The 125546-nt window shown below is 43.7% G+C and overlaps 2 protein-coding genes across 6 annotated transcripts; one reads left to right on the forward strand and one right to left on the reverse strand.

Moving 5' to 3' along the window:
• Positions 1 to 16652: 16652 nt before the first annotated feature.
• On the reverse strand, positions 16653 to 91036 carry dync2h1 (dynein cytoplasmic 2 heavy chain 1). Of its 3 annotated transcripts, none has more exons than XM_076146061.1 (96): positions 90920 to 91036; positions 90271 to 90467; positions 89755 to 89928; positions 89270 to 89408; positions 88968 to 89086; positions 88583 to 88727; positions 88295 to 88440; positions 88058 to 88144; positions 87196 to 87330; positions 86978 to 87091; positions 86758 to 86869; positions 86492 to 86616; positions 86159 to 86334; positions 85805 to 86000; positions 85595 to 85690; positions 85099 to 85260; positions 84889 to 84987; positions 84513 to 84652; positions 84103 to 84331; positions 83488 to 83615; positions 83270 to 83385; positions 82884 to 83011; positions 82618 to 82767; positions 82258 to 82463; positions 81996 to 82151; positions 81741 to 81855; positions 81316 to 81486; positions 80885 to 81043; positions 80360 to 80428; positions 80059 to 80213; positions 79657 to 79789; positions 79437 to 79554; positions 79215 to 79327; positions 79008 to 79121; positions 78666 to 78819; positions 77045 to 77250; positions 75782 to 75964; positions 75415 to 75597; positions 74973 to 75196; positions 74607 to 74722; positions 73363 to 73562; positions 73147 to 73278; positions 72919 to 73051; positions 72517 to 72724; positions 72288 to 72417; positions 71858 to 72013; positions 71260 to 71519; positions 70081 to 70327; positions 69524 to 69675; positions 69179 to 69323; positions 68830 to 68932; positions 67275 to 67439; positions 66905 to 67029; positions 66363 to 66611; positions 66151 to 66259; positions 65534 to 65647; positions 65060 to 65202; positions 64682 to 64763; positions 64080 to 64243; positions 63754 to 63891; positions 62203 to 62316; positions 61921 to 62081; positions 61104 to 61227; positions 60826 to 60947; positions 60535 to 60621; positions 59562 to 59688; positions 58169 to 58310; positions 57819 to 57928; positions 57249 to 57347; positions 56455 to 56578; positions 55094 to 55257; positions 54457 to 54576; positions 53272 to 53406; positions 52378 to 52521; positions 50433 to 50522; positions 45319 to 45384; positions 45167 to 45217; positions 44892 to 44945; positions 43938 to 44069; positions 43610 to 43682; positions 38826 to 38986; positions 38146 to 38271; positions 34397 to 34507; positions 33476 to 33545; positions 32799 to 32884; positions 31480 to 31555; positions 30826 to 31058; positions 30510 to 30614; positions 25935 to 26051; positions 23874 to 23981; positions 23487 to 23588; positions 22020 to 22109; positions 19922 to 20031; positions 19262 to 19343; positions 17495 to 17611; positions 16653 to 17338 (listed from the first exon to the last, which is right to left on the reverse strand). In XM_076146061.1, the coding sequence occupies exons 2-96, from the start codon at positions 90451 to 90453 to the stop codon at positions 17177 to 17179; spliced, it is 12924 nt and encodes a 4307-aa protein (XP_076002176.1). In that variant the 5' UTR covers positions 90454 to 90467; positions 90920 to 91036; the 3' UTR covers positions 16653 to 17176. The 3 variants fall into 3 exon arrangements, with proteins under 3 accessions (XP_076002176.1, XP_076002174.1, XP_076002177.1); XM_076146059.1 differs by having other exon boundaries at positions 64080 to 64246; XM_076146062.1 differs by lacking the exons at positions 16653 to 17338; positions 17495 to 17611; positions 19262 to 19343; ... (11 more) ...; positions 38146 to 38271; positions 38826 to 38986 and adding an exon at positions 40916 to 41948 and having other exon boundaries at positions 64080 to 64246.
• A 1606-nt stretch (positions 91037 to 92642) lies between these two features.
• LOC142995482 (T-lymphocyte activation antigen CD86-like) lies at positions 92643 to 98025 on the forward strand. Of its 3 annotated transcripts, XM_076146572.1 has the most exons (8): positions 92643 to 92703; positions 94546 to 94571; positions 95327 to 95394; positions 95918 to 96217; positions 96621 to 96902; positions 97148 to 97264; positions 97391 to 97418; positions 97741 to 98025. In XM_076146572.1, exons 1-8 carry the CDS (start codon positions 92698 to 92700, stop codon positions 97796 to 97798), a joined length of 885 nt encoding a protein of 294 aa, XP_076002687.1. In that variant the 5' UTR covers positions 92643 to 92697; the 3' UTR covers positions 97799 to 98025. The 3 variants fall into 3 exon arrangements, with proteins under 3 accessions (XP_076002687.1, XP_076002685.1, XP_076002686.1); XM_076146570.1 differs by having other exon boundaries at positions 97391 to 98025; XM_076146571.1 differs by having other exon boundaries at positions 94546 to 94562; positions 97391 to 98025.
• Positions 98026 to 125546: the final 27521 nt, after the last annotated feature.

Here is a 125546-nt window from a genome sequence, read left to right on the forward strand (position 1 = left end):
ATCGTCTTGGGGCAAAGTCCACACAATGCAGTTAAGACAAGAAGACAGGAAAATCCAATCAGACTGAGGATCGATGATTGACAGTTAAGTCAGTGAGCCCCCTTGTGGTAACTGTTGGTATTTTTGTTTTTTTTCCCAAATCATATGCCATCAGCAGGAGGCGCTGCAGACGACGCCGTCTTAAACGCCACCCTACCCCATCTTCAAGCACGCTCTTGTTAATAAAGTTATTTTGAATTTGCGAGGTCTAACTTGCCATAAATTGGTTCCTGCGCCTGAATCAGGGACAGCGGCAGCCACTGAACACACACACCCTCGGGGAGGAAGAAGAGGCTCCGACAGCAGAGCGAGACACTGAAATCACTTTACTGTCACGTCCAGTCTGAATCAGATGAACAGCGGCGATGTCGTGTTTTTGCTCCAAAATGAGGAGAGAAAAAATGAAGCTTTCAAACTTGCCTGAAAGTGATTTGTGCCTCAAGCTGCCGTCTTCTCCGTGGCAACAGCTGCTGAGGATCATGGACACTGAAGGACTGAGAGCGAGAGGAAAAAGGGATTTCTTAGGAAGGTAAAAGTTAAATTTATGTCACGATATAAAAGCACAGAATCATTAAAGTAGAGGAGCGGAGGAGAACTTTATGTCATCTCGTATTTGTGAGCTATAAAGGCGCCTTACAAACTCCCACTATGGAGCATCAACAGCATATAGATCACTGCTCACGACCCCAGGATGACAGCTGGTTCCTTTGTTCCTGAGAGGAGAAATACATAAACTACATGACACGTGATGCAAAATTATCATTCCTGATTGATTGATGCGTCACGGTTCTTTATGAAGTGTTAGAGTAAAGAAGTAAAGAGTGTAGGAGGGGGGAGCCTCCAGTGGCAACTCTACCTGTATCCCTCTCCTTACACAGCATTCTGGCCGACAGTGTGACGTACAACCAACCACAGAGCAGACAGCCGGACTGTCTGTCAACTCCATCCCTCCCTCCATCCCTCCATCGGTTCGTTCCTGATGAGTTTGCAAGAAACTCGCCACAAAGTGAGTCGCCGTCTCTCCCCTGAGGACGACACAACAGGAAACATAAAGAGTAAGCAGAATTAAGAGAGTGGAAAAGGTGAAAGGAGAGACGGATCGATCAGAAGAGAGGGAGGGAAAGCGAGAGAGAGAGAGAGAGAGAAGGTCAAGGAGTGGGAGAGAGAGAGAGTGTGTGTGTGTGTGTGTGTGTGTGTGTGTGTGTGTGTGTGTGTGTGTGTGTGTGTGTGTGTGTGTGCCATTTCTTCTGACCCATCATTTATACAAGGCTGCTGTTGTGTCAGTCAGCAGCTTCTCATCTCTTATCCTTGTGGTCAAACACAAGCACACACACACGTGAACACACACACACACACACACACACACTTGCACTATTTGAAATTCCCTAAACACTGAATGCAAATATTCCTGACATGATGCTGTGTAATCCTAACTTTCTCCCTGATCAGCGCCTTGTCTCTCTCACACACACACACGCACGCACGCACACACGCACGCACGCACGCACGCACACACGGGCCTTACTTCCCTCTCAAATCCATCCTCCTCTTCCTCTTCTTATTCTCTCTCTTACTCTGCTTTCTTTGTCTGTCTTATCGGGGGAACAGATCGCCGCCCTGCTCGTTGCCGGGGAAACCAGGAAATTACACCATAAAAGATGAAAACATCTGATGACTTTTATGTACGTCTCAGCGCCGTTGTTCCTCTTCTCAATCTCTCTATCTTCTTCTATCTCCCTTCTTGTTTTTCCAGAAAGCGCCCTGTCGTTTCTCTGATGTTGCCGGGTAAATAAAGTCTGTGGACGGTGTTAAATAAAAACTTATATTCATTTGTAAGTCATGGTTTGGCTCCGTCTTCACACGTGAGCTTCTTGCCAACGCTCAGTGTGAGCAGAGGCTTCTCCCTGTGCTTCTCCCTCAGCTTCTCCCTGAGCTTCCCTGTCTTCCCGCTTATTCTGTGATTGACACTTTCGGAGCCTTTGAAGAACTCCAGGGAGACCAGGAACCTTTGAAACTCTTTTCAAACTTCTATTCTTACAATTAACTACGATAAGTTTCAACAAGTAGCTGTCAGATTTCCACCGTTGCCAACAGCAAATATCAGAGCTTCGGATTGAAAGAGACGCATTGTGCTCGTTGTTATCAAACCGGATTTGGTGAGTTGGACCCTAACAGAGTCATTAGTCTGTCTGTCCGTCTGTCAGAGTGATAACCTGGACAGTTGTAGTCTGATTCGGGTTCAGGGTTCACTATTGACTATTGGTTTTCATTGAGTCTGTTGGTGATGCTAATAACTTCAAAGTTATTTTCCGAACAATTCCGTCCAACTGAATTGTCACAGTTTCGTTCGTGCAGAGTATCGGGGCCGAGCCAAGCCAAACGTTTCATCTTGTGTTTAGGATCTTCCTCACCGTTTTGGCACCATCTGCTGCCATATTGGAGTGGGCGTGGCTAATTTGACAAAAGGTGCTTTATCTGATGAATGTGTGAGTCTATTGTAAGCAACCCAACCTGCCAGGCTGATAATGGGACACAGTTTGCTTCTTGTGCTCTTCTGATATTAAAGGTGCTCACCCCCCCACAGCACTTCTTTATATTCTTGGAGTGAAGCCACAAAGTTTAAAAGTTCAGCACAAAGCTCAGATCTCATCTCGGGGAGGTGGCTCATCACTCTAAATCAGCCCGGACAGTGTTTGAGACAGAGGGACAGGGATGGACGAGATGGACAAAGACGTGGAGGGAGAGAACAAGGGCGACTGAGTCAGAAAGGGAAAGTCTTAGGAGAGGGAGAGAGAGAGACAGTGTAGGGGAGACAGGCAGAGAGAAGGAGACAGTCAGACGGGTGATGAGGAGGAGGTGGAGGAGAGCTTGGATGAAGTCATTGAGGCGTGGAGGAAAGAATGATGAAAATATGTCCCATAACTGAGACAAGATGTAGGGAGCGAGACGCCGCTGTCCCGCATCACACACTGGGTGACATGAGTGGGTGTGTCCCTGTCATTCCATCCCTTTAAAAGACAGAAATGGACAGAAAGGGGCCCCGGCTTTTTTCCCCTTCTGCTCTTTTTCGTCCTCACATAAGCAGAAAGAAAACAGAAACGCCCAGACAGTTTATGTTTAAGGTCGATTTCAGCCGAGCGTCCTTCTGATGATTCAAAATGACGTCTGAGGTGATGACAGACGTCTGGAATCTGTTTGGTACCAAGTGGGCGAGACGTTTGACTTTTACCATTCCAGTCTCACTTTCTCTCTCTCTCTCTCTCGCTCTTTTCCGTCTCGTTTTCTTGAACTCTTCTGCTTTCTGTCACTCCTCCTCCCTCTCTCACTCACACAGATGAGGATATAAGCAGACACCCACTAACATGACACACACACACACACACACACACCCTATTCCCTTTCCCCTAATGACCGCCCGGTTCCTCACTTCTGTCTCCGTCCCCTCCCCTCTTTCACGCTACATTATTGAACAGCTTTCATTTAGGTATGAATATTAGATTGTGTGTTGAATAATGGAGGGGGGGCGGCGTGTGTGTGAGGAATCTGCAGACATCAGGAGAACGAGACGTTTGAACTTGCGAGTCCTCACTTGCACATTTAAAATAGCCCAATAAAAACGACACTCTCAGCTCCAAAATCTCCTATTAAATAAGTGATTACCTCAAAGTGCGAGTCGAGCGGCGAAGGTGTGTGTGTGTGTGTGTGTGTGTGTGTGTGAGATCTTACTGGTCCCGTTCCTTTATTAACTGAGGGGAGAAACGAATGGAGGCGACCTGTGGGTGAACTTTGTCAGGTCGGAGTCGGGTCTTCAGCCCCTATTTTTCTTCACGTTTGGATGTTGGAGAGTGAAGTTGTTTTGGAGAACGATCCATTCTGACAGAGCGGAGGGACCTGGGGAAGGAGAGAGGAGAGAGAGGAGGGAGGAGGGAGGAGGGAGAGAGGACCAACAGCAGCGGGAAACAAATAACACAAAGCCCCTCAGGCACTGGAAATGGACTCACTTTAATTTGATGGAAGTGATACACTGCTCTCGCGGGTGTGTGTGTGTGTGTGCATGTGCGTGTGTGTTATTAGATGTAAGAGTTACTTTGTCGGCAGGGATGTCTTATTCTTACCGACTATTCAATTACCCGAATTACCTACCGCACAAGCTTAAAGGGCCTGCCTATTATGTGACACACACACACACACACACACACACACACACACACACACACACACACACACACACACAGAGTTGAACAACATGAATGAATGAATACCCGCAGCTCTTGTATGTATGCACAGACGCACACATCTGCAACACGCCAAACGTGTGCAAAATGAAGAGCGAAGACGTTGATGAAACCAGACGAACACACAGATTTGTGTCGCATTTATAAGAGATTAAGAGCTTTGCAGTCAGAGTGACACATCATAATCCCAGTTTGCTGGATTTCCTCGAGCATGAAACCGCTCACTTTAGGACACACACACACACACACACACACACACACACACACACACACACACACACACACACACACACACACACACACAGAGAGAAACATTAGAATGCTTGCTTCCTGTTTACTGCAAGAGGATTTGATTCCATATCTACCAAACCTGAAACTTCCCGTCTCCCTCAGGGACGTTTTTCATCTCAAAGTCGTCAATATTTGTCTGTCTACAGGTTATGAAGTCATGAATGTTTATGAACTCAGTGCTGACAGTTTGATTATTAGATGTGTTTTGCACTCTGGAAATGTGAGAAACTGCAGTTAAACTCAGCATTTGGCCCAATTCTGCTCTTGTTAAACGCACACACACACATAACAACTGAGCGTGTTTTCATAAAACTCTGTCACACTTGTAAACCTAAACATTTTTGTGATGTGAGGACGAATTCAACTCCTGTCAAAGCTCCTGTATGTCAAATATGTTAGTACCAACATTCACCACAAGGGGCACCACTGCCTCCGCTGTCAATCATGTCTCACACAGCTGACCTATGAGCCCCGCAGGCCGTCAGAGGTTCAGTCAGTCACGTGGAGTTTGAGGCAATTTGAGAAGAAAACCCAGAAATAAATTGCATAAAATGAAACTTCACTCCTTATTCCACCTCCTCAGCACCTCTAAAGTGTCTCTAAGTGTCTATCATAACCCTCTGATCCGCTCCTGCTCTCCTTCTAACCCCCGCAGCTCCTCCTGCCGCTCGGGGATAGAACCTAATAATGAAAGGATCTCACCCCTGATCACTCTTTTTCTTTTCTTACCGGACTCATCTGGCTCTTATCCCTCAACACAGCCGGCTCTAAACACAACCATTAAACCCTCAGTTCCTCTCCTGTCTCTACTTCTCCCGGGACAAAAATGAAAGAACAATGACAAACACACACACACACACACACACACACAACTGCCCACCTCTCAAGATAGATGGAGGGCACACACAAATCCAAAAACAACATGAAAAAAGGAAATAACAGCTTCTGGAAAATAACATCACACACTGACATATGTCACCTAGTGAGCGGTCCAAGCAGGAAGGTGTGTGGTCTGAGGCCTGTCTGGGACTGTGTGTGTACGTGTGTACCTGTGGGGTGTGTGTGTGTGTGTGTGTGTGTGTGTGTATGTGTGCGCACATTCTCGTGCAAAATCTGTGTCTGTGCTCTGGGGTTAGTCAGTCCGTTGGTACAAAAAGCAGGAAACACATGGGGTGGGCGACATTACTCAGTACCTTAAACACACAAAACACACACACGCTCTCTCTCTCTCAAACACACACATCAGCAGAATAAAGACACTGATGCCTCATTCTCACATTCTTTTTGTTTGATGAGTAAAACAAACAGCAAACATCTATAACTGACACATATGATCATAACACCAGTGATGAGATCAGAGTTCAGACTTGGAGTTATGTCACTTTGTTCTAAATCCGGCTTCACCCCTGGTTCAGTTTGCAAAGTCTTGCTGCCTCTCGATGGTTGAACGGGAAAACAGGGCACAAACGACAACAAGTGTTAATCTGATGATCACTAGGTTCACTTGATGGGTTCTAACCCTTTTACAGCTTCAGTTTGATGCAGATCAATCAATAGATCAATAGCTCTAGAGCAGGTTCAGAACAAGTTCAAACTGGAGCTGTTTGTTTGGGTTCAGACTCAGACAGACTTCTCAATAGTTGCTGCACACCAGGGTGCAAAAGCTGTGTTCAGACCCGACGGCACCAAGGAGGACGTGACCCCGTGTCCAGCTGGAGCGGTCTAAAGCAGGTGGTGTTTGAAAACAGTGTTTCCCATAAGTTGTGTGTTAAATCTAAGAAGGCTTCTGCTCGTAAATCCTGTTTACCAACGGTGTCCTCCCGTAAAAATACTCTTCCCCACAAAATCAGCAATAACAACTGACCACACACACACACACACTCACACTCACACTCACACTCACACACACACACACACACACACACACACACACACACACACACACACACACACACACACACACACACACACACACACACACACACACACACACACAGTGATACCACTCTGTTTTAGTTTCAATCCCCACTGCCGGTGTGTTAGAGGGGAAAACATGCAGTGAAGCTTTTGTTGACGTTTGAAAGAAATATGTTAAATCATCAAATAATATGTGTGTTAACTTAAGTGTGACTGACCGAAATGTGACCCGACGTGTTTCAGTCTCAGGATCCGAATCTCTCATCTGCGCTCCGGCACCGCATCGAATCCCTCCGCTTACTCACAACGGAGCGCCAACGGAGCGCCAACGGAGCGGATCACACTCACACACACACACGGCACAGCTGGAGTGCAATCTCTGAGAACAATGGAGACAATTACACGGACGGATATAAAAAGGTTCACAAAACCAAGTGACAATGACTCACCGCAGCTCATCGCCAATAAAACAAATATTCTCTTCAGAGGTTTATGATCTAAATAATTAAGATATAACAGAATTTGTGCAGGAATATCACCGCCCCTTCAACTGTAAGTCAGGAGCCCAGGCCACGCAACACTTATTATATATGACATAGTTATGATGTCACCTATACGTTACATATTACAGCCATTTATTCTACATTCCTGGCAGCGGCTTAACGTTCTGTGTTATTGTGCAAGCGGCGGTTTCACACAGAACCAAAGGAAGCCTGCTCTCTGACACCTCACCGGCTGACCGCAGTGTCATCGCTCAAACACCAACACGCACTCGCACACAATGCAACTGCAAACACACACTCATAAATTAACCCCGAGACGCACTGAGACGCACACACGCACAATTTCCTATCCTATACTAAATAAAGCTCAGACTGGTTGACCTGCTCGCCCCACAGCTTCATAATTTACAATGAGTGTGTGTTTGTGTGTGTGTGTGTGTGTGTGTGTGTCTGTGTGCATGTGTGGGAGAAGAGTAGTTGTTGATATTGCTGGAAACGTCCTGACCATTATTCATGTCTGCAGAAAGTGCTGACTCAGGGGAGAGAGTCTGTTCTTTAATATTAGCAGCAGGCCTTGTTGTGTTGGAAAGCTTCTCCTTGTTTGGCCACAGTGAGAAGCTTCAGCCACGTTTCAGTGTCAAACGCTGATAAATGTGTTGGATCTCCATTGTTTCAAACTATATAGGGACGCTCAGATGGGACGGTGAGAGACTTTGGGACTCAACAGAGAGAAGTACAAGAACGAGTGTGTTAAAGGTGCAGAGTGGAGTGTCGATTCTCAGTGGGAACGGTAGTGGGAACAAGCATTTCAGTGTCATTGTACTCATCAGTCAAGAACTTTTGAGTTAAGTTAAGTTTGAACTGGACCAGCGTTAAAGTGCCACGTTTTTGTTTTTGAGTCCAAACAATATAAAAGTGAACCTGAGGTGGCGAACACGTGTGTGTGTGTGTGTGTGTGTGTGTGTGTGAGTGTGAGACGGGGTGTTAAACGCTTTTTGGTAACATTGGTGTCATTTTCTCAGATTTTTCTCTGAGTCATCCTCGTCTTCCTCTCTTTTTTCCCCTCCTCACCTACACATGTGTCATGCTTGAAAATGTAGATATGTTTAATATATTTCATTTAATTCCTTCATTCCAGTTTCTTCTATGGGCCAAAGTAGACTTCACACAAATGTTATTCTTAAATAAAATGGAGCAGGGATTTCTATTTGGGACAGATTCTTGCTGGTTTATGATTCTCCATGTTTGCACTTTAAGCTTTGACGTATTTAATGAATCTATTTCGATCATACTTACGTAAAAGTAACTCTGGATAATCAGGGTATGTGGGATCCATAGCAACAGCTCTGTAATTCTCAGGACAGAGGGGTGAGACAGGCTGCTCTCTCCAACACGCCACTGTTTCGCTGATGCAATGCTGATGATACAGATGAAAGCCACAGATAAAACACACACACATACACACACACACACTTGAGCCTTCACAGAAATGCATAGATGTGCTCGCAAACTGCATGCATAATCTTTTTCATGAACACACAGGAACACGGTACACACACACACACACTCACAGTGATCCACAGACACAACAAAGTGGGGAGCATAAAAGGCAATCAGAATGAAATGTTTAACAATGCGTGTGTGTGTGTCTTAATCAAGCATCCACACATCATCATTACATCATAGAGCAACAAAGGAACCAGCATGGATCCTGTAGAGAGCTATGGAGAGTTCCCCCCCTCCCCCCTGTCTCTGCTGCCCTCACACTCAAAGGTACCTTGAGTTTTGTCCTCAGCACGTTGTGATTTCCCGAGGACACCGGCGTCCCGGCGTGGGCGGTGCAGAATCATCAAAGTTAATATATGAAACATTGCGTAAACAGCTGGGGGCAGATTACATTAACATTACATCTGCTGCTGCCCTGGTTGGTTTCTGTTGACATTAACGACCAATGAGAGTTTTGTGAATCGTGCTCGTAACTTTGCTCGGTGACATCATTGAGACAGAGTGTGTGTGTTTAATGTGGATGATCCAGCTTGAGGAGCTTTTGAGTGACATTAGCAAGGCAATCATCCCCATCATGCATGAAGATCTTCACTTAGGGTTCACAACTGTCATTAACAAACTTATTTAACTCTTTCCTGTATCGGCTTTCCTCCTGATTCCTCTTCCAGGAACCAAACTTCAGCTCAGCGCTCCTCCTTTGTTCCGTACACTCTGCAGCCTCAGACTCACACACTCTTTCAGTGGCCCAGTGAAGTTGATGAGATGTGTTACTGAGTCTATCGTGCCTATGGCGGCAAACTTTGCTGTCCAGCTGGGATCTGATCTGTTTTATTATGCATTTACTTTGTATCCTAATGTAAACATTTATTCAGCGTTCCCTCTATTGTGTAGTCTGTGTAACCGGGGATACGAGGATGCAGCACATTTCTCTCTAATATCTCTGCTGCTGGAAGCGTCCTGAGCTTTACTCACCACCGTGCGACACTGTTATCTGAGTGAAAACAAATTCAGGTGATCCTTACCCAGAGTGTATACTACAGTTTATATGATCCATACGTTCTCTTCACCTCCACCTTTGATCCTTCAGTCCTGCTGTACTTCAGGGACAACTTCACCCAGAAGTTCAAGTATAGCTGGGACATCTGCTAACAGAACAGAGTGAAAGTACTTTGTCCTTCATCGTACAGAGTGTTAATCAGCGGCTCTCAGAACTTGGGGAAGCAAGGTGACTGTGACACACACACACAGACACACACAGACACACACAGACACACACACACACACACACAGACACACAGACACACTCCTTTACCCTCACACCGGTCACTTTGTGAACAACCATCGGCAAAACAAAGACTACGAATGAAAGATGACGCTCTGCTGTCTCCAAAGTACCCGTGTGAAGTGAAAGTGTGTGTGTGTGTGTGTGGGTGAGCCATGGTATGTCTAAGGGCCAGTCGGCAGGGTCGCGGTTGTAAATCCGCCGGGGCGTAACTGCGGTGATTTGCAGGTTCAGAGAAACCATAAACATTCAGCAGTGAGCGGCCCGCTGCCCTCAGAGGAGGAGGAGGAATTAAGCGGTGAGTGTGTCGCTGTGAGCGTCTGTGTGTGCTAAACGCCTGCATGCCCCGTTTGAGGGTGTGTGTGTGTGTGTGTGTGTGTGTGTGTGTGTGTAAGAGGTCGCTCAAGGGCATCGCGGCAGTGAAGATGAGAGCAGAGAGTTCAGTGATTGGTTGATGGCTGTTAAGGTCGTCAATCTATGCCGCATCATTGGCTGTGACGACGGAGGGGCGGGGTTAGTGCAGCTGGTCAGTTAGCCGCTGTCAGGTTTTTAATCTGGAACATTCTTCAACATTAGACGGAGCGCACGCAGGATCACCGAGGCCAAACCACACACACTCAAACACCAGATTCCTCTGTCCGCCTCCATCTTTCATTTCATTTTTTATCAGGGGGCTCTCTCTTTTTAAATTTCAACACTGTTTCTGCTTCTATTCATCACTTTTCTACCCCCGCCCCACACACACACACACACCCACCCACCCACCTCCTCCTCTCTGACAGGATGAAGGATTGACAGTCCAGGCACATTCAGGATCCTTATGTAATCCATTACACACACACATTAGGTGTATTACAGATATGCTGCTTGAATACTTATTATTTCTGTTGAGGATGAAGCTGAGCAGGTACACACACACACACACACACACACACACACACACACACACACACAGTGTTTGTGGGCATAAGTTGGAATCCCATTGATTGAAACGGAAAGGCCTCGGTGTAAAATCAATCCAGAACACAGCTTTCAGATGGTGTGTGTGTGAGCCGGCGATGGTGAACATCGACCCGACCATGGGAGAAACACTCCAGATAGCCCAATCCTCACTACTTGGAATGAGTCTTTGTCACCTTTGAATGGATTCTATGGATCTAACCTATGGATCTAACCATTACAGAGAAGAGCCAGGCGGGAGAAAGACCAACTTGATTGCAGGGAGATCCCCCTCCCCTCCCCCTCCCCTCCCCCTCTAACTCTGATAAGAGGCGATGAAGAACAGCGGCTTCATCATCATGAAGGGTCAGGGGTGATTAAAAAAAAACCTAACCTCAAAGATTCACCTTTATCTGTTTTATAATTATGATACAATTTGATTTCTGTTGAAAACTGATGTAGATGTTAAAATAAATCTATAAGTCCATTATAAGCACGATGCTGTTTATTACTAATGACTGCAGAACCTCCGCCCTGTTGTTGCTTAATTAGAATATTGTTGTTATCTATAATATTTTCCCATCTGCTGAGAAGAGTATGTAAGTATGTGTAACGCAATAGCAGAGCTTTTGTTAAGCATTAAAAAAAAGACAAAAGCGACCTCAATAAATAGAAAACGTTTTTTTTCTTCAAATCAACTTGGTGTTAAATTAAACCGTATTAAGTTATATCAATGTATGGTTTTGTGTTTGACCGGGGTCGATCTGTTGGCTGGGACCTTTCTGAAGATCCAGCTGAAATTCAACAGCGTTCTTATTTTATTGTGTGAAGTGTTGAGTGTCGTCATGCTAACAGACGTTTGTAACGGCTGGAGCTGTCTGCTGAGAGAGAGAACGCTCCTCTGCAAACACAGCGACTCTGGAAGCACAGACAACAACAAAAAGTGCAGAAACCAAAAGACTCTAAAGCTGCAGGACAAAGCAGAGACGGTGCCACAGCTTTACTCTTAGACAGGAGAGAAGTTACAATCAAACAAGAGAGAGAGAGAGAGAGGGCGAGAGGGCGAGAGGGAGAGAGAGAGAGAGAGAGAGAGAGAGAGAGAGAGAGAGATGATAGCGGTAGACTGTGAAAGAAAGAGCTTGGTGAGAATGGAAGAAAATAGAAATTGGTGTGAAGGTGTGGAAGAGTAAAGAGACCAGAGAACAAAGAGAGAGGAAGATGGGGGGGGGGGAGAGAGAGAGAGAGAGAGAGAGAGAGAGAGAGAGAGACAGAGAGAGAGAGAGAGAGAGAGAGAGAGAATGGGAAACAGAATTAAACAACAGAAGAGAGGAAAGACAGAGAACAGAAGTGAGAGATGAGACACAAAAATTCCACTGAACTGTGTGTGTGCGTCTGTACGCGTGTGCGTGCGTGTGCGACTGTATGTGTGTGTGTGTTTGTCCTGAGAGAATCACAGATCAGAGCAACAAGACACCCTGTCATCATCCGACTCTGTACTGGAATCAGGACCTCTCTCTAGAGGGCAAACACACTGATGGTTAAACACAGAGACAGGAAGAGGGAGGGAGAGAGAGAGAGAGAGAGAGAGAGAGAGAGAGAGAGAGAGAGAGAGAGAGAGAGAGAGAGAGAGAGAGACTGACAGACAGAGGCAGAGAGAGAGAGAGAGACTGACAGAGGCAGAGAGAGAGAGACCGAGGCAGAGAGAGAGAGAAAGAGAGAGACCGAGGCAGAGAGAGAGAGAGAGAGTGACAGACAGAGGCAGAGAGAGAGACTGACAGAGGCAGAGAGAGAGAAAGAGGCAGAGAAAGAGAGAGAGACAGACAGAGGCAGAGAGAGAGACAGCCAGAGGGAGAGAGAGCGAGAGCGAGAGCGAGAGCAGGTGAATGAATACTATGAAGCTGTGTTCCTATGGTTCAAAGTCAGAGGCCAAGAGGTAAAGCTGGTGATTCCAGCACCCGGCCTGAGTGATCACGTGTCAGAGAGGCTAATGAGCGCCGCCTCACAGCCATTTAACATCAATCACAACGCCTCTGTGAGAAGCTTCTCATAGAAAACCTTTCATTAGGTCTAATGTTTACAGAAATCCTCTCTGCCGTTCAGACTGCAGCACACAGAGGTCAAACGCAGCAGGAAACGCTTAAGGAAGAGTCACTTTAAGTGTGGGCAGACAAAGACTTCCTGCTCTAATTATCTCCCACAGGGTGAGAGACGCTGCTCATACATAAAACATCTGATTATTGAGACCAGTGGTTCTCAAACTTTCTGGACTGAGCACAAAGCACATAAAGGATGAGCTCAGCAGCAGCAGGACTTCAGCTTACTGTAAATATGATTTCAGAAGGAACAAGGGACAGTTTGCTCCAAAGCCAAAGTGAAAATCATTTAGATTCTTTACAGGGACCGTCTGGTGCAGGGCCAAGTACCGATACTAAAACCACAGCTTGAGAACCTCAGATTCAGACCTCGGAGCTTTTGGCCGTGGTGCTAAATGTGCAGCGCTGTGTTTTTGAACGAGGATCCTAATTTGTTGTTTGCAGGCAGAGGCCGTGAGGATGAAGTCATTACGGTGCAGGCTGTCGCTCATCCGGCCTTATTGAAATCAGGATTCCCATCCCGGGTGTCACAGCTGCGGCGAGCTGTGGGGAATTACAGAATGAAAGCGGTGCCGGCATCACGAGAGACGACTGCACACACAGGGCCCGATCAATTTCCTGCCACTAATGTTTCCGTCACTTTGGCGACATTGATAAGTCTGCTGAACCACACACACATGAGAGATGGGTCTGTCTGATGGATTATTTGAACGAAGCTGTTTACCGCAATCATAACCGCCGACACTCCGAGTTGTTCTACATCCAAATGACAAAGGAGCCGTTTGGGGATTTATAAGGATTTGGACTAAAACAAGCATTTGCATGATATGAACATGCATCAAAGATTCACATAAGCAGCGGCATGAAAGAAATCTGAATTTCCCAAAAAGGATAGCTGCATAGATGCACCGGCAGCTTTCCTCTCATCATAAATCACAGATGATCTCATTCAATTTTCCGTTCTCGTCCTCCGCCATCATTTCGCCCTCCTACCGACAATGTTTAGTATTCGACGTCTTGATATTTGTCATCGCTGCATCTCCCCCCTGCTGTGAACCCTCATCGTTTTCCTCCTCCTCCTCCTCACAAAGCCTCAGACATCCCAATCATCTCTGCTGTCTTCTGGAAAGCAGAGGTTTCGATTGAATAACAGCAAAGTAAATGGATGGATTTTGCACAAAACCAATTAGAGTCAAGGGTCTGACATCGTGCTTCTGGTCCTGACACCACTCATTCTGTCAAATAATGACCTGTTGCTGCACAATGGGTAACGACCCGGCTGCATACATCTGTGCTCCAGTCCCATCTTCCTCTCGTGCCTCACGCTGCTCTCTTGTCTGGACATTCTGGCTGAACCTGGTTAGAGCAAGGCAGGAGGGGACGATTGTATTAAAAACACTGTGGGGTTTGCAAATTCTTCGACAACAACCTCTGTGCCACACTTTAGACTAACAAACTCCAGGAGAATTGTAGCTTAACAAAATTCCAGAGAAGAAGCTTTACAGACGAGTTGAACACAAACACAAACGGAGAACAGGAAGTCGCCTAAACTGCTGTTGGTGCCGTTTGACTCTTGGGACTTCTGAAGCGAAAGATCGATACTAGACCTCACAAACAAACTAACAACTAACTTGACACACTAAAGGTTGTAAAAAAAGAAAGTATGACCTATTTGCTTTCTTTGAAGATCTCCAGTTTAAATCTGACCAATTTCTGACTGTAAACGATGAAGATGAGCAGCTGGTGAGCTCTTCACTTTAATGACTCACTGTAGAAAAGAAAGCAAAACACTGTGATTATAGACATCATATTACAATAAAGTAGGGTTTAATGAAAGGAGGCTCAAGACAGACACAGAGCCCAATTGGATTATTTTATTATTATTCTGCTTTGTCAGTTACAGGAAGGTGTATGTATGTGTGTGTGTGTGTGTGTGTTGTGAGGGACCTTGATCTAAAATCACTAAAGGAGAGACAAAGTGACAGTGGAATGTATCAGAACAGTTTCTCTACTGCAGCGTGTTAGTTTGTTATGAAGGCAGATTGGTAAACGTGTTACCTCTGAAACGCCTTTTCTGTAGGCGGATTTTTTTTTATCTTCCGTCCTTCATTAAAATGGAAGAGAAAGGCACAAACTTGCTTGGTTCACAGTTGCACACAAGAGAAGTGGAGCGGCTTGAGGCGAATCGGGGAACAACTCGGGGAGGAAACCGGTCCGTCTCAGTCGGGTGCAGCTTATTGGAACACGGCCCGTCAAACAGCTGCAGTCAGAAGGTGTGTGAGAGGTTTACCTGTGTGTTCTTGACTATGGGAACACTTCCTTCATTGACATGCTGCGTAAATGTGAAGAACATTGGTGGCGTTGTGAGAGTGGCACAGGGTCTCAATCAGATTTTCCGTCTGCCCTCTTCCTCCCCGTCTCTTCCTCTCTACTCATCTTCTCAGCGGCCACGTGTCCGAATCCTCTCCATCCATCTCCGTCCCTTTAACCCTCAGCCTCGCTCACCCCTACTGTCCTCGTCTCGCTTCAGGTTTCTCATACAGGTTTGATGGCCTTTTCACACTCTTCCTTACTCTCTTCATCCATCCGTCCATCTCTCTCTCTCTCTCTCTCTCTCTCTGTCTCTCTGTCTGACCCAGAGGGCTGTGTCCTGCCGAAATCCAATCCTCTCTCCTTTTTAAACCCGCTGTTCCATTTCACTCCCATTTTGTCACACTGCAGTGCACACACAATGCCTGCTCCTCCCCTATTTCAGCCCACATGCTGTTTCCACAAACACACACACACACACACACAAATACAAACACTACACACAGCGCGCACACACACACACACACAGACGTTGATCCAAGAGCTTAGGAAAGTCCATAGGTAAAGATGTAATTAGACCATCGATCAAATGTTTTACTTTGCACGTTTCTGTCTAACCTCACACACACATAAACACACACACACACACACACACACACACAAATGGCCATCCATCACAGCCTTACTGAATCTGCTCAACCTCAGCTCAGAACCAATCACACAGGGGTTAGAGACTAACTGAGTGTTTTGGTGTGTGTCAGTGTATGTGTGTGTGTGAGAGAGGGAGAGAGAGAAAGAGAAAGAGCATTTACCCTATTATTGTAACTAGTGTGTGCTGGAGGGTCAACACACACACAAACACACGCATGAGCACACACACCCTGATTCAGTTCTTAGCAGGTGAGAACACGTTTGTACCGTGGTCGAACCAAAGTGACACCTGGACCGATCAATGTCTGTGCTGTCATGGATTATTGGCATTAAACATGAAATCTATGGAAGTGTAAAAAGCCTAAATGAGCCACGCTGCATTTAGCATCAGGGATAAACAAAGAGCCGTCTGGAAATTGGGAGTAAACGGCTGCACTGGTGAGAAGTGACGAGGCGTGTAGCATTTAGGTTACCAACCTCCCTGGGGAAGGAGCACAGCCTGGGGGAATTGAGCCTATAAGGTAGCAGGTCAGACCCTGACCCTAACCCATCATCATCATCATCGTCACCATCATCATCAGCTGGATGTTACGCCACCAGAGGAGCAATGACGTCGCCTACACTGTGGACTTAAGGAAACATTTCAAGAAATAAATGAATGAAAAATGAACCCAAATCCCAGTAGAACACCTCCAGGACGTGTGTGTGTGTGTGTGTTTGCTTCCCTTCACCAAATGTGAAACCAACCGAACCAAAGAACAAAGAAACAACAAACCCAAAGGTCAGACTGCAGTGTGATGAACGATCTGAAAATCAGCTAAAGGGACAAAGTGGGGTTATTCCAGAAATGTTCCAAAAATATGTAAACAGAAGAGTGAGAGCTGCTCATCAACCACAACATGAGCACATTCATCTTTATTGTAAATATAATAAATACAAATATATAGTCGGAGGTACTGCTTCACTAAAACGTACAGGAAAATACAACATGAGAAAGAGTCACGTGAGTGTGTGTGTGTGTGTGTGTGTGTGTGTGTGTGTGAGCGTCTGATAAACTCACATCAGGAGAGCTCAGAGTCGCCAGATAACAACTTTGGTTAAATCGAGTTTGAGTCTCAATAAAAGTGTTACCGTGCCGATGTGGGGAGGTCTGTGTGAGATATCAATCATACCTCAACGATGTTTTTCTTCCTCTCTGGCGCTTCGTCCCTTTTTTGCTCCCCTGATTGATGAGGCCGATAACGCAACAGCATGCTGACTCAAAATGGCCGAGCTGCGAGGACAAACTGGGACATTAGCAGCCGAGTAGAGGGTAAACTCAGAAAGCGTCTCGCTTTGGAACTGTGATTGGTCGCCCGAGTGGTGTGTGTGTGTGGGTGCGTGGTCTAAGTCTCTTGGATGACAACGTGGTTACTCGTGTTTGAGGAAGAGGGCGGCTCCGCTCTGGATCCACTGGCTGGGGTTTGGTCCGCAGGGCAGCGAGACGTGTGTGACCACCTTTGCCCTCTCTGAGCTGCTGTACAGAGGCAGCCAGATGTTCTCCTCTGAAGCCCCCGAGTCTGCAGACGACCCCTAGGATCCAACACAACACACACAGTTAATTGGATTTGCAAAACAGGAACAAATCAGTTACATGCCACTGTAATAAAATAGGTGAAATCCAGCAGGAAACTAAATGAAGGTAACATTGAACCTCCTTGTTAGAGTGTGTAAGCTGCTGTTTCAAACCTGTGACACCCAGGCCATGGAGCAGGGTGGGACCGCCGACACACTGGAAGAGTCGTGTTGGTTCTCACACAGATGAGCACCGTCAAAACTGCAACCCTCCAACTGGAGCCCCCCGACCTAGAGAAGGAGTGACAGAGAGAAAGTGAGGAGACCGATGGGGCTGACCTTCATCCTCTCCATTAGGTTGATTAGGTTTTGTGATACTGCCTCCATTTTTTCATTTTCTAATAACGCCGTCACGGTGCTGGTCAGGGGAAGTCCATCTCTATCAACAGGTTGAGCTGGTTGAGCCTGATTTTGGGTCAAACGACCTCGATTGTGAACCATTTTCTTTTGCTGAATGGACTCAAAAGAATTGAATCGCTGTGAAGAATCCTGATTTCCATCTCTGTGGCGGCGCCTTGAGCGAGACCATCCTTCATCCTGTCTGCTGTGAGACAGATCCCTTCACTGCACATCTGTCAGCCACTGGAGCTGAGCTGCATCAGTGTGAATGAATCAAAACACTGAGCGCTCCATCAGTTTCACACAGGGTGAAGTCCAAAGAAGCCTAAGACACTATTCAAGGTGAAGAAGCTGGTACAAGAACCTTCAGGCACACTTAAGAGAACAAGGACCTTCATCTGAAAAGCATTACAGGATCCTTGTGTTTGTTCCTCACATCTTAAGTCAGGCTAATGAGGTAAGAAAACATAAATAAGGGAAATGTGAAGATAATTAGAAGAACCTGGAACACACCCATCAAATTTGAGAGAGGGGAAATATGGAGCTTGACAGGAAGTCGTCATTAAGGCCATCATCAGATTAACTAATCACCATCTGAGCTCCACTGATGACAGGAGGAGCCTGTTCGCCATATTGTGTGTGTGAGACAGGCGGTGATGCCGTGCCAGTGACTCAGGGGGTTTTCCACAGTAGGCCTGACAATTAGGGAAGTCTGCCATCAAGTCAGTCACACACACAGACAGACTACTAAAACGCCATAATCCATGCACAAGAGCAAGCGTTTGTTTGTGTGTGTGTCAGAGACTGTGTGTGTGTCTGTGGAAAGAAGGCGCACTGCTTCACAACAATTACCCTCTCTTTCTTTCTGTCTGTCAGATGTCGGAGTATTTTCCTTCCCTCCCTGCAGCTGCGAGCTTCTTTTAGAGCACCCGCACCCTTCTACCCTCCCTCTCTCTCCCTCCCTCTCCCTCCCTCTCTCTCCCTCTCTCTCCCTCTCTCTCCCTCCCTCGGTACTTAAACTAAATAAAGTTTTGACATGGAGAGCAACTGCCTAAAAGCATTTAAATCATAGACACTACAGACAAAGTAATAGGCAACGCAAACAAAACTTTAATCGCTCATATGTCAGGAGGTGGGAGGGGAGAAGACATTGTCTGTGCAGAATATTGGATATGCCTCAGACTTTCCCTCCTAGTGCTTTAGATTTCAACCCATCACTTGCATCAAATACAGAGGAGCAGACTTAGAAAGGAGTGCTGTCGAAAGCAGCAGCCGGTCGTCTCTGGTGGATACACAGCAAACTGGCAATTAAATGAACATATTGCTTTCCTTCTCGCTCTTTCTGCTGCTTGCTGCCTCCCCATCAGGATCTTACTTCTACCTCTGCCAACCTTACAGTCCATTATTCTCAAATTGTCTCTGAGCCTTTTACAGTATATAATACAGTTTTGTCCTAAAGAAGAACAGCGTGCAGTGTATCGTGCATTTACTGCCTGTGTTTGACATCAGCGGTTATGTGTGAGTCGTTTGTCGTAATTCTACCTTCACTTGCAGCTTGGCCTCTGCAATGGAACTCTGCCACGATGACACAAACACCAAACTGTCCATTGAGCAACCCATTGACCTAAAACCATAAAAAAAAAAAGGGATTAAGCTTTGCACGCACACGCACACACACACACACACACACACACACACACACACACACACTCTCACTCCCGGGGCTCAGTGTTGTTTTCATGCAGACAGACTGGTAGTCTCCTGCAGTGCAGCGCTGCGTCTCCCAGCCTGCACCTGGTTGGTGTGTTGGTGACTGGTGCGATGCTGCAGTGGGAGGAAGAGGCGCAGTGAAGGCGACAGCGGCACTGTGATGTGTGCTGCAATTTAGGTGTCAGGGTTTCAGTGTGTGTGTTTGTGCGCCCGTCTACTGCTCCCTGCACAGAGCGGGTCAGCAGCGCACTGAAAATAGCGTGCTCACATTCTGGCAGCACCAGCCGCTGCCCAGCACTGCTCACACCCAAGGATAATGTATGATAATGGATTCTTCCTAATCTCACCGGATAATGTGCCACCAAAATACTCAACCATGCCCTCTGCACTTTACTTTGCAAAATTAGTGCTCACTGTCACACACACACACAACTACACACACACACACACACACACACACACACACACACACACACACACACACAGTTTTACCTGGCAGTCTCCTGTCGCAGAGCGTTGAGGAAGGTGTCAGGGTGGAAGAGCTCAGACAGGTCAAGGGTATCCGACAGAAGAGCCTGTCTACCGGCGCGCTCCACCCAACTCTGATACATGATGTGAGAAGGAACACACGCACACATGCACACACTCAGATTAATGCATTTCAAACAGATGACACATTTGTTTCAGCAGTCATGAGGAACATTTACAGAATCAATCACAGAAAATTAACAAGTTCATAATTCATTACAATTGGACATTTACACAATATGTTTTGCAAACACAATTAGTATGAAGCGATAATACATCATGTAAAAATCATCATTCCTCTCCGAGTGTGCGTTTGTTAGAGACTTACACAGCAGCAGCAGGGAGTCAGGAAAGTTTGATCACATCAGCAAGAATGGCTGATAAAGCCGGAAAGTGAAATATGTATATACACAAAGTCTGTGCACAAACGTTTACAGTCTGAGTTCCATCAGCAGCCTTGACACTTGACTGAAGATTGAAGCCTTTCTGTATTTCTTTGGAAAACAGAGTGTCGGGTTTGTGTTCAATCACCATGGAAACATGGGGCTTTGAGGGTCAGCTGAAGAATATTGCTGATAAAATGAATAGAAACATAAGATCGACTCTCTCTCTCTCTTACATAGAGATTACTCATTCTATTACATTTGTTTTCAGCAAATCAGCCACAAACACACGCACACACGCACATTGTTGCAGAGTGACGCACATCTCTAGTCTCACACACGCAGTATATGCGCACATGTGTGGGCATGTGTAGCAACAGAGAGGTTTGAGTATTAATAATGCAGCGAGCCATGTGTGTGTTAGCATTTGTGTGTTTTCAAGGTCGTCCAGAACATCAGCACACCGCCGTGTTGTGAGCTCTTCAGAGGCTCCACTCTGCAGCATCCACAGGCTACTCCACCTTTATTAGTCTGATTAGCAAACAGGACACACACACGCTGCTAAAGGAGATGTCACTCAGTACCAATAGCAGAAATAGACAGTTAAGGACAGTGTTGCGCCCGGACACACACACACACATGAAGACAGATGGAGAGCAGGTAGACAGGAAAGTAGCAAACAGACAGTCACAAGAGATGGCAGGCAGACAGGGAGAGACATTCACACAAACAGATGGGTAGGCAGGCAGGCTAGCAGAGAGACAGACTCGCCCACGCTCAGAAGAGAGAAAGACATCACATTCATATATTAATAAATCATTTCTGAATGTGTGTGTGCGTGTGTGTGCGTGTGTGTGTGTACTATGCGTATACTAGCCTGCCAGAGCATATTGAGGTAGGCGTACAGTCAGACAGTCAAGAGGAGATCATAGGCGTTTCAGCCCTGAACTTTCATTTCCTGGCTGCAGCCCGGTCGGCAGCTAGACTTCCCGCAGCGTCACGCTTTCATATAATAATCCCCTTTATTTATGACACGCTTCTTGAAAACAACATTAAGAACCTTGGCACGGGTTCTGTTAGCTCTTTGCAGAAATCAGTTAAGTATAAATTGAGCCAGAGACTTTAAACTTTAAAGGAGTGGGTCTGATACTTGAAGCGAGCCTCGGTGTTAAACACTCAGGGACTTCTGTCATGTGCAGATAGAAGCAGAGAAGAGGCTGTGATCAATTTTACGGGGGCCAGTTCATAGTTTACAATATCTGGTGTGCAAAGACAGTGTTAATCGGAGGTGGAGGACAAGGCTCCCAGCGGGGTAGAAATGCACAATGTACTGAAATGGACCCGGCAGTCATTATATTAATGCTGACTAGAGAGCTCTTATGCCTCTTAAGTCTCATTCCCGTGAGAGTAGAATCACACAGCAGCACATTATCCCACAGGCATCCACGGATTAGTAATAACGTCGGAAGCTTGTAAGCAATTGGCCTTCATTGCAAACAATCAGATTGATATTCTGCCAATGAGACAGACGTGTCAGGAGAGGCAAGTGACTTCTTGTCTTTGATCAATGATCCCAACCGAACCGCCGCTTCTTTCGCTGATCGGATTGGAAATTGTTGAGAAATAAAGAGGAGGATTGAGTGGAAGAGGGGGGGGGGAGTTGTGTTGTGTTGTGTTACCTGTATGGCGAGAGCACGTGTCACTACAGCTCGGAGGTACTGCATGGGCTCCTCTGGACCGTCCCACTTATTCTGCCAGGTCAAGGGACACTAAGACAGAGGGACAGAGACATGGAGAGGGAGAGACATGGGTTTGTTAAGTGAATACAGAATATGACTGAGGAGGAATTGTTAAGGTAGGACAGAAAAAACTCGAGAGAAAGTTTGTGGGTGTGTGTGTGTGTGTGGTTGAGTGAGATGTGGGAATGAGACGAAAGACCTGCTGATTAAGATAAAAGGAGAGGAGGAACATGGTGAAAAAGAGATTATGCCCGGGGCGGCTGTCAGGAGATTGTGAAATTACAGTGAAAGGTTGATTGTGTATCACTTCTCCTCCACCCTCATATCCCCCCCACACACACACACACTCCATCCAGCCTCGGGACACACAGCTTTCACTACATTTATCATCAAAGGCTCAGAGCTGGAGCCAAACAAACACGCAGCACATCACAACAATGCCGACAGTTTATACAAAGCCTGTCATTGTGAGTTTGAAATTGTGAAAATTAGGGAAAAACCGTATAGGAATCAGGGGCATGTTTCTGGATCAGTCACGCATCAAATGTGTTAACTGATGTGAAACGCCTCATCCAAACTGTTCAGAATTCATCTTTTCAGCTAGCATTGCATCACACGGCCCCTTCGCTCGCTTTACTGGAAGGAACACAGACGTCTTCCTCTGTGGCGTTTTGAGCGATTGGCGCGCTAAAGCCGTGTAAAATGTCACACTTTGAAGTTTAGACGCTTCATAAAATGAGTTTGGCGTGTTGCCACCGCAGCGGCAAAGGCTCGAGAAACCATTTGGCCTCTGAAACTCTCACACTTCCATAGGGAGTGAGGCCTAAGCAGCAGGGTAGGAGTCCATTTTTAACTGCAGCTAAAAATAGATATGACTGACTAACACTGCAAAACATCTGGAAATAATACATACACAACAACAGTAGCACTCAGTCATTATTGTGTGGTAAGTGTCCCAAACACACAATGACTCTCCAAAAGGACAACGAAGGGAACTAACCAGAATCTAATTGGTTCTTTCGTAAGTTTCCCCAAAGTTGTTACAGAAGTTTTTTAACAAACCAGCTGAAAAACAAACACTAGCAGATTGTTTGGAATCTGAATTTGGAAATGGTTTGCAATACAGAGGAAGGGATGTAGGCAAACTCATTTTCAGTAAAAGACGTGTGTGTGGGAACAAAGTGAATAAGATGATTCTGTGGAAAACTTGGACATCTGTCTCACACTGCAACCAGAACATTTTGTGCTTCAACTCTTTCATGAATCCAACTTCTTCCCTTCATTTAGTCTCATTAACACCTCGTGTTTTAAATGTAAACACCAGGAGCCCACAAACATACTGTGTGTGTGTGTGTGTGTGTGTGGAGGTCAGTTTGTCTCCACTCTCGGGTCTCCTTCCTTCCTTACCTCTTGGTTGAGCAGGGCGGTGGCCAGCTTGTGGACTTCAGGCGTTAGCAGCTGGGTTCCTCTGATCACCTTGCTCAGTGCAGCGAGGGATTGGTGAATACCCTGCGACGATACTTACACAGTTTAGCTTACAACAAAATGTATCTACTGTGCCATATTTAGCTGTGTTAATGTATTCAGAGCAGCGAGGCGAGATAGTGATCTTACATCTAGACAAATGCTGTACATAGTTTCATGATAACTCTAAAGCTGAGAGCATTATTTGTCAGTAAACATGATGTCAATTCAGGTTTTTCTTAATCAACAAATGCTCGTTTTTAGCAATTCAAACTCTACGATCACCGTAACAGTGGATTTTATTGTAACAGTGGTGTGTATTTAACACACCTGGACCAAGCGGATGGCATTAAATTGCTCCAAAACGATGAATGAGAGGACCGGTGACCCGTGACCTTCTGTCGGTGGGGCAACCTTCTGGTGAATCAGAGTAGAACCCTGAGATAGAGACAGGGACAGAGAGAGAGAGAGAGACACACAGAGATTGTCATTTCCCCACATTTCAGCACTCCACTATCATTACTTTATGACACGAGCTCTGTTGACGCACAGCCCGAATAATTATAGGATGTGATTGTGATCAGCGGCGCTCTCTCTGATCCCATCACATGTTTTGATAACATGAAATTACCCAACGTTTCAATTAAGATGATTGGAGGGGGGCCGGAAGTTGTCAGCTCAAACACAAAGCTACTCACTCGGCTGTGAGCAGTTACGACGCTGTGTGATTGTGTTGGAAGGGGAAAGAGGGAAAGAAGGGCAATAAAAGATAAAAGGAGAAAGTAAGGAAGCGGCGGCGCTCTCACACGCTGCGGGACAGAATTATATAATCATCACCTTCCTTTCACCACACAGATACACGAGGTGTTTCTTTGGCCTGCGGTATTTCATTCCTTGCGGCATAATTTTGCATAATCACATCCCGGCATTACTTTATGTTTGTCGTATCGCTGCATCACTTTTAGTATTCTATAAACCAGCGCCGTAAATCTGTTGAGTCAGAGCGGCTGCACGGTCGCGGCGTTCACATCCGTAGCTCTTTTTTTACTTCAAACTGCTAACTATGCATTAGAAAACCCACCCATAGCAATTCTACGTCTTTAAAGAGCACATCTAGACAGCTTTCACTTTGATATGATATTCATGAGCTTTATGAACATAAAATACATTCTCATAACACAACACAGGGAATCCTCTCATCCTCTCTGTATGTCTGCACACTGGCAAACACAGGGGCAATTAATTTACATGATTTAACACACAGATCTAAGGCTTGATCCCACAACCACATGGCAGCAGTGCAAGAACATGAACGCACGCAGAGAAAAAGGCCAGCTTGCACAAACAATGATAATCTCCTGTATTTTGTCGCCGACATCACAGTCTGCATCTGCAACCTATTCTGCTTTCCTTGTCTCCACTAGGAAAGAGGCAGATGAGCAGAAGGGAGAGAGGGAGGGAGAGAGAGAGAGAGAGAGAGAAGCTTTGTAGGCCTGAGAGGGAGGAAGGTAGACAATGCTGAGGGCGATAAATGAGACAATAAGAGAAAAGGGTGGTAGGATGGGATTCAGTTTGTCGACTGCTCTTCTTTTGTCTCTTTACAAACATGGAACTGAACAGCTAAATAAACATTCTGTGCTCCGTTCCTCCTCGCTGGAAACAGTCTATGTAAGGATTTGTCAAAAATGAATACACACACATACACACAAGAGAAGCAGACATGAGAGTGAACTTTCACTAGAAGATGAAGGAGGGAGAAGAAGTGTGATGGACGTTATGAGAGTGAGATAAAGAGGAACGGAGTGAGAGAAGGGAGCTAAATTATTTAATCTGCAGGTGGATGTCCCTTTAATTTGAAAGGTGCTGGTCGCCAAGCAACCACACACAGCGGGGCCCGGGCAGGCCAGTGGCTATCGTGCACAGCGCTCAATTAGATTGCGCTAATTTCCAATTAGCTTTCAGAGATTTTTATTTGGAATAATTACAGCTGCTTGGTCTACGGGACAACATGACTCTGCATACTAAAGAGGAGCAGAGAGGACTGGAGAAAAGACTAAAACGCTTTTCTAATTATTCAAATAAACAGTAAATATGTTGATGAACACGGTCTGGGGTTTAATGAAGGAATTCAGCGGTTTATTAAGCAGTTAATGTTTGAGTTTTTGAATAAACTGCTCATTTCAGTGATGTGTAAATAAAGTTGTGACCACTCTGCACCCATCTTAACACAAAGTCAACACACAAGGACTGTGATGTTAAACTCTACCGTTTTGGGGTTACTTTGGAAAGAAGAAGACAGAACAGTACGATTCCTCTCTCTGTAATGTGTTTGTTTTCTCAGTATAGGACAGGAACATAAAGAAGAAGTGGAAAGAGGAAGTGAACACCGACCTGGTTGAGTTTCTTCCACAGATTGAGGACAGGCGATAAGCCATTGGACCAGAGTTCCCTGTCAAACTTTGACCCTGCTGCTACAGAGCGGCTCAGGATACGAAGTTGGGAGATCACCTGCAAGTCAAGCAAATCACTCTTAGATACGTCAGTCAGTCGGTCAGTCATAATGCCATGTATACTGTACATTAAACTGCAAATCTGTTGTCTCCACCATTAGTAACGCCTGCTTGTGTCTTCCTAAAACACAAACAGCCACAAATTAAGAAGCTTACCTCTCTGTAATATGATTATAAGTAGTTGAATGAGTAAAGATAAAGTCTGTGAAGACTCTTAATAGGGTTTATAAATACACTAATTAGAAAGGAAAACCTGCCCAAAGTGAAAAATGTGCAAAAAATGAATAAATCAAATACAAATAACATAATACGACATCATGAATATTTGTGGTGACTGCACTGTGTCAACACTTTCTGGACCTGCAATATTCCATCTGAAAAGGCCAAGCCCCAAACACAACTCCTAACAGCTCCTTACACACCCAATCAAGCATGCTTAGCTCCAGGCTCACACTCCTGGATAGTGCTTTTATCTAGACTAAGTGTGTGTCTGTTTGTGTATTTCTGCAAGTGTGTGTGTATGTGTGTGTGTGCGTGAGCGTTCTGGGGAAGGCAGAGCGCCTGATAAATGGCTTTCATTTGGTCCAGCAGAACTCTTTACTAACACCTTCTTTATCTGCTCTGCTCAGGAGGAAGAGTGTGTGCTCGTATGTGTGTGTTTGTGAGAGACAGAGAGAGAGAGACAGACAGAGAGAGAGAGAGAGAGAGAGAGAGAGAGAGAGAGAGAGAGAGAGAGAGAGAGAGAGAGAGAGAGAGAGAGAGAGAGAGAGAGAGAGAGAGAGACAGACAGATGCGGAAAGCAAAAACCTGATACGTAATCTCAAACTTTCTATGACAGCAGAAAAAATCAAGGCAGGGGAGGACGGAGACGTGAAATATTTGAGATATATTTAGATTTAAATATATTGAGATTTACCCTGTTATGAATGTTGTCAGCCAATACATCCCCAGGTAACAACAGCAAAACACAAACACAGAGAAACCTGCATGTGTGGAGGACCAGCAGACATTTGGTCCCCTTCAAAATGACTTGGTTCACATTTATTTTGAAACAGCAGCCAGCAGGCCCATTTACTAAAACCAGTCCCTTGGGTTGGCCACTGTGTGTGTGTGTGTGTGTGTGTGTGTGTGTGTGTGTGTGTGTGTGTGTGTGTGTGTGGTTAAGTACCCAGCCCACAGGCAGTGACAGCGGTCTTTAGGGAGAAAAGAGGGCAGACCCACATTCGGCAAAAAAGAGAGCGAGAGAGGAGGAAAGGGAGAGTGATAAATGACAACTGGGAGGGAGACAATGACATGGAGGAGAGATAGGTGGAGATAGAAGTGGAGATGAAGACATCAGAGAGACACTCAGGCGCACTCACACACACACAGCCAGCGGCCTTGCGGGAGTTGTGTGAATTAAAATAGGTGAACGGTTCCAGTGATCTACCTGCATAGACTTAAATACGTTTAACACCCACATGGGGGCTTCTTACACGAGCAGATATGATTCTACTGTTTGGTGCTGGTGAACACACATAGAATGACACATACACACAAAACGCATGCATGGTATACAAACTGAGGCTCAGAATGTCATCACTTCTATCAGCCCATGATGTCCCTCCGTCCATCATGTCTCTCTTTTCTCTGTCTGTAACTCAGTCTCTCTCTCCCCCTCCCTGGACAGACCGATGATGTTGCATTACGCAACTCTTCATCCCGTCTTAGTTCGAGCTACGTTCTGCTCTTTTGGTGCAATCATTCTGTCACTAGAATGCACACACATCAACTATATGCACACACACACAGAAACATGAAGTCACGTCAATCAAAGCATATATATTATGTATGCATAAGTCTGGGAACTCTACTGTGTGTTACAGGGAGTTACATCAGAATTTCCGATGACAAGCAACACACGTGCAAATTAACATGCGCACAAATATATACATGAACACACACATTCAGAAATTCGCAATTATATTTATGTGCTTGTGAGTATGAAACATTAGCTACCTGCAGCTGCACACTGTAAACATTGACTTCACACACACAGCAAACTGGGAAAAGGCTAAATGAAGAGGTAACCAAAGAAGACATGCACACACACACATTTCTATTTTTTGATCCTTCACTGACTAGATTTACTTTCTAGTCCTTAATCTCATGGTGATATACCAGAATTCTCAGGTTCCAGGGAATAAGAGAGCTATAGAATATATTGATTATGGCGTAGCACCAAATAGATCATACAGAAATGTCCAATCAAAAATAGTAAATGAATACTAAATCAAACAATTACTAATACATCAGTCTAAGTCACTTCTGACAACCCTGTCAGTCAAAAATGTCCGAAATTCATCAATCTACCCCTACAGATTTTGGTCAATTGTCACAGAATTTGACAAATACAATGTCCGGACACAAAGACGGAGAAAAGTTTTATCTCTGTTTTCTGATAAAGCAGATGATGAAGTTTCAGCAAAACAATAAATCAAGCAGTAAAGCAAGTAGCCAATGTCCACGGCCAAGAATGGAACATTTAGTGGAAATGTGGAAATGCTTTTAGATTTACAGTTTACCCCCAAATGCCTCCTTTTCATTTTCTACCACACTTACAATAGTCACAGTGTTGTAAAATATATACTCCCTTCATTGAATTTCACTTTACCTTCCCTTTTAAAAACATTTTCCTGTGCCAAGGCCTGCAAACCGTACATTCAGATTCAGCTCGCTCCAAGTGGAAACGGCATCTTAAAGCTGTTGTTGCCATTTCAGTGTGGTGTCATTCTCAACTCACTGCCTGGACAATCATTCCACGCATCAAATGTAGTTGCTGACTGATTTTCAGCGTAAATAGTAGTTGTAATTTTGAAGAAAGTGACAGTGACGGTGCAAAATGTCACTGTCCTAGTCGCAGTCCAGGTCGTGCCAGGCAAAGGTTACATCTGTGACCTTCTGTTTATCAAGATGATAACAACGTATGAAGGACAGGACAATTGTTTAGCCAACCTTTACCAAAAGTGTGTTTGTGTTTGTGTGTGTGTGTATCTATTTTGACAGCAGGTTGTTTGTTGTGTTTCCACATCTGTAGACTTTCAGGTGTATACTTCTGGTTGTATATGTAGATGCAAGCGTGTGTAACCCTATTGAGAAGCTGCAAGCCCATCCGTCAGCACATTGTCACATTTTCCACAACATTAACCAACAATAACACAACCCCTCACCATTTACACAAGACACACACAGACATAAATATCAGTATACAAAAAACGCACTCATCAGGAATTATATAGCATACACAGGAAGGTTATTATTATCAGTTTTGTCTTGATTCAAGTCATTTAACATTAGTACGAGTAAAAAAGCGCTGATCTAGCATTTCTGTTTTCCTTTGCTGCAGCTGCACACTTCATCTACGGTGCTTTGGTGTGTTGGACAGCCTCTCCATTCCCATTGTGAGTGAGCACAATAGGTAAAAATAATCACATGACGTAAAATTGATTTTGTTCCTCATAGAGCCACCAACAATCAATGACAGTGTGGATCACCACAGGACACACAACTACACAAGAACTACACACAGGTCTTTCAATTCTAATTCTATGGGAACAGCCATCATGCAGAATGAGTTTCAGACATTAATCTTCTTAATCTAATCTAATCATCTAACATAAGATTTAAGGAATCTAAGATACTAAGGAAAAGTAACAACACTTCTGAAAACATCCAGGGAGATTCATCCTGCAACTCTTTCTAATTTTAAGAGTCATTGTGTTAGGAAGTGTCTTTCTGGAGTTAAAACTATATTTTTGTAGTTTACCATAGCTGATTAATGCGTGTGAACGTGCTGCTAGTGGTAATTTGTATAACAGATCCATTGTTGTGTGTCGCTGCATGAAGCACATATTAAATAGTTGAATGTTCATCAGTGTTGGTTTTAGATTATACATCATAAGGGCTAAACAGTGTGACACATTAACCTCATTCATTAAGCACTGAGCTTTCTGCAGTAACATAGTAATATTTGTTTTGATGGCTTGTGTAAGACATTTAAGCCAACAGAGCGAGTACATCCATATTTGCTCTTTTGCTCTTTATATCAAGGTAAAAGTGTCTCAAATGTAATATGATAAGAAATAGAAGCACAATCAATAGCATTTATCTTAACTGCTGTAAAATATAAGAGAAAGGTCATCATCAAGTCTCTGAGCTCTGAGGGAAAGCATGACTCTACTTTTTCAGATGTCTTTAAGTGCTGTAACTGCAGAATCAGTAAAGAGTTAGAAAGAGAGCGAGCGAGAGAGAATGTGTGTGTGTTCACAGAGTGTACACAGTTGCATTTGGCTTTTAGAGACATACAAACATGCTGTGTGTGTGTGTGTGTGTGTGTGTGTGTGTGTGTGTGTGTGTGTGTGTGTGTGTGTGTGTGTGTGTGTGTGTGTGTGTGTGTGTGTGTGTGTGCAAACAGCACCTGGGAGCTGATGATTCTCTGGGAGGATCTCTCTATGTTGGCTGGCAGACCAAAGAAGGCTGGCCTGTCATCTTCGGGGAGATTCTCTATTACACTGCGGTAGTCCTGGGAAGACACACACACACACGCATATTTGCCATATCCTATCAGGCATATAGATGCATTTACAGGACAAGCAGAAACTGAGATAAAGAAAAACAATGTATACACGCAGTGAATGCTTGTGGCATACAGACAAGCATCCTTATGTAACTAAAGAAAAACCATGGGGGACATTTACATACATTTACACCATTGCATCATCCTGTCGTCTTACCAATATGGAGCAGGAGTTAGGAAGGGTGATCTGAGCCGGAAAGGCACGCGTCCCTCCTCGACTCTTCCTCTGTCCAGCCGAGAAGGTGGGGGAGGAGGAGAGGAGGCGCGAAGAGAAGAACTGCTCCAGGTAGGAGCGCAAGATGCGGAGGTCAGAGGGGTTGTCGATGCGCCCGCCGTAGATGGCGCTCTCCAACAGGCCGTGGACAAACTCCCACTGGAAATGTTTCCCACCTTGGAGAATCCAAGACACAAACACAAACACAAACACACACACACACACACACACACACACACACACACACACACACACACACACACACACAGGCATAAGCACAGGCATGCACAATACATCCACACACACCTATATACATGTAAATAGAGGTGCAGACTGTTGGAAGGACAAGATAAAAATACAAATGTGCATATACTATACATGCAAATGGAGAAGAGAAGGACAGACAAACACATCAAAAGGGCAGATGAACACATATAAAGTATATGCAATATATCTGGAAATGTCAGGAATAGTCTATTTAAAGTAAGAAGTTGCTTAAAGGGCAGACAGACTCCTCTTCTTGTTATCATGTGTGTGTGTGAGCAGGACCATAGATCAGAGCTTCCTACAAGCTTGTGAGCTAGCAGCTTTACTTACCTTCAAAAAGCCTGTCGATGATCTCAAAGCCGGCGCGGAGGTCTGACAGGGAAAACTCGTAGAACTTGGTCCAGCCCTGGATAAAGCAGAGATAAGGAGAAGGAAGTTCAAGGCAGAGCATAAATATGTACGGCTGGTGTGTGAGGATTGGAGCGACGGTGGTATAGTCCATCAAATATCTGACTCTTTTAACTCCTGGGGTATTGCCAGTAACCGAAGAGTGGACAACTGTTTCATAACGAGCAAATTCCCCTTTCCTCTAAACAAAAACAACTCTAAGCATAATTTATGTTTATTTAGAGCCGTTATATAAAGTGTTCTATGACAGATACATCGCAATCCATTTTCTAAAATTGCTGTGCACCTTAGATGTAGTACATTCAATCCAACAGTATTAGACAGAACAAACACAGGTCTTTGTTCTGCTCTATTGGACCTGACATTGTAGATCCTTTGGTGTACAAACTGAATAATATCAGGAGAGGAGAACGCCTGAAACCCTCTTCCATATGAGGGCTGTTTTATGTTGTGTGTATATGCGCGCCTATTGAGTTTACAAATGACCCTTGAGGCAATGGGAAGGTATAGAATAAAGAATAAAGGTTTATAGCCTCAGAATACACACACACACACACACAGCTAGAGGAGAGGGTTCAAAGAGATTTTTGTTATGTTCTATGCTGACCAACCTCGTGTGTGTGCGTGTGTGTTTGTGTGTGTGCATGCACGCGTGACATTACAAGTGTGACTCCCGGCCTGTGACTATTGATTTGTATTGTTTATGAAATACCGCACTACAGATGAGTGTGTGTCCGTCCACCTGCTTGTTTTCCGACCCCCATCTTAGTTTGCTTTCAAAAGAAAATCCAATCGAGATATTGTGGTTTTACACTTATATTAAAGTAATGATGTAAACCTTACAAGGCTGTCCTTGACCAACAAAGATGTCCCATTAAAGGTCCAGCCAAGTAATCAATTACCAAATCAAATAATGTAGCAGTGCACTTGAATCATTCTTTCCCATATTAGCTTCCTAGTGAGGCTGCAGTCCAGTGCAATAAATGAACTAAACAGAAAGAAAGAAAGAAAGAAAAAGGTGATTAGGTGATCCGGTGAAAAGTGGAAAACTGAGTGCATATTGATGAACTAATGAATTCATTATGCCGTCATTAGAATGTTTATTTGAAAGCAGCACATGAAAAACGGCTCAAATCCAATAACAGTAAAAAATTAGTAATGAGTTTGTTTTGCTGCAAAGAAACTCCAGGAGGTTTGGTGTGTGACTCTGGGGTGCTGAAGTCTGTATTGTTGTGTTTTACCTGTGGTATGTAGTTGCGTCTTTCCTGACAGACAGCATGGAACCAGGCCAGACAGAACAGAGACTGGGCTCTGACCAGGACGCCTCCTGTACAGACACACACATTGGGTTCACAACTAAAATAACCACAAACAATCGATCATTATCTGATTCTCTGTGTTCTATAAGGCTTCAGGTTCCTGTATACATATGAGCCTATGGGCTCATCTGTCATATAGTTTTTCCCGGTACATGTTTTCTACTTCGGACAACAATGGATATACACTAAAGATGTTGTCTTCTGAATAATTACAAGCTTTGGAATGAAGGCTTTTGTGGTTTTTAGTTGTACATTTCTAAAGAAAATCTGTTGGCTTACTGGATTATCACTGTCCCCAAGGCCCACAGCCAGTATAGATCATGTCCATGCATTGATGCACTGCATCTTATACATTTTTGAGCATTGCTTCAAATCACAGTGAGAGAAAATGTACAGTAAGCAGAAACCTGAACTCATGAGGGAAGAGAAGAGAAGAGAAGAAGAAGAGAAGAGAAGAGAAGAGAAGAGAAGAGAAGAGAAGAGAAGAGAAGAGAAGAGAAGAGAAGAGAAGAGAAGAGAAGAGAAGAGAAGAGAAGAGAAGAGAAGAGAAGAGAAGAGAAGAGAAGAGAAGAGAAGAGAAGAGAAGAGAAAAGGTCAACCTTTACTAATCTGCTCTGGAGACCAAGACTCATAGGTTCTGAGCAGGTTCTTCTTCAACCCTGGAGGAGCCTGTAGATAAAAATAGAAAAGGTGATCAGATGGGCTGAAGATATCAGCTGTTCTGAATTTGAGAGTAAGTGGGTGGTGAGCAGCAAGTGGTGGGCTTGAACTTGATCTGGGCTGCTACAGGTTTCCAGTAAACACAGGTGAAAAGCATTGTGCCATGTGCCCTTTTTGGCTTGTGGAGGCCCAAATGTGCTGTTATGATTTGGATCATTTGAGGAGATTTGTGTGTGTAAGAGTCAGCAGACCTGCAAGTGAGGTACTACATTACAGACATTACAACAAGTGCCCGTACAAAGAGGAAACGCAGGTCGGCAGGGGATATTTCACACACACACACACACACACACACACACACACACACACACACGCACACACACACAAACACACACACCAGCAACTAAACAACCTACAGAAGCAGTTTAGAGGCACGGTGCACCTGCAAAATGTCACAGAAAGATACAAAAGCTGCAATGCAACATTTTTGAGGCAACATTATTGTGCTTCCTGAAACAAACTGTCGTTGTAAGTATCATTAACACAAACTGCTGCCTGCTATTGATCTGTTACTGCTGCTGCTCTGCAATTCACTACCTTGCATGTCTTTGCTTCAGTAATTAGCTTGTGTTTTAACACAACACAATGCAGTGTTTTGAAAAGTGGTGTAACTGAAGCAAAATGGGTTACAATGACCAATAGATCAGAAATGGACAAGGCTTAATAAAGCCTGTATGGTTCAATTGAAAGCGTGTTCGTGTGCTGTGTGTGCGCTGTGTGTGCGCTGTGTGTGTGTGTGTGTGTGTGTGTGTGTGTGTGTGTAGGTGTGTGTGTGTGTGTGTGTGTGAGTGTGTGTGTACCTCGTATGTAATCTTGAGGCTGGACTGCAGTAATATGGGGGGGAACCTGGGGTGAACCTCTGCAGTCAGCCACAGACGGAAGCCCGCTTTGGGCTGCAGCACATTCAGCTCCTGAGGAGGAAGGACAACACACACACAGATTATTGTTAGCTTGTTTATATGATACAGTTTTACATAAGAATTCTTCCTCAATGGCCCCCCATGATTAAATAAAGATGAATGATGATAATGATGGTGGTGGTGTTGGATTATATTTATTTTATGACTGCATTACATAAGTTGACAAACAAACAGAAAAAACACTTATCATTAATTGTCTGAAGCAACAAATGTCTACCCACCCATAAAACTGTTGGCAGTGATTGGCCTCTGAGTGTGTGTGTGTGTGTGTGTGTGTGTGTGTGTGTGTGTGTACAAGTCAAGCGTCCACTACAGTCCCATCACACCATACAGTACGATATTAAGAAAGGCAGACAGAAGAAACAAGAAAAAAAGACAGAAAGAGACAGAGAGATCCAATTTTGTTCATCTTTGTCAGAACAAACGCATGAGAGTACGTAGCTCAGTACACATGAATCAATTATGAACCACATTTATTACTAAATTTGGGGTGGATGAGATGAAACACCAATATGTCTTCATTTAAAAGTTGAAATGGAAACAGGAGAAGCAGAGGTGGCGGAGGGTAAACAAATCAATAAACACAGCCAGTAATGACCATGTGCAGCAGCTAGGGGAAGGATAATCATCTTGCAGGGGCATTATGAGTGAAGGACAAGCCTGTCAGATTATAAAAAGCTCCTTATGTCTTGATTGAAGGTAATTTGTGACTTGTGTCAGTGGGATTTGTGGTTTGTGAGTCAGCTCATCAGTATCAGCTGCCTGGACAAACAAAGTGTATAAAGTTTATATTGCTTATATACGTATACGTTGCTCTTGAATCAACTTCCATTCAACCCCATTGATTTATGATCACTGTATTGATGAGGCCGCAGACCGTGAAACACACAGGAAGGTCTGGTAGATAGATAGAGGAGTCGGGTAGTGAGAAGAAAACAGAGAAAATAGAAGAATGTGAGTGGACAGGAATGAGAAGTCACCGGCTCTGCCAACTAAAATTGCCAACAATTATAAACCCTCTCTCTCTCTCTCTCTCCCTTTCTCTCCCTTTCTCTCCCTTGAGACCCCTGGAGCTGCGTCTCCTTCTGCACTACCCACACCTGATGAGCTATATCCAGTGTGTGTGCCAATCAAGACGTGGGAGGCACCAGCTGTTGAATACAAGTGAATACAACTAATTTGGCAAATCAGGTGTGGGTAGAGCAGGAGGAGAGGGAAAATATGCAGCGCTGTGGGTCCCACAGAACGGAACAGGGAACCGAGGCGGACTCGTTTCATTCCTGAGGCATGTGTGAGGGATAGCATAGGCAAAGTGGCAAAAAAAAGAAGAAGCAGGAAACCTAAAGAAGTACATTTGGATACAAGAATGAGGAGATGCAGACAGGGAGAGAGAGAGAGGCAGTAAAATAAAGTAAAGTAAGGGGAAAGCTCTATTTGTCGTCTCTTGGAAGCGTTTCCACCTGACTGCTCAGATTCTCCCTACTGCTCTCCACTGTTTCTCCATTCTTTCTTTTCTACGCTCCCCACCTCACGCCTCCCCCTCATTGCATCAGTTTTTCATTTCAAGCTCGACTGCCGAGACCCCAACCTCATCAGTTGCTGGGCAAAGTGTGAGGATAATGAGAGACAGAGAGAGAAGGGGAGAGAAGAGAGAGAGAGAGAGAGAGAGAGAGAGAGAGAGAGAGAGAGAAAAGAGAGAGAAAGACGGATAGAGAGAGAGAGATCGAGAGACACATAGAGAAAGACAGAGAGAGAGCGAGAGCGAGAGCTAGAGCGAGAGAGAGAGACAGAGAGAGTGAGAGTGAGAGTGAGAGAGAGAAAGAGTTTGAACAGGAAACTTAAATTATACTTACACTTAGTAAATCTAGAAAGAGATCAATCAGGACAATAAAGAAGACAACATGAACAAGAGGAACGAGAGGAAAAGGAGAGGAAATGAAAAGACAACAGATGCAGACGACAGAACGGCAAAGGAGAGAAGAGGAGGAGAGGAGATCTGTTATAATCTATAGTTTCAGGCTCAGTGTTCAGAGTGACAATAGCACAACAAATGCAGCTTCCTGGTTCATCTCAATGAAACTGGTGTGTTTGGAGCAGCGGGGGAGCCAGAATAGGCCTCCGGTACATGAGAGTTGCTCTTGGCTTTACTTTTGCTGCAGCACACCGCAGCATCATCAAGCAATGCACTCACATCTCAGCCAATCAAATGTGTTCCAGCGCACATTTTGGGTTAGACATCCTTAGAGTCTGTCCGTCTCTTCCTGTCTCTCCACACATTTCTATGGGAACCTTACATGATGTGTGGGGTGTAAGTGATAGGGTGGAGAAGCACCTCCAAATGCTAAAGGTCACCTCCTGTGTGTTTTCCACTATTTACCTTATACTATCATGAGACACGGAAGAAACTCTCTGAAAGTGCGTTGTGGCATTTGAAAAGCCATCAAACAGGATTTCCTGGCTTGTATTTCATCTTTTCACTGGTTCTCTGTAACAACACACACATACCTACAGGTCTTCTTCTTTTTTTGGGGGCCAGGCTGCTATTGTTCATTTGAATGGGGGGCACACACACACACACACAGAGTCACACAGAGTACAAGGACAACCCTGGACAGGACAGGACAGATCTCAGGCAAACCCCAGGGCACGCATACGTACAAACACAATTACCCACAGAGGCCAATCACTGCCAACACCTGTGCCTCCCAGTGAGATATGACCTGCTACCGTGACGCACTTCTAAACAGAGCAGCAGGAAATACACACACACACAACAATAAACACCCCCAAAAATTGGACACAAGTGCATGAACTCACAAACATTAAAAAAACGCACAGATAATGAGAGAGAAAGTGACAACAGCACAAATACACACACACACACACCTGTGTAAATAAAACATAGAAAGAGACTGAAATGGTGACAAACACAATCAGACACAAGATAAGATAAACGTTCTTGTATACCTAATACACAGTGTGTGTAACATATAACGCACAGCACTCAAGGCTCTGCACCAAACTGAACTACAGAAGAAAATCTAAAGAGTCAAAATCAAACATAGACCTGAAGAGCAGAGTTATAATATCCTAACTTCACAGGATAATTAAATTGGTAGATTACACATTGAACATTATGGAATGGATATCAGAGGCCATCCAGCAGGCATCTGAACATTAGAGCAATGCGATAAAAGAGATGATGCGAAAACAAAAGCCGCGCGTGATTGAGACGTTTATGGCGACAACACATCTGGTGGCGACAGCGGCACTGATTAACATGGAAGGGAATTTGTATCATGTTGCACGCAAGTTGAAAGGATGTGCGTATGACAAATGCTGTGCAGATGGGCTATTAGACTCTGGGAACTGGGAAGTTAAGAGCTCCATGGGAGGAATTCTCATGGTGTTGGTGAACGGAGCTTGATTTGAAGTCATTGGACTATGGCAGGAGAGCAATTACAAAAAAAAAAAGCATACAAAGCAAGGCACTGCATGGAATCCATTTGGCTTATTCACCTGCTACATTACCAGCTATTGCACTTTGAATCCGGATTTGACAGAATGAACACAAAGAAAGCAACACACTGAGCTGGCATCTCAATGGTTTCACAGAGGACCTACTGTACCTTTTCCAGGAGGGGAAGCCACGCGGTGACAAGGTGAAGGTTCTTCAGGCACAGCCAGTCTCCGTTTCTGGAACATTCTCTGAGCGTAGCTAAGGCTAGATCGGCCTGTCCTTGACCCATGGAGATCTAGACAGGCAGATGGAGAAAGTAAGGGTGAGAAGCAGAAGCAGTGGGATGCTGAATTAGATTCTTACGTGGTGATTTCTGAAGTCATGAGAGAGTAAATGTGATTCAGAGATGGAAACACCTGCAAAGTCAGATTCCAACTGCATTATTCTAAATTCTGGACCCCTGGTTTAAACAAAAATTTCAAGACGGTGCTTTTCTGAGTAGCTGTCAGTTAGATAGACTTGACATGATTATATTCAGAAAATTCACAAGATTTGCTGTAATGTAAAGCAGTAATGTATGCAGAGTCTCTTAATGCCTCTTTTATGCATTTTGTCTGAAAGTTTGTCTCAGTTAGAATAAAATAAAACAGCACTATTTTTTTTTTTTAAGTCAAAAGTTGAAATCACTGGTTGACACTGCACCTCAAAAACTTTTGACTGGCAGTTTTGTAAGAGGCGTATAGAATAAGTGAAACCAGACAAACCCACTGAAGAAAATGACATATTCTCCCCTTCCCCTTGCTGATTTGTTATCATTTGTCCCACTATCCCTCGTCTTGTTTTCTCTACCTCATGGTAGTTGTCTCTGCCCACAGTCTCCGCAGCCAGCTCTGTAAGCTCCTGGGAGGGGTCTGCCCCTGGAGAGATGATGATCAACACGGGCTCCCACTCCAATGTCTCACCATAGAGCCGCCGCAGGTTGAGGGGAGGAGGGGAGAGCTCTTTCATTCCTGCAGATGAGGGGGAGGAACAGGGAGAGGAGATGAGACGGATGGCTATGAGACAGATTTGCAGAGAGTGTTCTTAAACTATATTTAAATCGGATGTGCTGCTCTGAGTAAAACGGCGTATACTGGTACTGAGGGAGTACAGAGAGAGAAGGGTGGACAAATGTGGTTAAGAAGAGAGACAGAAGACAGAGGGGAGGTGGCAGTTTGTCAGCATAGAAACATTAGGGGCAAATTCAAGGGGGGATAGACAGATCAAGTGGGGATGGAGGACAGGGGGTGAGTGGGACAGGAGGGGAAGGCAGGGGTGGGTGTCAGAGTCAAAGAGAAAGGGTAAGAAATTAAGGGGTAAAGGCAGGCGGAAGGCAGAGACGACGAAGGAGAGAGAGGGCACAAGAGGAAGACACAGAGACTGAGACATTAGGATGGTGATGCACCGTGCATACTGAGTGTGAGGTATGCAGCAGTTATTCACTGCACATTGCGGAAGAATATCTTGCCAGCCTCCCGGAGCTGAGGAGCTGAGCTCTATGTGAGTGTCGCCGTGTGTGTGTGTGTGTGTGTGTGTGTGTGTGTGTGTGTGTGTTTGTGTGTGTGTGTGTGTCCATGTGCTTCCGTGTGTGATGCTGTAATCCTGTTGTATTATATTAAATAACACATCAGAAATGACACAAAAGCAGCAGTATGAGCATAGAGTCTGAGTATTAGTTGGAAATTCCACTGTGCAGATATTTCAGATGCAGCTGCGTATGTGCAAACACACACACACACACAAGTATATACAGTAGTCGTTTGCCCTCTAGACTTCCACAGTCCGGGCAGTATTTTGTGCCTGCTGCCAAATTCAATCTGCTGCACCAAAGTACCACACACACACACACACACACACACACACACACACACACACACACACACACACACACACACACACACACACACACACACACACACACACACACACACACACACACACACACACACACACAAACACACACACGGTCTGTGGAGAGAACTTCTCAGAGTGACCATGATGCTGCATCACCATGGCAACACTAAGAAAAACGATCATCCGGCCACATGGCTTGTGATGTCTGAGTATTAAAAAAAATGAGCATTTAGAGAACATGCAGGTACAAAAATACACACACACACACACACACACACACACACACACACACACACACACACACACACACACACACAACTACCTTTGACATGTGCAGCTAATCAGTATTCATGTTGCACGCCAGCGTTCCCTGTCTGTGAGCAGCAAAGTTCACCTTGGCTTTTATGACACACATTCAGGACGGAGTGCACAGCAGAAGAAGAAAAAAACAAAACATTGCCGCACCCGTGATTAAAACACTGCTTAGTCAAGGAAACAATGAGCAGCTAAGAATTAATGAGGAGGCCACCCTCAACACTTGACATCATAAGCATTCAGGCTTTTGCTTAGAATGGCTTTTATCGACGGGGTGTATTTGTATCTTAATGCCGATTGATTGTTCAAACAAAGATAGGTGTCCTTTTGACCGGATTATTAATGACAGAGGGAGAAAACTGAAAGACATCCAGAGATGTTTGTGCATTGTTGAAAGAGGTTTTGCATTTGTGGAAAGTAAAATAAGCAAGCGTGAGTTTGAGTGTGTGTGTGCGTGTCCCTCGCCTGGATGAGTGGTGCCCGGGCCTGGACTGGATTGAGTGAGATTAGTTGTAAGAGGATTACAGACCATGCCTCATTAGCATACTGAGTTACTGCCAAACATATACACACAATCTTTCTCTTTCCTCTTGTCTTTTTCCCCCTCTCTCTGTCTGGCTCTTTCTCTTTTTCGGACGTTCCAACTTATCCCACATCACATGCGAGTACAAACACTGCACCTTCATAAACGGGCTCACTCAGCATTTGGAAAACGCAGAGGCTGTCCCTTTATCACGCCAACATTCGGTCCATGTTTAATTCAAGATGGCTGGACAAACGGGCAGCGTGACAAAGCAGTGATACTGATGCTCTCTGGAGATTATCAAACAGAGACACAGACACAAATCTTTACGGACTGACAGATGAGCTTATACGTGTTATGATGGGAATATATGCTTACTGATAAGACGCGTACACACTCAAACACACAGATGCACAATCACTGAAATACTGCGGTGTCATCCTCACTGAGCCCCTTTATTAAGATTCTGTAGCAGCTGCACAACAGCTGACACTGAGTTTCAATCAAGAGCACTTCTGCTTTCAGTAGGAGGCGAGCCAGCGACAGCACCATTGCTCACTAAAGTGCTCTCTCACTCTGAATGTTCTCCACTCCACTCTTTTCATCTCCTTCCTGTCCTCTCAGGCTGTTTTCTGTGTCCTTTTTTACATCATTTGTAAAAAACTTTTGTCAGGGCTACGAGTTGGGAAAGATACAACATCGTCGTCATTTTGAGAAAACTAAAATCTTGCCACATTCTCACTAAATGAATATTTTGACACTATATGGAGAACATTTACCACTGGATTTGTTGTTTTGTCTGCCTTGTTTGAGCCGTCAACGATAAGGATCAAGTTGTGATTTTGAGGGATGACTGTTTTCTTTGGGAAATCTGACAAAAATCAATGATTAATGGAAGAAATATTGACATTTCTTCAGTATACTGCAGACAAAGTCACATAATAAATATGAGCTCTGCTTTAGGAAAATCATCGTATCTTCTCTCAGTGAAACATGATGCAGTAACTCGCCGCTCGCTGCCACACAAGCACAAGTAGTTGCCATAGAAATTGGGGTTGTCTCATAAGTATTCATCAGTGAGTACGACCCCTCTGTTGACCTTTCAAACACACAAGCTGGGTATAGCACACTTCAGCTGCAATGACAAACTGTGTTGTGCTGGAGCATATGTATCAGCACTGCAGGTCCCAATATCATCTGGTGTCATCCAACCCAGGACATCCATGGGACAAACAGATAACCTGCAAACAAGGGCAGGCAAAATTCACTCATGTTCTCCATTTCCAACAAATCTGTAGATCTTTCAACCACACAACCTGGAATAGCTACAGTCTGTGCTGTGTGCATACATATTTGTATTGTTGGTCCCAAAGTCACAGATTAAAGTCCATCTTCCTAAAATGTTTAGGAGTAGGGATTTTGCGTCAATCTCATAATCTGAAGGTTGTGTTTTCGAGCCTCACACAGGACAAAGGGCATGTGGTTTGTGCCAAGTAGTAGTTTAAAAGTTTCTGGAAAGAGGGAACAGACTGCTTCATGTCAGTAATATCAATGGTCCATAATAACGTATCAAAAGCTACAGCAGACAGTTTATGTAGAATTTGAGTTTACTCTCAAAAAAGTGTAAAAGTGAACAAAACAAACAAAATGTTATTTGTTGGCTTTTCACTTTAAAATAAATCTTAATAATTAAAATAAGCCATGTTTGGCCTTGGGTTCTTGTTTATTCATTTATGAATATTCATAGAAAAAAATGCTGATGTCCAAAGCACGTAGAATTCTGCAAGGTTAACACACCCTGACTTTTATAAAGCATTTGCGTGTACATGTGTGTGTGTGAGAGAGAGAGAAGAGAGGGAGAAAGAAAGAAAGAAAGAAAGAAAGAAAGAAAGAAAGAAAGAAAGAAAGATGTTTGGTTCTCTGTCATCCTTCAACTTCTCACACAGATGTTAAGTAAGTAACTAAATAATCATGTATCTTGAGGAATATCAAACAAAACTCCAGTAGAGATTAACACACAAATACATACAGATGAACACACACACACACACTGGAGCGTCTGCTTATTCGTTTCACCTGACACAAATTAGCAGAGTCCAAGATAATACAGTCATGAGCCAACACGCCATTAGGAGGATTATCTGGACTAAATGAATGGGCTCATTAGGCACAATAAACTAACCACTCTCTGGCAACACCGTAGCCGTATGTGTGTGTGTGCCTACGTATGTGTGTATGTGTTTGTGTGTCTGTAAGAATGCCAGTGTCCTTGAGCAAAAGACACAGAGGAAAAAAAAGATACACAGATACAAAAGATGGAGAGCACTTTTGTGGGAAAGAAACAGATGACGAGTGCAGAAGCCTGGCTCAAACGCCCGGCACTACATTCCCTGTGAATATTCTGTTTGAGTGTGAAAGAAGGGACAGCATGTTGCTCCTCTTCATTCAGATTAAAAGGAGTTTCATAAACCACACTCACGGTGTAAAGCTCAAACACACAACACTGAGATTATGTGGCTGACAAGTTGCTTACTGATCACTGTGATCACTGATCTAGAGGGCACTCAGGAAGCTCATACCACCACCAAGTCAGAAAGGATGAAATGGAACAAGTTCTTGACTAGATGACTCCTAGACTCCTATATGGATGGATGGGTGTAGATAGACCCCAGGAACCAAAGGGAAAATGTGAATGTGTGACTTGCGGTTCAAAACGTATAGGCTGAACCATAAAAAGGGATACAACAGCACCACCATCAGGCCGATTGGCCGCACAGTGGTTAAGGGAAGAGGACACCACTTGCATTTGCATTTCCTCAGAATTTAAAATGCAAGGGGAAACATTTTTCTTTATCAAAACAAATACAGTTTCAAGTTCACCTCTCTAATGCGATACACTTACCCAGAGCGTGAGAGGCGAAGGCTGCCATGGTACTCTGCAGTCTGTCTGGCCTCACAGCCTGAACCAGTAAAACCTAGGAAAAGAGGGAAAAGATGGAGAAACATCCTTTTTTCATTACATCCATTAACACGCGTTAGACAGATGGTCAATTTGAATCATTTCAATATGAAACATTACCAGTCAGCATTTACATATGCAAATCTTTCCAATTCTACAGCTATTCAACTTTCACTGGGGTTATAATATTTCCATTATGACATTTTTAGAGAGTTTTGATAACCTCGGTCAATTTGGCTAATGAAGGAGTGTAGTTAGATTTCAAACTGACCTGCTGGAAGGGAGAAATCTTCTTGGCAATGGACGATGGGATTTCCTGTTCGCAGTGTGAGCTCTGGGAGAATGACAGCCAAAGGTCTGAGTCGCTCAAACACAGAGACTGGTAGAGGGCTGGGAAAGTAGCCTGTAAAAAAGGGGCGGGAAAAAGTGGAAGGTCAAAGAAAAGGTATGAATTATTATAATCATAAAATATAGAAATTAGTTTAATGTGTGTCTTTATAGATTGCTTAAACTCTGGGAGAGGGGAAAGGAGACATACAAATAGTTGATGTCTCTACCGTGTTGCAGTTAATGGGCTCTACTTTAATGGCGTATTGCACTGACAGCATTAAGTGCTAACTCGTAGGCACAAGGACAATGATCCAAGCAAGTACACTGGTAATGTCGGTTCATGTGCAGTGCATTGAGTGAAAAGAAGGATTGAGTGAGGTGCATTGTAAGAAGGAGTAAGAAGTATGTGGGCATTCATCACATCCTCCAAAGCCAGTCACATTACTGCTCTCACAGCACTTAAAGAGCTGAGCCAATCACAATGATGCATGAAGCAATGGCTTAAAGAATGGATGTGAGAGGTCAGACAGGCTGCTCCCTATGGAACAACAAATATGACACTAAAGACAGATGATGTGCCTCTGATGGTTGGGTTTGCAAAAGTGGATATGATGTTGGAGACGTTGTTTTATATATAATACCAGTAATTAGTTTGTGCTGTTACTATCTGTAACAATAAGATGAGTAACTTAAAAAATATGAAAATTTGAATATTGTTCAAAATTGTTTGCACATTCCAATAAAGACACAAATTAGAAATGTGGTTAAGTTTTACACACAACTACAGAAAACCCTCATTTCAGGTTGACATGCTCTTAATGTATTTAACAGAAACCCCCTTTAATGTACATGTTTATCTTGCAAACAATTTGTACATGTATGCGAGAATGTATACCTTAAAAATGGCCACTGGTCCATGCCGCTCCTGATCAATCCATGAAGGGAACACCTGCAGAGGGAGAGAGAGAGAGAGAGACAGAGAGAGAGAGAGAGAGAGAGAGAGAGAGAGAGAGAGAGAGAGAGAGAGAGAGAGACACAGCAACAGAGAGAGAGAGAGAGACAGCGACAGAGAGGGAGAGAGGGAGAGAGAGAGAGAGAGAGAGGTGAAGAGAGTGATGGTATGGTATTGATATGGTGCATTTGCTGTCAGGTGTAGAGCTGCACTCCTACCTCTTTTTTAAACATTTCTCCTACTATGAAACCAATGAAGACGTCCCAATCCTTAAGGAAACAAAAACGAAAAATATCGTATCATTTCTCAGTGTAATAGAGAAGATGGTCGCTCATATTCTAAGAAATAATGCAGATATTAAATTACTCACGTTCTCTTGGAAGAGTTCAGGGTACATCCCTTTCACAAAATGCATAGCAAACATCAACTGGTCAGCCTAAGAAGGAGGGATGAAAAATGAACATGTGAAAACATACTATTTTATACACTAACTATACAAAATTAACTAAAGTATATAGTTCCAAAGTACCAAAGCTAGTGTGAAAGCAGACTCATAAGGACAGTTTACAGGACGTGAACGCATGAAGAGGGTTGTTGCTACAGCCTGACAAAAAAGCCCCATGACTCCAGTAGCTACAGCTGTTCTGTTCCGTTCTGTTATGTCATGATTCTTACCCCTTTTTCATTTCAATTAATGAATATGTGTGACTGACCTCTTGCCAAGAATTTTACATAATGACTCCATGCTTAGGGGGAACATATAACCACTGCCAGGTTATTACACCTGATGGCCAGATCTACGCTCGCCCAATATCTGAAGGTATATTACGGCAGCTGAAAGCCCCACAGCCTGGCAGCCTATGCACCTGTAAACCTGCCTCCTATTTGCACTCTGCAATTTTCTGTCATTCAGCCTGAAGCAAGTTTGCAATGGATCTCTATACAGCTGTGTCAAACCCGGTGAACTCCCCACAACTAGACTCCTACTCCATGATCTATTCACTACCTGAGCCTCACAGTGTGAGCACAGCAGCTGTATGTCTGACACCATAAGCCATATTATGCCTGCAGCATTGCTAATCAGCTAGAAATGGCTCCACTCGTTCTGCCAGTGATTTGGGTTCTTTTTGCAAGTGGCACTGTAGAGCAATGTTTCAGTGTTTTGAGTCCTGCAGTGGCATTAGAATTATATTACTAACACATATTGGGGTACAGTATCTCTTCTAAACATAAAGCGAACACTATAGTTCCTCTAGTTAAAAAGCCTTTGTGCTGGTCATCCATAATGATGTAGTTTTCATTGTAAACACCAGATGACTACTCTGGTGAAATAGTATCTAATTCAGTAATTCTCTTCTCAGTGTTGTGTGAGTCAATACGCTGTGCTAATCAAATCACTTTGGCTGTGCAAAACAACGACTATCATTGCTGCCAGATGCAGGCATTATTAGAGAAAACTGAGGTAGATAGGCAAATAGGGTAGACAGTAGGAAATGTCAGAACACCTTTTTTTCAATTACCTCACTGAATTAAACGATTACTAGATGCTACTCAAGCCTGTTAGCGCAGAGCTAGCATGCAAAGGGCACCAGTATCTATAATCAGACGAGATACCCAGTGGCATTTGACATCCACTTCAGATTGCTTCTTAAATGGTGTACGTCTGGCATGCACAATGATGATATAATGCTATTTGACAATGCAAAGCAATTTACTTCTGCTTTATCCAGGTCTTATGTTCAACCCAGGGGTTCTCAGCAGAGAGACAAACCATGGGGACCCTTTACACCAAACCTGCTGGCCCATGATAACTGCTGTATAATCCTGTGCTGACCGTAACAATGTGTCATGCTGTCTACACAAGACACAGGTACATGGTACAGGTCAGGCACCACACATAGGGGCTCATTAGCTGCTAGGTGGCAGCTCAAGTTGTGACAAAGGTAGAAGGAGATCAAAAAAAGATGTATTATATCAAACTAGAACCCAGAAAGCCACACAACCCAACCAATAAACCCATCAAATGGCTAAGTTTGGAGGGATAAGAGACTGACACTAAGTTATAAACCTCAGCCGACAAGGAGACCGCATCCACACACACTGGATCAGAAGCAGCAGTAAAGAAAACACTGAATTTGTCCCTAAAATAGTCGATCCAAACTGCAGTCCACCTTTAGCTGCAGTTTGCCTGCACACACAAACAGGCGCACACACACCCCACTGGAAAAGATGTGTATCTAACACAGTCGCCATTACAGAAAAAACAGCAAACCACTTTCTCAGAAAGTAAAGCCAATAGAACAACAGTGTAACGGTGCAGTGTTTCAGCTCCCCACATCTTCAAAACCTTTCATAGTTCATCTGTCTGTCAGCTAATATTACACTCTGTCCTTGTACCAAGAGCTTTCACAATCAGTTTGAGTTGTAGTGGGACTGGCCTTCAGATTACATTCAGGCAGCACTTCTACACTCCTACACAAACTCCTGCGACCCCATATCCCCATCCCCTTCTCTTCTCTCAGTCTGATGCCTGGATGATTTACACCTAACAAAGTTCAACTCCATCTGCTGCTGTCGAATTAAATACAGTTGAACCAAGATATCTGAGAAGTGTGCTCTGACTACACAAACAATAGCACAAAGTTCCCGCTCTCCTCTGTGTGTGTGTGTGTATTTGTCTGACAGTCTGACAAGGATATGAATGTCAGTAGACAGTACAACCAGGAACATGTCACTACTTTAGCTCATCACTACAAATCACATCACTGCATGCACACAACAATCTCACATCCACATTCTCTCTCTCTCTCATACAGGTACACACACACACCCACACACAGCTGACAGGTTGTATTCAGGTTTCACCCTCCACACTACACATCTGCATGGAACATTCATCTACATACAGGCAGACACACACAGGAAAATGTCCATTTTGATGTGTCGCTTGTCAAACAAATACACACTCTTTTTCCAGCATGCACTTTGCAGAGGGGTTTAAAAAAAAAAAGAACAACGAATAACCTTCTCCATATTGTGTCTCCAAATATACAAATGAAAATACACTGGAAAGGAACTGTGCCTGAAAACTGCTGTGTCTTCAGTTGTTCTTTTTATCGCAGGTAAAACGTACACATCCATTACTGCTGTCAGGTAAACGCACAATGCCTGCTTCTCTCCACATTAGAATATTTTGCTTTATGACAACACGATTTTTGTTTCACATCAACTCTGTATGGAAGCTCGCAAAAACACAATATCCGATAACAGAGATAATAATTAGCCTAATTAGTTGGCACAGACCTAATAAAATGCATTTGTAACAGAAATGTACTGCCTTATAAACTCCGAACAGAGGGATGGATCCTTTGTCGCCTTTCACACCTTTTCAATAGGATGTGCTCTATAAATCCTAATCCAGTATGTACCTTGTATTAAGAAGCTTCTTGCTATCTGGACTCTGCCTGCTTTGTGATCAGATCTCAGTAGATGGGTTGTTGGGCTATTACAAAATATTTTCTCATTGTTCCATGGATTTCTATGTGTGCTGTCAATTAGGATGTTCCAGTTCCATGTGTAGGTGAGTCACAGCTCCCAATTCAAAATAACTTAAGTACAGAGAGCAGACACAGGCATGCAGGGGAACAGTCTGAGACCTACCCAAGTGCAAAGAGAGTATGTAACAAACATAAAAACTGACTTGTCAGTGTGAAAAATGAACACTAGTCATTTAGGAGTAACCTTAGGCTCTTGACAGTTCATCTCAGAGCATGTTGACATTTAATTCTACTGCCTGTTTAAATAGCTGTTTAGATTTTTTTCTTTCATTCCCCTGCCTGCCTTCTCCTTACATGTCAATTTGATAAAGGCAACATTTTAATTATCTGGAGGTTCTCCCTTGTGCAGGTAAGTTGGAGCTTTAGCAGTGGTGCTTCAAGTCGAGTGGGTCGTTAAGTCTCCTCTGCTGCCACTCGTCCAAGTAGCTTCTTCACATTGAATGGTTTTTTTCTCCAAAGCCATAATTCCATTTCTCTAACTTTCAAATGAAACTATCATTCCTAACAGTTATTTGGAGATCATGACGTCCTTAAATAATGTGAAGTAGACGTGTTTTCCACAAATTAGAAAATAAATAGAAAAGCCTTTTGTTATGCAGCGGGTCATCAATGTTTACCACAGCATGTATGTGCCTGAACATGCCCGATCAATACCAAATCAATATCTTATCAAGTTCAATCAGGTGCATTGGTGGTAGAATTTAAGCTATATGAATAACGGCTGGAGTGCTTCCAACAGTGGTAGGGAGCAAGTGCAGTTCAAACACACTCTTAAACATCAACAATGGTCTTAATTGTAGATTGTACTTACAAAGCTGAAATAGCTGAAATTTCACAATCTTCATTCTCTTTTTCTCTCTAATTACCCTCTTCCTCCTTCCTTTTCACACAGCCTGTGCTATTTTTTTGGTTTTGTTTCCCTCTTGATCAACCTTTATCTTTTCCCTCTACAACGTATCTTCCCTCTCTCGTCTTCACCTTACAGCTACAGTATCTCTTTGGTAGCACAGAAGGCGCTGTTGACGGGGGAAGCTGATAATGAAGTCCAGTGTTTCCCCTAGCTAATAAGAAGGCTTTTAACTATACCGTATGTGCGTGTGTGTGCATGTGTGTGTGTGCGTGTGCGCGTGTGTGTGTGTGTGTGTGTGTGTGTGCGTGTGTGCACATGCGTGCGTGTTTCAGATAGATAGCCTAGGGAGACGGACATTATCAGCACAAACAGCTAATCTGACTCTGTGTGAAAATGCTTGCTATTACCGTACAGACCACACAGTCACACACACACACACACACAGAAAGCAAGAAAACCCATTTACTGCCTGATCAATGAAGTATTTGCTGTGTTAGTCAATATTTGACACTTCATTATGCATCTGTTTCCCCGCTTTAATTGTATACCTATGTGAATGAATAGTTCTGCTGCTCAATCGACTAGAACACATCTATGTATCATGTTAGTATTATCATGTTTCAATTGTGCTCACTGGTATTAAGTTGCAAAAATGACAACAGAAGAATAAAACTCATCTATAAAATATATATTCAGGAGCAGAACAGAATGGATGTACTATATTATTGTACACCACTGCTCTAGCATCATTGTGGTTAATGACGATAGAACATTATTAGACAATAGTCACATTCATTTTCATAGTCCTCGCAATTCCTATACTACTAATAACTGTGGTAAACTGTAAATCCACCACTGTGTTACTGTTTAATCATTTAAGAACCACTTACCAACCACTATAATGGAGCTCAAGAGTGTGTATTGCTGCTTTATGGGTTAATTGTTAACATTTATTAACACTTTGATAGTATAGCATCAGTTTATCCTTCTTCAAATTATTACTTATGTTCTAATAAACGTCCCCTCGAACTTCAAACACCCACCCAAACAAAAATGTCCATTGTGTGTATGCGTTACCTTGAACAGCGATCTGCAGACATATTCATACACCATATTTTTCAAGCTGGCCTCCAATGCAGCGATCCTAGCCTCAGTAGTTTCAGCTTCCTAAAACACAAAACAGACATCCACAGAACAACAACAGATAGAGAAGGAGACAGAAAGAGAGACGGTCTGATTAAAATGGCTGAGATGATGTCAGAATGAGCGATATGCTATCACTAAAGTGAAATAAAGGTCTTTTGTCAGAGTTGGTGGGAGAGCAACAAGCAAGAGACAATTTCACACCCACAGTGGATTCCAGTAGGTCGGCACAAATCAAATATACTACTGCAGCTCCGGCAGTACATGTGTTCCTTGCACATATATACAGTTGTGGTACATCTAGCTGGACAAGCTGTGTGAGAGGTAATGGAATGAAAAATGCTAAAGTGACATTTTCATTCAAAGCTGTTTTATGTCTCGTTTTCATTTTGGGTGCATTTAAAGGCATTAAGGTAGCTTGATGGTGACAGGCTCATTCATCAGAAAAAGGAATACAGAGATCCACTGTCAAACTCTCTCTCACTCTCACATTTACCACAGACAGACCTGATCAGAAACACACAAAATGGAAGGTCAAGAGTGTGACAGCTGTAGTGTGACAGCAGTAACTATAACAGGTAATGCATACCAGGAATTGTCTTCAACTTCACAAATAAACCCATTAGATGTGACATAATTGGCCATAATTGGTTAAACATTGGCGCTTGATGTGGAACATACACTCTGACAGAGGGCAATCACAACTCACCAGAAATTGCCAAACACTTTACGGTGTCTCTTACAAATGATCACTGATTAAGGATTAAATATCACTCAGGCCGATTAGAGTCTCTTGACTATGGTTAGAAAAGGGCAATGGGTATTAGGGAGAAAGAAAATCTGGTAGTAAGAAATTCCTTAAATATGTCCATATATGGCCTTCCGTTTGTAGAAATGTCAAAAACTTAAAAACTTAAAAATATCTTCTTCCAAAAACATTTAGGTGTGTATGTGTGCATTTCTGAAAGCTTCACCTGTCTGCGTTGTGTATGCATAAATGTGAGTGTATCAGCCAGGAGATAAGGTTTCTGTTCTGTGGGTTTTGTAGCGCATGAGAGGTTAAAATTCCCTTCCAGATCTCAGGAACCATCTGGAGCTCATGGCAAGTGGCAGTTCATTCAATACACCAAACAACCAAATGAGACAAACACAGAGTCCATAAATCATTGCAATATTCTGACTGCACTTGCTGCATGTCCACAAACCTCCACACACGCACACACACAAAAACACACACACAGTGTTGCCCAGCTGCTGCCGTGTGACAATCTTGGATGACACCACTGGCACGACAACCCACACAGGATTTCTCTCAAGGCAATGATTTTGTGTGTGTGTGTGTGTGTGTGTGTGTGTTGGTACATGCTGTATTAAGTTAATATCACTAAAAAAGTATTGATGGAATAGAATTACACTGAAATACCATGACTGAAGACATTTAAACTGACAAACTGTGTGTGAAGTTATCCTCACAACTTATGAGGCAGGACTTAACATTTACAGCAGCTTTAGGATAGGAACATTGCTGTTTCAGAGAGGTGTATATAAAATGTGAGGGAGCAGAAAGGAAAGAAGGATTGACAGTTAACAAAACCCACACGCTTCCTCTAATAGTGGTGAACAAGGTGGAATATGATCATCCAAGATTAACACTATGTGGGTGTGTTAAGTGTGTCATGCCAAAATGCCATAGACTGGTACTAGAGAATCCTAAACCTGTGTGTAGCACTATTGGAGTATGCAGAGCGTTGTCTACTCATTTGCTGCTTGTCTGGTTGTGTGACTGTCTGGTTGATGTTGGTTCAAGGCCAGCGTCAAACATGTCAAGCACTGCCATGCTCCGTAACATTAAGAGACAGGTGAGGTGGCATTCCGTTACCTTCTTGGCCTGAAGAGCCCTTTGGAAGAGGCGGAGGAAAGCAGCAAGGCTGAAGCGGTACATGTTGTTGATCTTTGATAAGTCTGTGATGACAAAATACATCTTACTGGCACTCTCTGCCAGAGGCAAGTAGGCATCACGCTCCTGAAGAGGGGGGGAGAGAGAAATGTATGATGAACCGGCAAACGGAATGGAATTACAGAAAACACATCAGATGGGTGATGAGAAGGGTTGATACTAAAGTGTATGAGTCAGAATAAGCAAAAAAGCACACCAGAAAATCCATCCAACCATCCATTATCTATCACCGCTTATCAACTAGTGGGTCGCCGGGTCGCTGGAGCCAATCCCAGCTGTCAACGGTCAACAGAAAATGTGTATTGCAATCAAGATGGAAGTAAGGAGAGGCGCAGAACAAAGCGGTGATAGATGGAGAATGTGAGGAGAAGCAGGGAGGTGAATATAAGAAAGTGGGGAAGGCAGCAGAGCTGGTCAAAATCAGAGTTGGTGTGACACTGCTCTCTAGAGGACACTTACTGGCCCCACCAGACACCAGCATTTCCATTTTTGCAAATGCAGTGGTCATTGTAACCAGCTTTGTTTATTGTGGGAGAAAGGTAGGTACCTGATCATATGTGTTAGACCTAAAGCTGTGCAGCCATAGATATGAGCCACTGTAAGTAAATGCAAATAAATAAGCCTCAATTAAGATTAAAAAAATGTATGTAGGGACAATTTGTTGCATTTTTTAAGATTGAGGCCAGGATATCAAATTATTGAAAATTGAATTCATTCTCAAGTGCAGTTGAGATCCTGTGTATCTTTCCTTTTGTTTCTGTGTGTGTGTGTGTGTGTGTGTGTGTGTGTGTGTGTGTGTGTGCGTGTGTCTCATACCTGGTCCAGGGATGCTTGTAGCTTGTGGGATTCAAGTAGAGATTCCTGGATGAGGGCACTGCTGGCCTTGGTCTGGTTCAGGCTGTTTATCAGTTCTCTGTTCTCCAGAATATTACCCTGAGCTGTAGCCAATGTCTGACACAGAAAGAAAGACGGGCAGGCAGACACACAGTTGGAATGTTAAGGAATGTAGCAACGGTTGCGATTGATAGTTAGGGACAGGAAGAAAGAGATAAACAAGGGATAAACAGAAAGGAAGGTAAACAAGGTAAACCATAATGTATCTGTCAGTCATGTAGTTCAAGTCAAAGTTGACATACTGGTTGATTATTCACTTACTTACTTTACTTACTTAAACTTGGAGTGTCACAACCACCATGTCATCCATTAGAATTCCACTACGTGACACTTACAGATAAAATGTATTCAAATGAATTCAAATAAAATAGATGAGAACGCAGCGGCGCATGAAAATGTCAAGTTGAATATTCTCCCCCAGATCTAGAATAATTAGATGTCTAGTACCACTGAAGAACTGACATCCTGCTCTTGGCTGTGTGTGTCTCTACATTTCCATTAGTGTGTGTGTGTGTGTGTGTGTGTGTGTGTGTGTGTGTGTGTGTGTGTGTGTGTGTGTGTGTGTGTGTGTGTGTGTGTGTGTGTGTGTCAGCGTGTCAGCGATCATCATTAGTTTATAGTGTGTGTGTGTGTGTCCATCAGGTTTGTGTGTAAGTGTGGCTTTTGGTTGCAAGCACAGGGCTCCATTAAGTATTTGGACAGCAACAATCTGTTTGATGTTTTGGCTCTATATTCTCATTAACTTCTATGTGAAATGTCATAATGACTACGATCGCCTCCAAACTAGAACTCTGAAGTACGATAGATGAAAAGCAAAGCAGAAAAAAAGATGACGATGAAACAAGAAGTTAAAAAAGTTTCCACGTACGAACATTTCTAACATTCTTATTGAATGCAAATGCAAAATTCCACTTTAACATTTGCAGGGGGACAATGTTGCAATGGTGGTTGCCTTCATCATTTGTTGTGCAGGTTCAAAAGAGATATTGTTCTCAAAATAGCATGAGGATACCGCAAAAATGTGGAACCTCAAGTGAAAGCCATCATATTTTTCCTGAATGCTCTTTTCATGTGCATGTAGAGAATACAGTATGTCTGCACATGTACCTCCAACAGGGACTCTTCCAAACCAGCCAACTGTATCTTCTTGTCTTCTTCTTGCTGTAGGAGTCTTGTCTTCTCCGTTTCCAACTCTGGCTTCTCCTGCTGGATGGTCAAGGCTAGCAGCTACATCAAACACACATAAAATAGAATGTTAAAGGGATATATGTATATGTAGTATAGGGGAGGGGAACATACTGTGTTGTATGGATACAGTGGAGCTAATCCTCTAGTTTTTCCACTGCTTCTTCATTTACAAATGCTTAATGTTTCATTTTCTGTCAGGAATAAAGCAGGACCAAAATACAGCGCTGGGTAAACACGCAAAATCAATAAACCAAAACAATACAGCACTGTGTATCAGCCAGACAGCAGATGTCTCTGTCATTGTATTTTAAGTCAAACATAAATGGTTCAATCAGTGCTCAAAAATGCATAAATTGTGTGGGTTTTGGCTGAAATGTGTGAGTGTGTGTAATTTGCTGTATGGAATGGAGAGTGCATGAAATTTGGTTCATCAATTGAACTGGCCAATCAGTGCTGCGTCATCAGTGTGGCCACAGTGCATGTTGGGTTTTTACTGAGAAGCACAATCCGGGTTCGCACAAACGTAACTGCAAATGTGTGTATTCAGATGGCTTACCTGTCCCCGAAGGCCTGCTCGGGTAGTTGTGAAGTTGACCTCAGTAACCACAGACATGGCATCAGGGGGGATGAAGGGAGCAGGATTCCGGGTTGCGAGGAAGAGGCGGAAGTCCTCGTTGTAATCAATAACCTTATCTCCTATTTGAACCACATACCTGGGGCCTGTGTTGGTGTGTTTGGGTTTGGGGGGGTGATAAAATAGAACCTCTGTTTAATATCACAGCTGTTACTGAACACACACTATAGTGACCATAAGGAGCATAAAAGGAACTGATGGCAAATGGTTGCAGATTTCTTTTTTGGGGGTGTTGGCGTTATAGCCGAGTAGCATTCATACCTGCAGTAAAATAAACTCAACAAAGTCAACACATCTGAAGGGAAATGTTACATAATAAATATGAACTTCTTATGATTTCAAAGTCTTTCTGCAGGGTGAATGCTTCAGTAGTTTAAACAGCCTTCATATCTGAGACATGACCATTGAAAATGTTCAATATTTCAAGAATGCGCTGGTCCTTCAGCTTAGCAATGCTCTTTTTCCACTTCAACATTTTCCAGCTCCTACTGAAACACCACCATCCTTTACCTGAGGTGTCACTACCTTTACTAAAATAATGGATTGAGACATATTAAAGTTTTGCCTATAAAAGATCAGGATGCTGCTTTAATGGATGATCAGTCCACTCATCATGTCCTCTGCAGTGCCGCGTACCTTCAGTATTTTATGTCTAACAGCATTTGTCAGATGGTAACGCACAACATGAGTCATGGCTCAAACTCCTCCACAGGAGATATAAATAAATATCAATCATCTTAATGACATCATCTTGTAATTAAGTCCAACTTCTGAGTGTTTAATTTGTTAAATTTGCTTTATTTATTATTTGGTGTTCATTCAAAGACTCAAATTAAATTGACCTTTCTCTTCTCTCCCTTTCACTCACAAAATAGAATCACAATGATTTACTCAATTTGCTTTAACATTACTTACCATGCTAATAGCCAACTTGTTGCTAAGCCTAATTATAAATATTCCATGAATGACATCGCCAATAATCATGACAGGATCTGCCCACCCTGTTCTTTCATGATCTGAAATAAACTTTTGTGAGTTATCGTTACAAAATACTGTTACAAGACTAGGCTGTTGGTTTTGTGTGACAGTGTTTGCTGTTGTTAATGTTATTAAAAATTAAAGTCTAACCAATGGAATTGCAGCTAAGAGGAACCATTTTGAATTAAAAAATGACTAGAACCTTTGACAAAAAGCACAAAAAAACTGAGTGTGAGTGTGTGTGTGTGTGTGTGTGTGTCTGTGTGTGCCTGTGCGTGTGTGTGTGTGTGTGTGTGTGTGTATACCCTGTGCTATGAGCTCCCTTCTTAGCAGTGGATAGAGGACAGGTTCTACTCCATCCATCTCTTGGATGATCAAAGTTTTCCCAAATCTCACTGCCAGCTCCAGGGATGTCATGAAGTTACTATCCTGGAGTTGGGACACAAACATACATATACTGTGTAAAAGTATTTCAGTATTTCAGTAGTATCAGGAGTTTCAGAATTGAGCAGTAATGAATACTCAATAGCACATGACTTGTAAAATCCAGCAAGAGTGCAAAAATCTAATTCATAAATGCTTCATCACTTCTTTTTGAAATGAAGGTTCCACCATGTTGTGTCTCAGTGGTGGATTATGAAAATGACCACAGGCAGAGTTTACAGCAGAATACTCACAGTAAGACTTACATATTCACATTACATTTCAGAACATGATAAATAGACTAATTTTGAAATGAGTAACACAAAATTATTATTATTATTTCTAGAGTTTGAATCAAGCAATCAAATCATCAGTCATTACATTCAAGAACTGTAAGGAATGGAGTGAGCAGCAAGGGAGGCTTAATCACACTAATTAAAGAGCATTGATGTAGTTTCTCCATTTGGCTTCATCAGACACAAATAGAAGAAACATCAATCAAGGAATAAAGGAAATTCAAAAATTAATCAAAGAAATGTTCTGGACAGAAATAGCTTAACAACCTCCTGCAAACATCACATTTAAGTGAACCATTGAACTGTTTAAATGTCATATATCAACTGACTGTGTGTGTGTGTGTGTGTGTGTGTGTGTGTGTGTGTGTGTGTGTGTATACCTGTTGGTTGATGACTTCAAGTCTGTTTTCTTTGAGATGTGTGCGTAGCCATTCAGTAGCTCGCGACGAAGGATCAATCAGGAACGGGCAGGCAACACTCTGACCAGGGAAGATTTTTAACTTAATTTCATACATGGTACAACTTGAGCTTCGACATGTGAGAAGAAGAGACACAGAGACAGTGAAGCTATGCTACACAGGTAATGGGCTGAGGGGATGAATGAGGGGCGGATGTCTTACCCGTAACTTCAGCGCATTAATCTTAAGGCAGCAATGGTAAAACAAAATAGAGACAAATGGAGGGAGGTTGAAAGGTGAGAGGATCAGGAGGGCAGTGTGTGATTTGACCAACAACATGGAAACAAATGCTGTACTTTGATGTCAAACAACAAAATTGCACATAACAGACCTTCTTAATGAGTAATACATTCTTTAACATAAAAAAAACAGGGAGAGAAAGAAGAGAAAATGGGGGAATAAATGAAATGCATATTAGTAAGTAGATTTAACTCTGTCAAACTGACAGGAGAAAGGCAGAGGAAGCTGGACAGAGATGAGTCCATGACTCACCTGTAGTATAACCAAAGCATTCTCCATGGAGAGGTCATCAGACGGCAGCCCTTGGCTCTTCCAAATTAACTGCTCACTTTCAGTGCATAGGAATGACCGCAAGTCAAACTCTGATATGACCACACACAAAAACACACACACAAACACAAACACACAAACACACACACAAACACATACACACAAACAAAAGAAAACGATTACTCCTACTGTCAAAAATGTTTTAGGTTAGCCCTTTTTAAATTTTGTCCATCCAATGTCCCTTTGTCTTAAAAAAATGTGTTGATCATAGATGATGATATTAAATTTGAAACATCAATCAATGAGGATGTTGAAATAAAATATGGATTTACTCTGTAGTCCGGACTGGGACATCCATGTCTCCAGACAGTGTCTTCTGCGGTCCTCAGGAGCTGCAGACAGATACGTGATGAAGGCTGCTGCGAGCATGGTCCTCATAGGAAGGGTATCCAATTCATTCTTTATTTCAGACATCTGACAGGAAGAGAGGCAAGGGTTGGGAAAGGGTCAAATAAGACAGACAGGGGGGGGGGAAGAAAAAGTTATGGAGGGAGACAGGCAGGGATGAGAGAGGAAGGCAAAACCAAGAGGAATAGGAGCAATTACAGGAAGGGATAGTGATGAAGACAGAGAAGAATAAAAAAAGAGGTGAGAGAAGTGTGAGTGGAAAGAAAGGAGAAGCGGGGAGGTAAAAAGGTCAATATAAAGGTACACAAGGTATAATATCTTATTCTGCATGTTCTTTAGACTGTGGGAAGAAACTCACACAAACACAGGAACCAACTCCACATGGAAAGACCTGAGCTGAATTTGAACCCGGGGCCTCAACTTAGGCTTTAGGGATTTCAGGACCATGTCATCTCTGGCTGGATACACACTCAAAGTCCGAACTCAGTTTGTCTGTCTGTCTGACATCGGACCACCTACCATACTTTGACTGAAAAGGTGTGTCTACTTTACATTACATTACGAGCATTTGGCAGACGCTTTTATCCAAAGCGACTTACATTACATTACCACCCTTCGCAGAGGGGGGAGCAATTGAGGGTTCGGTGCCTTGCTCAGGGGGACCTCGGCAGGGGCACGAACCGGCGACCCTCTGGTTCCCAAGCGGAAGCACTACCCACTGAGCCACCGCCTCCCTACTTCTGCTCCACTTTTCCTTGACTTCTATATCCCCTGCTATGTTTATCCCTCCCTTGCCCCGAAACACCTAAACAGCTTAGAGGCATTACCACACAGTGAAGGAAAGCCACCGCACAGTGGGCAAAAGAGTTAAGGATGAAGTGTGAGAGTATGAGTGTATGTCTGAGTATGGAAATACGTGAGTAGAGAGTAAATTGGCTCTTTGGTGCAGGCCTTGAGGGAGGTTATAAGTCTGAGGTTGTGTGTGAGTGTGTGTGTGGGTGGGTGCCTGCGTGCAAGTGAGTGTGTGCGACACCAAGTGCGAGTGCACGTGAGTGAGTGTGTCAGGATTAGATTGAGTGTTTTAATTAAAGTGCAGACAGATGCTGCGGAGAGGAGTAAAAACAGCCAGAAGGGACTTAAGACAGCAGGATCCATCCCCCTGTCACAAGCACACACACACACTCACAGAAACAAACACACACACAAACATTTGTGCTCCAGTGCATTCACAATCACCTCCTGTTGCTCTTACATGGTAAATGAGTCCGTCTCTGAGTAAAAATCTATAACCATTCACCGCAACACACAAACACCTACCTGTTCATTCCATCGTGTGTGCTCTCCATCCAGTTGGGATATGAGCTGCTGGGCAGCAGTGATTGTGTCCTGAGCTTTTGTCACCTCAGCCTCCAACTTTGCTGCCTCTGCTGTGTGGCACTGAAACCTGATGAATGAGGGAACAAGATGAAAGAGATCTTAAATTGTTTCTGTGTCCTTGAAAGACATGCAGGGTCTGTTTAGTGTGTTTTTAACTTATTAAACTGATTTCAGATATATAATTTGGCATCAATTTGTAACAACCTCCACAGAAAACCATAAAAAACTGACAACATATCCCTAATTTTGATTCATAAGAGAAGTTGACAGCTCTGTAATTGCTGTGCACCTCATCATTGTGGAATATAAAAATGTCATCCAGAAAAGTCTTGAAAAAGTGGAGCGGCTTAAATTCAAATGACAAAAAGTACACATATGAGGTGAAAATGTGAAATTAAATGGTAATGGAAGATAAGAAAGCTGCAGTCAAAAAGCCATAATACAGGGGGAGAGAAGGAGAGAGAAATGGAGAGGAAGATAAATGGCAGGCAACCTAGATGTTTGGAGAAATCGTTTAAGGAAAAGGAGTGGGAAGAATCTCATATGTATGTCACTTTGGATAAAAGCGTCTGCCAAATTACTAAATGTAAATGTAAATGAAAGATAGAAAGGAGGAGTGAGTGAGTGAGTGAGTGAGTCAAGTCAAGTTTATTTGTATAGCCAAATATCACATTGAGTCAATTTGTTCATCTCTGACGGAATCGTTTGTATTTTAGTCAAATTGAATTCAGAGCTAACTATAAATGGATGATAAGCACAGTGAGGCTGACGTAAATTTAGGAGCTGGGGTTGTTGTTTACGACCTTTGAGGGTTAATTTAATACAATAATTGTGGATGACATGTGATGAAGGTAAAAAAAAAAAATACAGGGTAGGGGTGAAAATAAGGCTGGAAAACTGGAGGAAGGCATACTTCTCTTTCAACTCATTCACTTTGGCTCCAACAGAGTTCAGCTGCTCCTCAAGCTTGTTCTTCCTGTTTTCAGTTTTCCTCAGGTTTCTGGACACACATGCACAAACAAACAAAGTTAAGTATCTAATCATGTGCATCATAACATGTAAATCTACAAAGTCAAATATCGAATCATTCATGGCTGATGTCTGGGTGTGCTGTATTCTATGCGTATGTTGTTCGATGTGCTCTTTGTGTGTTCATGAAAAGTACATGTATGTTGGATATGTGATGGTGTGACTGTACTCTTACTCCAGCAGTCCGGCCTGCTCTCTCTCCAGTGGTTCTATCCTCTCGAGGACATGGGAGTACTGGACGTTGGCTCTGACCCAGGCGGCCAGAGGAGCAGCAGCCGCACTTGCACGCTTTGCATTCTGACCAGAACGACAAGATGCCAGCATCACAGATATTATAACAAACTCAACAGCAGTATATTCATTCAGCAAATCGAATCAATAAGGGGCTAATGACATCATGTATATATTATCATATACATATAATTGTCATTCTGCTGATCATTGCTAGCTGACCTTGGGGTCGAAGGAGGCCTTGTTCCTAGTGAGCAGTTCCTCCACACTTTGGCGAATCTCAGGGTTGATGTTCCTGGCTTCAAATGTAACTATGTCCTCCCTGACACCTCGCTTAGCCAGGAAGCTAAGAACAGAGGTGGAAAGAAAACCAGATGAAGATGGAGAGGTTTGGAGATGGGAGAGGAGATAAGGGAGACAAGGAAAACAAAACACTAAGACAACAAAGACAATTTGTTTGATTTTGTTTCAAACTAAAAAATGAGGCAGTTACTGCTAGTTCAAGTCTAAAAGCTTTTTCATCTCAAATTAAGAGCAACCAGTGGCGAGCAAGTCATTAATGTGTTAGTCATACTAAGATGATGCATTGCTACAATACCCAAACGCACAATAGGGTGGATTGATGTTGGAAATTAGTTGGGCAGATTGTTTTGTTTTTTTCATTTAAGATTTCCTCCAAAATCTACTTTTTATTGCATCATTTGCAATAAACAGATAAATAAACATATATTTTCTCTGTTGATTTTATTTTTGTGAGATTGTTCAGGACTATGAGGCGTTGAACAACTTATTCAGTCACTCCTTCCCAAGTTGCGATCTCATACCTCTCTCCCCCACCCCTTCCCATCTTTCTTCTCATTTCTCTTTCGCTCTCTCACACACAAATCCTGCGCTACACCATGAGCTGTTGAACATGGTTGTCAGTTTAATTACACCTATGGCCTTCTCTACGGTGCACCCATCCCTCATTTTCTTGCCCTTCCATTCTCTATCCGGTTAGACATTCCCTCTGCTGTCCCTCACATCATTCTGGTCTCACCTCTTCATGCTGACCCAGGACGTGTCAAAGATGCCCATCAGTCTCAGAACCCCCTCCAGGATGTCTCTAATGACATCAGGGGGCATGCGGAGGGAGCGGATTTCAGAGAGGGCCTCAGGCTTGATGTTCCCCACTGCACATTTTGCTTCATCTACCAAAGGCTGAAAGGCAGCAATGGTGCGAAGAGGAAGTGATACACAGGGAGAAGGGACGACAAGAATGAAAAAGGTAGAAAGCAACAGGGACACGTGTGTAATGTTACAATTCTCACATGGAACATACCTGTACTTCTTTCAGCTCGTCGTCTATTTTAGCCTTTCGCTCTTCAATCTTGGATACTTCTTGAGCCATTTTTCCTTTAATCTTCTCCATTTCTGTCTTCTGGTCACTGGCATTCTAGATATGACAAAAAGTTACAAAATGTTCCTGAAGCTGGTTTGAAAATACACTATAGCCTTAAGATGACGCAGGGAGAAGAAAGAACGGAAGAACGGCTTTATAGGTCATTGTCGTTTATACCTGATTAGCAATTGCTCCCTCTGAAATAAACTATAGCAACATACTTCTTGGAGTATTGGAGTATTTGAATCTTGGAGCATCATTAGCAGATAGATAAAGCATTTTCTGAAAACAAACCTAAACCCAGGTTCAGCATAGACTGTACAAACTGATCTGAAACACAGTGTACCGTATCTGGGGCCTTCTGCTTAGTATTTGAGAATCTTACCTCAACAGATACTGTGTGGAACATGGAAAAAAGCAATCATCCAAGTTATTATATCCAAGTTATCAAAGTATCTGAGTTATTATGTGCCTCAATATTGCAAGATTCACTGAACAGACAAATTAAATAAAGAGGTAATTTCTGAAAATGTTCTAATATGGTTTGGGTACAACCCCAAGTCGTCAGTGTAAAGATGACAGGTGTGGATTTGAGTCAGAGTAAGGCACCGCACCTGAGATTGAAAAGAGAAACGGAGGATAAATGTTTGGCATTTTATCTCTCACACTTGATGTCCCATGACTACAGCTGTCATTTGGCTCTCTGCCATGTTTCTGTCTCTACCAGATCTATATCACTCCTCCACATGCTTGTTCCACCATTCATCCTTTTGTCCTAGTCCACTTCCTTCCCCCGTCCTCCCTGCTGTCTCCCTCTCTACAGGAGACATAGCTGCTGGAGCCCAAAGGAATTTATCTAGCCCTTAATTATCATTCTAGAAACTGACTGAACTCAAAGTTTCTGTGTCTTTTGTTGCTTGTTTCTCTCTCTCCCTGTTTCCCCAACTCCCAAATCACTCTGAAAGCAGATTCCCTATAGAGTTAACAACAAGATATCATAACTAACCAACACAGTTTGGCTTTCTTTCTTCTTTTCTCACTCAGAACCCTCCTTCTATCCATACAGCTTCCTACCCATCCATTTTCCAAGCGTGGCCACTCGAAGGAAATGAAATCATGGGTATCAAGAGAGAAAAGCTTGCGAGGAGTTATACAACGAAGAAGCTCACACACAACCACAAACTACATAAACAGTGTCTTCAAAGTGAGGGGGGTTAAGCCGTGGGAAATCCAGTAACTGGCAAAAATACAGGACAGTCAGTATACCTGGCAGAGGATGCCGAGATGCTGCGACGCCCACCAGAGAAATGCTATCTACTTTGTGGAGAGGGGAGCACTGAGAGTTCAGGAGAGGACAGATACGACTTGGAGGAGACAGGAAATCCTGCAGGACTGCAAACGTGGCTGCCACTGAGCATCACAGAGACACACACACACACTGCCACACATAAATACAGACACGTGCGCACATGGTTGTATTCACACACACACCTGCATGGAGGTGGTGATTTCCTGCAGGGCAGAGTCTGCCTCCTGTTGTTTGGTCTTCAGCAGTGTGCTTTGCTCCGCCGCTCGCCTTTTCAGTTCATCGACCAGCGCTTTAGCTTCATTCAGTTTAGATACACCTGCCTGCAAGATCATGTTAAGATTGGAAAGGTATGAGCTATGCCAACAACATTTAAGCAAGCAAAAATACAATTATTCTGTATATGAAATGTTTTAGACCACCAGCCATCCCTGCTAGCTGTATCTCTTTGGTTGGATATTTAATCCCATGCATGTCTTTGGCCACATAAAGCATGGAGCTGTTACCGTACCTGCAGATGCTGTTGCCTGGTTGTGAGCTGACTTTGCTTCTTGCTATACAGTGTAGTGTAAATATTCAGGAAGGCCATGTACTGGCTTGGAGTTGCACCGTGTTCTTTACAAGACTCATGGACCATTACGAACAGGTGACAAAGGTCTCCCTGGCTCCCTGAACCTGCTGAGGGGAGAGGGGAAAAACTCCATAAGCTCAAGATTTGCATGCACTCAACTTAAACTAAACCATACTTATCTTCAATTTAACTCAGGAATGAATCAAATTACAAAAACAGAAACTTAAAAGTAATGCCTTCCTGACTGAATAGGCCAATTGTAAAACCTTTGCAATTTCATATAGAACTGCTTCACAGACTTCTGAATCGAATAATAATTCCTTGTCTTGGCTGCAGGAAAAAAGCAATTAGTCAGATTGCTATGGTGATAATTTAGTGTGCAGTGAAATATCTACTTAGTAGATATTCAATATGCAAGAGCACTAGGAAAGAAGTGTAACTAGGGATCTGGCACAAGAAAAACAAAAAATTAAACTGACTGTCATCTTGTTTGTTTTTTTTAAACAATCAAATCAAGTTTATCAAAGTGAGTGAGTACAGACCTGAGCTGTTCCTCTTTATGGCCTTTTCTCCTTCATTTTTCTCCCCTCCTCCTTCCGTCTTTGCCAGGAGGAGCTCCGGAATCTGAAGAGGTATCAGTGCAAAAACAATACCATCAACTCAGACAGAATCCAATATATCGGGAGTTGATTATGTCACATTTTTTCCTTCCATACTTTCAAATAACATCCTGTACATGTGTGGGATGTGGCGTGAATATTGATTGAGTATACAAATTATTATAATAAATACCATTCTGAATGCACATATGATTTGATTATTGCATTCGCTAACGTTTAAGTGCTGTTTAACTGAATTTATTCTATTGAAAACATGTTGTTACTTCACTCTTGTCCCTCTCCTGCTTGTCCACCTCTAACCTTTTTCATGCTGCTTTCAGACCATCCTTCCATCCACTGGACAGAACACTTCCTGTAGAAAGCTGGGTTGCTCTCACAGTTGATGGTGAAGTTGGAGTTGGAGCAGTCCATGACCAGAATAATGTGGAGGTTATGCTGGATTCCTAAATTGTGAGAAGGAAAGCAGAGATTGCTTGATAACGTGATGTTTTTGGTCATCGATATTGTCTTCCTGCACCTCCCTAACTGTGGTGGAGAGTGAGGTTAAGCAGAATCCTAATTCCTCCTATTAATCCTATTGCTTGCTTTGACAGACCTAACACTTCCCCTCTGAAGGAGCAACTGCAGCATCTCTACAACATAAATATAACTGCACAGCATAAGATCACAGAACTTCATACAGAATAGTTGATTGAATACTAGATTGGCACAGACCAGTAGACAGATTAATAGACAGATGGAGACAGATGGAAGTAGCACCGTTAGGATACTGACTGTATGAGAAATAATTGTAGAGTGGTCCCGTAAAGCCATCCTGTGAAGCAGCGTCTTTGAGGGTTGAGAGGAGAGGTTCTAGTTCCTCTGGGGTGTACAGACCTGGAACTTCACCTGAAACATGAAACAAATACTTGTTTGAGCAGGTGTGATCTGAAAGTGGGCCACTTGGGCCCTTGGGATCAACACCTTGGGCCATGTGTTGATCTAATGATTGGTAAGATATGTGTTGTAACATTTAGTAAAACAGTAGCTCTGCCCCAATGCAAGTGTCATGACTGTGAGTCAACAGTATTGCAGTATTGATACAGAGTCTTCTGAGGATAATGCTGGAAAAGCATTCCCCTTCCTGACACACTGAAACAAATGTTGAGAACCATCAGTACTACATGACAAACTACTCACCAACTCTCACCTCTCCTAATTTTACCCTTAAGATTAATGTGGACCTTAACCAGATACACCCCCTTCACCTTGTTTTGAAAGAAAATGACAATTCAAATCTTTACAGGCCAAAAGTGAAGCTGTGCAAGTGAATCTCTTCCTGTCCCACTGTCTCACACAAACACACACAGACACACAGACACCCAGGCACACAGAGAAGAGAGTACACAGACCTGAAGATAGCAGGCTGTTCACCATCTCTAAAAAGGCTGGGTGGACAAATTGATAATCTTCCAACAGAAGAACCACCTGTTGGCCCTCCAGGCCTGCAAGCTGCATCACCTATACAAATACACACACACATACACACACATATATACAGGTTATTCTGACACCAAACAGTTTTAACTAGCAATACATTTCCACAGTAAGTGGCCAATCTTACCATCTTGAGATCATTGTTGAAATGCTTAAGAGTGTAACCACGTGAGATCTTGGGGGTGTACAGTGTGTATCCATGCATGTGTGACACCAGACAGGCGGCAGTGTGCCGACCCACTCCGCTCCGTCCCGCCAACAACAGAGAGCCTCCGGGTCTGCTTAAGACCCGATCCACCCTGGACACAAAGTCACACACCTCCCAGAACAGAAGAAGATCCAGTTCTTTGTTATCACGACTGTACAGCACTACTGCCTAGAAGGGGACAACCAAGGGCAGAAAGACAACAATGGGTGAGAAGATGCGCACACACACTCTCTTGGGCATGCAACACACCCATCCACCCACCCACCCACCCACCCACCCACCCACACCCACACACACACACACACACACACACACACACACACGCACACACACACACACACACACACATTAAGATAACCGCATCAGTGACCGAGCAAGATTAAAGCAGATACATGCAGACATAAGCCCCCAAGCATGACCGCACACAAACCCAGGACAACATGTCGTTCACCACACTGTACCTTCTGAATAACTTGTTTTAGGTCAGCAGAATCCAGGCGTCCTAGTTGTTTACCATGAGGAGGCAGAGACTGGCCTGGAGCCATCACCGCCCCCTCAGACGCACCCCATGTTACATAGAAACCATCTAAACCAAGGGGATACATTATGATTCTGTTAGTAACACGCCCACATATATGCAAATCAAGTGAACAACTACAAAGGGGGAGACCAAAACACAATAACATAAGCATTGCAGAGGCAGCAGATCAAGATAAATAAGGGCGTGTGTGTGAATTATGCCATCCAGTACAACACCACCACTAATCACAGGCTCAAATATGGTAAGCTACACACTGGACTTGCATGGAGGTGTGTATAACTATCCCATACCTGTCATGTTGTCAAGCGCATCAGAGCTCCAATCCCCCCGTATGATGGAGGAGAGGATGTTATCAAAGGTGTGGCCGTCTTTGGAGGACACTAGTCGGTCTCTGAACAGCCTCCTGGCCTCATAGGCTACGACCTCCAACACGCTGTCTGTCACGTTAGATTGAGCTGTGAGGAATGGAACAGCATACATATTTGGGTGAATTCACTTGAAGATAGCAAAGCATGCATACTCATTTCATTATAATTCAGCTCTCTGCTACGAAGGCCACGAACAGCCACTAGCTGAGACCAAGAGAGTCTAGGGGGAACAACTGGAGACCTCATTGGGGACTGGCTTCAACAGTGTCTGTCACATTATATTAAAAGTGGAAGACAGTCGCTCCATGGCTTTCTCTGCAAAATAAACTTTAAGCAATACATTAAAATGCTAAGTCGCCTTGCCAAAAATATTCTACGCCTATGTGATGGATTTTAAATTCTAGCCCAAATCCTCCACACTTGCAAATCTACAGTTTATAAATACAGCAAAAAATAATGTAGTACGGTATACGAGAACAACTCAACTAACTTTGCCAACCATATGCATGACCTCATCTCCATCAATATGGGGAATATTGATGGAGTATATCCGCCTCCAGGTATCAGAGGCATTTGGAGATACATATTAACACCAAAAATAACACTATTAAACAAGATAAGACATAAGAAAAGCTTCACAATTAAACTCACCACACACATACATAAAGATATCAATGGGGGGGAAATGGAGGAAGCGGAGTTGTTACATACCAAAAAGGAAGGTAAGCAGTCGAGAAGGGGAGAGGAAGAAAGAAGTCAGAGTAAGTTAAAAAATTGATGAGCATAGGAAAAGAGAAGTTTGTCTGCTGACGCGTTTAATTAAAATAAATGATTGGACTCACTATCACAGCGGGAACACATTGCAGAGGGAGAGAGCGGGTGACATAGGGAGAGATGAGAGGACAGCAAAGGGAGAGGATGATAAAAGAGGGGGAGACAGACGAGTGGCAGAGAGGAAGTGAGGAAAGAAAGCAGGGAAGAGAGAGAGAGTGTGAATAGAGGAGGTGAGGGCTGGAGAAAGGAACTCTCTCTAAGCTAAAATAATACTGACAGGAAACTAAGCCTTCCGAGGCTGTCTCTCATTCTGGCATTAAAACAGTTAAGAGTTATTGATCGATTAGTTTCAATTCCTTAAGGACAGCCAAATTATTTGTCTATGTGGACACCAACAGATTTGCAGTCAATCAGACAGTCGTTAAGAACTAACTTTCAACTTGTTTTTCCATACAGTAGTGTTCCTGAAAAGTTAAGGTCAGGATGATGGAAGCATGGCAACAGAATGCTAAGAACAGAAAAACACCTCCAGATAACAGAAGTTGTCCCACGATATCAAGATGTGTATTATCATGCATTTTGTAACTGGCTGGTGTTCATTTCATATCAAGCTCACATACAAAAGAGAGAAGCATCAATGTGAACTTGAAGTGGCTTTGGTTCATTATGTCTGTGAGTCTGAGACCTGTAGATGTTTGCTTACCTGCAGTGAGGTCATAGCGCATCAGGCTAAGGACCCACTCTGTGAGGATACAGGGGGTGAATAGATAGTGACTGTGGTCATCCACTGTAAATTTGGCTTTAACCTGTAAAAAATAAATAAATAAATAAAAAGAATTTTAAAAAGATTGGTGACAACATACATGCACACTGGTTCAGGGGCATTGGATGTGATGTCACCCTTGTGTGTGGTATGTGTAGGGACATTCTGTGTACTCACATTATGCCTGTTGTGTTTATAGACCTTCAACAGCTTCCCCAGTGTTAGGCTTGGTCAAATCAAGAATTGAGGTTGAGGTGCAAAAAGAGTAATTGTGCTGTGCTGCATGTACCTGTTCATAAAGCTGCACCAGAGAGCCAGCCAGTTGGTGGGTTTTCCCAGTGCTGGCCCAGGCTGCCTGGCTTCCCAGGCTGTGCTGGAGGACTGGCTGCAAGTATGCCGAGTAGATTGTCTGCAGCTGCTCCCTATCTGGATAACTGAGGACACAGACAGAGAAGCAGATAAATACAGAGATGCAGGAAAAAGAGAGGGAATTGGAGTCACAGTAAAAACAGGTAGAGTGCAAGACAGAGGGGTGATGAGAAACAGGGACAGGGAAGGAGAAAGCGATTTGTGGGCATGCACAAATCGCAAATATTTGCTTTCACTTCGCAGTGTACTGGTGCACAACACTCACTCTATGGTGCAGATGCGTACTATCGAGGAGAAGCGGGAGGTGAGCTTGTGGCTCCCCACGGCGCCCCCTGTTGACATGGATGCCACCACTTGGATGTTCTCGAGACTCACCCACTCCAGATTTTCATCATAAAATCCCTTATATGTCAACACCTGGCGAAGAGACAAGGGGTGAGGGTGGCGGGGAATAAAAAATTATGTGAAACGTACACCAAATTAAGTACCAAGTAAGTGTGATCTCAGCAGCGATAATGCCCGGCTGATCAACTGTTCCAATCCTTATACATGGCTTTTTCTTATATTTGGAAAGGTCTTGTGTTCTAATTATCCTCAGATAACCCATCTTGGAAACTTAAGAAATGTCTGTAGGAAACTTTCATAACATTCAAAAAGCCTGGAAGAAAGCCCTCAAGCTATTTCCAATGTTACAGAAGAAAAGCCCTGAGCTGGACTTAATGAGATGTCATAGTTTGTGAGTCTTTGAGGGCAAACATCTATATGTCTATTTGTTTTTTTGTATTCTGTATTCTGTTAATTCACTGTGTTTATCGTCTATACCTGCTGCAGGAATGAGGTCAGGTTGCTGGTGCCCCATTTGTCAGGTTTGGGGAGGTTGATGTCCTTCAAGTAAAGAACCAGGTTTTCACAGTCTTTGGGTCTGTAGGCACGCCCGGTGTTAGAGCTGAGCAGCAGACAGGTCTGGCTGAGCTTCTGCAGGACGTGGCGAGAAGAGGTCTGGGCACTGCAGTGAACCACAGCGACTTGGGTAGACCTCAGCTGAGAGAAGGCGTAGCGTAGCAACATGCTAAAAAAAGAATCAACACAGAGGACAGAAAGGTTGTGATACATTTCAAGAAATACACATATACACACATTTTGTGAGGGTGCAAACAAAGAATAATCTCTAAGTCAAGTGTGTGTGTGTGTGTGTGTGTGTGTGTGTGTGTGTGTGTGTGTGTACATATTCATTGCAGTGCCAGTGTGTGTAAATTCATTAGATTTTTAGGTGACAAACTCAGTGTCTTGTTGGCACAGCGACCTTTGGGTGGGAGTGTGGCAAGACAAGAGGATTAGAAAGGGAGACGCATAAGGCTCAACTGGAGTGTAAAAGGCAAACCAGAGACCCCGACTTCCTGGAAACCCTCTGGGGAGGGAAGCAATTACTTTTGAAGCGATGACTCTCGGCATACACATACATAAGCTTGTTCACATATGAAGGAAAAAACATGGACACACAGCTGCTGACCTTCAATCGGACTCGTCTGTGTCTTTTCAAGGAAAAGGTCAAGCCTTGAATAAAAGAAGCATGGATATTGATGTGCTTGTGTCACATTCGAGTGCTTTCGTCTCACAATCCATAACACACACCTCATCCACCATGACCTCACTAAGCCTTCTTCAAATAAGGTTCGCCAAGGACAGTGTCCACTCCTCAATTTATAATAGAGGAATAAGAAAACATTGATTTCCAAAAAGTAATACTGTTAAGTAAAGGAATCAGGACCTGCATAATGACCGAGATGTTCAATCAGTATTGTACAATACAGATGTGTGTGAGGATGAGTTTCATTTTCATTAAAGTGTATTATAAAAAGGCAGCTTTGTGTTTGCAAGCAGATATTGGATATAAGCATGCAAGTTGACAAGCACAGCTGTTTGTGTATATAAACAGCAAGATTCAAATAATGATACTGCATATGTGTGAATGTGTGTGCTTTTGCGTATGTGTGTACTTACCCCTTGCCACAGCCCTCAGGCCCCACCACCATGAAGGGCTGTCTATGTTGAGCGCTGAGCCACGGACAGAAGCACTGCAGGCCTCTCTGCATATCTGGAGTCTCAATGACTGGGAGTGTGTGTGTGTGTGAGAGCTGTTCCAGAGTGAGACCATCAAGCCGCTGGAATGTATAAGCTGCGAGATGGCCAGTGACAGGGTCAAAGTAGGTATCTAGTGGTTTTTTGTGGTCTGGTGGGTTTTCTCTGGCCCAGCTCAGCAACTAGGGGACGAGACGGAGAATGATCACACTCACATTCAAGGACTTCACATCAGCAGGTGTCCACAAGGTGCATATCCTTCATGAAGACTGCAGTGCTCGCTTGCTTCTATTTCTGTTTATCACTTCAAAACAAAACCCCTGAGACCAAATATATATTTTGAACTCCAAAAGATCACTATGACTTGTAGTAGACTTGTATGAGTCCTGGCAGTGAGATATACTGGGCACAAAGTTGACAAACTGACCTAAGGTTCTAGATGAAAGGCTAGGAGCTCAACAGAGATCAATCATTTCATTCATCCTCTATGGATGGAGTATTAAAAAAAACACATCCTTACCTCCTTGGCAAACTCCTGTCGTGTTTTGAAGTTGAGGTTTCCTCCCAAACCCCTCAAGAGGCTGACGATGAACTGACCTCTCTCTGTCACACCACTGAGGTGGGACAGACCATTTAAAACTGTACCCACAAGGCTCGTCTCCACCACAAAATCATTCTGATGAAAAGAAGAAGAACAGAGATAAAGTCCTGGAAAGCACTATTTATGTTGATATGATTCATAATTTGTCAAGAGTGAAGTAGAGAGTGATACAACGATGTAACAAAGACAACATATTGTGATGAACTGTGTGAATTTATTTAGAAACCTCTCCATTTTTGCCAAACAGAAGAGGCAGTGATATTGTTATTATATAAATGTCTGTTTCCATGCTGTTCAGTTCAGTGACTGCTTGACATTTCATAGCAAAGCCTGGAGTCCAAGCTTTTACCTGTTTGAGGACCCAGTCAAGGCCTTGGTGGAAGTAGTCTCCCAGCCAATTTTCTAGGTTACTGCGGCAATCTTCTGGCTGCCCCCTCAACCATGACTTCAGCAAGGCACCCACATCAATGTCTTCATCACTAGAGATTGAGGGGAAAAGAGTGAGAAAAGAAAACACATCCACAAAGGATACACATCCCGAGCACTGACAAACTGACTCAGCAATGACCACAACCAACCTGAGAAAGATCATGCCCATACGGGAGATGGTAGCTGGAGAGGCACAGCTAAGATCATGAGTCTCAAACAGGAAGTTAACGTTGGGTCCAAATTGGATGCGTTCTCCGCTAGGCATGGTCAATAGCCGATTATCATCCAGCACAGAGTTCAGGCTCTCAATCCATTCTGGGTCGATGTCTCCATCACACACGATCCAGGAGCTCACCTCTAAAAAACACAAAGATACACGTGCACATTTACATAGGGTTTGTGGGAGAAGAGGTGTAGATGGCAAATGCTTCTCACCTCTCTTGCAGGAATCGCCGGTAGCAAACCTGACTTTATTTATATTGTAAAAAGGCTTTTCGAGGCTACAAATGACCTTGTTGCAATCATGTTAAACGGACATGTCTCCTCCTCACCCTGTGGTTCTCTAACAACATTCCTGGCGCTGTGTGTGAGGACACCATCAGCCCATTCTCTGGTGTCCATGTCAATATGCCCCAGCAGCTGTTGTCTAGGCATGGCCTTGGGGTTCATTGTGTACTGCTTCACCTGGCAAAAACACAACAGATCGGCAGGAAATGACATGTTGCATGTTTACCTTTGCGGGAGATATGTGGAATAATAGGAGGGTCTTGGGGTCTTACCACTTTGCCGGTCTTGCTGAGAGCAGCCCTGAGCATCCTCCAAAGAGTAGACTTCCCTGCTCCACTTGGTCCGACGATCACTACGCCCATACGCTGTCTCAACTGCTCATAGAGCTCCAGAGCCTTCTTAAGCTACACAGAGATGGATGGTAGTTTATCAGACTGGATACTAGACCGTGCTTAGATACCAATATCAGAGTATTTATGCAAACACACCTGGCCGGGTATGAGCTGAAGTCGTGCCTCTTTGTAGACTTCCTCCAGTGCACGCTTTATGATCTGGTCGTCCACGTCTGTGAAATTAACTCCAGCAAAGACGTCTTTGACCAGAGCATCAAATCTGGAGCTGTCAGCGAATGTCAGCTTGGACATAGTGTTCAGTCTTAATGCCTGCACCACCAGACCACTCTCCTCGACTACATGAGACAAAGAGACACTGATTTCACTTCCATCCTGATTTGTAACTGATTAATCAAGCTGAGGAAGAGAAGGAGTGAAAGAATTTGTAAAATAGTATTTACTCATAGTAGCGAGAAAGGAAGAGTTTGGTGACAAAGCAGTGAATCCCTTCAATAAAATAAACTTGTGACATGACAGTCTGATATTCTTTTACAATACTTACGTTGCTTGAATTCTAAATTACTTGGCTAGACTACACACATAAGCAAACATAACAAACCCTCATTGACAGACAGCCAGCAGCAGTGTGCACTATGAGTGTGTCAGACAGATAAAGGACAGAAGTGGGGGGAAATAGGGATTCATGAGAGAGGGGGGAGGTTTAACAAAAAGCAGATAGGAAAATCGAGAGAAGAGTGACTAAACAAATAGATACAGGGGGGGTGAAGGTGGAGTGAGAAAAAGTGAGTCAAGACAAGGGTGATACTGACAGCCATGTATCAAGAGAGAGCTAACAACAGGTCAGGAGGATGGGGAAGGAGGGAGAACGTATAGGGCCAGAGAGGGATTGAAGCTGAAGACAACAGCTATTAAGCCAAGTGTATTGGAATGGGAAAATGGAGAAGGACAAAGGGACAAACACTATAAAAAGCTTGAGGAAGGTTTTTAAAGATTCTTCTTCTTTTTAAAGGGCATGGAGAAATGGGGAATTATTCATAGTTGGTACTGTGTTTGGCCTGAATCAAAGCTTAATGGAATTCATGGGATGAGATCAGAATCCCCAATATATAAGTGCTTTTCTCAATAAATACAGTTCTTACTGTCTGTCTTTCTGTTCAAGTTTTCAGGATTTTGCTGTGTATTGCTGGCATTACCCTAACACAAACTACATACAGTACTTTGTTTGCTCTGAATAGGATTTCAGTCTTCAGCCCCCTGTCCCCTCTCTACTAACTTTTTTGTCACTCTCTACCAGATAAAAAGAATACATAAACACGTCAGAAAACTGGGGGTGCCTGAGAGAAATACCCAAAATGAAAATGGCCAGAAGGGGGACTTACTCTTCTCTTTGTCCTGGCTCCTCCTTTGTTGCTGCAGGAGGCTGCCACAGGCCTTCAACACCGTCTTCAAAGCACGCAAACCCCAGTCATAGTGTTGCTGCGGTGTCAACAGTTCCCTGAACACAGAAATAGACACACATTGTAGTGATGGCTATAACACTGAGAGGAGGGAGGTAGAGGATAGGTTACAGAGTTTCAGTGGAGTGGAGCGCCTATATACATCATTTGAATTCAAGTCAAGTTTGAAACGCAGCCAATACTCAATCACTCGAGGAAAAAGACCCGACAGGTGACATACCCTCTCCCATACACACACAGTAGACTGTCGTGATCCCTGCAATCCAAAATTCAACAAAGAAATCCTACCTGGCTAGATTGAATATTGCGACTAGTTTCCGCCCAAGCATTTCTCCATTTTTGAAGCCCTCAGAGTAGAGGATAACCTCAGCGATGAGCTCGTTGTCAGGCCTGCTCATGGCTACAGGCCTGAATAGCTGCTTTAGGTTGTCTGGAAGTTTCTGTCTCCCCCCGTAGCCTTTCCCTGCAGGGTTCAATGTGATGAACACCCCAGAGTTTGAGTCCAACTCCACCTGTATAATGTAGAGAAGAACACAATGTTTTTCTTCTTCTTCTTTTCAATAATAATGTGCATTATAATCATCAAAATAAAAGTTTTGGTTGACTGGTATATTTTTAATTGCAGAATTAGGTGGCAAAAGACAGCTAAATACACATGTAAAGGTATGAGTTTGCACTGTTTCTTTGTACTGAGTAAAATAAAAAATACAAAAAGATAGAAAATACTGACCTCCTTCCCTAGCAATTCACATGTGAGCTTCTGATGTTTGAGGGAGTCTTGGATGGCCTGAATTTGCATGGAAACTGCAGATAGCACTGCCTCCTCTAAACGGTTGAACTCATCAAAGCAGCCCCAAGCACCACACTTCACCAAACCCACAAAGATGCGGCCCATAGATTTGACATCGATGCCCTGGGAAACAGAGAGATGGTGACACCAATGTAGTTGTGTGAAAAATAAAGGTAAAGTGACTTCTGGTTTTGACAAATTACAAATGACTGAGGCAGAAAAATTAAGTAGTGTATTGTATAATTTACAGCCATGGGCAATAAATGCCTGTAATCCCCTTAAATACTTTCTATGAGTGCCTTCATACCTCATCACAGTTGAAAACCAACACTTGGCGTCCAAACAGACCCCCTAGGGCTTTGACTGACTCAGTCTTGCCTGTGCCAGCTGGCCCATAGGGGTTTCCCCCAAGCCCCATCTTCATGGCCTGGGTTAGGGTCAGGTAACACTTGTCAGTCAATGGGGTGTGCACCAGCTTAGCCGCATTCCCCTGAGAAAGAGGGGCAGTTGGATAAGAGAAGAGATGCGGGCAGAAGGAAAGAGATTTGAAAGCAAAGGTGAGATGGCCAGAAATGTAGATATGGGAAAACAAGGGGAGGGCGGAGATGTGACAGAAAGATGCAGGCAGACAAAGAGGGAGAAAGATAAAAAAAAAAGAGAGAAAAGAAAAACTTCTGTGAAATACAGCAAGTCATGTCTAGAGCCACAGCAATGAGCCCCTCGTCTCTGCATAAACAGCGCCCCCATGTGGTCAACAACAAGACATACAAGTAAATCCCTTAAAAATGAAATGTTTTGTATGAGACCATGTATGAATAATAAGGGCATAGACAAACGCAGTGCAGCTATGATTATATTATGAGTTGCACCTGTGTCATGAGAAAGCTCTGTTTCACTCAGTATTCAACACCCGGGAGCAGTAAAACTGTGAAACCAATGCATTTTAAATGACAGGAAGCAGCAGCAGGGGAGGTGCCTAAAAAGGGACATAACCTGGGTCTTCACAGGAAACAAAAAAAAAAAAGGCTGTTCATGATACCTCCCTGTGAATAAGTTCTGTGCATAGATGCTCTTAAGCAGGAATTCATGCTCTCCACTCACATAACAGCTTAAAGGTGTCAGTCATCTGGTGCCCACTGATGAGCTCCACTGGAGCAGAAGGGGCTTTGATGCATTGATAATAAAATAGCTGGAACACACCACTTTTGGCTCTGGTAACCTCTGATGGACGTTTGCCATAATTTTTGACAGTTTACACTTCAAAATAAATTAATACACAATTTCCAATAACAATTATGGGTAATTACATCCCTAAATACATCCAAGGAGAAGTAATTCTTAGGCAACTGCACTTGCTGGTAAAGGCTAGAAGACCTTTCACTTCTCATCCGAAAGGCTACTTCAGTTGAGAGGTGAAACGTCTTCAAGCCTTTACCAGCAAGTGCAGTTGCCTAAGATTTACTTTTCCTTGGATACCATGACCTGGATGACTGAGAACCTTCACAGAGAGCCCTAAATACACTGTATCTCTCTGGTCCTCACAGGAGAGGAGTGTGCCTAACTTACTTACCTGGTATTCGTATGTGTAGTTGAACTGAGCATCCACCATATGTATGTGGCAGCATTTGTCTGGTCCCATGTAGAAGCGGAGCTGCTTCTTCCAGGCCCACACATCAAGGCTGCTGACTCCTGCCTGATTCAGCTGCTTTACCACGCTGATGTTGTGGATGATATCCAAGATCAAGGCTTTTAGCTTCAGTTGCAGGACAGTGGACTCTAAACAGGATTCACATTCACAGATAGAGCACCACAATAATCAATAATCAATAATCATCACATCATATAGCCCATGTGCAGTAAAGTATTTAGACTGGGTCATTGGATTATCCTTTTAGCTATTACTGTAGCTACTTTAATGAGTATCTTCTCTCTGTAGCTTATTAAGCTTGCCTGTTTGTTCAGTGTGTATAGTACTGCCTTGCTGAAATATTACAAATTCTGAAATGATGTATACAGGACTGAAGATTTTATAAATATGTATTTAATCATTTGGCAGCATTATGCTATAAACTGAAGCCACTTGAAATGGAAGGTTGTTTTTCCCCGTTTCTTGCTCGGCCTTATATCCATATATTTGGCCCCATGTCATTGGGTTAGACTGCCAGCTATTATTCAGCAGCTCTTTTGAGTGCTGGCCCTCTGCAGCCTCTTGTGTCTGGCTGGCTATCAAGGGAGCCACACAAGAGCAGTCACTCAATGCTAATCTCTCAGTGCGCCGTAAGAACCTAGATTTTGATCGGAATCATTAACAACACAAGAGGGAGTCTGATAGCTGAATGAAGTTTAAAGTGTCAAAGAGCAATGTTATTTACGGGCCGCAATTTAGGGAGATTAATATTATCAGGGACGTGATCAGCAAACCAGAAAGCCAGAAGCTAAAAGGCGGGAAACAAATATGCTGGCTGAACCGATGGAGCTCCCAGAGCAGAAAATAAAACAATGAAACACTGAATGATCTCAAAAAAAAAACATCACACAAAAATGGCAGCGTTTCTCTAAACCTCTACAATCTGGCTGAGTATTAGTCTCGCATCAGAAGTTGCGTTATCCTCTCGATTCTGCATGATATCTCAGATTATAATTACTCTGCTCAGTTGTAAACAGTACAGGGAGAGAGAGAAAGAGAGTCAGGCAGAGAGGACGGGCGTATGTGTGTTACGCATGTGTTGTGTTGGGTCTGTACAGGTGTTCAAATATGAAACATTTCCATATTTCTATTCCGAACCAATGAACCAAAATAAAACTTTAGCTCTGCCCGCTGCCCCCAGCTTATGTCTTTAGGATTCTGTTCAGTTCCTCTGTTGAAATTGAAAATTAATATTACAGTAATCCCCAGCAGAGAGGGTGAGGGCAGAGTTCAGCCTCAGGTCCTTTACTTCTCTGCATCAATATGCTCCCTCCGGCTACATTTTCAACTCATTCTTTCTTGCTGTATTTAATAACATAGTTTGTCCTTAGTACACCTATCTTGCAATTCTGCTTCATTTAAATGATGCACAATTTAAGTTTTGTTCCCCACATTGTATAAAGTTTCTTTATTACAACTCTATTTGATTTGCTTTTCTAGCTATAAATAAGAAAATCTGAAAATACACACACACACACATCCGCACACACAAACCCAGCAGTACCTGTGTTTGCGTTAGAGTTGTCAGAGCTGGTATCTACTGTAGTGTAGTGTTCTAGCTTGGCAATTAGCTCAAGCTCTAGCTGATGAAGACTGTTCTCTTTAAGAGCTTTTTCCACATCTTCAGTAAACTGGATCTGTTCACCCAGGCACAGGATCTGCACAGAAAATGAAAAAGAATTTGAGGAAAATTACATTTATTCATTATCTGGCTGCTTATTTGTGTTTGTATCTTTATTTGTGTACTGTTGGCTAATATGTTATTTAGCAGAACATTGTACTGATTCAGAAAACACCCATATTGTTTCATCATAAACAAATATTAGTGTAAAAAGAGTGTGTGCACCTGTGATGGGTATTGTGAAGGGTCCACTGTCCCTTCCTTCCCTGCAGACAAACACTTAAACAGTAGGTGCTTCAGAGTCTCCTTCATTTCTACAGACAGCTCACTCAACCACACCTACAAAGACAAAATGCAGGTCATATACACACAAATATTGAATTGTACATGTGATTTTTTGAAAATTCATATAAAACCCTGCAACATCTTTACCTCCACATTGTCAGAGATGCGTATGAGGTTTCTGAGCGGCACCGTCTCTCCCTCCAGTGAACACATGGCAACAATGTGCTGGCACTGCTCATCAAAGACAACACTGTGAATGCCTAGACAGGGAACACAGGGAATACATACAAAGGTTACTGTGTCTTCTTAGTGCAACACTATAAAGCAGGGTAGCGGAAGAAAATAATAATTGAAGCAGAACTATCTAACCAGCAAAGAGTTTCTTGAGGTGTGACTGGATGACAGTTGGGTTGGTTGCCTGACCGAGAATCTCCAACAGATCATCATCGCCTATGAAATAGAACCGTGGGAATGCAGAGCGTTTCTCCTATGACAAGCAAACACACACAAAAGGAAATGTGATAATTTGCTTAAGAGTATGTACTTGAATTTAAAGATGCTTCTATATCTGTGTGTGGTGTGTGTGTACCTCTAGGAACTCGTTAAGTGACTTCTGGCAGCGTTGCAGCTGGTCCAGTATGGTGACCAGAGAGTTTCTGATGCCAGCCCTCGAGCTCAGAGAGACCACTCGACTGTCCTGCCGAATGTCTGACATTATAGACCTGATATGAAGACACATAGGTATTCTAAGTATAATACACATTACACACACACTTCAAATCCTGGCATGGCATGGCAAAAGTTTAGAGACAATACTCCGGTGTAAGAATCAGTCACTGAAAATAACACATTTTTCTACGGAACCCTTTTTAAGGACTCTAACCTCAGTTTCATTAGTTTACCAGAAGGTGGTGTGTGTGTGAATAGTCCAGAAAACTCAAAGATCATACAAAACATTCTGTAGAAACACACACAAACACATGCTGAGTACCTAAAATCCTCATCAACCCGTTTGAAGCGGGCCTGCTCGCGGGGTAATGCCCCGCGTCCGAAAATAGGCTCTAAGTAAACCCAGCGTCTCTGGATGGCGTTCAGATTGAGCAGGTACTCGTCTAAGTCTGACAGACGAACTTCCCACAGACTGACCTGAATGTACATGGAATACATATGATATTAGTTAGCAGTGCTTTATAAAGGATTTGTACAATTTGGTATCTGGACAAGTGCAATACTAGGTTTCATTTCATTAGGTTGGCACATTACTGTCTTTAATAAATAACAAGACTGTTGACCTTGTCCTGGAAGCTGTGGTAATATGGGGAATCCTTCAAAGACTGCAGCAGACAGCGATTATCCCCAACCTGGATGAGCAAGGAATGAGAAATGTTTGTTTATACCATAAGCTTTTATACAATTGGTACAAAAAGTAGATAGGCTTGCTTTTTCCTGAGAATTTGTATAAATTCTAAGTCTACATGCTTTCATTTAAAAGCTGGTAGTAAACATTAATAAAAAACAATACTGCAAGAATCAGACATGAAGATACAAAAGTTGAATTATAAAACTACATAAAAATTGATCCACCATGGCTTCAAATTAGATATTGATCACAACAAAATGAATTCTTTCCTTTTACAAGCACAATTGACAGTTTGCACACCAGGACATTATGTAGGTTTATATATTACAATTCAAAGATTGACAGTATAATGCAGCAGGCGAAACTAAACATATTAGGAAATCTTTTACATCTATAATAATCCCTTATGGGAAACTTGTTTTTTGTAGTTGTTTGGTCAGTGTGGTTAGTGGTTTACCTGGTTGACTATATCCTTCCAGTCCTTGATGAGGGTGAGAGTTTGGCTGCTGCTGCCTGTGTACTCAGTAAGGTTGAAGGTGGCTGCTGCTCCCCATAAATCCAGCTCCCTCAGTGCCTCTCTGATGGTTACCTCAGCCTGGGCACGACTGTTCAGATCCTACAAACAAGCACAATAACAAAAACTGATGAATTAATGAGTAATTTTGACATAAACAGCAGTAAAATGCAGCCCATATTAAGTATCAGTGTTTCTTATTATTTATTGCAATAATGATAAACAAACCTAAAAATACAGGTTATATGATAAAGAAAAGTCTAAAATAACAGTATGCATCAATTAGGTCATCAATGAAAAAGGTTCTGCCCTTGCAGCCCTGGTGCTGACTATGTACTACACTTACAATATAAGAAGCATGAGTGTGTTCATACCTTGAGCTCTAGGGCCTTCTCTATGATGGTGGCTGCCACACTGAGTAGGTCATTAAAGGTGAGTCTCTCTAATGTTGTCCCTCTTGGGAGACCCAGCAGACGGAACATATCCAGCCAGTGGTCCTGGGATAGGTGCTCTCCACGCACATACTTCAGCACTGGGACCAGATTCTACATGTGCACAAGGGTGATAAAGACATGATAAACTACAATATGGTACGAGATCCACAGTCTTTCTACTTAGACTGTACTCTGGTAAATGACAGAACTTTTGCATTTCCTTCAGTTTTGTATACATTTAGAGCAATTGTGTCTACTTTGATACAACCAGAAACCATAGAACCAGACACAGCACTAACCACAGTGCCACCATTCCAGGTTTGTTTTCATGGCTGAAAACTGGGGAAATCCTGCCACTGACCTACCTTGTATTTGTCCACCTCTCCCTGCAATTTGACAGACATGGCTGTGTGTTGATCAAGTTTCCTAAGTCTGTCTTGCCAGGCAAACAGAAACTCTTCAAACACATATGTCTTGCTCCTATAAAACACACAGAAACAACATATTTACATACACTGATGTGAAAGCAAACATCCAAGAAACCATGTGGGGTTAAGTTTCAGATATAGGACTTGTGACATGATGACTCATCATCAAAAGGTCTAAACACAGCCTCCTACCTGAATGTGATCCAGTCTTCCTGGGCCTTCTCAGTGAAACCCTGCAGCCACTCCTCATACAGGCTCCACATCTGGCTGTATTCCTCCATGTCTCTTTTGGTTTCCCCTGCTAGAGAGAAATCTGGAGCCTCCAGGTCAAAATAGGCACAATCTTCACTGAGGAGGAGGAAGAGGAGAATTAAATGAATAAATATGTGAATTAATAGTTCAATTACGTTACCAACTATGAATCAAAGCTTTTTAAAAATATTAGAAAACTTACAGCAGTTTATTTCGTACAAGCTCCAACTCCTGGAACTCTTGCTGCTTGTCTCTGATGGTCTGGAGGGAAGCAAGAAGGGCAGCATGATCACCGCTCTCCAGTACATCATCTTTTGGCTTTAGCTGATCCCACCGGGCCTTGAATCGCTCCAGATCTGCCCTGTAGGCATGGATACGGCTTGTGGCATTAGTTCGCATCACATCCACCTAGGGGAGAGACCAAACAAGAGAAATAAGAAAGAGAGGGATAAATGGGGAGAAAACAAAGTCGATAATATGGGGAGACAAGAGTAATGCGCTGTAGCGTCAAAGCAAAACAAATATCACAGCAAAGCGGCAAGTGTGTGTGATTAGGTGTCACCTGTTCTTTGATCATGAGTTGGTGGCTTTCCATGACGAGCTCCAGTTTGTCCCACTTAGCTCTAAGAGAGGACAGTGAGTCCAGGCCCCCACCAGCCACCGCACGCAGCAAGCGGTTCTTCTCCTCAGCACACTGGAACTGAGGGAGGATCTATACACATACATATGAATACACATTGATTTGTACAAGCTTCAGATCCACATTATCAGTCACTCTTATCTTTCAGCAAATTTGCAAAGTAGAGTTTTGGAGTAAGCCAGTCTTACTTCAGGCTTGCGAGCAAAGATCTTGCTATATTTGCCACTGGCTTCACCGATCTCCTCCATGCTCTCTGGACGAGAAGACAAGACCTCCATTGACTCTGACACAAAACTGTCTATGGTCTGTATGTGGCCTTGATAAAAAGGGAGAGGAGACAAACAGAAAGATTTCAGGGGAGAAAGGGAAAGTGAAAACCAATAGAGCCAAAAGTAAAAAACAAAAGCTGAGATGAATTGGAACTGAGAAAGGAAACCAAAAATGTGGCTCCTTGTTGTTTATGTTTTATAAGACGTACTCTACTATATCAGAAGCAATTTTATACAGAAAGGGAGTGGGAGTTTAATATGTTAATCCACAAAAGACATAGTTTAAGAACAGTATCTTATTTTACCTTGTATGGACTTCTTTAGTGATGTGAGTAGTGTGTCAAAAAGCCTCTGGATCAGGTCATCAATGACAACCTTTACTGGCTCGCAGTTGACTGTGATACAATCTACCTTCTCCTGACTGCAAGAAAGGTAGTGTTTTTCATTTAATTACATTCTAAGATTCCCAGAGAAATGAGTCTTCCCTTTGTTTTCCTCCATGTGCAATACTGTCTGTATGTACCTTGGCAGACGTTCTGACTCTTTCCCTCTGGCTTTAAGGGCCTTAAAGTTTCGCTCCCAGTCCTGCACCGAAGTCAGATGTGTCTCCACTAACATCTCTATGTCCACCTGGCCTAGAACCACCCACTCCTGTGACACATAACACAGCACACAACAACACACACACACAAACACAGTAATATGGTCTGATTTAGTACAGTACAGTTCCTAGTTTTTTCTTTCTAAATCAAAGGTGACAGAAACTTTTCTCACAACAGGGCTTTGATCGTGGTGAAAAAAAAGCAGAACTAAAGATAGAAGGAAGCAAAGAGGAAGCCAGATAATGACCTATGGGTTTTCCCCTTTCAGTCTAGTTATGCTATGCCAACAGTTTCACTGCAAAAATTACTCATCTACAGTATTTGACATACTACCAAGCTCAGGTCACACAAACAGAGACCTTTCCATGAATATTATAAATCAGAAAAGCTTTGTTTTGTATTGTGCTAATCAGGCTTTAAAAATAACATCTTCACACTTATCACTTTAAATGTTTAGAAGTGTTATATACATTTTCAAAAGGAAGGTAAAAGATAAAAATTGTCATAAAAAATCAATGACAATCTGTCTCGGGCACCTTGAACTTGTGTTGAACGCCCTGAAGGCGGCTGAAGAGATCCTCTGCCTTACTGAAGATGGTCAGGAACCCAGAGGCGTTCCTGTCAATCATGATGCTGAATATAAGCTCCTCCCCCAGGGCACTGACCCCTTTGAACTGGTTTGGAATTGAGATGAACCGCTTCATCTCCCGGAAATAGCGTGCTCGTACCTCTTCAAATGGAGGACGGAACTGCAGACAGCCCTGCCTACTCAGGACAAAGAGTACATGTGTGTTAAAGTCTGTTGTATTCTATCCACATGAATGAACAATGTAGAATGTGGACGGGAACACTAACATAGCTGTTACTGCTGTCATGATGAAAGCAAGATATATGTGAAGGGAAAACAAGCAAACACAAACATGCAGAGACAGAATCAGGTACTGACTTGAAGGTGAGGTCTATATGGATTTCAGGCAGATTCTTATTCAAAGCTTCCAGTCCTGTCTGGTACTGATGTTCAAGAGCCTTGTACAACTGATGGTTCCAGTGTTGACGCCAAGCACGCATGTCATCAGACCTGAAGCCCTACACACACAAACACTTGTTAGCTTTGTACTGAAAGGATAAGCAATGTAAAGTTTAGTAATTGGGCACTAATCTCATTTGAGCTTCACGTAGAAGCATGTAGATGATGATCAAAGCATTTTCATTGTGAATCTGTGTTAGTATCCACATCAAAGCCTTACAGAATTATATTATATTCTGTACAAATGACACGTAATCCGATGGAAAATGCTGCCATACCAGACTGTAATCTATACCTGTGCCTCCAGAGTGGCAAAGCCAGTACGGAGCTCCAGAAGTCCATCCTTCCACCGCTGCTGATGCCTCAGTAGGTCCACATTCATGAGTGTTACCACCTGACAAACAGATACACACAGATGTTATAAGATTGTCCATGTCTGACTAAGAGCTCATTAGTTTCATAAGTCAAATTTAAGATCACATAAAAAGTCATGGTAAGGTAGCACCTTGTCTGTGAAGTCAGTGTGCCATTTGCGTAGTTTCCTGTTCTCAGTAGAGAGTTTCTCAGCAGCAGACTGAAGCTTAGTGATATAAACCTCCAGCTCTTTTGGGTTGTCCCAGGTGATCTGCAGTTTACCACCTGATTCCTTTGACTGAGAGCGATGATTCTGATCAGTAGAAGAAGAGAGGTTGTTCATTAGGCAAAACTCACCAAGTGCCAAGATAGAGATGTAATTAATATACAGCGCCAACATCTTTTAGGGATTTGCATTTTGAAAATATTTAGCATGGGGTTCATACACACATATTCAAGACCTTTCTTCTCCAACAGCTAAGGTGGAAATGCAATATACTTGCAGTTTTATGATCCATGCTGAGCTCTGACATGGCATCAGATTCTAACACCTCTTTCATAATTTGGACAATTTGAAAACTCTCTTGACAAATTAGCTTTAAAGCGTTTACACAGAATTGTTGCCTCAGCAGTTGATGGTGCTGTACCTTGATGACCTGTTCAAATGCCAGAGCAAGATTTAGCATCATAGGTCTCTGGGAGGGAATCATCTGCTGGTCTATGGTGTTGTAGAAATGGGCCACCTAAAACACAGGAAGATAGTTACAGTATGACAGACAGGCAGGCAGACAGGCAGACAGGCAGGCGGACAGGCAGACAGGCACACAGGCAGACAGGCAGGTGGTCTATTCTCTCACCTGTTTCAGAACAATGGCCTGTTTGTAGAATTTATCTGCAGTATTAGCAGCCTGTTGTATTTTGGCTGGGATAGGGAATCCCAGGGCAGAGAGCTGCCTGACCTCCCTACGCAAACTGACCAGCCTGTCTGAGTACTGGATCTTCAGCCTGCCGTCCACATGATCCAGGTCCATCACACGGTTACTCGCCTGCAGACTACACGACACACATAGAAGTTAAATGAGGTGATGAGAAATAACAAAATAGTAGACTATATATAGGATATTATTCTAAACACCAACATCACATGTCCTCCAATGTTGTTTCAAATAGCCCTACAATTAGTTTGGGTCACAATGTGGTATATGGCCAACCTTATTCCAGACTTTGGGTCAGCCAAGCCAGATAATATATCTCTTGACCAGTCCTCAAACTGCTCCTGTTCATACGCCTTCAGAACTTCAAGCAAGTCATCACAGAATTGCAGGAAGCCTCTGAACCCAGAGAGGTCTGACAGCAGAGCTTCAGCTAAACGGACCGAGTCATTCACCTGATGTGGTAAATGCAGTACAGAAGAAAAAGGATCCATAAACAATTCTTTCAAACCTTTTTGAAGCTAAGACAAAATTCCAATTGCACATATGTGGCAACTAACAAAAGACCCAAAGGTCCAGACATGCATACACATACAGAACATACTACTCTACCTTGTGTGTAAGCTGTCGGATCCAAACTATTTTGTTAACCACTTCGGGAAGATTCCTGCCAACGAGCGGTCCAGACTTCTCTCCAGGTCGTCCATGGCAACGAGTCTCAAAGTCGATCTTCACCTCTGAGGAAATGAATGAAGCAGATGGCTCAAAGACGTTACAAAAAAAGTCCTGTTACATCCAATCACCGGTTTCACATGAACAAAAATTGTTAATTGGCGAAAATATATAAAGACAAAAGCAAACAACATGGGAGAGTTTACCCTTGTTGTAGTCCAGCAGTCTGGCCAGTAGGGTCTCTTTCTCTGACTGCAGCTCCTTGCTGATAGTAGGACGTCTGATCAGCTCCTTGTGCTTTTGAAACACCTGCAACAGCTAAAATAGCCAAACACAACGGACAATACACACAGACTCGCAGTTAAAGTACACACTAAATATTAACCCTGCCAACATGAGCTGAAGAAAAGAAGTGTGTATCATTACCTGCTGTGGGTTGTCCTGCACATCAGCAATGAAGCTCTTTAGCCTGCGAGCTGCCTCCTGCTCAGATGGAGCCATGGAGCGCTCAAAATGTGCCACTGCTGCTCTCCAAAGAGGCTTCAACAGATAAAAAGGAACACTAAGTGAATAAAATATGGCTCAGGTCTGGGGTTTTACTGAAAAATAAGGACACATATGCAGATACAAAGTTCTTTTCTAACCTCAGTGTAGGGGTTATAATGCAGAGGATTGAGTCCAGAGAACGGCTCAAATACACGATCTGGACTCAGAGCCTGCTGCTTTCCTCCTGGTAGCAGACGTAGCAGCTTCTCGTGGACTGTACGCAGAGTTACCACCTGGTGGACACAACCAGGGAAGGGAAGGGAAGGGAGGGGAGGGGAAGGGAAGGGAAGGAGAGAGAGAGAGAGAGAGAGAGAGAGAGAGAGAGAGAGAGAGAGAGAGAGAGAGAGAGAGAGAGAGTCACCTTGGTTAGTATTACACTCATAGCGTTTCACAATATGACCACATGTGACACAGATTTGAACTACAGTCTCCATTTGATTGTGGGGCATTTGATTCTTAACAGGGATGTACTGAGTGTGCTCAACTGATAACCATTCACGTTAAACCTGCAATGGACACAGTAGAGAAGTTAAGTTGAATCCAACATTCAATATTCAAAACAAAAGGAAATGATACATGTACAAATTAATTTCATTACAAAGAGGAAAAAAGCATGTGACAAATTACACACAAAACGATACAGGGGGGAAATGTAACATAATCAGAAGCTCTACTTGTGTGAGTATAAAGAATTCCACAGTATGACATGAAAGGAGAGTATTTTAAGTAAAGTTCGTATGACATTTAAAGAACATTTTGTTTGACTTTCAGGTTGTAAACATATGACAGAAGATGATGACGTCTGCTCCGTTATACACAAGTAGGAAACGAAGACAAGGAAGACGTATTTGTGACCGAAATGACTTGACACAGTGTTATATCAGGTCATCTAAGATTGTAGTGGTGCGGTGTAGTTATAACCAGCAGAAGTGTTTCCTGACACATCAAACTATATCTCACCTCATCCAGTCTCTTTGTAAGGCAATGCAGGGTTTGTGGGCAGTGCTTGTTTCCCTTCCAGGGGTAGGGAGCATGTCTCTTCCATACCTGAGGGAAGAGCAAATAGCCGGATAATCTCTTAGAAGCATTCAGGGATGGAGTTTGTAAAATTAAGACTTTCTTTTCTTGTAGAATTTCAGTGAGGTACAAATTTAGAAATGTATTTTTTCCCCTTTCTCTCTCTGATCTCTTCCATACCTGTCCAGTCAGATGTTCGCAGGCTACTACCCACTGTTCACAGATGATGACGCCCGCCTTCAGGTCTTCTCTCACAGATAAAAATGGCTTTTCAAAGATTTTAAGACCACTCAACTTCCTCTGTACATATCTGCCCAGGGCTCCACCTAGGAAGATACAACAACACACACAAAACAACAGAAAAGCCCACAAATGTGATACATATTTACATGAGTGATATACATGCAAACACTCAAAGACATAAACACACACATTCACCAATGTTTTGTGTGTGAAACAGAGTCTAACCAATAATATCCATGAGGCGGATCATGCGTGTTTCTGGATAAGGTTCATGATCAGTCTGCCTCCATACGTCGTCCAGAGTGTCTCTGCTCTGTTCGACCAGATCTGTAACATCTGACAGAGACAGGCCATCCAGACCGCCGTACTCCTGGTGGAACAGATAGTGAACAAGGGTTTTATTTAATTAAGTAGGTTCATTTGCTTTGCTGCTATTTGTTCTATGGGCAATCATAAACATTTGTCAGTTTTCTCACACTTCTTTCTTTTAGCATATTTTGTAGAAATTCACAACATACCAAGTTGATACCCAAGCTACAGTACAATCATACATTCTCATATTTCATACTTTAATTCATACAAAATGAATGTGCCGTACATACACACTTACCTTTTCAATGGGTTGAAATAGCTCAGTGAAATATCTGGCCCTTTCTCTGACACTGTTCCTCTCTGCAGACTCAGAAAGATCAGCCCAGTACTGGAATTCATCACTGGGGGCCAGAATACCTAAATATGGCAAAGAAATCATTGAATCAGATTCTCACACACACAAATATCGACTCTGACATTTGCAGTGGATAAGAGACGATGACAGCAAATGTATGTATGACCCCCTGATTGTCCATACACGTATCTAATAATATACAGTGAATCCCTGTTTTAGTGCTTGCAAAACCTGTGTACTCATACCCAAGACATCTTCCTCTGTATGGCCCTTCTTGGTTGAGGGCCATGCTCCAGACTGGCGGACCACTGACCCCAGGCCCAGCTCCAGCTCACTGAGCAGGCCTGCCAGTTTAGGGTCAAATGCTGAACTCCAGTGCTCATCCTTAAGAGAAGAGGATTTTTTTTAAATCAGACTTTTCGGATACATGGTGATAGTCTTGATTGTAGGCTGCTTGAGTCCATCTTCTAATAATAGTTTTTTTTACAAATAAAATCTATCACTATTATTATTATTTACTATTATAAATAAATAATAAGATATCTTCAGAGATGTGAAGAAAAGCTTCATAAAATGAAATGCAAAAATTATTTTAAAAAGCAAATATATATGCAAATAAAATCAGTTGGTAATAGATATGTCAACAAGAGCTAATCACAAAGTTAACACTCAATTTACCCAAAACCAACAATGATATGCTCTCATTGCTCTGCTGTGGACACATGCTCACCTGGAGCAGCACAGGGCCAAAGACCTGTTTCACCGCTTGATAGAGGGAATTGACAGGAGATTCCAGCATGGACGACACCAGGACGCTCTGGTGGAGGTTCTCTGCTGTGATCACTGTGGGTTGCAGCTTAAAGAACACCAACAGTTTGTCTTTGCTGTCTCTGGATGACTCAATCTGATAAAGAAAGAAGCCAGTCAAAGATTGCAAACATTGTTGTCATTAACATTTTAATCACTCAAGTTGTGACTTTCACTTTTGCTGCCAAGATAAGGCTTTGATTGAACTGAGACTGAGTGACTTCTGCCCCTGCATCTGTGTCAGGGCAAACATTTAACAGTTCTTGTCCTGGTCAGTTCAGAAACAACTTAATTTACATGTAGAGGTGTTAATGTAAGAGAGAGAGAATAAGAGAGAGAATGGGAAGTAAAAGTAAACCAACAGATGGAGGGAAAACAGGTCTGACAGAACATGTTGACATTACATGATAACATGCGAAGCTTGAAACATGTACGTCACCTTATTGAAGAAGTGAAAGTCGTTTTCATGTCTGCGAACAGCCAGAACAAATTCATTTCCATCATCCAAAAAGTTATTGATCTCTGTGCTGTCAGCCAGGGAGGACGGAGGCTTCAGCCCGTAGAAGTTCCCAGTTGTCGTAAGGATGAACTTCTTTCGGGTGTCATCTGAGTCATGGGACATCTTTACAGCGGGAACTAGCGTGACAAAAGAGTAAAAGCATGACTGTATTGTAACTGTCACCATACTAGTCCGTGATTAGACCGCAATGTCCTGGCTCATTAATAAGACAAATACAACATTAAGTGGTTTGCCAATGTTGACATACGGTAGCTTTGAAGTGTTAGCAGCGTGCTGACAGCGCTGCGCAACTGCTAAAGGGGCTAACTACATAGATAACGACACGTTTATGTTTTAATGTTTCATTTTATTAACTCTGCGTGGGTTTAAGTTGACGTCTCTTGATGTTTTCCTCTGTGTGACGGAGCTAACTTAACATTGGCAAGGTTGTATGCAGAGTAATTCACCGTAGAGAACACATAAATAGCTAGTTAGCTAGCGGACTAGCTAGTCTGTGTGTGAATTTTGGCGTAAATGAGTCCCACTGAGCACGCAAACTGTTTCATCAATGAATAAACGGCTTCCTTACAATATCGTCACCGAACGCTCTTCTCTCGGAGGCTTTGTGAATCCATAGAAGTTGTCTGTGACTATTAGCTTGTAGCCCGCGTCTGCTTCCCCACGGAAAAAGCTTGCGTAGTTGCTAGGTAGCAGGTACGCAGCCTTGCGCAGCTGCGCTATAGGACCCGGCGAGTCCCGCTTAGTGTATATACGCTGTTGACTACAGAATACGACCGAGAGTCTGGAACTTAAAACTCTTCATTTGAGAGACTTTGGTTTGTTTTCCTGTTCCTGTTCAACATAAGAATAAACAATACTGTTCACTGACTAGGCATCGAATATGATTGAGTTTTGAGTGTCTTTCCTGACAGTATAAGTAGCTTATTTGGGGGCTGTTGGCAGTTAAGCTTCCTCATATAAATCCTAAATCTGGGCTCAGGAAACATCAAGAGTATGGTGTTTCTGTGAAGCCTCTTGTGCATAACCTCCACCTATCTGTTACTGTCACTTCCTAGTCTAGAAGTATTGACTTGTGTTTTCACCTGCATCTGTTAATTTGTTTGTGTTTGCAAACTGGATGATTCAAAACAACATGTTTTGACTTAACTTGGTGGAAGGCTAGGGCATGCTGCAGTGAAGAATCCTTTAGATTTGAGTGTGGAACCAGATCCAGGGGCTTTCATCAAAGGTGACACCCATCACATTTGTCCCTTGATAAAACTGTGCATAGGTGCGTCTTTGTCCAGATATGGATTTGGGAGCTGGACCTGGTGGACTGAAACATGAACTTGGACAAGGGTTACATCGATCGAATTGCTGTACAGTAAGAAATATGACAGAAATAACCACTAATGTCTCGGTGAAGCAGATCTCTCTCTCTCTCTCTCTGGCTCTTCCCCCTTTCATCTCACTCTCTCTCTTTCTTTCTCTGTTCATGTTTCCTTCTCTCTCGCTGGCTCTTTCCCCTTTCATCTCACTCTCTCTTTCTTTCTCTGTTCATGTTTCCTTCTCTCTCTCTCTCTCTCTCTCTCTCTCTCTCTCTCTCTCTCTCTCTCTCATACACATACACCTTTTGTGGTCGACCCTGACAGTGCCAGATAAGGACGACTGACTGATATGATGCCAGTCACTTTGTATGAAGTTATTCTTAAGCAAGAAGGCAACCAGATCTTCAAAAGCCCCTGACGGTAGGGCCTGCGATAGGAAAAAGGTTCCCCACTCCTGCTTTACAGGATATGAAACTACTTTGGTTGTTCTAAAAACTAGAGGGATACGTTTGTATCAAAGCCTTAACACTCAACTCATTGTTGAGTGTTAAGGCTTCCCTTCCTGTGTCTTCCACTAGTCAAGCGACAACAATCGCTGAGACTCAACCAGCACTGATCACATAACATGCTAAATAAAGCTGAGCTGCCGAGAAAAATACAGGAAAGTATGCTGCAATCTTTGTGAGTTATGACCTCACCATACGCACGCACACACGCACACACACACACGCGCGCGCACACGCACACACACACACACACACACACACACACACACACACACACACACACAAAGACACATGTTTCTTGGCAGTGATCTTTTTAAATAATTAAGTCGAAAAAGTTTTGCTGTTGCATGTTTCTAAAGCAGTTTATTGGTCAATACTAGGAAATTGCTGACACATAGCTCCACTGACGTAAAGAAAGTCCAGCCCATTTATGTGTCAAATGACTGTTTCCTCAGCCGATCCTCCACCAAAGAGGAAGCAGAGTAACTCATTCAAGAAGAAGCAGCAGAGAGATAGACAGCCCAGGGGATCAAATGGCGGTAAGCAGTATATTTTAACTTTCAAGGACAATGATTTATTGTTTCAAGATCTTTCGTGCGGGATCGGAGCACAAGTTTACATTTGCCGGCTTGTACTTATCTGCCTATGAGTGTGGGTGTGTGTGTTATGAATGATGTGTGAGAATTTGCAGCGGCTCATGAAGGTTAAAAACAAGCAGGGTATCTTACATCTTATATCTTATATCTATTTACTATATATCTATCTATATATATCTTACTACTGTACAGAGAACCTACAGGTTCACATGGGTTCACATGCAAAGGTGTGTGTGCGTGTGTGTGTGTGTGTGTGTTTTTGTCATGTGTTTCTCTGAATCTGATGAGGCTTCGTATATATCCCAATATGGAGCGGAAATTTCCAGTAATTCCTCACTGGTCCTTTCCTTTAAATGACCTGATCATATCTCAGCCTTGTGTCACATTTGAAGGTTGTTCCTGACATTTTGGTCAAAAATAAGTCAGTTAAGATTAGAATGCTTTATGTCACGTGTAGGGTTGTTTTTGTAGTCTTTTTCAAACGTACGGGCTAAAGTCCCGTCTACAACTCATTCATCATGATAGTAAGTTGGCAGCACCTATCACACAACACACGTGTGGGTGTGTAGTCAAGTGACTATCAAGAGGATTTCCTGTATTGCTTCTTACATCATTACACATGATCTGAACAGAGCCTTACTGTTGTGGTTACAGTAAAGATACTGTTTCGGCACTATAAACAGCCATGTCAGTGAATTAGTTCACATTAATTCATGCAACACACACATAATTAGCTATGACAGACGTACAGTACACGCAAATAAACACATGAACGAATTCCCATTTTACCTCAGCACACATTAAGGAATTAGATCAAATATTAGGACACTACCGCACAAAGGCCTCGCAGACAGCAACCACCTCCTGTATATTACTAACAAACACGAAGAGAGACACGACAGAATAACATGAGATGACCTCAGGCCCTTCCCCCTCCAGTCAGGCAGGATCCTCTGTCCCGATACTCTCTGCTGTGGCCCGACTCATAATCCCTCACTGGTGCTTCCCCAAAGAAAGTATTTTTTTAGATTCATGTTCTTTTTGCTGAAATATGCCGGATATTCCACAACTTGGTGTTTTGTCACGCCATGTAAAAACAATGCATGTGTGAGTAAAGATTAATGAGAGTGACTCCATTCTACTGGGATTTCCTGGGATTTTAGGCGAATTACAACCACCACAGAGTTGTTCACAAAAATAATCAGGTTTTAAAACAGATGTATTCAGAACTTGCCTTGATCATATGTAAATGATTAAACAGAGCCTTTTACAATGTGGCATTTAGACTTAACATGGGATGAAGTCAAACCTTTCTGCTTAAACTGAAGTCACAAACTCTTACTTGTTATGTGATTAATGACTGCACCCAAAGACTTTCTGTTCCTATGCTCAGGTGGGAATTTCCCCTGCCTAACTCACTGTGTGTTGGATGCACCCAGGGTGTGACACAGGTTGTCTTTGTTTTAGGTCTCACAGACTGCAGCAAGCAGGAAAAATTAGTTAGTCATTGAGAAGTATCTATTCTATCTATCTATCTATCTATTTCAAGTTACTCCTTCATCCCACTTCATCAGTGAATGGATTTTTACAAAGAAAACATGTCAGGAGTCCGACCCTCTCTCCCTCTCAGGACCACCTGTTGCCTGATCTGACCCACAAGCACAGATAAACAACATGACATGACACATATCAGTTAACTCTTCTGCACGATGAGCTTTGAGGTCTTAACATAACACAACAAATCCTGAATCCACCCACTGAAAACCTGTCTGTGTTTCCCAACAGGTACGAAGATACAAAAGGTGTGTTCTGTGAGTATCTCCCGTCATTGTCTGTTATGGCATGGTTTAAGGAAATCCATATTAGTAGTTCTAATAGCTTAGACTCGTGTTGAGGATTTGCATGGTGTTTTGGTTGTCCTTAACACAGTTAGGGATTTTCAGAGAATGACCTATCTGCAGTGTGAACAGCTGCCTCCTTCTTCTTACCCTGCTAAAGTTGTTTGTTTTAACACAAAAGCAATGCCACAAGTAAACGACCAGGTTTAGGAATAACTTGCAATATAACTGCCCAGACAAAACCTCACTTAGGTTAATAAGTTTGTAACCTTGTATGAATCAAAGGCCTGTATGAGTCATAGACCCGTGATCTGGATCTGTCACCCGTTGAGTGACTTTCTATCTGCTGAATCGTGTTATCACTTGTAGATTGTTTCCTATGTTAATCTAAACAGAAATCCACCCTCAATCATGGTGTCAGAGGGATATCTACTAACATGTATTCGTTTATTCCTGTGATTTCCTCACTGCATGATTTCTAATACCAGCTAAACCAGGTCTGTTTGGCCAGTAAAGACCTTCAGGGCACATTCATGACATTCTTGCGTGTTGCCTTTGTTTACTTTAAGATCAGCTGGCAGTAAATTCAGGCTTACATATTGATAGAGAAGAGCTAATCATAATCACACGGCTGATTAAACTGACTGCGTTACTGTGCATGTATGCATGCTTTGCCTCATTGTTACCTGGAAACCATGGAAACACATATCTTCTTCTTTACTTCTCAGAAACTCCATTCTAACTGGAAGTGGTTTACATATTTTTCGGCTCCTCTGTTTGCCGTTGCTTGTGGGAGGTGAGGAACTCCTTCCTGTCTGCAAACAACACAAATGCTTTCATGTAAATGATCGTAATGTTACACGGCAATTTAAACAGTTTCTTGTCTGAATGTGAGACGGTGAAAAGGCACTTTCAATGTTTATTTACACGTAGACGGTGTTAATAAAAAAGGGACACTACCAGCGCTGATTTTGAAGGAAGACAGAACAGGCTAAAAGAGGAACTGAGATAAGATGGTGGCGTCACATCAAAAGTCCTGACCTTCACACCCACTCTCAAACCAACAAACTGAGATCTGCTGCTTGTTGATTTCAACCCAAATTGAAGTTTCAATTTGACTCAGTCACACTGCAGCAGCGTCTTCTTCATTCTCTCCGTATTACACTGATCATCTTCAAAACTGATCATCATCATTCCTGCTAAATTACCATTTCCAGCCATTATTCATTTTTAATTCATGAATAATTAAACGAATCGAATTAGACTCAAAGCTCATCGTCTAACCTTTGACCCCTGCTTCCCTGTCTCATCTGTCCCAGGTGGTGCCGCTCAGATCGAGCTCACAGGCGAGGTCGGGGGAACCGTGACAGTTCCCTGCCCTGTTGTACAACATGAACTGGAGTATTTATATTTTCAAAAGGGCACATCATTTGTGAATGGCTATCACAGCAGAGGAATCAAAAGTTTCAGGAGACAAAAGGACACCGTTTATCACCACGAGGAAAAAACAGTGGAGATGCAGAACTTAAAGGTCTCAGACGGTGGAGATTACCAATGCATCTTCCAATACAAGGACAGGACAGTGGCTTATAAATCCATGGTACGCCTCAGCATAACAGGTGAGACTTTGTTTCATTGTCTAAGCTCTGGTTGTGTTATTGAGCTTTGAAACACTTCTCAGCATACATGCTAATAGAATATATTCAGAATTAGAAAGCTCCTCCACCTTTTTTTCTTGCATCACAGCTAACATTTAATGAAGCCCCCAGGTTAGTGCACCGTATCCTCTAATATGTATGCACAATAAACAATCAAAACCCTGAACCCAACCCCAATCCCAACCCTGAACAGGTTGAGGGACTAACACACGAACAAACATACACACTGTTGGAGTTTATTTAAGTATTTCCTATTTTCCTGCACATATTGTCTCAAATCATCATTCCTAATGTTCACTGCTTTAGTTTCACCATGTCTCTCTGATTTACTATCTTTATCTCTTTGTCTCACTCTGTCTCTCAGCCAACTACAGCAAACCAACTCTATGGGTGTCCTCTGACTGTTCCTCTCGCTGCAAGGTGACGTGTTCCTCACATGGCGGTTACCCGAGCAGGAAAGTGCAGTGGAACCTTGCCGGGAATGCGAGCAGCCAGTGGCGGCATCACGTGAACGAAAGCCAAGACAACAACCAAGAAACCTCGTTGTTCAACACCTCCAGCACCGCATTCTTCAACTGCTCCGACTACAAGATGCAGTCCCTCAGTTGCACTGTGGGGGGCTTCACCTCAGAGACGAAGACAATCTGTGAGTGGTTGAACATGGCATTGGTGGTGAAAGGCATTGAAGTGCACAGATTGACATTCTGCCCAAAGTCATATTTTTGTTCTAGGCTGATAAAAGTAAATCCACAACAGATTAAATTGATTAAGTCACGTTACACATCAGTCATTTCTGACTTGTTGCACTTCAAGGCAAGTTAGCACGTGTACTTTGTAATTCACAAAACAATTCACATGAAATGCTGATGTACGTGTTGTTTTCTCTTGAAGGTGAGACCAAGAAGTCGTACCCTATTGCGTGGATAATTTCTGGGATTGCAGGCTGTGTCTTTGTCTTTGTCATCCTGGGCATTATCCTGTGTAAATGCAAAAAAAGCAGTAAGAAAGGTAAAGACAGAAATGACGTTTGTCTGCATTTACCCCATTTACATGTCGACAGCACGCACAAACGTCAGTGTTGATGACAGAACTACGACGCAAAAAGTCTCAAGTCATTTTCTGTTTGTTTTTCAGGCAAAGCAGTAGCTACGACAGAGCCTGGGTGGGTGTTAAGTCTTTCAGATCAGCCACAAACGCATGCATGCTGCCACATCACAGCTTTTGGCTCGTCACTGGACAAACATGCATGATTGTATTCACGAGGTTGAAACACCGAAAAGTGTTTTTTATAAATGAAGCACATTTATGAAGCAGCATTACAGTACACAGTTACATCTTCTCTTACTACATGTTATCTTTTGACACAATTCCCCTCTTGATGTCTTGATTAATTCCTGGCCAATGCACTCATTGACAATCTGTTAATGTCCTATTTGTTCACATTTCTCTGAACTTCATCCTTCCCTTTCTTTCCTTCTCTCTAGGGAGCAATTACAAATGAATGGGACATCAAACGTAAACAATGAGACAAGTTGTGTTTGAACCAAAACATAGCTTCTGTGTTCCATGGTCAGTCAGCCTTTCTGACCAAAACAGCCAAGAGTGCTGTGCTGTACGATCAGTGTTTACTGGAGTGTATGTCCACACACACATTGCTGACTTGAATAGTTAAGGCAACCAATAACTGTGAAGAAGCCTTACTGGAACAGTGTGTGGGTCATATTGTTACGCGTTTCCTCCTCGTCAGTGCTGCTGCGTTTGTAGCTCAGGATGTTGTGTCTGGCAAAAAACAGGAAAAAGATTAATGTGACATATGTAGTGTTTTTAAAGCTGCTAAACTGTGAGCGCTGTGTAAAAGGTCATTGCTCCCTCAAGGTCTGAACTACAACATTTCTAATTTTCTCATTATTGAGAGAGATAAATAGTTTGTAAAACAGTCTGAACTCTAAAGGACCCATATTTGCACTTCACTCATGAATTCATCGGTTATATAAGCTGGCCATGGTTTATCATTGTGCATACTTGTTCATTCGAATTTGATATAAGACCATGTAGAAATGTGTTTAGATGGTTTTTTAAAGAGCTCCACTTTTTCAACAAAAATCGTCTACTGATAAAAAAAAGAAAAGAAAACAGCTTTTCATACGAGACTCCACTCCGAAGTGCAATACTGAAGAAGAATTAATATTAATATTATATTCTTACAATAATAATAATAAGTTTTACATTTACATTTTATCTGATCTATTTGTTGTCTTTGGTAAATTGTATATTTATATGCTGTAAGAATGTATATTTTAATATCAACTTGAACATGTTTTGTTGTACTTGCTATCTATTTAAGGTGCTGTATATTATTTTGCTACTAGATGGAGTAGTAACCCCACTTCTTACATCTCCTCTCCTCTCTCCCCTTACATTTTACCATTTCAATAAATCATTTAGCCATTTATTCTGTTCTGTTGCGATTGTTTACATTACAGACACACAGATCACAGCAGACGCCATCTTCCTGTATATATACCTTCTCTTCCCTCCTCTACCTCCTCCTTCATTCTGCCTCTCTCCAGATGTCCCTCTCTCCCTCCTTCATCTCCCTATCTGTCCTCCTCTCCGTCTCGTCAGTGCACCTCTCTCTCTCTCTCTCTCTCTCTCTCTCTCTCTCTCTCTCTCTCTCTCTCTCTCTCTCTCTCTCTCTCTCTCTCTCTCTCTCTCTCCGTCGCGTGTTTATGTTGGGCAGCAGGCTGGTTGCACTTCAGGAATGTAACCCCGGGGTCCTCTGCCCTCCCCTCCTTTCCCTTCTTCCCACCTCTGTCCTCCCCTCCTGTTTCCTCCCTATTCCCTCACTCCGTCCTCTTCTCCTCTCCTTCTTACTCTTCCTCCTCTCACTTCCCTCCTGTTCCTCTCTCGCTCTCTCTCATCATCCCCCCCCTCCCTTCACTCCTCTCTCCTCTTATCCTCTCCTCTTCATTTTCTTCCAGTCCGAAGCACATTGTCCGAGCAAACTACCTCCCCCATCCCTGTCCCGATTCCCTCACCTCCCATTCCTTCCTGTCTCCACGTCCCCCCTTCGATCTCTCCCTCCCTCATTCTTCTGTGGTTAAAACCCAAACAAACCGGAGAGGACTTTCCCCTGCAGTCGCTCTGAGACAAACACATCCCACCTCTGACTCGTCTTCAACATAATATCAGAAATATTACTCAGTTAGAAGTACAGGATACGACTACAAGGTGCAACTACACCTAACATCTACAGCATCTAATCTAAAGTTACATTTTAGAAGTTAGAAACAGTTGTAAACATTGAACTTCTGCCTAATCAGGGCTGCACTATTTTGCACCGAACGCGGCCCTCTGGCATTTCTTAGCGAGCAGTGTGTGTGTGTGTGTGTGTGTGTGTGTGTGTGTGTGTGTGTGTGTGTGTGTGTGTGTGCGCGTGCGTGACCTATGTCACACTGTTCTGTGCTTCATCCATATCAGGGGGATTTATAATCAGATTATGCAAGTTATGAAAGTCGTCTAGATTAGTTGTAGCGCGGGGGAGGCCGAACACAAGGCATCGATTCACAGCGAGAGAGGCGGGAGCCCGTCAGCGGGAGGTAGATTGGGCTATCGACGTCTCCTTGTGTCAAATCAATGTGTGTGTGCGATACAAAATATAAAATTCCACTTCTTCTTCTCCTTCTGGGCATGTTTTGATTTCTTTCTACCATTACTAATTTAACCAAGAGAGAGAGGGGGGGGGAGAGAGAGTGAGGGGCAGCGGAGACATTGAGGGAGCAGGCAGGTCAGTAGGTTCAGCCCTGGTGCCTCAACTGACTGATCGTGTTGTTGCTGTGTGTGCAAAAAAAAATCCTTTGGCTGAGACAGGAGAGGTGACCTGGAAGCATTTATCACCTCTGTGCTTTCTGACCCCTGGCCCGAAGCCTGAGATTAGGGAGGAAAGCACACACACCAGAGGAGAGATGGAGGAGATAAAGAGGCACGGCTGAAGGTGGCGAGTGATCCGGCCGTCCTAGATGATGATGTTAGGAGTAGTTGTAATAATGTGGCACTAAAGACGAAGTAGAAGAAGAACGAGAGAGGTGCTTTTAATGTGGACTTTTTTTTAAATCAGGCTCTTGGGTTTCTCAAACTGTGTGTTGGACCCCGGAGTGGAGCTCCGTCTCTATGTCCCTCTATCATATTATTGCTCTTGGTCCAAAGCTGACATTATTGCCGGCGTGTATGTGTGGACAAGCCAACATCAGCATAGTCTGGAAAAAAGATGGAGGGGGGCGAGAGAGAGAGCGAGAGAGAGAGCGAGAGAGAGAGAGAGAGAGAGAGAGAGAGAGAGAGAGAGAGAGAGAGATGACTGCTGGCTCAGACCTCGGCAGAACCATTAACACCTCTCTGTGAACGGTGATATATGAAAATAGTTCTTGGCCAAGGCCTCTTCAACTAGACAGTGACCCAAGATCTAAGGTTGTGTGTGTGTGTTTGCGTGTGTGCGTGTGTGTGTTTGCGTGTAGATGGACGAAACCTGAGCGGACCCTGACTAGAGTCACATCTACTTTGAATATTTATAGAACTGCTTAAGATGTGACCTTTACTTTTACACACACACACACACACACGCACACGATCACACGCAAAGTGCATCCCAGTTGCCACAGAGTCGATCAAGTATGTTGCATGTAACTTCTTCCTTTGCGAGCGGCTCCCTGGGGTGAGCTGGAGCCTCGTGTTTCTGCAGGAGCTTCACATCAAACGCATCGTCACATAACCTCAGAACTAACTATCAACTACCTCATATCTTACCGCCACGTGTGATTTGACAGACGACTCCTTCGGTTCCCTTTGCTGACATGAAGTCGAGCGGTTATAATCATTATCTCTGCCGTGTTGAGACAGACTAAGGGTAGATTCACACCTTGTTTCAATTTTGCACCTGTACACGAAGTCCCAACGTTATCAGACAGCTTTTGTGTCTTCACGGCTCTTGACTTCTGAACTGTAGATGATATTTTAAAGACGTTTGTAAGGCTCTATGTTGTCTTCTAGTAAAGTCTGCATGGTGGATATGTGGGGCCACAGAAGAGAGAGAGGATGTGAGGAGAAGTGGCCGACATGCTGGACGAGCTGGAGACACCTGACACCAGCAGGTCCCCACTCTGCAACACTTAAATTTATCCCTGTACCTCAGACATGGTGAGGGGCTGCTGCGGGAGGAGGGCTAACACACACACACACACACAACAAACACACACGCTTTTCTCATGTATTTGATTTATTTATACAGCGCTTATAATCCTGTTTGCTGAGTGTGATTTTTGCTTTTGTGTATGTATGAGATTGTCTGTGTGGTTAGTAAAGCTGTGTGTGCGTCTATGTGTGTGTGTGCGTGTGTGTGATAAGAGACACCTGAGACAGTTAGAAGGTCATTCCAGGAGTCTGTTCACATAGCTTTGATCATTTTCTCGTCGCCTCAGAAATAGACCAGAGAGGAAGGGACTGGCACAAACTGTGTGTGCCTGAGTGTGTGTGTGTGTGTGTGTGTGTGTGTGTGTGTGTGTGTGTGTGTGTGTGTGTGTTTGTGTGTGTATGAGCGAGAGTTAGCCCTACAGACTGAGAGGAATCCACATTGGCGGGTTGTGCACATGCCTGCGTTTGCATGGCTGCAGAAATGCTTTTGCACCAGTCTCTTACTTGGACCGCTGATTGCACACGTACACATGCATGCGTGTATAGTGTCAATATGCGTGTGTGTGTGGTTGTGTATGTGCGTGCGTGCGTGACCAAGTCAACATTTTACTTCTGAGTTACACGCACAAACACACACACTCTCTTTCTCACGCGTGAAACCAAACAGTCTCACTAATCAACAGGTGTGAGCCTTAAAATAATACACTGAGGATGTTTTTAGAAAGACACACACACACACACACACAGAATAAGAGAGAGCGCTACAGACATGATGCAAATGCAAATCAAGTCCTCCAGTGACCAGAGTAACACTGGTGTCTCCCCGATTGTTTGTATTTCGCACACACGTCATCATGTCAGAACACACGTGACGAAGCTTTCCTCAGCGGCTTCCTGCGACGTAAACAACCTGAAATCTGATTTAGACCCGTTACGGAATCCAAGAAACCACAATTCCGAGATCGCACAAATTCTCATCTCACTAACGCCGTCCCCTCGGCAGTGAACAGGTTTACAAGGAGACGGGAGGGAGGGAGGGTATGTTATGGAAAGAGATGCCCGGTTCTGTTTTGAGTTTAAGGAATGACGACTTCAGCCAACCTTGTAAGGGCAGCGACTCATTCGGCACAGGGGCTTTGGAAATGCCCTTAAATATTTAATTTGCCTATAAAGCTGCACACGTGTGTCAATGTGAAAAAATGGATGAGTCACCGGGGGCAACGATCCGGGCGCACGAGCACCACCCAACAGGCAAACATCTTTATCTGCACCACAGATCAACAACGGCCTCCGAGTCTTGTGTTCAGCTCGGGCAGGACAGTTTCTAGTGGAGAATAAGATAATAATAACAATTCCATCATTTGCAGAGTAGACATGACTTCATGATTTCAATCTGATGGAGTTTCCGTGATGATTGGACGGATTTAACGTGCAGGAATTGGGTGTGAATGCACCTGTGGGAGCTTCTCGCTGACATCCACCCATGTTGCTACGCAATCTGAGAAACCAGCGCCGTCTCTCTCTCTCTCTCTCTCTCTCTCTCTCTGTTGCCGTCTCCATCCTGATCTCAGCGCAGTCAGCTGCCAATCAGCCGAACCCGCCCCGACCCGCGTGTGAACCGTGTTGTCAGAGGCACGGCGCCAAACTGGCCCGGCACAGCTTAAAGAAATGGAAATGTGTTGAAAAATACAAAGATTGAAATATTTTCCCTTTGCGAGCTGGCAGTTCCTATTAACTTCTCATGTTGTTGGCCCGATTCCTACACTGTGCAAAGCAAAAGCTGTAAATTGTGCGTATCCACAAGTCTTCTCCAGGTGTTAAATATGAAGTCCGGGGCAATGGAAAAGAGGAGAACAGGCTCCCGGTAGATTGATGCTCCCTTTGTGGTTTGTTCTTCGCTACCAAACATGGTCTTTGCAACAGCTAAGATTTGGATTGTTTTGGAGCCATAACAAAGAAAAAGCTGATTCTGGTTTGAAAAATGCACAGACAGAGGAGTATCTCTGACTGTTACACTGCTCAGAGACCAAGTTTGGTCGGGTTTCCAAATGCCTAAAAGCCCAAAGGAGCCATCAGTCAAGTGTAAAGGTACTGCAGTATGTCAGAGCATCAGGGGGGATACAAGGCGAGCCTGGCTCACTCCCCCAACAGCTCCAGTGAGACAAATCACTGGAAACATAATAGACGTGGTCCAACTTCATCACCCTGGGACACAGAGGAGCCTAATCTCCTGTTTCACAACCCAGAAAATAAGGGGAAAGGACACACTTTCACAAGACAGATGCATCCAGACGCAAAGGCCTTCATAGGAAAATATACATACACACACACGCGCGCAGTTAAACTGGAGGGCTCGAGCGTGAATCAAGGCATGCAAACACATGCAAACACACCGACGAAGCCCTGAGGAGGAAGGCTGCCAAGAAAACAGAGAATTTATAATGAGCGAGAGAAGAGAATATATGGAATTAGTGTCTGTTGTGAATGCAAAATCCTTTATATTGCTCCTGTGAGGCAGCTTCTTCTCTCTCATGATGTATCTCACACACACACATCTCACAGCATTTTCCTATCGATCATCTATGAGAGACTGAACACACTCAAACAGTTTATTCCAAACTTAACAGGTAAACTTTTTCCACACTTTCAGTCCGTTTACATGCTGTAATACTGTAACCCTAACATACAGACAGAAGTAATAGGGTTCCCTCATTTGCCGCATAAACATGAATCATTGCTTATGCGCCTAGTTGAAGTCCCGCATTATTTACATCCCATTACAAACAATGACATCGTTAGTATGAATCATAATGGTATTGTTTACATGCCTGAGTGAACCAGTTTCCAATATCTATGTCTGCGCCCTGCTTCAACCGATCTCATAACAGTGTTTACATGTTTGAAAAATGATCTATTATTTATACACACACACACACACACACAGACACACACCTCTGCTGCTGGACGATATCTTTTTTTCCCCGCAGCCATCCATTCTGTGTCAGGTATTGATTCTAGGCTTGTCAGAAAAAAATAGAAAGAAAGAATACGGATAGAGATGTCTCCAAGATACATCAAATATACATCAAAGGGCCGTATTGATTTAAAGATGGAAGGCTGGAGACGAGGGTCCGGAGGGGGGGAGAGAGAGAGGGAGAGAAAGAGAGAGAGAGAGAGAGAGAGAGAGAGAGAGAGAGAGAGAGAGAGAGAGGGACAGAGAGAGAGAGAGAGTTGAAGTACAGCTACTGCCGCTTCACTCCATCAAAATCATCTTTATAGAAACATTTGGCCCAGTGCTCATGTGTTGTCTTGATGTATTGTTCAGAAATGTCCTGTGTAAGATCATAGAGTCTGTAAATGGGATAAACTTTTAAAACCACATGTTGGTATGGTGGTCAGGCAGAAACTCCATCACAGACATGATGTGAAATAAATACAAACAAGCGTAACAATGAGATTATCAAGCGGCCAGACGACACTGATGGAAAGAGTGTGAGCTGCATAACTCGCCACTATATTACACTCAAAGTTATTATTACTCAGAAGCTTTAGAAACCCACAAAAACGACTAAAGCACTGCAGGTCCAGGAAAAATCAGCTCAAAAACTCCTGAAGCTGCCAAAACACATTTTTACATGTGCAGCGATGTTACAGAAGGCTGGAAGCTGCCAAACATTATTGAGAAGAACAACACGGCTGTCCAGAAGATGACGGAAACTAAAAGCCGCCTTGTTGTTTTCGCAAAAGAAAAAACACACCGCACACACACACACCCCAGTTTCTCCTTTATGCTCTTATTATTATTATTATGATTGTCATGAGCGGTGACTTTGCGGTGGGAGGCCGAGCCAAAGTGAACGCTGGTTGAACGTTGTCCGGTGTCGATCAGGAGGAGGAACGTGTTCTGATCCGATCCAGGCCGTGAGGTTTCTGTGGGATGCCAGCGTGTCTCTGAAACTCAAGGGGGGCTTTGTGTTGTTTTTGGCCGCGCTCCTTAATAGGAAATAAATTGACTTGGAAACGTATCCCACTGCCCCCCCCTCCATCTTTACAAACTACCCCCTCCCACCTCCAACAATTACACCCCCAGCCCCCCCCCTACAACTTGCCCAGCCCAGCCAGCCCCCCCTTGTGCCCCCTTGTATCCGGCCATTTAGCGTGACAATCCATTATTTTGACAGCTCCCGGAGGAGAAAAAAAAGCCAGAGACAAAGGGAGGGGGGGGGCTAGTTTGACTTTCAGACAGGCCCAATCGACCGAGCCAATTTATGTACGTCCCCGTCTTCTTCAGCTCCTCTTCTTCTCCCTGCCTTCGCTCCTGCTTCTTATTTGTCTTTTCCATCTCCATCTACACGTTCTCTCCTTTCTCAATCTATTTTCCCCCAACCCTTCTTCCCCCCCATTTACTCTCCCTCCGGCCCCACTTTACCCCCTCCTTCCTTCACCCTCACCCTCCAACCTCTACCCTCCCACCCACCCCCCATACTCCTTTAACAGCTCCCCGTCTCCTTTTCACTCCGTTGTTGCTCCATTGCTGGCGGCCTTTAGGAAATCTGAGCAGGCCTATAGAAGGAAAGGAGCCAGCGTTTAAAATGTCTCAGTCCAACCCCAACCCCCTCCTCTAACTGCCACCACTTATACCCCCACTCATGCACCCCCCCACCTATCCTGCCACTACCGCACCACCGGACAAACACACACACACACACACAGTATTTTTGCCCCCAACCAGCCTCCGACCGTGCCGACACCCAAAGCCCTAACCATTTCTCCTGCACCTCTGCCACACCTACGCCCCTTGTTTTCCAACCCATTCCGGACACACACACACACACACACATCAAAATGCCATTCAAGTCAGCCCATGGTCCCTCAACATCCTGTCCAACTGGCCTCGCAGCTTGTCCCGCACACCCAAAACAACCACCCACTCCCCCTTTCTTTCACTGGCATTCAGGCTCCAATCCAGGCCGAATTACAGCCGGTGTGTTTACACGCACGCTAATAATTTGATTATGCTGAGTAATGCAATACGCTGATGATCGCAACCACGTTGATTAATGCCATCTACACACTTTAACCCAGTTATCTTACTTGCTTTGCAGATGTAATGGCAGTTAGCATAACTCAATTTAGCGAGCTGGGTTACTTGCCAATGTTTTGAATGACTCGTGTCACGCGTGTGTGTGTGTGTGTGTGTGTTCATATGTCAAAGGATACGGAATGAACAGATGCCAAGCAGTGTGTGTGTGTGAGAACAAAGAAAGGTGTTGTTATGGGGTTAACAGCAAATCACCCTCCATAGTAAAACATGGACGAAGCAAGTGTGTGAATACTGTGTGTGTCCATCACACTACATACGTATTGTCTAAATCGAAATGTAGTATTTATTATCTATTACTATTTAAATGTAAAATGAAGATAATTTTGAAAATGATCACAAAATATTAGACATTCTACCATAATAAAGTGTTTTCTGCTGAGACATCCTTGTTGTTTACATCGTTATCATAAAGTGGCTCAATCCTAAATGAGGTTTATGGCAAAATCACAGACATGCTTGCAGTAAAATTGGGAAGTTTGGTGATGAATAACAAAAAAAAAACTAAAAACAGGGCCTCGGCACACAATCACTCATTCTTTCACTCTGATTGCCCTCTGCCCTCTTACACCATTTCCCCTACGGAGCCTTTAAACGTGTGTCAGGCTCTTAGAAATGTGGCCAAGGCAAACACTCATTAGCTACATTTCACCTTCTAACACATGGTTTGAGTCTGAGCTGCAGTCATATGTAGATGTACTCATGGACAATATACACACACATTGTTACACTCGTGCCCAAGTACACAACAGGTACAGGCCTCTCTCTCCCCTCTCTCTGTCTCGCTCTCTCTCTCTCCTACATCCCCCTCCCCCCTGGTGGTGTGTCATGTTTCTGGGGGATAATAGGTGTCACAGTGAGACCCCTTTGGTCTCAGCGCTCTGGGGGACTCTCTCTCTTTCTCTCTCTCTCTCTCCCTCTCTCTTTCTCTCTCTCTCTCTCATACACACACACACACACGCACTCACTCACTCACTGAACCGTGTGAGCACAAGCAACTCATTCTCCGGACCATGGGAACCCACGGACGACTCTCCACTCCTCTCATCTTTCTCGGCCTCCATCTCTTTCTTTCTTTCTTTCTTTCTTTCCCCTCCTTTACTTTCACTTTTCCTCCTCCCTGCCTTTATCCCACACGTGCATTCATCTGCCTCATTTTTTGAACTGCTGCTCCCTCGGGTGATCAAACGAGTGGGTGACTATTGAAGTTGCTAAATGTGATTCTGTTTGATTTTTGTTTTGGGTTTTTTTGGTTGCTAAGGTTCAGATTGTGTTGCCGTTGTGTCAGCGTCTCTGATTTGTCGCAGTGATGTTTGTGTGTATGTGATCTGTATCTGTAGGACACTGTCACTCACAGAGTCTGCAGAATTTCTTCACTCTCGAAAGATAAGAAAAATACTAGATAATAATTGATAATTTTGTCGAATTTAGATCAACACTCTCCCTTTAAAGTTTCATATATGAACCAATCAAACTGGTTGTATGTCACATTATCATACGGAGGGGTTGGACTTCTTTCCACAGCAGCAAAATGAGACTTTTATTGCTCTGTGAGAACGTCTCCTCACATTGACAGATACATGATGAAACTACCATGACCAACACCTGGATTAACTTTCCTGTATTATGTTACTCATCCTCTGTCTCTTCCTCTCTAACGTGACAGGCAGAATGACAACCGCTCACAGCCACAAGGCGGGGGAGGAGGTAGAGGGGGGGGGGGGGGGATAAGGAGGAACGGGATGAGAAGAATAGTTTCCACCTCCTGTCTTCCCTCACGCTGCAGGGATTAGGTGTGCGTGTGTGTGTATGTGTAGGTGTGCGTGTGTGTGTTCTTGGTGCTCTGTTGATGTCTAATGGTGGGGTTGTGACTGTTTTCACTGTCATTTTCACTGCGCACACGAGAAATACGAGCCATTAAGAGCCTCTCGCCTTTCACACCTCCGACACACCTTGGCCAGGTGAGCCCCCTGTCTCGGCCAATCACAGGATGGGATTAGTAAAGCCACATCCCAACTGCCACCAGTTAAAGTCACCCTCATGATGCCAGGCAAGGGGTTTAAAGATCCCCAAACTGTCCCTTTTTCTTTTTTTTAGTGACCTTTGACTACACACCATCACATTTTGGGACAGAGACCAAACACTGATTACGTGTCTCGGCACACTAAAGGAATGTGTCTCGTCCTTTACATTGTGACACTTTACCTAAATCCAATAATTGTGTTAATACTTCCATGTCAGGCTGTCAGAAGCTGTCAACGCGCTGCTGCAGACAGGTTTGACGCTCTGCATTCACCCTCCACCTATTGTACCGCTGAGAAACGTGCGTGTGTGTGGAAATGCGATGTGCAGCTTTATCCTAGCAACAGTCGCTACACAGTAAACAAACTTGGTTGTTATTTTCTTACCATCTCGTCTCTGAAGCTAAGCGGCGGTGTGTGACTGGACGTGTTCACACTTAAGTGCTTTCGCTGCACAATCACATCATCACGCATTAACCATGGAAATTCATCGAAAAGTTGCCTGGAGATGGAAAGACGCAAAATATTTGGCATGGCAACCGCTTTTTAAAAGTCTTTTCACTGCAACTGGCAACCTAAAGGTTTAGTATAGAGAGTAAACACCCTGATGTAATGCATTGTGACTGAAGCTGCTCCTACTGAGCAAATATGGCCGAGGCAACAGAGCCGTCGTTACAACAAACTTTACCCAAAGCACTGAGTGACGGGTGAGCAGTTCGTTTAGTGAAGTAGTCCAAACTTGAGGAAGATCTTACAGGTTCCTAAGATGCATCTCCTGTTCTAAAAGAGCAACTATCTCCAGGATAGCGAATCAGCAGGTCCGTCAGTGCTCTGACAAAATGTTCCCATGCAGAGTGACTCTGCTGCTCCACGGCCCTCAATCAACACACAGTTTTATTTCTTTCACTAATCCTGCGAAAAGCTTGGCAGATTTCTCCGTGATTTCTTCACCGTAATAATCGGACGATAAAAGGGAAAAATTCATTGGCTTTCTAGTAGAAGGTACACAGGAAAAGCCAGCCGCCACTCAAATTACAGCCATGACATCAGTGGAACAAGCGTGACTTCACTTACGGCTTATGTGAGCCGCTCTTTGCACCGCACTTTACAGGAACTCAGGAGCTCTGCCTCAAGAAAACAGGAACCATTTTGGCTACGGAACTGAAGCTCCAGACCATTTTTGAGTTTCTACTGGAAGTGTGAAACCATTACCCCACCCCCAGCACAGACACACACACATACATACACACTATTGTCTGTGAAACTAGGGTGTACCTGTCCAATTTTGAGACAAAAGCCTGGAGCACACACCTGCGGCAGTCCCTCATTTGTCTTTGTCTCGGGTGTACAGGTGTGAGCATTGCCTGTGGAGCGTTTGTCAGGTGTGTAAGTGTATGCGACTGTTCGTGTGTGTGTGTGTGTGTGTGTGTGCGCATGCTCGGGAACTGCTATCCCACTCCAAAGTCTCTGATGACATTAGAACTTCTCAAAGCTTTGTATGTGTGGGTGTGTTTGTGTGAGTGTGTGTGTGTGTGTGAAAGAGAGAGAGAGAGAGATCAAGAAAAAGGGAAAAGTAAAAAACAACAGACAGATTGGAAGCGAGAGAAAGAGCTCACATGTAATTAGTCTCAGTGTGACAGCAGCTAATCAGAGTTTAGTCACTGTGAGCTCTTTAGTACCGTCACTGCGTCGTAAAGAAACACCCGTTCTTTCCTTTCCTTTCTTTCTCTCCTTTCCTTTCTTTCTTTCTTCCCTCTGTATGAGCTCTTCTCTACAGGAGGCAACACAGCGAAGGTTCAATTGTAGCCGTGACCCGCCCTCCTTTCCGCTGTGTGTATGTCATGTCGCCCCCTCTGAAATCACCCTCCCCTCCACCCACAACCCAAACGGGACCTGTTGACCTGCACACTGACCCCTCTGCTGACCACCTCCCCCCCATTGTAGTGCGTACCGAGGATTAGTCGCCAAGGCAACAGTAGCCTCTTGTTTTTCTGTTGTTTTTGTCTGGAGAGTTAGAGCTAGTGAGTTTTTCACTTTGTGGCAAGAGAGACAAATGTGGAGTTATTGGGGAGAGACGGGAGAGACGTGTGTGTGTGTGTGTGTGTGTGTGTGTGTGTGTGCGTGTGTGTGTGTATAGCACAGGGGAGAAGGAGAGGTAACCTTTGACCCCTGGATTCCTGTAGTCTCACCAGCAGCCTAATCATTCCCAGCAGAAATAATTGGACACACTAATTCACCCTACACACACACACACACACATACACACGCACTTTGAAGTCAGCCAGTTCACCTCTACTTTTTCTTGCATTTAGACATAAAACTCCCACATTCGTGCACCAAATTCCTGTCGTGTCCCGCACATACACACACACCCACACACACACACTCACTCATAAATAAAATGAGGACGGACTGACCGTGTACACCATGTGATCTGATGTATTGGTTCAGAGGGGAGTGTGAGTAGTAGTTCAGTTTCATATTTTCCATCACCTTTCTCTGACGAGAACAGTTTGATTCCAGTTGGGATCATGCCATCGTGCCTAAAAATGAGTTTGAACACACAAAGATAAAGTGTTTTCAGCTAATATGACACATTGGGAGGGGAGGTGACTGTGGGCAAACAAAGGGCTTTGACAGGAGGTGAAATGCAAAAAAACAAACCCTTAATCCTCACATTACACAACATCATCACAGGGAATTAGACTCAAGTGTCAAATGAAGCTCCTGTACACCTTCAAACTCACATCAACAATCACATAAAACAAACTGAATTAACAGCTTAAACAAATGGAAGAGACAGCAGAGACGGGACGGAGTGACACGTCGGTGAGGTTTCAGTCTGTATCCATAGACACCAGGCAGAGTGCGACACAAACACACAGCAAAGGACAATGGAGAGGCTCTAGACGCCGAGCAACGTAGATATACGATATGTAAAAGGAAATGCTGCGGCCACACACACATAAAGGCATACATGTACGCGCTACACTTTATGCTTCTGCTTTTGTCTGGAAAGTCTTCCTCACTTTGTCCATTGTGTGTCAAACATCGAGGAAAGAGGAAGAAGGAAAAAACAAAGTGGGAGGTTGAAAGGTCACAGCTGGCTGCTGGCACGGTCAGAGGTTAAGGCCGAGATGCATCCTGTCAACAAATAGCTGGGAGCCACATTATCTGCTCATTGAACAACTTTTTTTGCAAACAGTGTCGGATAACCATTGTCCTTATAAACGGTATATCCTGTTATATAACATGGGCAGGAAAGACATGAAGGCCTGCGAGGACATTAATACACCGGGTGGAGAAAAAAAAGTGTTTTTAAGGTAACTACAGAATGATTGATAACTTCCTGAGACCCTGACCCTTTATTTAGTATGATTTCTTAATTTGTCCTTGCTATTTGGGATCAGTGTGAAGTATCAAACTACTTTACTTTTACTTCTTTACTACATATGAACACATTTCTTCCAGTCTGCTAGTTTGGTTTTTTCTAGCAGCAACCAAAAGTGGTATTTATACCACTAGAGGGCAGCGGAAAATGTCCAGACTTGAGGACAAAAGGTTAAGGTTAAGCACAATGATGTATAAGGAGTAGGGAAGGAAAAATGAAATGTCCACATATGAGGAGGCGGGGTCTCCAGAGTATATGATGTTATAATTTTAAAGTAGTAAACTGTTAACTCACAGAAGATACAAGTGATGGCATCTCACAAGCATAAAGTGAGTTGTGGTTTAGTGATTGTGTTCCTCGATGGCTTGTGACCTGCATGATTTGGAGTGTTTAGTGGCTCTGTGATTTATCGAACAGCAATGCCTCAATAGATGGACAGCAAAAAAAGATCTGTTAAAGGCAGATTGTTTGGAAACTGTTGTTGGTTAACTCCCCATTCCTGGTGTATTATGCTTTTAAATGGTTTGACTGCAACTGTAACTAAATCTGCCTTCTGTGTTCCATTTGCGTTTTTGATCTCAGAGTGACTTTGCGGGATAGGTTGACAGTTAAAGTGTGTTGTTATCTTGAAATGAACAATGACTGAGGTGGTGGAAGGGGTTTTAGATTAGATGGAAGACTTAAGGAAAGCGAGCTAATGCACCCACACTGACAAGAGCTGTCAAGGAAATAGCGGAGAGGGAGGGATGGGAGAGGAGAGATGAGTGTGGAGGGAGGAGAGAAAGAAGAGACGGTGATGGGAAAGAGACATGAAGAACGTTATTCTCTCACCCGAGTGTTTGTTTGTTATTCTGTCTTTTTGATATGAACAGGCACAGACTCATCCAGGCACGCTGCCATACCATGGTTGCCAGATTTGTGTGCCTTTTAAGATAGATTGGCTTCCTGATATTGTACCTGAGTGAAATAGTGAGAGAAAGTGAGAGAGTGAGACGCAACGTTTACTGTTTATAAAACTGTGGATGATGTTTTCCAAGTGTGTAAATAGTTTCATCTGTTCACACTCTTGGCACAGCCTTCTCCTACCTTTCGCTGGAGGGGGAGATTCTCCAGCTGTAACACTCTGAACTAATGTTTCACAACATTAATCGTAAAAAAAGCATCAAATCATAGTTTCTTTATTGGGATGGTTAACGTGAAAACACATTCAGAAAGCTTGACGTAACATCTGGCGTGCTCGCTCCAACGATCTGAGTCTCATAAAGTCAGATTTTGAAGAATCTCAGAGAGAGAAAGATACAGAATCAGGATTACAGGAGGTAACATTGAGGAATAGAACAGACAGAATATACAGCCTCTGCTCTGGTTGAAGGTATGTGCTCGTTCGAACATAATCTTCATAAAGAAAACTTTTGAGAATGTATAAGAGGTATATCAATGGCTGGAGAAGGAAAGAGAATAATGAGGAGAGGCTCTCTGTATACCACAGAGAAAGGACAAATATGCACGTATACACACACACACACACACACTCAAAGTCTCGCTGTGATGCGGGGGCTTTTCTCATCAAACACATGTAATGCCTACTGAACAAGAGGCCCGACTAATCAACTCAGAGGGAGGTGTCCCTGATCCAGGCCCGCAAATAGAGACAGAGTGCCAGGAATGACTAGATTAGCATGAGAAAGGCCTCCTCTGATCCTCCAAGGAAGACCAGATAGGGAAGGAAAAACCCCCACAAAGCTCACATCAAATCTGACGGATTTGGAGTTTAAAGTGTCGCAAGTGATGTTTGTCACTTGGCACGGGATCGCTCTGCATCTCCAGGCTCGCTCATGGAAACCTGTGTTTGCATTCGTGCTCATTAATTCCCTCGCTTCTCCATTTCCTGACTTCAACGTAGGGATTTATTTGTTTGAATTTTTAAAATGTCATACAATTAAACATTAAAATGGGAATTACACTTTGTGATGTGTTTCATTTTCAAACACCATGCTCCAAAATAAGCAATGTGTTGTGTGTTTGGAGAATGAAGGAACCCCATTAATTTGCATTTCTGCCTCCAATAGCAGCACAGACGGTGGTGTATGCATGTAAACCCACTGAGTGAGAGCTGCTTGCCAATGTACACACACAGCAGTAGAGAGCAAAAGGAGATTAATGCATCCCCGGGCAGAATATTGCAATGACTATATAGTGAAGTCATTTTGAAAACATTCATTTTTAACGATCCTTTGATGTAACATACAGAATAGGTTCAAAGATAATAGAGCTTTGGTATGTCTACAACTGTGTGCTGAATGCTGAATCACTGCAGTGTGCTGTGATGTGAGGCACAAGACCTTGGCTGGTCTAAAGCAAGAGCAAGCAGAACTAAGAGAGAGAGAGAGAGAGAGAGAGAGAGAGAGAGAGAGAGAGAGAGAGAGAGAGAGAGAGAGAGAGAGAGAGAGAGAGAGAGAGAGATGACAGCAAGGCAAAGGTCTGATTTTATTGGCCTGTTTCTGGAAGGAACAAATGTTCCCTCAACTTTACTAGAGAAATTCCTCCCACAAAGACTTTTATGGACTACAGGAGAGAGAGGAGAGGAGAGGAGAGGGAGAGGGAGAGGAGAGGCAACACACCCTGGTGTCGGGTTTAGCGTTGTCTCCTTAATGGTGTTTAATCGCCGCAGGTTGATCCCTGTGGCGTTTGCAGTGGCAGGCTTGCTGGGTTCCCACTGAGAAATGACCACAGAGCATTTGGCTGCACACTTCCGATGGCTGTCACAGAGTGTTTCATAGTTATGTCATGGAAATCAGCAGTGGCCCAGTCGATGGACTCTCAGGGTGCATATTTGTTACCATAACAATGGAGTCATTTGGCTAAACATTCCACTGTGTAAAGGTTTCCATGTTGTGGATGTGGCTGGTTATGTGATTAGAGGGACGAGCTGAAAAGTCCACTAAACCCATTATTCTGATTTGGCTGTGAAACAGAGCGGGCAACAAGAAGTTCTGCCTCCTGAAATCAACATACAGAAGACCTGAAGAATTAGCAATCATCTTCAAACATGGTGGTGGTCACTCATGTTTCAGTTGAGTCATTCCTGATTTAGTTGTGAAGTTGTTATCCCCCTACCCCCACACACACACACACACAATTCCCAAACCCCTTAAAGGTCTAGAGGATAAGTGTGTTTCTCTTCTTGCTTCCTCCTTCTTTCAGCCTGTCCCCCTGTCCTCCACTGGCCAGTCCTCCAGGGGACAGGTGTGTCACTCCCCCCTCCCCCATTCTTCTCTATCCACCCCTCCCTGGCGCCAAACGGACAGGTGCAGGCTGTACTGGCCTTACAGCGACCTCCTTACCTGGGGGTGGGGTGGGGGTTGGTGCTCCCTTTTCCCCATCCTCCTCCTCCTCCTTCCATTACTCATTCCCTCCTTCCTATACCTACTTCTGCCCTCCACCTGCCCCAGTCCCACCTGCCTCCCAACAGGGAACTCGGATCTTAGCGAAGAGTGGAGCGGGGGGGTTTGTGCACAAGATCAAGAATAAGAAGAGGGCAGGGGGTGGGGTTGGGAGAGAGGACAAACCCAACGAGTCACACATCTCCCGGAGTGAATGAGAAATAGAGGAGTGTGTATGTGTGTATGTGTGTGTGTGAATAAAGGCAAAGAGTCAAGGAGAGTGAGACAGACATGTGATACGCCACAGCCCACCAGTTCTCTTTGTTCTTCTCCTCCAGCAACTGACAGACAGGACAATAGCACCGGGCACTGCTCCTTCTCTCTCCAAAGCTCCTCCCCTCTCTTTCTCTGCATTCTCTCTCTCTCTCTTGCACTCTCTCTCCATTCATCTCCTTGCCTCGGCCGTGCAGATACCGACCCCGAAGTTTCAAACAAAGCCAAAGGAGCCCTGGTCATAAAATCTTGTGTTTGAAAAAGTGACTTTGGTCTTGAAAGAGCAAAAGTGAAACAATGGAAAAGCTAGTAAAGCATTGGTGGCATCCAGTGGCGAGTGTATCAGGCTACGTGAGGACATTTTGTATTAGACTCTTAATATGAAATGTCTGTGACAGGCACATTATCCAAGTATGAAGTCACCGCCATCACAGTTTGGTGATTCACTCAGATTCTTCTTTTGCTTTTCAGATACAGTAGTCACCTCACTGTTCTCTGATCTCTCCTTAGTTGTAGTTGGTGGACTTCCTGATGGGGCCTGATACCCGACAGGACACACAAAATATCATGAAAGGTCAGATTCCTCACCAGTGTAGTGTGATCGTTGTTCCCAACTCAACAAAACTTGTTGTTGTGAGTTTCGAAAGCCATTTCTTATTTTCCAGTTCAGGGTATAAACTCTGAGCTCCATTTGTTCCATATTCCACTCAGTGATCTATTACAGACAAATTCCTGTTGAATACTGGGTGAGGCGGCGTGCTAATAAACTCATCACCAGATTTATAACGTGAGGGGACAACATGTTCAGAACACCATGGACAGTGATGAAACCACGTTGACTCACTTCAGACTGGGAACGACACACAAACGATATAATAAAGTCAATAACATTAAACCCTTATTGGCTCTGGCTGCTGAATCGGCAGAGGAACACTCAAAACAGCAGCAGGGTCCATCTGACAACAGCCAGCTGCAGCATGAGCACCAGCACTGGTTCAGGAGTCGCTACGAATAATTCAGTCTGTATGCGGCCTTGAACGCAAAATCAGATCCTGGTCACAGTCGTCTTTTATGAACACAGGATGTGGCCTCTGCTAGACCGCTCGCTCTTCCTGTTCACATGTTGCGGTTGAACATTCTAACCGTACATGGACTCTTCACTTTTTGGGCGTGAAGGTCTTATTTCAAACACACACACACACACATGTGCATCCATCTACTCCTTTTCTCCGCCATTTATTTGATCATTCTCTTTTCTCTCCCTTTGCTTTTTCTTGCCCTTTCTCTGAACTCTTCCCCCCATGGCTGCTCTTCTGACTCTCTCTCTCTCTCCCCCCCCCCCTCTCTCTCTCTGGTCACTCATACCAAGCACACAAAGACACATTCACACACTCGTACACCTGCACTGTACTTGAACACAAACACGCAGCATTGACGTGGAGACAAACTAAACTAAAGGTGTTGTTGACATTCGATGCTATTCAGATATTAACTTCTGTTCTACAATTAGACACAGTTTAACCTTTAGCCGGCTGGAATTCACCCATTTAAATACTAAAGAGGAAATACTGCGTGGAGAGTGGAAGGCAAGGTAAGGAAGGGCCCCTTTCCACACTAAACTCCAGAGACCTATCTATTGTCCAGCCAACATCCTCTGTGTGTGTGTATGTGTGTGTGTGTGTGTGTAACAGGATGTCGCTGACATCTCTGAAAAGGAACATTACCCCCCTCCACACCCCACACACCCATTCCTGTGCATTGTTTCCATAAAGGGGACCAAGAACAAGAGACAGAGGGAGTTTGTGTGTGTCAGTGTGAGTCTGTGTGTGTGTGTGTGTGTGTGAGTGAGAGGGGGAAACAAAACAAGGTAGCAAATAGGTGCGCGTACAAAGAGCAGGCACACACATGGACGATACTGTTGCGCTGCCGAATGCGAGCGAGAGTTACTGAGGAAGAGCCAGACAGCAGACAGGCGGAGGGGGGGAGGTGAGACGGGGGGGAGACGACAAAGGAGACTGAAAGGAGGAGAGGAGAGATGGATGGAGGACGGACGATAATGTGAGAAACAGGAGAGGAGCCAGTGAAAGAGATTATCTGATCTGACTGCACCGCATACACACGCACACACACACACACAAACACACACACACACACACACAGGCAGGCCAAGAGTTTGAAGAACGAAGAATATAAACACTGTGATAACTTCAGACATTTCACAGTGTATGTTTATAGAATAATGTTCTAAAATAATGACTTCTTTTTCCCCTTGCTGTCCAATTTGGTGCCGGAGGAGTCAGCAGCGATCCTTTGTTGAGGGCTTGAGCTGCATTTATCAAATTGTGTAGGAGCTCTTCCTGCGACAAGTCTATCCCCATTTTGTCAAGTGCCAAAAACGGGAAGCCACTGTGGAAGGAAGTGCCTAATAAAAGCAGAGTATGGCGAGTGTCTGCACAAAGAGTCCAGTATTAACAAAAGCCTGCACCAGCCATCGGAGGAAATGACTGCAGGGTCAAACAATGCGGCCTTTAGTGGCCATTTTGTCGAGCTGCAGTGACGGTTACGCATTTTTCCTGATTGGTAATTAATTTACAGTACATGGAAGGAGGGCAGGGGTCGGCTGTGTGTGTGTGTGTGTGTGCAGCTGAGATATTTTCTGTGCGAACAGTCGTGTAGTCATCACAGTGTGCAGGTGCATGCATCTGTGTGTGCGGGTGTGTGTGTGCTCTTAATCCATAGATAATTAGGAACGTGTGTGACATGTCTTTGACTTTATCCTTGATGACAGCGGCGATTTTCCATGAATCTGCTCAACCCTGAACGTTTCTCCCCCCCTCCCTTCCTCCACCACTAGCTTCTCTCTCCTCTCTTTCACCCTCTTCTTCCATCTTCCTCTGTCGTCTCTCGCTCTCACTCCTTCTTTCTCAGCCTTTCCTCGCGACCTCTCCTCTCTGACTTTTCCCCCTTTTATTCGACTTCTCATTCCGCTCCAACCGAAATCTCTGTCCATGTTATCTCACTCTTCAGTCTATCCCTCTGTCTCTCTCTCTCCTCCTCCCCCTTACCATCACTCTTGTCTTCTTCACTGTAAGCTTTTTTCCCCATGTTTTGTACGTGCTGACAGCTCCAACGAGGTGGTCTACTAGGAGATATCTGAAAAATGTACCTGCGCAATTACACGCATATAGAGACACACACACACACACACCCACACACACACACACACACACACACACACAGATAGACAAAGCGGGACATAAAAAAGTCAAATTCCACAAGGGAGCGACATGTGATTAGAGTTTCAGCACTTAACATTTAGTTGCACGGACAGACAGCGAGTGTGTTTATGCTGTCAGACAGAAGCAGGTGAATACGTATGAGTGTGAAATGATGAGCTGTCAGGACAGAAACCCAAACACCTGAAGATGCACGCACACACACACACGCGTTTACAAATGTGGTTACACTTACAGCACTTGGCAGCGGATGATCACAGAGACAATCTGTATCATGTGTTGTGCTGCGATGACAGGAAATAGGGAGATTTATACTAAATGTAAGTCACTGTGGTTTCATATCACACGTTGTTTTAGCCTTGTAGGAAAAGCAACCGTCTGCCAGGAAGGTTTGTAATGTCAACTACGACAAAATAACAGAAAGCAGGGCAATCCAATGTGTGTGTGTGCGTGTGTAGGTGTGTGTGTTTAGTGACACAGAGACGGGATATAATATTCAGCCTTTTAGGAAGCACCATTGTCTGTCAAGAACGTTTCTATTGTCAACCATGCCAAAAAGAACAAAATAGGGGCATCCCAACGGAAATCTGCAAGTGAGAGTGTGTGTTTCACTGGAAAAGTGTCGGGCATTTTGTGAAACTGTAAACGTAAACAAAGTCTATAAATCAATAAACATAACATAAAAAGTCCTTCATTCTGCATTATACTGCAAATAAATATTGATTTCCATATCCGTCTACCATCCAGCTACATTAAGGTCAGCGTGTGGAAAGGTGCATGCAGGGACATCGCATCCAAACGTCAGACAGACAGAGCAGCAGATGGACGGATAGATGGTAGAGAAATGGGGGAAAGTGAGTCCTTTAGACCCAGAAGACATTCCTGAGAGGTATGTAAAGGCTCGTCATTAATGACAATGGTACCAGGGGAGCGCCGAGCCGTTTTAATTGCCCCGAGGACTCCATCCATCCTCGAACCCTTAAGACGCCCGTATCCACCATTTCAATCAGCGGCCTCATTCACTCGCACTCTCACTCACCCTGTGCCTCTCCCTCCTCTTTCTCTCCTTTTCCCTCTCTCTTAACTGGCCCTCTAATTCTTTGGCTTTTATGCCTTTCTTCCATTCAGCCGCTCCTGTGAAACCAGCTAACTAATTCATCTCCAGACAAATTGCCAATCAGCTGCGGACAAAGAGAAGAGGGAAAAAGGGACGGGTCCTCAATGGAGCTGATAGCTGTTTTACTAAACGCTCCTTCAGTGGAGAAGGAGGAGAGGGGGAGGGGAGGGTGTGTTTTAATGTGTGTGTTTGCGGGGGTGTGTTTAATTTTGGATTGTGGGGAATGTGAGTGCCAGTGGGGTGTGTGTGTGTGTTTGTTACGCCGGTGTGTGTCCTCATCATCCCCATCTGCCAGGGTCCACCGCTTTCTGTATACAGAGGTTAACGGCCTGGCCGTCCAATCACATTCTCCTGTCAGAGCCCTGTCGCCAACAGCAACAGGTGGTCTGGCCAATTGGTATCCTGCAGAGCGGAAAAGTAGGAGGGGGGGGAGGAAAACACAGGAGGCTGAAGGACGGAGAAAGAGTGAAGGGAATAATTATACGCATATGAATGAGAAGTGGCTACTCGTGTAATGTCCAATTTTAATGTGAATTGTCTTGATAAAAAGTGTTTTTGATCCGTCTGCATGAAAACATTCACGAGTGTGGCGCTGATAAAAAGATGTGAGAGGAAGAGAGCAGTGTGACAAATGAGTAAAGAAACCAGGGGAAATGGGAAAGAGGCGGCGTGGCAGTGACAAGTTTAATAGCTGCAGACTGCCAGAGTGCATGATCACAGCTATCTCTCCCTCTCTCTCTCTCTCTCTCTCTTCCTCTCTCTGTCTCTGTCTCTCTCACTCCTTCTCCTTCTCCTTAGCCACTAATTAAGTAGCTCACAGACTCATAAAAAGGAAAGAGGGGAAGACTAAGAGGAAGGAGAAAAGCAGCATTAGTCTAGGCTGACTGCTTCTGTCTCGTTAGATAGAGGAGGGGACAGAGAGAGAGACAGACAGACAGACAGAGAGAGCGAGAGAAAGAGAGAGACACTAAGCTCCAGCATCTGTTTGATCATTAACTCACTTAGCCAGACGGGCCCATAAAACTCAATCAGTCCGCCTTGGTTTCTGTGTAACCATTTGCTAATATAAAGCGCCGTCATATCTGTCTACAACATGAAGCTAGGAACACACACACACACACAAAGAAAGAGAGAGAGATGAATCACGTTTTTGGAAACAAACAACAACAAATGGAACATGTTGGCTATGACAGAAAGAAATACATGGAGAGCAAAAAAAACAGTCGAAGACAGAAAGATGAGGAAACAGGAAACAGGTTTTGCGAGATTCTCTAGGAAGACAACCAGAGTGAAAAGAGGGAGGTAAAAAGTAAAAGAGACTGGGTGAAAGACAGAGAGAGACAAAGACAGAGAGAGACAAAGACAGAGGGAGGAAGGAACAAGGGTCTGGGGCCTGTTTCCTCAATGTGATTAAGCAAAGGAAACCAGGCAGACTGCATGTAGACCCCAGAGCCCCTGCTCTCACCATTAACCCCCTACTGCTGCTGAGCGCACATGTGTATGTGTGTGTGTGTGCGCGTGTGTGTGTTCATACTCTTTCATCAGGTATTGAATAACTACAGGTTAGGTGGGACCCTGAAGAGAACAAGGGAATAAAAAAGATTTGCCTCCTGACACAGCACATCTGGCTGCCCGACATCGTCCTCTACAACCAACAAGTATGATTGCTCTGTGTGGGATAGAATGTGTGTGTGTGCAAACTCACTCGCATGGCTGTAGCATCACAGAGAAGAAACGTCAGACAGCAAAGCTCCTGCACAAGGCAAAATGTTGGCAAGAATGCCCAAAACGGCCATCGTTCATCTTGGAGTGATTGTGTTTGGCATGTGTTTGATAACACAGGCGGGTCCCTGTGAAACCGGCGCCCGTGCCAGCAGCACCAAATCAGCAGCGGCAGTCAGCAGCATAATCACCGGGGGAATCGGTGGATTCAACATCAACACCGGAACCTAAACCGAAGCCCACGCCGGGGCCAACATCAGCGCCGCGTGTTTGCTTTCCGTGTGCGCAGGAACCGGACACGACACCGGCGAAACCCCAGCCAGCACCGGCGACACCCAAGCCAACGCCGCCGGCCTCTCACTGCATGCAGCCATTTTCCCTTTCCTGACCCCCCTCATCATAGCAGCTTCACTCCTGCTTTACTGCTGTTACAGTTTGGACTCAACAACCCCAGAACCCCTCAGTCTGCTACAACACAGCATCATCATACAGCATCACACACATGCACAGTGTACATGTGTATGAAACGCAGCACCCTCAGAGGAGCAATACATTCCTCCATTACACCCATTTCTCTGTCTGTAATAAACGTCTGCAATGTGAAAAACCAATACACTCCAGATCAATACGCACACATGCTTTCTCTATCATCCTAAAACAGTGGATTGTAAATGTGTGTGCTGAAGTCTTGGACTGCCGATGAAGCAAACAGTGAAGCGAAAGGAAAGAGCAGGGAGCTAGTGGGTGTTGAGTTTGACCATATTCATTTCCATTTAACTGTGCTTGTCATTAAGAATTGTGTGATCTATGTCTAAGGGTTAACTATGATACAGAGAAGTCTGCTGACACAGAGATAGAGATTTTGATCTCAGGAAGCTTCAACTAAGGTGATCTACAACTGACAAGATCAGATTCTTCTGAGAGGACAATGCAAGACAATACAGAGCACTGTGTTGTTGAGTGGAACATCTATCAAAGGACAGTGATATCAAGTCCAGAGGTTTCCAGGATCAATGAGGGAATCAAGAGACTGAATGCATCACATGTGGTACATCAGGGATATTGCATGATGTGATCATTGGAAGGGGATCACTGGAAGAAGTGGGGATTGAATCAAGATGGAAAAGATGCCACTATCATATCATCTACAATGCACAGGATGCATGAAGAGGGATGTGCCAAGAGGAGGGGATCACCAACCTCCAACCAACACAAAGGAAGAAACACACCCACATTGGAACACTTTAAATTCTATGAAGATCTTGAGTTCGGGGCTCATTGAGTGGAGGTGCACACAAGACTGGGTTGCAGTCTGTGGACCACTGAAACTCAGTGAGACCTCGGCTGAGACCATGAGACCTCAGCTGAGTTTTGCTCTGTATCACAACTTTAACCTCTTTTGCTTATTAAACAGCTTAAGTGAGATCTCTCTCAACTTGAAGTCCTTCTTGCCGCCCTGATGAAGTATTTTGAACACGACATGGGCTAATGGAAACTAACACAGAAGGATTACCCATATGTACAAAAACAGTCTCTTTTATGCTGAAATTACACTACTTGTGGATGAAAATATACTTCTTATGGTACTACAGCCATGTACGCCTTGAAGTAGCCAATGTTTGTTGTTTATTTTGAGACAGAACCAGTCGCAAGTAGCTAAAGTCAGCGAGCTAGCGAGTGTGCGTGCTAGCTATCCAGAGCAATGCGATGCTGGGGATCCTTTGTACTTTGTGCTGCCATGAACGCCAGCGGTTATCTTGTTCCTCGTGATTTCCACCTTTTCTCTGTCTCATCTTGCTCTTTAATTATATTTATGCTTGTTCTTCACTTTCACAGTCGTCGTCCCTGCTTCTCCTCCCGAAAACTGAAAAGACTTGACACAAGGCCATAAATGGACATGGAGCCAGGCATTCATCTTCTTTCTCTTCCTGTTTTAGCAGCCACAGCCAAGATTACATCTCACACCAATCAAAAATGCACTTACAGGAACACCCAGCCACACACACAAACACACACCCGAACCGACACACACACAGACACACTACCGAGCCGTACTTGTATCCATGACTGTTATTCACAAAATGTCCAAACAAACATTCCTCACACTGAATAGGTCAGCACCAGGGTCAACGGTGGATGTGTCAGGGCCAGTGGCACGTGAATGTCTGTCTGTGTGTGTGTGTGTGTCTGTGTGTCTGTGTGTCTGTGTGTGAGAGCTTCCTCCATTGTTGGTGTAAATCTAAAATAAAATAAATAAACCTCATCCTTCCTCCCGTGTTTAACAGGTATGACTCAGATTTCATCCAGAACTTAAAGTTATAAACCTAGTCGTGTAGCGCACACACACACACACCTCCACAAACACACGTGCACACTCAAACACGTACACACAATTCATTCATCCATTCTGAAACTAAAAAGTGCAAATCATGTGATGTTTATTAGCCTTCTTGGTTTATGAAGGACAAGTGTGGCTACACTGTATGTGACCGAGAATGGAGGGGGTTTTCCTTAGACTTTGTCCAATCAGGACGCAGGAAGCCAAACCCTTCCTTTCAAACACATACACACATACATGCATAAACACACACTGACGGCAGAATAAGCAGTGTGATTCTCCTAATCTTTCTTAGACCAAGTCCTCTGTGCCTGGTTCGGCATAACCCCAACAACACACACACACACGCACACGCACACACGCACACACACACACAAACTTCATCCAAAAGCAGCTCATTCTTACACATTCACACACACATTCCTGCTGCCTGGCTTCATTAAACTGTCAGCTATAAGTAAAAGCAGAACACAACCTAACACACAGCTAAGATGGTCATTAGATCTTTTTTGGAGAGTGTGTATTCAGTGAACGTGTGCTCATAAAAAAGTGTGTGTGCTGGCATGTGTTTTGCCGCGCAAGCATGAACTGTGCGTGTGCGCTTGTGTGCGTGTGTGTGTGTGTGCAAGTCGGGGAAATGGGCTAATTTGTCTGTGTATCCTGACCATGTTCATATGGGGCTGCTGCCTCTGCTTTAATCAGGACCATATTGCCACTGATATTACTGCCACATGTAATGGAGATTAGGGAGGAAGGGGCTTTTAGAAGACAACCACTGCTTATTCAGCATACACACACACACACAAACACAAACACACACGTTTTGCTGTGTTTTTCAATTGCGCCCAGTTTGTTTAATTGGTGAAATTGTTAAGTTAATGAATGAAAGGTGGAGAATGGAGCTGCAGCAGTGTTATACAAAGTACAATCAGTGTAAGTGGGGAGATCAGCAAGTGAGTCTATTAGTAAAAGTAATTTATTAACACATCAATATATTATTAACAAGCAAATGAAAAGGTTTCGTAGGTTGAGATGGAGCTGTTTCATTCGAGTCATGATGAAGATCCGTGTTTACGCCACCTTGTTCTCTGTGCACTCATGGGCTGAAGCTGCTGTTTATGGAAGTCCAATATTTGTTCAGTGCATGCGGGGAGTTTATGGCCCTGAGAGTCTCTCAGGTAGACCCTCACCTTTGTCCTACAGGCACCGATAGTAAACATTTGATTGGTCGATTGAGGTTCGGGAATAAGGAGACGCGGCCGTCTACAGGTTCAGGCTCTTGGTAATCAAACAAGCTCTTTTCTAGCAAGTCAGGCAGGTACATGGAGAGAGTGGCAGCAACCGGAGGGAGTAATAATGTAACACGATGATACTAGAAGAAAGCATACCTCCTCCAAGGCCCAACAGTACTCCAATTACCACGACGCCCATCAATGAGGAAATTTAACAGGTTATTGACTTGACTTGATCAATTGTTGGTTGACGTGTAGGAATAGCTAATAGAAAGCCCTCCATCTGACGACA

This window comes from Genypterus blacodes, unplaced genomic scaffold (genome assembly GCF_046128005.1).
Source record: "Genypterus blacodes isolate CSIRO-AG114 ecotype Tasmania unplaced genomic scaffold, CSIRO-AGI_Gbla_v1 ptg000032l_1, whole genome shotgun sequence".
Lineage (NCBI taxonomy): Eukaryota > Metazoa > Chordata > Actinopteri > Ophidiiformes > Ophidiidae > Genypterus > Genypterus blacodes.

What these genes read in the sequence shown, in the direction of transcription:
- LOC142995482 (XM_076146570.1), top strand. An exon ending in GGTACGCCTCAGCATAACAG is followed by an intron (nt 96,218 to 96,620) that starts GTGAGACTTTGT and finishes TCTGTCTCTCAG; the next exon opens with CCAACTACAGCAAACCAACT. An exon ending in CAAAAAAAGCAGTAAGAAAG is followed by an intron (nt 97,265 to 97,390) that starts GTAAAGACAGAA and finishes TTTGTTTTTCAG; the next exon opens with GCAAAGCAGTAGCTACGACA.
- dync2h1 (XM_076146059.1), bottom strand. Translation starts at nt 90,453, where the DNA reads ATGTCCCATGACTCAGATGACACCCGAAAGAAGTTCATCCTTACGACA. An exon ending in TACAGAGGAAGATGTCTTGG is followed by an intron (nt 89,087 to 89,269) that starts GTATGAGTACAC and finishes TGCCATATTTAG; the next exon opens with GTATTCTGGCCCCCAGTGAT. An exon ending in AGGCCATTGTTCTGAAACAG is followed by an intron (nt 85,691 to 85,804) that starts GTGAGAGAATAG and finishes CCTGTGTTTTAG; the next exon opens with GTGGCCCATTTCTACAACAC.